The sequence below is a fragment of the Rosa chinensis genome, chromosome 1 (assembly GCF_002994745.2).
Source record: "Rosa chinensis cultivar Old Blush chromosome 1, RchiOBHm-V2, whole genome shotgun sequence".
In the NCBI taxonomy this organism is placed as follows: Eukaryota; Viridiplantae; Streptophyta; class Magnoliopsida; order Rosales; family Rosaceae; genus Rosa; species Rosa chinensis.
The window spans coordinates 61,185,208-61,298,705 of NC_037088.1; the positions used below are offsets into that span (position 1 = coordinate 61,185,208).

General features: G+C 38.4%; 17 protein-coding genes and 1 long non-coding RNA gene across 27 annotated transcripts; 8 read left to right on the forward strand and 10 right to left on the reverse strand.

Moving 5' to 3' along the window:
- The first annotated feature begins 1,298 nt into the window (after positions 1-1,298).
- LOC112188195 (disease resistance-like protein DSC1) lies at positions 1,299-16,176 on the forward strand. Its single transcript, XM_024327303.2, has 7 exons — positions 1,299-1,832; positions 11,496-12,585; positions 12,683-13,030; positions 13,146-14,177; positions 14,280-14,965; positions 15,072-15,173; positions 15,357-16,176. Exons 1-5 carry the CDS (start codon positions 1,348-1,350, stop codon positions 14,610-14,612), a joined length of 3,288 nt encoding a protein of 1,095 aa, XP_024183071.1. The 5' UTR covers positions 1,299-1,347; the 3' UTR covers positions 14,613-14,965; positions 15,072-15,173; positions 15,357-16,176.
- LOC112171290 (WRKY DNA-binding transcription factor 70-like) lies at positions 14,775-15,729 on the forward strand. Its single transcript, XM_024308496.1, has 3 exons — positions 14,775-14,965; positions 15,072-15,173; positions 15,357-15,729. Exons 1-3 carry the CDS (start codon positions 14,775-14,777, stop codon positions 15,727-15,729), a joined length of 666 nt encoding a protein of 221 aa, XP_024164264.1.
- Positions 16,177-17,034: 858 nt separating the features above from the next.
- On the reverse strand, positions 17,035-27,920 carry LOC112188734 (E3 ubiquitin-protein ligase SHPRH). 4 transcript variants are annotated; one of them, XM_024327953.2, is made up of 20 exons: positions 27,786-27,920; positions 26,596-27,427; positions 26,297-26,503; positions 26,086-26,147; positions 24,908-25,406; positions 24,009-24,209; positions 23,311-23,566; positions 22,759-22,999; positions 22,469-22,635; positions 21,879-22,382; positions 21,463-21,629; positions 20,847-21,063; positions 20,560-20,754; positions 20,086-20,202; positions 19,621-19,863; positions 19,024-19,228; positions 18,497-18,711; positions 18,218-18,369; positions 17,695-17,959; positions 17,035-17,573 (listed from the first exon to the last, which is right to left on the reverse strand). In XM_024327953.2, the coding sequence occupies exons 2-20, from the start codon at positions 27,423-27,425 to the stop codon at positions 17,304-17,306; spliced, it is 5,013 nt and encodes a 1,670-aa protein (XP_024183721.1). In that variant the 5' UTR covers positions 27,426-27,427; positions 27,786-27,920; the 3' UTR covers positions 17,035-17,303. The 4 variants fall into 4 exon arrangements, with proteins under 4 accessions (XP_024183721.1, XP_040367166.1, XP_040367168.1 ...); XM_040511232.1 differs by lacking the exon at positions 27,786-27,920 and having other exon boundaries at positions 26,297-26,498; positions 26,596-26,866; XM_040511234.1 differs by lacking the exons at positions 26,086-26,147; positions 27,786-27,920 and having other exon boundaries at positions 26,596-26,736.
- Positions 27,921-27,961: 41 nt separating this feature from the next.
- Positions 27,962-29,509, forward strand: LOC112188814 (probable RNA-binding protein EIF1AD). 2 transcript variants are annotated; one of them, XM_024328057.2, is made up of 4 exons: positions 27,962-28,119; positions 28,438-28,513; positions 28,607-28,733; positions 29,019-29,509. In XM_024328057.2, exons 1-4 carry the CDS (start codon positions 28,006-28,008, stop codon positions 29,233-29,235), a joined length of 534 nt encoding a protein of 177 aa, XP_024183825.1. In that variant the 5' UTR covers positions 27,962-28,005; the 3' UTR covers positions 29,236-29,509. The 2 variants fall into 2 exon arrangements, with proteins under 2 accessions (XP_024183825.1, XP_040367174.1); XM_040511240.1 differs by having other exon boundaries at positions 27,989-28,119; positions 28,406-28,513.
- Positions 29,510-30,590: 1,081 nt separating this feature from the next.
- LOC112188892 lies at positions 30,591-34,613 on the forward strand. The gene is made up of 2 exons (XM_024328155.2): positions 30,591-31,192; positions 31,297-34,613. The coding sequence occupies exon 2, from the start codon at positions 31,436-31,438 to the stop codon at positions 34,247-34,249; it is 2,814 nt and encodes a 937-aa protein (XP_024183923.1). The 5' UTR covers positions 30,591-31,192; positions 31,297-31,435; the 3' UTR covers positions 34,250-34,613.
- A 2,176-nt stretch (positions 34,614-36,789) lies between these two features.
- LOC112189109 (uncharacterized aarF domain-containing protein kinase At5g05200, chloroplastic) lies at positions 36,790-43,354 on the forward strand. The gene is made up of 10 exons (XM_024328410.2): positions 36,790-37,103; positions 39,376-39,518; positions 40,037-40,150; positions 40,364-40,552; positions 40,644-40,799; positions 41,125-41,390; positions 41,497-41,594; positions 41,972-42,150; positions 42,341-42,457; positions 42,915-43,354. The coding sequence occupies exons 1-10, from the start codon at positions 36,890-36,892 to the stop codon at positions 43,092-43,094; spliced, it is 1,656 nt and encodes a 551-aa protein (XP_024184178.1). The 5' UTR covers positions 36,790-36,889; the 3' UTR covers positions 43,095-43,354.
- A 294-nt stretch (positions 43,355-43,648) lies between these two features.
- Positions 43,649-48,546, reverse strand: LOC112188974 (serine-rich adhesin for platelets). The gene is made up of 3 exons (XM_024328246.2): positions 48,163-48,546; positions 47,878-48,062; positions 43,649-47,524 (listed from the first exon to the last, which is right to left on the reverse strand). Exons 2-3 carry the CDS (start codon positions 47,996-47,998, stop codon positions 44,034-44,036), a joined length of 3,612 nt encoding a protein of 1,203 aa, XP_024184014.1. The 5' UTR covers positions 47,999-48,062; positions 48,163-48,546; the 3' UTR covers positions 43,649-44,033.
- Positions 48,547-51,847: 3,301 nt separating this feature from the next.
- On the reverse strand, positions 51,848-53,756 carry LOC121049811. Its single transcript, XM_040508009.1, has 5 exons — positions 53,630-53,756; positions 53,412-53,543; positions 52,988-53,092; positions 52,402-52,484; positions 51,848-52,295 (listed from the first exon to the last, which is right to left on the reverse strand). The coding sequence occupies exons 1-5, from the start codon at positions 53,754-53,756 to the stop codon at positions 52,053-52,055; spliced, it is 690 nt and encodes a 229-aa protein (XP_040363943.1). The 3' UTR covers positions 51,848-52,052.
- Positions 53,757-53,838: 82 nt separating this feature from the next.
- Positions 53,839-55,019, reverse strand: LOC121052312. The gene is made up of 3 exons (XR_005808723.1): positions 54,895-55,019; positions 54,584-54,729; positions 53,839-53,956 (listed from the first exon to the last, which is right to left on the reverse strand). It is a non-coding gene; the product is annotated as an uncharacterized LOC121052312 (long non-coding RNA).
- Positions 55,020-57,229: 2,210 nt separating this feature from the next.
- Positions 57,230-60,253, reverse strand: LOC112189333 (protein NETWORKED 4A). Of its 4 annotated transcripts, XM_024328796.2 has the most exons (4): positions 60,110-60,253; positions 59,095-59,204; positions 58,793-58,983; positions 57,230-58,594 (listed from the first exon to the last, which is right to left on the reverse strand). In XM_024328796.2, the coding sequence occupies exons 2-4, from the start codon at positions 59,186-59,188 to the stop codon at positions 57,497-57,499; spliced, it is 1,383 nt and encodes a 460-aa protein (XP_024184564.1). In that variant the 5' UTR covers positions 59,189-59,204; positions 60,110-60,253; the 3' UTR covers positions 57,230-57,496. The 4 variants fall into 4 exon arrangements, with proteins under 4 accessions (XP_024184564.1, XP_024184441.1, XP_024184501.1 ...); XM_024328673.2 differs by having other exon boundaries at positions 57,230-58,983; XM_024328733.2 differs by lacking the exon at positions 60,110-60,253 and adding an exon at positions 59,937-60,058 and having other exon boundaries at positions 57,230-58,983.
- Positions 60,254-68,423: 8,170 nt separating this feature from the next.
- Positions 68,424-71,458, forward strand: LOC112173202 (methylesterase 17). The gene is made up of 4 exons (XM_024310820.2): positions 68,424-68,894; positions 68,974-69,114; positions 70,214-70,348; positions 71,034-71,458. The coding sequence occupies exons 1-4, from the start codon at positions 68,619-68,621 to the stop codon at positions 71,334-71,336; spliced, it is 855 nt and encodes a 284-aa protein (XP_024166588.1). The 5' UTR covers positions 68,424-68,618; the 3' UTR covers positions 71,337-71,458.
- Positions 71,459-71,841: 383 nt separating this feature from the next.
- Positions 71,842-73,975, reverse strand: LOC112179844 (low affinity inorganic phosphate transporter 8). Its single transcript, XM_024318333.2, has one exon. The coding sequence runs from the start codon at positions 73,901-73,903 to the stop codon at positions 72,065-72,067; it is 1,839 nt and encodes a 612-aa protein (XP_024174101.1). The 5' UTR covers positions 73,904-73,975; the 3' UTR covers positions 71,842-72,064.
- A 273-nt stretch (positions 73,976-74,248) lies between these two features.
- LOC112182633 (thioredoxin H9) lies at positions 74,249-75,962 on the reverse strand. Of its 2 annotated transcripts, none has more exons than XM_024321143.2 (5): positions 75,824-75,962; positions 75,298-75,424; positions 75,094-75,219; positions 74,899-75,021; positions 74,249-74,772 (listed from the first exon to the last, which is right to left on the reverse strand). In XM_024321143.2, exons 1-5 carry the CDS (start codon positions 75,847-75,849, stop codon positions 74,620-74,622), a joined length of 555 nt encoding a protein of 184 aa, XP_024176911.1. In that variant the 5' UTR covers positions 75,850-75,962; the 3' UTR covers positions 74,249-74,619. The 2 variants fall into 2 exon arrangements, with proteins under 2 accessions (XP_024176911.1, XP_024176912.1); XM_024321144.2 differs by having other exon boundaries at positions 75,298-75,360; positions 75,824-75,960.
- Positions 75,963-78,033: 2,071 nt separating this feature from the next.
- LOC112189609 (probable inactive receptor kinase At5g58300) lies at positions 78,034-81,385 on the reverse strand. 2 transcript variants are annotated; one of them, XM_024328983.2, is made up of 3 exons: positions 81,121-81,385; positions 79,064-80,381; positions 78,034-78,873 (listed from the first exon to the last, which is right to left on the reverse strand). In XM_024328983.2, the coding sequence occupies exons 2-3, from the start codon at positions 80,373-80,375 to the stop codon at positions 78,239-78,241; spliced, it is 1,947 nt and encodes a 648-aa protein (XP_024184751.1). In that variant the 5' UTR covers positions 80,376-80,381; positions 81,121-81,385; the 3' UTR covers positions 78,034-78,238. The 2 variants fall into 2 exon arrangements, with proteins under 2 accessions (XP_024184751.1, XP_024184929.1); XM_024329161.2 differs by lacking the exon at positions 81,121-81,385 and having other exon boundaries at positions 79,064-81,044.
- A 2,963-nt stretch (positions 81,386-84,348) lies between these two features.
- On the reverse strand, positions 84,349-87,465 carry LOC112189857. Its single transcript, XM_024329264.2, has 3 exons — positions 86,807-87,465; positions 85,408-85,680; positions 84,349-84,952 (listed from the first exon to the last, which is right to left on the reverse strand). The coding sequence occupies exons 1-3, from the start codon at positions 87,272-87,274 to the stop codon at positions 84,674-84,676; spliced, it is 1,020 nt and encodes a 339-aa protein (XP_024185032.1). The 5' UTR covers positions 87,275-87,465; the 3' UTR covers positions 84,349-84,673.
- Positions 87,466-88,012: 547 nt separating this feature from the next.
- Positions 88,013-89,878, reverse strand: LOC112194501 (60S ribosomal protein L10). The gene is made up of 4 exons (XM_024334733.2): positions 89,740-89,878; positions 88,821-89,322; positions 88,505-88,586; positions 88,013-88,293 (listed from the first exon to the last, which is right to left on the reverse strand). The coding sequence occupies exons 1-4, from the start codon at positions 89,747-89,749 to the stop codon at positions 88,222-88,224; spliced, it is 666 nt and encodes a 221-aa protein (XP_024190501.1). The 5' UTR covers positions 89,750-89,878; the 3' UTR covers positions 88,013-88,221.
- Positions 89,879-91,194: 1,316 nt separating this feature from the next.
- LOC112200847 (hydroxyacylglutathione hydrolase cytoplasmic) lies at positions 91,195-93,851 on the forward strand. Its single transcript, XM_024341853.2, has 7 exons — positions 91,195-91,335; positions 91,443-91,565; positions 91,727-91,888; positions 92,303-92,381; positions 92,719-92,832; positions 93,222-93,398; positions 93,580-93,851. Exons 1-7 carry the CDS (start codon positions 91,289-91,291, stop codon positions 93,652-93,654), a joined length of 777 nt encoding a protein of 258 aa, XP_024197621.1. The 5' UTR covers positions 91,195-91,288; the 3' UTR covers positions 93,655-93,851.
- Positions 93,852-94,377: 526 nt separating this feature from the next.
- Positions 94,378-99,585, forward strand: LOC112190018 (E3 ubiquitin-protein ligase RNFT1). The gene is made up of 8 exons (XM_024329469.2): positions 94,378-95,284; positions 96,221-96,297; positions 96,408-96,576; positions 96,990-97,078; positions 97,164-97,328; positions 97,430-97,507; positions 98,339-98,442; positions 99,001-99,585. Exons 1-8 carry the CDS (start codon positions 94,675-94,677, stop codon positions 99,104-99,106), a joined length of 1,398 nt encoding a protein of 465 aa, XP_024185237.1. The 5' UTR covers positions 94,378-94,674; the 3' UTR covers positions 99,107-99,585.
- Positions 99,586-113,498: the final 13,913 nt, after the last annotated feature.

Below are 113,498 nucleotides of genomic sequence, written 5' to 3' on the forward strand. Positions count from 1 at the left end.
TACCTTCTGGAGTCCTGGACATAATCTTCCTCTTAAATGCAGTAAGATATGCACGTATATATGTTCATATATCTTTGCGCGGACTCTCGTAGCCCGCGGCGGCATGCAAATCAGAAATGATATATATATATTATTGCAATTAAGAGGTGATGGTGTCCCTTCCATTTGACGTACATCCAATTTCATTCCCTGATTGCCACGTATGTGGGAGCCCTTGATTCTCTGCTTAATTGGTCCACTATAGGACTTAATTGCGTGGACTACCTCGAAGTAGAAGAGGACAACTTGTCTGCCATGTTTAATTGCATATACCCATCATATATACATATATGATCCTCCGCGCACTTCTATATATATATGGTTACAACTAATAAGGATATATGATTATGTCCTTCTATGTTGTACGTCCAACATGTTTAATTTCTTGCATGCATATATATATATATATATATATATATATATATATATATATATATATAGCCCACATACTCATGCAGCTTGCATAATTGACTTACATACATATATATATATATGTATGTGTGTATATATATATATATATATATATATATATATCTCATTTATTGACCTTCGCGAGCAAGACTTAATTGAAATATATATGTGTAGCCTTGATTCTTGCACCACGCTTCGCTATCCTTTCGCAAATGTTTTAATTGCGAACGTATTTGCTATCCACAATGAGGCTAGCCCACGTCCATTACGAACCTTCAATGTAGACCAACTATTTTCAATTACCAGTGGCAGCTTGCACGTCAAACCTCCTCTTTTCTTGGGCAATACTTGGTAATCAAGCCAACACATCTCCTTAATTAATACTAAATCAATGAATATCCAGATTTGCCTCAAGATCGCTTGATCTCCAAGTAGGCTTTCATTAGCCTCAAAACAATATATTTCGAACTTGTCGCAAATAAATAGTTTGGGCCACGGATATTGGCCCGGATTTCTTCGAGTCCCCCCTTATCGGGAAAAAATGTTATTTTGGGTTCAAACGCTCATATCAGCGAAGATTCGATATGTATCATGTGTGTCCCCAGCCTTATGAAGAAGTGCTCTTGGCCCCTCAGCATCAGTCAATAAAGAAATGTGAACGCAATAAACTTCTGCTAAATTTGTGGGAAAGTTGGGCATGTCCTAAAGTTCAGAAGCTGTGCATCCCTTGGTAAAATATCAAAAGAAAAAACAACGCGTAAGTAGACTTGTGGGGTCCATATATCTCATATACTTTTAACAAGAATACAAGATGGTCTCTTTCGACGGGCTATTTGATGAACAAACAGAACATCCAGTCGATCATTTCTCATCAGCATTCTTCCATATTCTCTGTAAATGGCTGCTTCTTCGTCTCCCTCATCTGGTGGTGGTTGGAACTATGACGTGTTCCTCAATTTTAGAGGCGAGGATACTCGCAAGATCTTTGTAGGCCATCTCCACAAAGCTCTTGATCTGGAAGCAATCAACGCATTCATAGACTCTGAAGATCTCCGCAAAGGCAACGACCTTTCAGAGTTGCTCACGGCTATTGAAGACTCCAGGCTTTCGATAGTAGTTTTCTCCCAAAACTATGCTTCCTCAACGTGGTGCTTAAAAGAACTGGTCAAGATACTGGAATGCATGTCTACAAAAAAGCAGCTGGTGGTGCCCATTTTTTATGAAGTAGATCCCTCTGATATCCGCAAAGTAAACGGAAGGTTTGCCGAGGCTTTTGCAAAACATGAACATGATTCTAATGCCGACATGGAAGAAGTTCATATGTGGAAGTCTGCTCTAACTGAAGCCACCAACTTATCTGGGTGGGATTCTCGTAATTACAAGTAATATTTCTTCATATCTTATATAATTAAGTCAGTTTTTGAGGGAATAGTTAAATTTTTTAAGTACCATATATGTCCTCACATTATACAAATATTAATAAACAAATTATTTCTATATGTGGATAAGAATCATAAGATAGTCAATAGATTATATCATATTTGAAAAAATTACAATACATCCCATGAAAAAAAAAAAAGGTTCTACAAAATTAGGAGATAAATTGTTGTAACTTTTTTAATTTAAAAAATAAAATAAATAAAAGCCAATTGACATGTGTGGAGCACATGTTAAAGGGCTAGTTCTTATCTATTTGAGATATTTTGTTTATCTCTAAGCTTTAACTAGTTGGCTAATCCTTTGTTCCATGACCAAAACAAACAAATGACGTCCAGAAGCTTTGAAAATAAAAGCCATCTAATGCTTCCTTATTTGGTCATAGCTAGACCAGATTAATAAAATTTTGAGTTTCCCCTTGAATTATCGGATTGATTGATTTATAGGCCTTAATGACTAGTCACTAGTACCCGTTGGTAAAAACAGTTGGAAAACTTGTTGAGGGGATAGATTCCACATGAGAAAATGAGGACATTGTCTATGAGTTTATGTTACGCCCCGAATCCGGGTCAATTTTTTTAAATATATTTCCCGAAATCCGAGGTGTGAGTAAAAATAAAAATAAACGAATAGAAAATAAAATCGACACTTTGATTATGGAATTGACTTCTCAATTCGGTATAAGGATAAATCCAACTCAAGATCACTAAGAGTACTCACTTCTGGAATAATGATCTTACATATACAAAACTCCAACTAACTCTAATTGCTTTCGATCACTAATCATCATAGTTCTTGTGTTTAATAACCTGCAAGACTATTAAGGGGTGAGCTCAACCTGTGGCTCAATAGGGAGCTATTTCTCTTCACACTTCACACAAAAGATAACCCAAACAATCATCATATGGTATGCATGAATGCATGTTCTATTCCCGTTAATTCACACAGCAGAATAAACTGAGCCTACATGTCCCATACCATGTATTTTACCACGAAGGTGACTCAGAGTGCTCAACTATATGAACTAACCCCCACCCAAAATCAATCCCCCTAACCCTCTTTTGCTAGTCATCTTGTCCATGCCCCTTTCGCCAATCCCGAATTACCCTTTCAATCCTATACTAATTGTGCATTAATAATGGGCATACCTGGGATCTGGTACCTGCTGAGGTTATGGACTCAACTACGCAAAAGATAAATTTCAAACTTTCTTATACTAATAACATTACACATATCACCATCGCCTCCCTTATACTTCATATGTACTCGATCAATGGATGATGCATCAATTGATAATATATACTTCGCAATGTAATTGCATCAAATATTCATTCATTCCATAACAAACATGTCAGGCAACATATATGCATACAATACAGTTGAGTAGAGGTTCCCCAGATCCCCCTACCTGGATTCCAAGCTATTGTATAGATACATGTTCCTGCATAAAAAGTAAATATCCAAGTACAATTCACATTTCCTATGCATAAGCACATAATTTATTTTAAACACAAAGCTATGATTCTGCCTTAAGAACATACTTCAATATCGAGCTTATGTCTTAAGAAAATGGTACCTAAAATCTCAGGCCATTTTGGATTTCACTTGAAGTGCTAAATAACTAACCAAAACATCTTGCAGATTTATTGTGAAGGAAAACTGATTTCACAATGACATAAGTATCTCAAATGAATTCAATAAATGGCGTCACATGTTTTGGTTAAAAATAGAAGAATCTCTATGTTCAGTTTGTGGTCGACCTAAACAAGTTTGAATACAGGAAACTATTGAAACAAAATGGAACAAACAGAAACATAATGAAAATTGCAGAATTTCCTGATGCAGACCCTCAACTTCGAAAAATCATAACTTACTCTAGAAAAGTCTTTTTCATGAGATTTCAATTCTGAAATGATCTTTGAGATGTCTACTGAAACTTTCATGAAGACACCAACTTCAAATACCCAGCCAAAATGTACAGTTTTTACTGAAAAGAAAACTGTGTCAAAAATAACAGATTGCAGACCTCTGTTTTTAGCCTCAAAATTAACCTCTGAATCTTACATGAAATTGTATGAAACTGTACAGATATCAAGCTTACATTATAAGCTTTCAATACATGCAAATGGTTTGTAAAATTAAAGTCTAGATCAAAGGATATGGTTGCTCAAAGTTAACTAAATGATTATAATGCAGAAACTTGTTCTAGCTTTCTCCAATGCCTACAAACTAATGTTTGAGGTTACTGCTCAGTCTAAGGTTGTTAAACTGATGCATATAGGTTCTTTGATCACTCTAATCTCTTGTTGTGAAGTCAAAATAAGAATTCCAACCCAAACAGCAACCTAAGAATTTACTCAGGACACCCACCTTAAGAAAACGAAGTTTCTTATCATCTTAATCTGCTTCTATGCTTGCCTTCTTTGAATCCCAAATCTAATTCTCCAAAACTAATCTTTGTAATCATGTGTTCCCTTCTCTTTCTTCTACCCCTTTCCTTTCCTCTTCTTCCCTCTCTATTTTCATTCTCACATATCTTTTTCTTTCTCCCAGTGTCTCTTTTCTTTTGTTTCCTTTCCTTTCTGTTTGTTTTCTTTCTTTCCATTCTACTCCAGCCCTTCTCTCTATCTCCCTTACTCTCACGTTATGTTCTATTGTACAGTGACTATGAATAAGGTAGATAGCTCCTATTTATACTAGTCAGGTTCTTGGGCATCAAGCAACACAATTATAATAAAATCTGCATATAGATGTGTTTGTCCATACCTATCACTTAATGACTTAATCACTAAGCATTCAATAGATATACTTGTACAACCCTATCTCTTAATAGAAACCTTCATCAGTAAGTATTGCAGAGATAGGTATGAAAACTCTTATCCCTTTATAACTTAATGACCAAGGTTATATATAAAAACATATAGGAAGAAGATAAGCTTTATTTCTACAATCTGGGGATATCCATGTGATAGCAGTAGACTATGTTGAAGGATATCGACATAATGTGTGCCTCTACAAACTAGGGTTAGAGTTGTAATAGGAATGTGTTTTAGGTATTCAATTGTAATCAGATTCTATTACCTTTTGGGTACCTTGTAACTCCCTATTTAAAGGGCTCCTATTATCAATGATAATACACAATTCTATTCTCCTACAACACGTTATCAGCACGAGTTCTAACCCTAGCACAAAAGAAAAAAAAACCTAAAATTTTTGCAGCCCCTAACCCGAGCCAAAAACTACCTCCCTAGCACACGTATCACCTGCTGCCTCTTGCCCCGCCTCCACTGCAGCCCGCGCTGCACACCAGCTCGCAGCCCGCGCTGCACACCAGCCCGCAGGCCGCAGCGACCAACTCGGCCCTGCCCACTCCGCCTGCCCACTCGGCCCTGCCCAGCCACAACCGCTGCATCCTTCCTGCCGCGCGCCTTCCTGCAGCCCCTTGCTTGCACACCCGCGCAGCACCGAAAGAAGAAGAAGAAGAACAGAGGAAAGAAGGAAGAAGAAAGGGAAAGAAGAAAGAAGAAGACCGAAAAAAAAAGAGGGCTGGGCCCGGAAAGAAAAAAAAGAAGAAGAGAAGGGCTGGGCCCGGAAAGAAAAAAAAAGAAGAAAAAAAAGAGAAGAGAAGGGCTGGGCCCGGAAAGAAAAAAAAAGGGAAGAAGAAGAAAAAAAAGGGGGGAAGGGAGAAGGGCAGCCACCAACTGCCAATTTCCAACCAAATTACAGCAATTCTAATTTAGCTACACGCCTGCATCAACACGCGCGTGTATAAAGAATTGTGAAGCAAAACTTCAAATTATCAAGTAAGTTTTTACGATTAAAGTTCATGCTTTCTTGTATTTAAATTCATTTTATTTTCTGTATAATATTGGAATATATGTTGCCAAATGATTTTGGGTACTTAACGAAGCGGAATTGTGGGGATTCACGCTTAACGAACTAAGAGTGTTCGTATGAACTAAGAGTGTTCATAATTAAACGAACTAAGAGTGTTCGTGTGAACTAAGAGCGTTCACAATGCTTGGACTAAGAGCGTCCATAAGCATCAAATTGTGACCATATTAAACATCATTGTTGGTCTAATCCAAAAGAGATTCTTGGAAAATGATTTCTTGGTAGCATAGCTCGGAAATCTTATTATTTTAGTTTTCGTGGAAGTTTAGCTCCGAAACTAATATATCTTCTCTTCTTATTTTCAGGATGTCGAATGAACCTAGACTCGACTTTCCCATGCTTGACTCAACAGGCTCGGATTACCACAGTTGGGTAACCGATGTTGAGAACCATCTCACTTCAAAGGGAATTTTACCCATAATCCAGGCACCTAACCCGGATCTTATGTTCAACCGAACATCTACAAAGCATGCTCAAGCAGTTATCTTGATGCGACGCCATATGGACAAGGCACTCAGATTGGAGTATATGTCGATCAAGGATGCAAGAGAGCTATGGGTAGCGCTAGAAGAGCGCTTTGGCAATGTCCAAGATTCCCTCCTCCCTGACTTGAAGGTTCAATGGAACAATCTGCGCTTTGCTGACTTCAAGTCTGTTGCTGAATATAATTCAGAAGCTCTTCGCATACAGTCCATGTTGAGGTTTTGTGGACAACCTGTCACAGAGCAAGAGCTAATTGAGAAAACTCTCTCCACCTTCCCCGTTTCAGCCATTGTGGTATCAAAGCAATACCGTACTGAAGTCAATGCTGGACGGATCACGAGGTTCCATCAGCTTATTAATATTATATCCGTAGCTGAGAAACATGATAACATACTCGTGAGGAATTATAATTCAAGGCCCATTGGAACTAAGAGCGTTCATGAGGCGAATTATAATGCACCCAAAGGAGGGCGCAAGGAGCGGTACCCTAAGAATGGGGGACATGAGGGACGTTTGGGCCCATATAACCGCCCTAACCAGGAAGGAAATCGCAAGTTTGGTGCGGATACACGTGGTGGTAATGCCACACGTGGGAGAGGGGGTCGTGGTATCCCTAGCCGTAATGGTGGCTCAATGGGTCGTGGTGGTGGCACCAACCCTCCTAGGGAACGCCCGCAACGTGCACAACGTGCACCTCAATTAAAGGGAGGCAACCGCAATGATGAGTGTCATCGATGTGGATCAATTGAGCATTGGTTCAAGCAATGCAAGGCAAGTGAGGAACTAGTTGCAAGCTACAGGGCATATAGGGACCTGAGAGAGCAAGAAGTGTACCTTGCAGAAGAAGAAGAAGATGGTGGAGATGTCAATCTCACCATAGAGGACTTCAAAGCTGAAGATGAAGTGCACATGGATGCAACAGACTTTGATTAGATTAGTCCTTTTATTTTTCCAAGAACTTTTGTAATGACAATTTGCCTTAGTCAATAAATGACAATTGTATTAACTCTTTCTTATGTGGCAGACCCAATAAAATGTGATGTCTAGGAAAGTCATTGAGATTCTTGGTACTTAAGAGAGCCTCGCTCCACCAACATCTCTCTCTACTTTCCTGGTCATATTTGATTGGAGTTACCAAACGGATAGAGTGACTACAATGTGTCTTACTTTGATTTTATTTTGGATTAGACTTTGGAAACTTTGATGTAATCATTGGCTATTAATAAAGTGTCAATTCGTTTACTTAATGTCTTGGACATACCTTAATTCGAACTTTATTATATAAGAGCCAATGGTTTTCATGTGGAAACACATTATGAGAATGGACAGAGTTCCTTTGCATCACCTCTAATGACTACGGACATAAACGAGTATTAGAGAAACTTATGTGTCGCTCTAGTGGGTTGTATGCAACCACTATTTGAGTTATTGAGTTATTGAATCCAACCATGTCATGAGAGATGACTTATGGGATTTTGACACATATAGCTTTGACATGATGATCCGTGTATTAAAGACTTACACGGACATCCATTTTCAGAACGAAGAAAAGTAAGAACCAAGAATTGGTTCGAGGAGCTGCACATGTGCCTCATGGCGCCATGATTGTACAAAGACAAGCCATACATGGCCAGTGCCGCCTACCCCCTGCGGCAAATACATGGCATTGACGCTATAAACTCCTCTATCTACTTCTCAAGTCTATTGTGACACTATGGCTTCACCAAAACCTTTATTGGTTGATTATAAAGCCCATGTTTCGTTCTGTAAAGCCTGTTATTTAGGATTGAGGCCATCCTATGCAAAGGAGATTGAGGAAATAATTCCATTCTCACAAAGAATCTAAGGGAATTCTATGGATTTGATCAACCAACTTGCGGACCATATAGATGTTTTATGGTGTTAGTTGATACGCAAACACGCTGGTCACGTGTTGTGCCATTATCCACTTGTAATGCTGCTTATACTACACTCCTAGCACATAACATATGGCTCCGGGCTCACTACCCAGATCATCCCACTAAGTCAATTTGACTTGATAATGCTAGAGAGTTTACATCGACAGTTTTCGATGACTATTGCATTTCATTGGGTATTGATATCAAGTATCATATTCCCATGTACACACCCAATTGGTCTCGCGGAAAAACCACCATTAAACGACTACAATGGTAGCCCGGACATTGGTAATGCGCACCAATATTTCCTCTTGGGTTATGTAATAACGCATGCAGCTATGCTAATTCGTCTACGACTCATAGCCGCCACTCAACTTTTATTTGCGTTACAGCTAGTGACTGGGTTCGAGTTTAATATCTCGTATTTATGCATATTTGAGTGTGCGGTTCATGTGCCAATTGCGTCGCCACAGCGCATCAACATGAGTCATTGCAACGAATGCATATATATATTTGTTGGACATGAGTCTCCAACTATAAGTCCGCTATGTAGAACCCTTGACAGGCGATCTCTATTTCGCTGGATTTGCGAATTGTCACTTTGATGAGACAGTCTTCCCGTCGTTAGGGGGAGATTAGAACGTCAATGTTCAACAGGAACGACAGGAATTGTCGTGGTCTGTTCCCACTATGTCTCATCTTGATCCCCTAAAAGTGACGAGATCAGATATACCTGCTGCAAACATGCCTGCAAGGATTGATGTCCCCACAAGAGGACATGGTGCCACCCAGAGAAGATGGGTACTGCACCACTACCATGGATGGTAGTATGGTGACGCCACAAAAGTGGCATAATGGCGTCATAGGCCATGGGTTCCGCTAGAGAGAGTAGGAGACCCATAGGTTCGATGGATTCTCGCCCTAAGAAGAGAGCGAGTTTGGCACAACTTGATCCATTGATCATTGATACTCATAATCCGTCTCATGAGAATATTTTGGATTGTGGTTATGTCCAAGAGACATCGTTGGGGGACGCCTCAATGTTAGAACCAATTCCTGAAAATATAGAGATCTCTACGAACTACACTAGTGTACATGAGGACGTGGAATTATTGAGACCAATGACATCGAACCTTACTCCGTTGAAGAATGCCAACGTAGAGAAACTTGGCCTAAATGGAAAGATGCGATCCAGGTTGAATTGGATTCACTAACGAAGAGGAAGGATTCGGGCCTGAGATGCCAACACCTCCTAACATAAAACCTATTGACATTAATAGGTCTTCGTTAGATAGCGTGATGAGAAAAAGAGATGGCAATCTCACCTTATGGCGCAAGGTTTCTCACAACGCCCTGGAATCGACTACGAGAAGACATATTCTCTCGTAATGGATGTCATTGCACTCCACTACCTTATCAGTTTGGTAGTTTCCAAATAACTGAACATGCAGCTTACGAATGTGGTCACTACGTATCTCTATGGAGATTTAGATACGGAATACAATGAAGGTTCTTGTGGACTTCATTTACCCAAGTCAAGTGGCTCTAGACCACGGAGCGCATTTGCAACGAGGTTGAAATGCTCACTAAATTGACTACTTGATTGGGAAGGGATATGATGAACTATGCCCACGCGTTTCCATGACAAGTTCCGGATTTGCAATTGTCGCGGTTTATGTTGATAAACATAATTGGAACCCTTGAGAGTTAAGGGAAACTGCTGAACATCTGAAATCCGAGTTTGAGAGGAAGGACCTTGGGAGAACACGGTTCTGTCTAGATTCAGAACTTGTAGACCGTGTCAAGAGACATTTTTGATAAAGTCAAAGATGCACCATGGTCGTCCGTAGTCTTGGCCCTAAAAGGGATCCGTTTCGTCCTAGGGATGATGACGAAGACGTGTTAATAACAGAAGTGCTTACTTATGTACAATAGGCGCATTATTGTACTTAGCACAATACAAGACCGGACACCTCAATTATTATGAACTTGTTGGCTAGATATAGCCCCGCGCCAACGCAACACCATTAGATTGGTATAAAGACAATCTTTCGATATTTGAGAGGTACGATTGATATGGGCTTGTTCTATCTCTACAGAGAAAAGAGACGACGGAAGTGTGGGATCGGACTCCACAAGGCAAAATGCTACCTTCCGTGCTCCTCCTCCCCTCCATCAAAATGACAACAAGCACTTCTAAATACTGAAGTGAACCAAATCCGATAAGAGGATAATGTAGCGGACTTATTTACTAAGTCGTTACCAAAATCCACCTTCGAGAAACATGTGAAGAGCGTCGGATTGAGAAAGTTATCCGAACTCCCATGATTGTAGCAATCAGGGGGAGATATTGACATCAGGGGGAGGCATGATGTCTACATGTTTGATCTCGAAGAGTGAAGGACGTGTTGTGCTCTTTTTGTCCTTCGACCAGGGTTATTTTTGTCCCACAGGGTTTTTGTTACCTGGCAAGGTTTTTAACGAGGCAACAATCAAAGCGTCATCACCCAGTTTGAGCGGCACAAGGGGGAGTGTTGAAGGATATCGACATAATGTGTGCCTCTACAAACTAGGGTTAGAGTTGTAATAGGAATGTGTTTTAGGTATTCAATTGTAATCAGATTCTATTACCTTTTGGGTACCTTGTAACTCCCTATTTAAAGGGCTCCTATTATCAATGATAATACACAATTCTATTCTCCTACAACAGACTAGAAGTTTTAATGATGGATAAATAGAGCTTGAGCTATAAATTGAGTGATGCCACTTCAAGCTACTAGCTAGCTTAGTCTACAGGTTCATCAACACCTATAATTCCTAACTTTGCATAATCACCCAAATAGAATACTTACTCACACTTGGATACGAACAATGACTAATAAGAGATTCATTGATTGGGTTTATAAGGTCTCATCCGAAAATGTTTAAACCAATTGAGTAAAACTAGCTTCCTCACAAGTCTACATGTAATAGGTAATAGACTTCTCGAACACACACGCTAACACACACACACACACAAGCTAGTAAAGAAAATATTATCACACGATCTAATATATAATTAAAATTTCGGGTTGTTACAGTTTAGAAGGGTTAGAGTCACTCAATCCATTATCAATCGATTTTAGATGTGAACCTAAGATTACTTTATCAAAACTAACATAGAATGATTCTCTGGAAAATTTAAGAATCTATAAAATATAAAGGGAAACCTTGATCTTGGTCTTATTACGTACATGTTCAGTTTAGTTTCACTAAATATATTCATATCGACAGTAAGGATATATATTAGGTCTTTCTCTGACTCTCAAAATCTTGTTCCTTCATAAATGGCAGGGATGATGCCAAGCTTATTGAGAAAATTGTTGAAGATATTTCTAAAAAATTGGTCCACATCCGATCCAATAAAGTAAGTAACTTGGTTGGAATGGACTCCCACATTGCGAAAATGAGTTCACTATTAGACCTTGGTGAGGACGATGTTCGTGTTGTTGGAGTATATGGAATGCCTGGTATAGGGAAAACAACCATTGCTAGAGCTATTTATGACGAACTTGTTTGTCAATTTGATCACTATTGCTTTCTTGAAAATGTCAAGGAAGGTTTCAAGCATAATGGTGCCATACATATGCAGGAAGAACTTCTATCTAGGATTTTTGAGAAAAGCGTGCGCAGTCTAGGCACTTTGAGTAGAGGTTCCAAGATGATAATGGATAGGCTGAGTAAGAAAAAAGTTCTGCTTGTTCTTGATGATGTAGAGAACTTTAACCAAATTGAAGAGTTACTTGGAAAGCAGCATTCATTTGGTAGCGGGAGTAGAATCATTGTAACCACTAGGGATATACAATCACTCAGTGGAGTTAATGAGAGATATAGTCCCATGTTTCTAAGCGATGGTGAAGCTCTTGAACTTTTTTTGCAGTATGCCTTCAGAACAAACCAACCTACGAGAGAGTATGATCCTCTCTCAAGGCGTGCTGTAGAGTATGCTCAAGGTCTACCTTTAGCACTCAAAGTTTTGGGAGCTAGTCTTGATGGCAAAAGTATACGTGAGTGGGAAGATGAGCTAGAGAAAATAAAGGAAATCCCGCATAAGGAAATTCTGGGTGTGCTTAGAACAAGCTTTGACGGACTGGATCCTTCACAGCAGGAAATCTTTCTAGACATTGCATGTTTCTTTAGAGGAATGGACGAAGGCTATGTAATCAAAATTCTGGAAAATTGTGGCTTCTATCCCCACAGTGGATTACAAGTACTACGTGATAGAGCTCTCTTAACTATCTCATATGGCAATAGGCTTGAAATGCATGATTTAATACAGGATATGGGTTGGCAAATCGTCCGCCAACAATCTATTAAAGAGCCTGGGAAGCGCAGTCGTTTGTGGACTTATGAAGACGTGGATCGTGTATTAGCTCAAAATACGGTGAGATATATGGTTGTGACCTCTAGCTCTTTCTCATAAGGTCATGGATCGATATTGAACATTTGAACTCACTTCATTTCCACTGTTGCTTTTCCAGGCTACAGAAGCAGTTGAAGGCATAATGCTGGACTTGTCGAAGTCAAAAGACGTTGACATAGATGCTGAAGCTTTTGTTAGAATGACGAATCTAAGACTGCTCTTAATCGGTTATAACCACTACATAGACTTCAATGCGAAAGATTTTCCGTTGGAGCTGTTACACCAGCCAAGAGATGAGTGTAAACAACACGTGAGTGGGGTTGTAAAGTTTCTTTCTCGTGACTTGAGGTATCTCATGTGGCATGGATGCCCCCTAAAGTCCTTGCCATCCAATTTTGGCCCGAAGAATCTTGTGGATCTTGACATGCGTTTTAGCCACATTGAACAACTTTGGGAAGGAATCAAGGTACGTACAATGATCATTTGCGTATCTTTCTTTTAAAAGGTAATTACGTTCTTAGATATCTTGTACATTATTATTATATATTAAAGAGGATTTCCCTGTTTGTACTAACATGCAGCCTTTCAAAAAGTTAAAATTCATCAATTTGAGTCATTCTCATTACCTTACCACAACCCCCGACTTCACTGAAGCAACAAATGTGGAAACACTAGTTCTTGACGGTTGTTCAAGTCTACTTGATGTTAACTCATCCATTTCAGCGCTTAAAAACCTTGTATTCTTGTGCCTAAGAGGATGCAAAGAACTTGAGAATCTTCCAAGCAGCATTTTTTTGAAGTCTCTTAAAATCCTTGATCTTTCTGGCTGCTCAAGTCTCGTAAAGTTTCCAGAGATTTCAGGGATTATGGAGGACCTATCTGAAATTTTTCTAAATGAGACTGCAATAGAAGAGTTGCCCTCATCAATTGAACGGCTTCAGGGGCTTGTGTTATTACATTTGAGAAACTGTAGAAGCCTTGTCCGTCTTCCGGACAATATATGTAATTTGGTACGTCTTAAAGATCTCACTCTCTCTGGGTGCTCAAAGCTGTATCATTTGCCTGAGAACTTGGGGAATTTAGAATCCTTGATGTACCTTGAAGTAGAAGGAAGTGGTATAAGAGAACTCCCATTCTCTATCTTGTGCTTGAAAAGGCTGAAAGCATTATCATGTGATGGATGTAAAGAAATGACTATGCCCTTTTCATCATGGTCCTCATCAATTGAAGAATATAATTGTAGATACTCTGGCCTGCTACATCTTGATTTAAGTGACAGCAATCTGTGGGAATTATCGGATGGTATTGCTCACTTGTCCTCATTGAAAACCTTAGAGCTGCGCAGAACCAACTTGGAGAGCTTACCTGCAACGATGAATCAACTTCGCCGTTTGACACGTCTTGAATTGGAAGCTTGCAAGAGACTGAAATCAATACCAGAGCTTCCATCAAGTATAAATTACATAGATGCTCATGATTGCAGGGCTTTGGAAACCGTTGCAAAACCAAATACTCGGTGCTCTATGAATCTTTGCTTCATATTTTCTAATTGCCTCCAACTGGTACAAACGAATCTATTTAGAGAAATTGTGGAAACTCATTCTCATCACCAGGTTCCAATCTTCCACTCAAAAACAACCTCATTGACTCATATACTACAAAGTACAAACACAAAGTTAGACAAGTTTTAACCATTTCTTGTTTCCTTGTTTCAGGGTGATTATCGACTTCTGCTTTCCTTTAATATGTCTCTTCCTGGAAGTGAGATTCCTGATTGGTTCAATTTTCAATGTAGGGGATCCTCATTTACTGTACAGCTACCCCCAAATTGGTTTGATAATAAGTTTTTGGGGTTCGCTATATGTGCTGTTGGCGACATCAAGGGTTCTCAGAATGAAGCATCTGATCTATCAGCTCTATGTCATTGTAGCTTAAAAGGAAATCATGGTCAGTACAGTTTCAGTTCTACTTTGCTTGATTGGGGTTTCACTACTGATAGAATCCTCAAGTCGGATCATATGTTCATGGCATATGTGCCATGGTCTTAGTATCGCTTCATTGAAGAGGGAAAGCTGGTCAATGAACGGTATTTCACTGAGGCCACATTTGAGATTGTAGTAGAAAATAGAGTTGATAGACATGGTTTCGGGACAGTAATAAACCGGCATTGCATCACAAGTTGCGGAGTTCGTTTCTTTCATGGTGATTACATGGAGGAGCAAATTCTAACCATCAGCGAAACCAAATCTCATAATGACAGCTGTGACATCCTTTCGGTTAGTAGGAAAGGAAAAGAGGGGGTTGGGGTGCGGTTGGAGGAGTCTCCAGCGGAAGGCAGCTCTGCCGGTGAGAGCAAGAAGAGGCCGGGTTCAGAGGATCAGAAGGGTTCCAACAAGCGAAGGTTAGTTAGTAGTTACTATGTCACTATCACTGATTATAAATCATGGTCAACTATATTAATTCGATCGTTTGAATGCTTGGCTGTTTGTTTTGTTCTTGGTTTGCAGAAAGAGTCCAGAGTCGTGGACAGTGGTTTCAAACACACTTGATGATGGTCAGGTTTGGAGGAAGTATGGGCAGAAGGAAATCCTGGGTTCTCCATATCCAAGGTTTGTGCTTTCTTCGTATCATAGTGACATATTGCTTGGTAGTCCATTTAGGTTTATATTCTCATTTTTGAGAGTATAGGCTAGTTCTGATTTTTTTTTTTCAGAAAAATATTTTATGATGATTAAGTGAATATCGATATTCTTTGTAGCATCTAACATTATCCAATTCATTTTGGTTGGCAGGGCTTACTTCAGATGTACCCGCAAGTATGATCAAGGTTGCCAAGCAACCAAACGAGTCCAACAAGTCCAAGACACCCCAAAGGAGTACGAAATTACCTACAAAGGAAACCACACGTGCGTAAACATGATGATGATCATGGGAGCCTCCGATCCTGCTACTTGGCCGACCCCAGTTTGCAGTAAGAAAGAACATGGCGATCTCTCTAGCTCACTGTCCCTGATTCCTTTCGTTCCGGAGAAGAAAGAAGAGTGCAAGGAGGGGACGACGGCGAGTGGTCTGGTGGACAACGTTAACGATACTAGTGATATGTGGACGGATTTTGAGTCGCCGGAGTTTGTGTTCCCGGATTTAGGGACTGAACAGTCACCATAAAGTCGCCGACCGATTTGCCGATGGGTTTGACATTGATTGATAATTTCAATTTAACATTTGGAGTTGATCTGTTTTTGTTTTATCTTTTGGGGTTCAATCAATCCATTGTTCCGAGTTTCATGGAATATGGGAAGAGATGATGTGGGAAGGCGTGAAATGTGGTTAACAGTGGAATGCTTAGGTTTTGCATTTAATATAGATTTTAATGACGTGGAGTTTTATTAGGCCTTAGATATATCTAATTTACGGCTAAAAGTGAAACTCAAGGATAACTATGATCCAGCAACAGCAAAGGAGAGGATCTGGATCTTTTTTTTATTTTGATGAAGCTGCATTTCCTTTAGGCCCCTAGCTAGTAATGAATAGCTAAGCTAGCTAGGTTGGGTTGTTAATCATTTTGCTTTTGATTTTGTAGCTTAAATGTATCATTATGTTTGAAAAGAAGAACCCAATAGGCAATATAGCATTTAATCTTGTAATGTGTTAGGCACCATATCTTCAATTCTCCAAAACTAATCATGAATAGCTTAATCTAGAAAAGCAATAGTTTAAACCAAAAATCCCCGAAGAAAGTAATGAATTGCTAAGCAAAGGCACTTACTATCTATAACTGGTTTTGATTTCCTAAGAAAAGAAGGGGACAGCGTCGAGTTATTTGACGGTCACTTATTCGTGTGGTTTTGTAGTTACGTCCTACTGCAAAAAAACAGGCATATGCAGACTGTCCAAAAGAAGAGGCGGGCAGAAATATATCGACATATTGTCATGATCATGTGATATAGCCATTGATTTAGAACTGTTATTGTATGTCGATCATGATAGCATTAAGGGACATTATTCCTAGATATTGCACGCTTTTGTAGAGGAATGACCAAAGGCCAAAGGCAATGTATCCAAAATTCTGGAAAGTTGTGCCTTCCCATGGTGGATCACGAGTACATTTGATAGAGCTCTCGTAACTACCTCAAAGGACTTCCATGGTGGATTATCAGTCCATTTGTTAGAGCTCTCGTAAGTCCTCGTAACTACCTCAAAGGACAATAGGCTGGAAATGCATGATTTAGTATAGAATATGGGTTGGGAGTTTGTCCGCCACCAATATATTAAAGAGTACAGAGAGCACAGTATGTTGTGGATTTATGAAGATGTTTTGCGTGTTTTCAACTCAAAATACGGTGAGATTTGCACCAACTTAATTTCCTGCGCAAGCAAATGATGTTTGAATTTATTTATGGTAAAGTTCACAAATACTACCTAAACTTGTCAATCCACATCTTGTTTCATCAAATTTCAAAACTCAGAAAATGTGTTGGAGCGAGACAGATGATTCAGAATATTATTGGAGTATCTGTCCTTAACATGACAGACAGAAATGTTGAATAGTAAAGAATAATACACATTTACAGGCAATTCAGAAAAGATTTGTGATTGCTGGAATATCTAGCCAACAAAAATGTCACTTTTCTTGTGTCACCGTGTTTGATGAAGATTGCTGCCTATACTGATATACTTTATAAACAAGCATCTACTACAAAGTAATGATTAAGAAAAGAATCATTTGGGGCGAGCACTTGTCATGAAGAACATGAATGCTGCTCCTTGAGCCGCTTCTCAGCTGCAATGGCAGCAGCCACAGAAGGTGGCAAATGTCTTAGAGTTTCACTTTCAGTTGGCCTTACATCAGTCTCTGGTACAGGTAATGATGGCACTGTTGAAAATAAGGCCTCAATGTCTTTCAGTGTCAATAAGGGCTGATCTTGGTTTTTTGTGTTACCACTAATGAAGGCAGTGCTGTTCCTGCTTTTGTTGAGCTTGTATATGCTTTCTTCAACCGTGCCTTTAACCTAATTGCACCACAAAAACAACAAGAAACATTACAGAAGTGTAATAAAGAATGAGAATTTCAAAAGTCATCAACTAGTGTGAGAAAAAATATCCAAGATGCAGAGATGAGATTGCACATACTATGAAACGATGAGCGAGGGTCTTATTTTTCTGTCCGATACGGTGTACCCTGCCGATGGCTTGTGCTTCTGCTGCTGGATTGAGAAGCGGCTCAACAAGAATAACATGCTTCGCTTCCAACAGATTGAGGCCATTCGCTCCATGTTGAATTAAGAGCAGCAACACTTGAATAGATCTTCCTTCTGGGTTTCGGCCATGCAACTTGTGATTTCCTGTTAAGCTTCTCTTTTCTCCTTTAAATTCACTAATGGCAACTTGTGATTTCCTAAAGTAACAGGGCCAAAAGTTTAAGAAAAATGAAGTTATGCGAGTCCAAGTTCAGTGATATTATCAGAAACACCAAGAATTCATATCCGACTTAAAATCCTTTTATTGACTCTAAGATTGTTGACATAGTTTTTCCTTCCTTCGTGATAAATCATAGGAACAAAATTGCTAGTCTAGAGTGTATTCTAAGTGTTTGTTTGACCCCATCAAAGTCACACAAAAGTAATTTAACTAGGTGTCATATAGATCGTCTTACCTTCCTCCTTTCATCCTTATAGAGGTAATGCCATTAGCAATGAAGGCATGCTCCAATACGTCAAGGACATCATTCCAGCTTGAGAAAACAAGAACTTTAGCCTCTGGATCGGTAGACTTTATCCACAGAATTCTTCTTGTAACTGCTTCAATCTTCATAATACACCACCAGACATGAGTTGTTAGTTTAAAGTTGCTGACAAAAAATTATGCCCAAAACATGGACAGAGAATAATGTCCTGCAAATAACTTATGCCACATAACACAATAGGAAGCATACCTTTGTTCCATATGAACCTTGAACTATAATAGATGCTTCACACTCTTCACGACTTTGGATTGCATGAAGCCCAGTAGAACCACAAGATTCACTTTGTCCATCATCAGCAAAAGCAATATTTGCAACATCAGTGTGCTGTCGACATGTTGGGCATTTTACCCACTTATCTTGAACCTTTTTCCCATTTAGTAGTCTCTCAGTAATTGCAAATAAACCTAGCAGGAGCAAATTTTCGAAGTTAGATGACATTTATTTCAGAGAACATAACACAGTAGCAGGCAGGAGATATTCCAAACAAATATTAGGATATATCCTGATGGGCGACTGCCACTTATGTCTCACTTAATGGGTTCCTGGGAATTGACTAATGAAATCTTTGATCAACCACGGAGGGTCTCAGAGATTTTACCAGACAGTACAGACTTGCACTGTAGGTATATTAAGGTGATATACAATTTTTCCATTTGAACTAACAGGGTTTTGTTGAGCCAATAGTCATGTCATTTAAGTGGGAGATAAGCACTTACATTTACAGCAAGTAAGATGTCCACAAGGGAAAACCATCTTTTGAATGGTTAACTGTTCTTGACAAACTGGGCACGTTTCTTTATCACCTGTAGGTACACATTCATTTCTCTGTTCTGTAGAAGTCGATATGGTGGCTTCCTCTCCAGTTACTGAGGAATGATTTGGACATCCAAATGGCATTTTTTGTTTAGCTTCTACCAAACCCTAGGAAAATTCAAATAGAATTAGTACCAACAGCTGCACCAGTAAAAGAGACACATATTATATTTTCGAATAGACGAGGAGAAAGGTCATAGAAAATGGAAGCATAAGTTTGTTACTTTTCATCTCTGAATTTGCTAATGAAATGTAACCTAGTAGGCAAACATAGCACTAAAAAGAAAAATTAGCGATACAGGAAAGGTGCCTAAGGAAACACTGAATCAGTTATCAATATTTACTGAAACTTAAGATCCACAATGCAGAATACACTATGGGCAAAAACCACTTTCTTCATCATATGAATCGATAAATAAACACAAATATTGCCACCCTTCATGCTGCCTTGGTTCTGTATTTGACTTATAATGGTGAATGGTTAGACATGGATTTTGTACCTTCAAATAACGAAGCTTCCCTTTTATACAAGACAACAAGCTCAAGGATGCGAACTTTTCACTGGTGTATAAAACGTTAGCTGAAGGTAATTCATCTTCACTTAATACATCAAGAGATTTATCATTCTCATCTTCACTCAGGCGCAACCTTGTAGTTGCCATATTAATTTCATCATAAGCTTGCAGAATCTGAGCTTGAGCTATTGCCAAGGATCTTGCATGGCCATACTCCTTGCGCATGCCCTTAACCAGGTAATAAAGAAAGAATGAGATTGAAACAAAATGGAACCTTGATTGTCACTTTAGCTGAAAGCTTTTAAAAAGATCTAAACTGATAAAAACAAAAATTAAATTAGAGGACAAACGCTCTTCCTTCTATCATTTCTACAGGGCTGCTCAGTTGCAGACTTGAAGTCCAATAATTTCTACTGAAAAGATATTTCTAGTCACCAGTTTACGACCTACCTCAAGAATGTGTAGGTGCTTGGTAGCTTCTGATATACCTTCCTTTCCTAAATGGGCCTTGCAATGGCTTTTTATAACTCCAAGAACAACCTCTAATTCAGATGGGGATTTTGAAACCTATCAATAAATATGATAAGCAGGACGTTATACAAGCATCATTGGCCAGCTTAAAAAGATACTATCAAACTAAACACAGATACTGAAGCCTTTTGCACCTCAGTAGAAACAGTATTAAAAACAATAGTGATTGATCCTGGATTCTGATTCAAACATAATGTCAATAATAACCACAGTGAGAGGACAAACTAGAGAGAGAGAGAGAGAGAGAGAGAGGCGAGAGGCACTCTAGTACTCTACTTCAAATCTGTGAATGAAATATGCATTCCAAAACCAATGTTATGCTGTAAATAAAAAAAGGTTGCACTTTGCACCTTATAACACACACAAAAATAGTGCTGACATAAAGTAACTGACCACAACTTTTCCAACATCTCTCTTCTTCGATTCTTGATTAGATTTGGGTGACGTTGAATCCTTAATTGGCTGTGATAAATTCTGATAGAAACGATTAAGTTCAGAGTTCTTCTTCTGCAAATCCACAGCCTCTTCAGCAGAGGTAGCAATCCCTCCAGATATTTTCTCAAGACGAAAGAGCCTTGCTTCATATCCCTGGTTGAGAAATCAGACACGTCAACAACCATACAACAAATTCAAGTCATCTTGGATATCAACAAGGCTACCAAAGAACAGGAGTAACGAACCCGAAATAATTCATCTACTTCACAAAGAACACATAAGGGACCACCATCATTAGCTTTGCAATTTCGACAGTATCTCACACGCTGGATATCCTCCTCTTTTGGCTTTTCCATTGTCTGATCAATTTCTAAAAGTCGATCAAGTAACAGTTTCCTAGATTCTTCTAGTTGGTCCAAACCGGTCTGCATGTGATACTTTAGAGCGCTTATGCTTCGTAAACTATATCAAAGAGACTATAATTAGTCACTTACGAAAAATATAAACAACCCAACATTGCTGTAGTCATTGAAATAGCCACTCATTTTAAACTCCTAAATCATACATTCTGTACGAAAATACCATAACATGTTCCTTATCTGAACGAATTTCTAATTAATTTGAGGTACTGATGTCCATGTAACTTTATAATCTTTAGCTCAAACCATCTGTATCAGCATTCACTATAATTACTTTAAAATATGGCAGAAAGAAGTAATTGTCTGCCAAGAAAACTTGGAGCACCTGAGAAATTATCTTGGTCTGAGGTACAGAAACTACAAGCTAATCTAGAAAAAGAGCTAAAAGTCAACTCTGTTCTCTGCACCAGAAGTGACATAGAGAAATCCAATGCATACTCACCGAGATGGAATTCTAGATGACTTTGAATTGTTTAGAGTTCCTATGAGCGCCTCTTCAATCTTTCTGATCAACAGACTAGAAATGTCATTATTCTTTTCAGCATGAAGAAGGGCTTCCAGCCACCAGACTGTACTTACATCTTTGATCTCACTAATTGTGCTACAAACCTTCAAAAGAGTATATCTAAAGTCAACAAACAAAGCTATATACAAAAATAAAAAAAGGACGAAAGAGAAACAAAAAATTCATATTTAGTTTTGGCTACTAAGTGCTCACAAAAGGTAAGACAGAAGTTTTATGGACTACTATTGGTTATTTAGCACAATATGCCCTAAAATTTTAGAAATAATGCGTTTTTGTGTATATAATAAGATGCACAATGCTAAAGTGCAATCTGAAGCAGAGTGGAAATATACCTGGGTGTAAGACTTCTTAAACTCTTGCTGAGTCATGAATAACTTTGAACTGAATGCAGATAAGTACTTTTGTTTAAGATTGTCACAGACTGTTCTCAAAGATACGTCAGTGAAGGAACTACATGATGCATGGGAGTTATTATATTCTTGAGCATTAGATAAGTCATTCTCTGATGAGTTATCTTCCCCACCCAGTTTTCGCCTCTTTGCTACATGTTCATCACAGGGGCCCATTTTTCCAGGAATATGTTGTCCTTTTGAAGGGGAGCAGCTTGTTGCTAATGGAAGTATTTCGGCAAGATTATGATGAATGTGAATATTCAACAAAGGATCCAGGCGGAAATCCTCAGTGTGCTCTTCAGCTAAAGTCAACGATTCCTTATACAGTGATACAGCTTGAGTAAAATTTTGCTCAATTACAGCTATCCCAGCGAGCCCATTAAGAGCAACAACTAACCTTCTGAGAGCTTCCTCTCCTTCTATCTTGGTTTTACTTACAAGAACCTGAAGAAAAGGATTCCTTAAAGCACAAAGAACACATGCTACGACTTTCAAATAACATAATAACAGACTTATTATGATGAACACACCATTAATATTTCCTCCATAGTCATGGGAGACTGTTGGAGAGAACGCAGTCCTGAGCTTCCTACTTGAGGGTGACAGCTGGCTTGGCGAAGCTTCAGAAGTGTGTTCAGCAGCTTTCCTGCCTCCGCATGTGTGATGAAAGAATCTGATGATTTAGCTGCTGAGCATCCTGGGAGAATAAGCATGATGGTTTGTGAGACCTTAACATTGTTTCTCCTACTGGTAAATCGTGGTATTATTGTATTGCATCAGAATGACTCTTAACTAAAATTTCAAAATAAACATTAACAACCTCTGACTTTTCTGTTCATAATATCATCTTTCATATGTTCAATGACTTCTCGGGCATAACTCACACAAGTTTCATGTTGCCTCTGGTAAAAATGCTCTTCAACTGGAGATAAAGTGAGCCAAGAGAGACATTCTTCCTGAGGTGGAAGCTGCAACTCATCTGCAACATGCACCTTTGAAGATCGCCACATGATTTCTTTAAAGAATTTATGTGTAAATTCCATAGCTCCTGCATCTCTCCTCTGAAGAGACGAGGGAAAAAATTCAGTGATGTGATATGCTCAAACTTTGAACTAACAAGAACTCGGTAAAACAACTGGATGAAAAAGCAAGCATGAGGAAAAATAAAGAGTTATACTTGATTAATATACCCAGATCAAAGATTCATCCAAGTAATATCTAAATAGTAACTACACTTTTTTTTTTCCAATATAAAAAAAGAAAAGAAAGAGAGACAATGATGGTTCTAGTTATCTCGCATCTCTGAACTTTTGGCATGGGCAAGCAGCCTCCAGGTTTAAAAGATAACAGCGGTGAATGTATCAATCTATACCTCATATGGATCTCGTATAACTTCAATCCACCACCTGGAAGCATTGAAAGGGCATGCTTTAAGAAACCGTAGAAGTCCATACAAGTCATCAAGTTTACGTTGTATAGGAGTCCCCGTTATGCACCAACGATGCTTCGCATACAGTCGCATAGCCATTTCTGTTGCAGCACCAGCATTACTCTCCACCATCTGAGCCTCATCCAAACAAATTCTCCACCAGAATATTCTGGTAAGAATAGTTGGAACAACAGGGTATCTGCAACAAGATGGCTGGTCATTATCTTGACAAATACAGGTCTAAAAGAAATTTGCATCTAAAGTTAGCAAGTGCTGTACTAAAACCAAGCATTGAAGGATGTAAACAGTAAAAAAAATAATAAAAAAATAAAAATAAAAGTAGATTTTTTACAGCTTCATAACACAGCTTTTAACAATTAAATTATCGTGTTCTTGTAATTTTTGATGATAGAGCAGCAAAGAATAAGAGACGTAGCTAAAAGCTGAAAAGATCATCTCCACAACAAAGACAGGTGCATGCACATAACTCAACCTAATGTAAGGAAAAAGGTCTATGCTAGGCCACATCCTCACAAGCAGTTATGCAAAAAATTGAATCCATTACAATCAATGCATATTAATTTAGCCAACATTGACCAAAGAAAGCAGAAATCATGAATGTCATAAGTTTTTGATGAAACCTCTTTTGGAATCTCATTAAGCGTCGATCACCTTCATGCCTATCAGAGTCATGTGACAGGTCCGCTTTAAGCACATCATATGTTGTCAACACAATGTCAGCACTGATGAGTTCACTGATATCAATTACAGATGTGTTTGAAAAAGATGCCTCTCTTACACCTTCATAGACGCAAGTCTTTAAAGAACCTGAACGCGTATGGCTAAGATAATACGAAAAAGTCAGCATTTTCTCAAAAGCACATATGGTTCAGCATTATTCACATATGATGCTCCCGCATGCATTGCATGAATATTGACTAGATATAACTACTTAGAATGAAGTAAAGCTTACTGCGTGTGCCTTTACAACCAAAAAAATACTAGCAGTTAAAGAAAACAAAATTTTAGTAGTAAAGCATACTTTTCAGCTTCATTTTCAATACTGGGGATTCCAGCTACATTTTTCTTCTTCTTTGGTTTATAGCAGTAAACTAGCTCAAGAAAGTCACTTTCAATATGTCCGCTGAAACAAAAATTGCTTATGCCTGGATCAACTTAAACTGGTGGCTCTCTGCTGTCTAGTCCAGGCCTAATACTTTTGCAAATCCTTTTCAAATCCTTTTCAAATCCTTTTCTACCAGAGTTACCACTCTGTATGTTAATAAGTTTATTCAAGCTATACTAAAGTTCAAGGATATAGTATCACGTGCCAAAAAACCTTATTACTTTTATTTACTTCAACAATCCACAGATATTAAAGAAAAATTACTAAATATTCTACAATTAAATTATACTTTCAGTAAAAAAAATTTATTAAAAAAAATAAAACAACTTTACATAAAGTCAATCTTAATGCATTCCTTTTTTGCCTGAACTTTAATGCAATTTTGAAATGCAGGATAATTGAAAATAGACATACCGCATAATTTCAGAATACCACTGGGGCAATATAGAAGCTGGACAGATTATAAGAGTGGCACCAGTAGCAACAGGAGAAGTAGTGGCCTGTATCAGTTCTGAGCACAGCTGGCATATATATTCCTCATCTCTCACATCTATTGTGGCTGTATTCTTCTTTCTAGTATAATTCTTAACCACCGAACTCTTATCATGTTCTTTTTCGTTAGAAGTCTCGTTGGATTTTATAGTCTTTCCTCTAGGTGAATAGCCCACACAATCAGCATGTTGCCATGCATCACATATGTCGCACTGTACCCATAGTCCTCTGTATCTGATACTTTCACTCACAGCTCCACATATACATTCAACTCGCTCCCTTTTTAATCTTTTAAGCTTTATTTTCAGATCCTCAGTATCTTGAATTTCAGCATCAGCAAATATGGGGTCTTCATCTGCTGACTTCTGATGAGCAAAGATGCAGGCGAGAAGTTCAACAGTTTTCCCCATGCCCATCTCATCTGTCATGATCATAAAAATATCATTTTCATTGAATTCAATTAGGAAGCACCAGTCTTTCCTTCATTAATCCTCTGATGTTTCTCTCCTATAATATAAATACCTAAAAATAATTTCCTTCAATTGCAGCGAACCATTTCTTTCAAATACAACACAGAATTGGGAAATGATGCTTTATTTAGATAACATGTTTAAGCATTTGTTTTTTTTTTTTCCATTAATGAACGAAGGAAACACAGAAATAGGAATTTTGAAAGAACAAAGGTACTAGTTGATAGTGACTTCCCTAAATTGTATTGGCAGACGGTAGAACTGGTTGATGGAAACTTCAATTATTTGTTTCATGCCTAGTTTTCATTAAGTAGCTATAAGGTTAACCTATTTCAAAGAAATAGAAGCTTAGATAACCTGTTACATTGACAAATGAGTGGAACTACGAGAAGGGATGGATTCTGAAATCATTTCATAAGGCATTACTCAAGTCTTATTTATTACGAGTAAGTCCCACAGAATTCATGTTATACGAATCCAGACTTAGCTCTAGTGGAAGCATTTAATATGCAAAACCTAGCCTTTGACACCATGAAGTGTTTTAATATCTTCAAATCTGAAAACAAATCCAAACCAGCATTTTCAAGAAATTATATCGACACACAAGAAGTTGTAGGACAATGAGATTACCAGCAAGAATACCGCCAGAGACGTACGTTGAAAAATGCTCTTGGTGCAGCGAAACATTTCCACTGAAAAAGATACATAACGAATTTCACAGTAAGCAGCCAAGAGGGGATGAAAGGGAGTGAAAGAACTTGTCGTAAAGGTAAACCAACAACATGAAGAAACTCTTTCCTTTTACTGCCATAACACTCATAAACCCATTTGAAAGTCATACCTGAATGGGTTGTAGAACATTTTTGAACATCTGTCGAGAAATTGCAAGGGCAAACATAAGGGCGACATGAACTGACTTGTGGCCTCTTGGGCCAGACTTTGTGCATCGCTTTTCTCCCTCTGTACCATCCAGTAAGCTGCACGGCGTTGATATGGTTTCAATTCAGGAAGCAAATCAGGCAGGACATCTTGAAGCATTGTATCTGCTCTGTAGACAAGGTACACAAGAGATTAAGCATTAATAGACACAAAGTTAAAGGTTGGAGTTAGAAGAGGACGCAACATTCAAAAATGACTCACTTTGAGGGTTTAATGGCTTCATAGAACCCAGCAACATCAAACCTTGCATGTTTACTATGATTGGAATTAGCATGTCCAGTGTCGGTATGCGAATCAATCTCCATGTCTGTTGATCTACTGACTCCATACCTAGCCTCGGAAGTCACTACTTCTGGGTGTAGCCAAGCCATGACATTCATCATACTCTTTTTCCACACTTGCCTAGTATTGTCAAGAAGTGACTCACAAGCATTAAATGCACTCTTAAGTATCTCCACCCTGACCCTGATGGTTGACGTATCATTCACAAACCCAATGGACAGAGCTGGCCTCAGTGTCATAAACTTCAAACTTGCCAAGTGTACCAGACCAGAAATACCTTCATCTGGTCCATCAAAACTCCCTGACAAGATTACTGAGCAGGTGTCCTTGTCCATGTCCATATACTCGCTTGAACATGTTTTAACGAATTCCAAAGATATATCAGCAGAGGACAACAAAGGCCAATGACCAAGCTTAATACGACCAATGAACTCCTTTACATTAGATAACCGGAACCTTAAGGAGTAACTATCGCAATTCAAACCCCCACTAAAAACGTCACTGCAAAACCCTTCTCTGAAGGTCAAATCTGTTAAAACCACTTCAGCAATATCAAGGTGCTCATCTGATCCCCAATTAGACCGATCAACTTCCACAAAATACGGTCTATCAACTTCATCTATGTCATTCTTTTGCGTTTCTCCATTTAAAAGCCTCCCCTCATCCAATTCTCCCCTGCCAGCAGTTGCTTGACTCTCTAATACAATCCCACCTGACCGGTGAGGCCGGCTTTGCTTCCTTCTACCCATCCCTATAAAACCAAAACAAAAAAAAGTGACACACTATGAATTCAAACGCTTCCACCTTAATCATTCCTGTTCACAAATATGTAAGACCTTCACAAACTATACATCTCAAACCACAATTCCAACACAAACATTGCTTTCCCTAGTAATCACGAGTTGGGTTTAAACGTTTTCTAATTACTTTACAAACAAAGGAGAAGCCTTTACAATACCAATTGTGAAAAGTCACAGAATTTATCATCAAACATAATGAAAGCTCGAAACTTTATATTGTGGGAAGTTGAAAAACTGCGATTGAATCATATAATGTATGAATTCAAAGCCAGAATCAAAGTACTTCAAAGAAGCAAAGAGAATTTGAACCTGGGAATTTCGTTGTTTCTGTAAGCTCGAATCAAGAACCGAAAGAGCCAAAACTGGATATTGTGGGTTAACTTGGGTTTATATACGTGCGCAACCCAACTAGTTTCGGAAAACCCCAAAGTGCCCACGAACCCACTTAGGAATTACAATTGTGTCACTACTAAACCCCTTTGACCCTTTATTCTTAGGGTTTTAGATTTCCCCAAATCTGAGAGAAGCAATGAAAGGAGGAAGGAAGAATCTGAAGAGGGCTGTGGAGGAACAGAGCTTAACCCTCAGCGATGGCCACTCTATAATGCAAGTGCTTTCTCTACGTGGTTCTAATCTCATAGAGGTAATCAATCAGCTAAGTTTCCCAAATCTGCAGCTTGCTTTGTAAAGATTGATGCTTTGGTTTGTTAGGTTTCTTCAGAGATTGGGTTTTCTGAGATAAAAATTGGGTCTTTTGGGAAAATTGAGATAAACCCTATTGGAATTTAGTGAAGATTGGAAAACCGGTCCAAACCCAGTTTCCAATTTTGTGTCTTTCTTCAAACATTGTGCTTGTTCTTCATTTTGTAGACTGGATGGGGATAAATTGAAGCTAATTGATAATGTACAATGTGTTAATGCATGCGTAGGTTGATTTTGATTGTGCTTTACTTATTTGAAGGTAATGGATGCTCAAGGAGAGAAATCTTTGGCATTGTTTCCGGCTAAGTTTTCGAAGAGCATGTGGATAAAACGAGGTTTGTTCCCAATAAGCTGAACTAGTTTCAAGGAATTGATGCAAATATACCCAGAAAGGCAATGTTTTTTATGTTACTTTTTTCAATGGGCAGGCAGTTTTGTTGTGGTTGATGCAAGTGAAAAGGACAAGGTTCTTGAATCAGGCGGCAAAGTGGCATGTATTGTTTCCCAAGTTCTGTTTTTCGAACAAGTTCGTGCACTTCGGAAATCACCAGATTGGTGAGTGTTCTATTCACAGCTTAAAATGAGCAGTAGAAAAATGAGTGTTCTATTCACAGCTTAAGATGACATAGTTGCCCTGCCTAACAATTCTATCAAGGATGGGAAAAGGTAGCTCTTGGAAGTATAAATCAATTGAGTTGGCATTCTAGTGGCACTTTTTTTGTTCACTTTGAATGTAGATATCATCTTACCTCGATTCTCTTTAATGTCTGCTCTTTTTTGCTGGTGTTTCGGTTCTTACATTTCTTTGACCATCCGATTTCTTTGACCATCCGATTGTAGGCCAGAAATCTTCAAATCCACTGTTTCGGATGAGCCATGTGGAAGTTTGAAGGGACACACCTCTAAACAAGAAGAGAATGAGAATGACAATGAGGATGACTCTAGCGATGATGATGGACTTCCTCCATTAGAAGCCAACATGAACAGGATGAGACCATCTGAATGGCAATCAGAGGCAGAATCGGATTCGGATACAGATTCAGGACCTGATTCTTGAATTACTGTAGTAGACAAACAAATCTGTGGAATGGAATGGAAAGAACAGTTTCAAATCTTGTGGCCCCAATTTTTGTTGAAATGACTGTATTTACTCAAAATCATGTACTAAAGATACTAACACAGCTGATAGCACACGACATTTATATATCCATGCATCACCTTTTATGTATTGCCTATGTATACAGATCTTCAAAAGTCATGATTTTCTGTATTGGTCATTTAGTACTAGTGAATGCTTAATATCAGAAAGCGTTGAATGCAGAAAAAGTAAATTTCGAGTTCTATAGTAGATGTTTTTCTCTTTCTTGGCCAGTTTACTGTATATATTGAGGTACCATAACAAGAGCTTCGCCAGTCCACAAAAACACCGTCACATCTAATAGAAAGGAAAAAGATCAGCCCACTCTACAATTTATTAGCACAGTGGAACACATTCACAATGATCTTAGGTTCCTCTCACATTCACATTGATAAACACACCCTCCATGAGGTTTTCCTTGATGTTGTTAAGAGTTAAGACTAGTGTTTATTTTCCCTTGTAAAGCATTGGGATTGATGTATTCAAATACATCATCAATAGTGGCATCTTTAAATCCAGCAAGCTGACATACTTGTCATGCCTAACAAGTATGAATAATAAACCAATGTGATTGAATCATCAGCCTAGTGGCGGAATACTGAAAATCAGTTTCGGATGAGCAAACTGATGCCAAATGCCAATATATCTCACCCCATTTTCTTTCTTTGGGCATTCTTAAGTCACTTTAACGGCGACCTTCTTATAATGCAAGTTGCACCACAAACCCTAGCTATTGAATATGATGGACTTCCTCTATTAGAAGCCAACATGTGTCATACGAGACCGTCCGAATGGCAATCAAATGCGGAATCGGAAACAGATACAGATTCAGAAACTGATTATTGAATAACTGTAGACATATGTCACATATCCAATGGAATCAAATGAGGAAGATATAACAGTGTCAAAACTTCTGTACTTGACTTTTGTTGGTTGACTGTGTTATGTAGTTGCTAAAAAACTATGTACCTAAAAATACAAACATTTGTGATAGCTAGGCTAATAGCAGATGACGTTTATTAGTCCATGCATCACCTTTTCTCAAACATTCTTGGTGGTGGTGGAGAGAGCACTATTAGTTGTAGTAGGACAGGGTTATGTTTTAGTGCCTCCATTAAAAAGGTTTCTAAAAGCGAGCAAGATGCCAAGATTGTGAGGTTAAACAAGGTGGGGTTCTCTAAATTAGACCAAGGAAAAAGAAGTGGGGGGCTATCAATGTGAAAAGGGTCAAAACTGGAAATTCAAACAGAGAGAGAGAGGGGGGGAAGGGAGTAGGCGGGTAGTGTAATAATGTTGGAAGGTAAGAGAAACAGAGCAAGCATTCAATGCAGACATGTCTATATTGACACAGTTAGTAAATGAGGGACTGATCAATGGGTTGCCAATTACAAAATCAAAGCCTTTGTTTTTATCTCTGCACTGCTATATCACTCTACTAGTACTAGCTGAGAGTCTGAGTGGTTGTTGGAGTTGTTGGAGCTGTTTAGGCTTCTCTCCTTTTCTTAGTGTTTGGACCTCTTTCTTTGTGGCTTTTATTGCCATCTTGTTTTATTCTTTTGGGTCTTGTTTCCTGCCCACTTTTTTTTCAATTTATATCCTTCTCCAAAAGATTTGATTGAATACTGGGTTTAGGCCTTAGGGGTTTTGCTAGGGAATGCTAAGAAACCGAGTTCCTGGTTTTAAAGTTGGAGTCTTTTTGTATTGGGGGTGTCCTGGAATCTTGTTATTGAATCTTTTGTGGATATAAAGATCTGGGTTTTGTTGGGTTGATGATTTCTGAGAAGGGCTTCTGTTTGAATTGGACATATCCTTCATCATGGTGCTTTTGATTGGACGATGCTAAAGCTGGGTTTTCCCTGTGAAGCAATTATTAAAGGTTAGGCCTTTGTGTTTTTTTTCTTTGGTCATATCATTATAGATCTCACTAAAGTTTTGGGTTTTAATGGTAGAATCTTTGGCTTTGTTATTTGAATGCTTTAGGGAAATAAAGTAAAGGCTCCTCCTCAGCCAAAGTTTGAAACTTGACTCACTCTCCCTCAGTCTGTGAAGCTCAAAATCTGGTTTCAGTTTTTTTAGCTTTCTGGGTGAGACTGACTGGTTTTAGATTGAAAAGGGCTTGATGCATATTTCAGTATGGAAGCCTATATCTCACTGTGCTGCTCTACTAATGGAGAAGAAGACCAGAAGGAGAGATGGTTCTGGTTTATCAGTGGAGGCCAAGAGAAAGCCTTCTGTTCTTCGTCAATTGCAAGAGAACAAGCTCAGGGAGGCTCTTGAAGAAGCATCAGAAGATGGGTCTCTTTCGAAATCGCAGGACATTGATTCCTCTGATGCTCCAAATCAAGATGGCAGCAGCTTTGGAAGGTCAAGATCTCTTGCTAGGCTCCATGCTCAGAGGGAGTTTCTGAGAGCCACAGCACTTGCTGCTGATCGTACATTTTCGACAGAGGACTCCATTCCTGATCTCAATGAAGCATTCAACAAGTTCCTCACAATGTACCCGAAATTCCAGTCTTCGGAGAAGATTGATCATTTGAGAGCAGATGAGTACAGTCACCTCTCAGAGGCTTTTGCCAAGGTATGTCTTGATTACTGTGGTTTCGGGCTGTTTTCGTATCTGCAAACTCTAGCATATTGGGAATCATCTGCATTTACATTGTCTGAGATAACTGCAAATTTGAGTAACCACGCTCTTTATGGTGGTGCTGAGAAAGGCTCTGTTGAACATGATATCAAGACTAGGATTATGGATTACTTGAACATTCCTGAAAATGAATATGGTCTTGTTTTCACTGTTAGCAGAGGTTCTGCCTTTAAATTGTTGGCTGAATCTTACCCTTTCCAAACGAATAAGAAGTTGTTGACAATGTTTGATCACGAGAGCCAGTCTGTGAATTGGATGGCTCAAAGTGCTAAAGAGAAAGGTGCTAAGGTTTATAGTTCCTGGTTTAAATGGCCAACCTTGAAACTTTGCTCTAGGGAGCTGAAAAAGCAAATTGCAAACAAGAAGAGGAGAAAGAAGGATTCTGCAACGGGCCTTTTTGTATTTCCTGTTCAGTCAAGGGTAACTGGGGCAAAGTACTCTTACCAGTGGATGGCTCTTGCTCAGCAGAACAATTGGCATGTTTTGCTTGATGCTGGGTCATTGGGTCCTAAGGACATGGATTCACTTGGGCTGTCTCTGTTTCGGCCAGATTTCATTATTACATCATTCTACCGGGTATTTGGATCTGACCCAACTGGATTTGGATGCCTTTTGATCAAGAAATCTGTAATGGGGAGTCTGCAAAGTCAAGGGGGGCGCACTGGGACTGGAATGGTGAGGATTCTCCCGGTTTTTCCACAGTACCTGAGTGATTCTGTGGATGGTATTGATGGATTGGCTGGAAATGAGAATGATGCAGTCAACTGTGAGGAAGAATTATTGCCCGAAGCAGATGGGGGGTCACAGATGCCTGCCTTTTCAGGTGTATTCACTTCCAATCAGGTGAGGGATTGTTTTGAGACAGAAATGGATCAGGACTCAGATAGGGATGGAGCAAGCACCATTTTTGAGGAAGTGGAGAGTATTTCAGTTGGGGAAGTTATGAAGAGTCCAATCTTCAGTGAAGATGAGTCCTCGGACAATTCATACTGGATTGATTTGGGTCAGAGTCCATTTGGTTCTGATCATTCTGGCAATATAATGAAACAGAATACAGGTTCACCCTTGCCACCATTATGGTTCTCCGGCAAGAAAAACAGCAAGATCTCCTCTCCAAAAGTTTCATGTAGAATTCCAAAGAGCCCATTATATGATGATAAAAGGTTAAAGCTCAGACAGCATGAAGATCCTGTGTTGTCTTTTGATGCAGCAATATTATCAGTGTCACATGAGCAGGACCGTGTTAAGGCAATTCCTGAAGAAGATATGTTTGCTGAAACAGATGCTGCTGCCTCAGGAGATGGTAGAATGTACTCAGATTCCGTCCATGTCAGGGAAATTCAAGAAGAATCTGAAATCAGGGAAGTTTCAGTGCCCAGTAGTTCTGGGCTTAAACACAGTGGCATTGGGAGTTCGTCAACCTCTGAAATTTTCCAAGAATCAAAGGAAAGTGCTGCAATAAGGAGAGAGACAGAAGGTGACTTTAGACTTCTAGGAAGAAGGGAAACAAATAGATTTTCTGGCAGTAGATTTTTTGGTTTAGAAGAGGGTGATCGAGATCCAAACATGAGTAGTCGAAGGGTATCTTTTACTGTGGGAGACAGCCATAGAGGGATATCAAGCCATATTTTTGAGCCTGGAGAAGCATCTATGACTATCCTTGGTGATGACGAGCTTATGAGTGAAGGAGACTATGCTGATGATCAGGAATGGGGGAGGAGGGAGCCTGAGATAGTTTGTCGGAATCTTGATCATATTAATATGTTGGGTCTGAACAAAACTACTTTCAGACTGCGATACCTTATCAATTGGCTTGTTACCTCGTTACTTCAACTTCGGTTACCTGGTCCTGATGAAGGTGTGGGATTGCCACTTGTGCAAATATATGGTCCGAAGATCAAATATGAAAGGGGGGCAGCTGTGGCTTTCAATGTCAGACAGAGCAGTGGAAAAGGGCTAATTCACCCTGAAGTGGTACAGAGATTGGCCGAAAAAAATGGTATATCTCTTGGCATTGGTATCCTTAGTCATGTGCGTATCGTAGATATCCCTAAGCAACCTTGTGGAGCACTTGATCTTGAAGATACATCTTTGTGCAAGCCAATGGCTAATGGTCGCCAAGGTGGTAAGAATACATTCTTCAGGGTTGAGGTGGTTACAGCTTCACTTGGTTTTTTGACCAACTTTGAAGATGTTTATAAGATGTGGGCTTTTGTTGCCAAGTTTCTTAGTTCATCATTTGTTGAAGGGGATGAGTTATCTACAGTACCAGAGGATTCAGAAACATAACACTTGTAAAGTATATGGTTGTTTTTTTTCCTCTGCATTGAAGAAAATTGACGCTGATCACTCTGTTTAGCCACCTCTGGTGAATGTGATCAAGCCAGCAGCTGAACACGGGAGTAAAACAAAGGATCGATGCTTTGTGCAGTCTGATATCTTTGCTCCACCTTTTACAGTTTTTCTTCTGAGCAGATGAATTTGTTTATTCTTGTTGTGATTTCTGTTAGTAATGTATTTTTTGTATTACTGGTATTCAGTTTCATGGAGTGTTTTCTCCACCTAGCACCAGTTCAGAAAGTTGTATGAAACTTGAAATAGAAGTTAAATGGCGTTTGAATATTTTTCTTTTTAGAAAAGTGTTCTTTCATCATTTGCAATATGTAATCTCTCCAGGCAATCAACTTCATATGTCTAATGATACATGCTGTCAGATTTGATCAACTGTTTGCACTGTGAATAATTCACTGTAGTTATTGTTGTTTTGCACTGGGGTCAGATTACAACGACGTTCGAGTACTTAACTTGGACCACAATGCGAGCCTCTTTCATTTTCCAATTTATTTCTCCACCTGATTTTGGGTGTAGAAAAAAAGAGATTGAGTCTCCAGTTGTTTGCAAATTTGGTGAGGTTGGTTTGGTTGGTCTGGTCCCATAAAAACATTATCTCAGACCATGTGGTTTGACTTGTTTACTTGATAAAGTTGATATATTGGTAAATAACTATATCCAGTATCTGCAAACCAACAAATATAGAAAATCTCATCCCTTGTTTTGATGTGATTTTGGTCTTGGTTTTGGTGTGTGCTCACTGCTCAAGTTGAACTGTTGAAGGACATTGATAGTTGAAAACTTTAAACTAAAGATTGGATTCCACCCCTTTTGTATTCCTTGTCTGATACGAAAATGCCAAGTCTATGAGTCTTGTATAATATAGTGGATTAAGAAGGGATTGATGCTCTCTATGAGTCTAGTGTCTCGCGCTGGTATTGGTATTGCGTAGAGCCATCCATTTTTCTCTTGGGTCTGCAGAAGTTCATTAATCTTATGAAGTTTGTTTATCAATTTCGCATTTGATTTGGATGGCATCAAGAAAAGTTTAACAACACCTAACTGGCATGTGGGTTATGATATAATTTATGACGATGATTGATGTAGGCTCTTGTCTGTGTGTAGGTTCTTCTTGTCGATCTAAGATGGTAACCCTTAGCCCCACAGATTTGGTTTCTTGACAATTAGTTTGACTAAAAAGTAAAACAATCAAAGAGATTAGACTTTGAAATTAATCATAAAAAGGAGGGTTTAAACTTTTGAAGCATGAAATCTGGAGAATTTGTGGGAAACTATTAGTACGTTCTGCCTGCATAGTTGGAGTTGCAGAAAGATTATAGACCTTGTCTTTCACTTTGCAGCTCGACTGACCATACATTATTCACTCCACTGTATTGCAGTGTGGTAATACTAGCTTAGCTTGACTTAATTCGATTCTGCTTTGCTTATTTTAAGGTAACATATGCACAATTAAGGGGAGAAATCTTAGGCGTGCTGTTTCCAGCCAAGTTTTCGAAGAACATAAAGATAGAACAAGGATTGTTCCACTTGATCGAGCTCAACTAATTTCAACTACTCTAGCAAATGTACCCAAAGAGCTAGCAAGTAAAAAGAATAAGGTTCTTGCATCAGTCAGCAAAACAACATTCTACTGCTTCACATGTGCAATCTATATTACGAACAAGTTATTATCTTCATATCTGAAAATGATTTGCAAATTAGCAAAATGATGCCATATATATTGTCACTATCTCACCCCATCTTTTCTCTTTGGCATTATTTTACAACATTGTTATCTGCAACCTAGGTATATATGCCACCATTCGACATGTTGGTAAATGTAGCTTAAACATCCAAAAGCAGCGGTGGCCTTTTTGTTTTGGTTGTTCCATATCAACTACATAAAGTTCAAAAGTGCCTTACTTTTCACTTGGGGCTTTCCTTCCCCAGCTGAGCCATTGAATCTAGCTTCTAAAGATGTACACAACCAGCTGAAAGGTACGCCGAGCAGTGTGCGAAGGGTTTATAGGATTCCAGCAACTTGAAAAATAGACGTACATGCATAAACAAGTGAAACTGACCTAATTTTTCATCCCATCATAGAATGAAGCGTGTTCACCTACTAGAATACAGATTCCAAAATTGATTCTGAATAACTATAAAGATACCTTTTATTTTTTTTAACATTAACTATAAAGATACCTAAGATGAAAGCAATGTTTCAAATATGTGGCTGTAATTTTTGTTGGATTAACTCTGTATTTACTCAAATCATGGACTAAAAATACAAACACATCAAATATCACCTTCTATGTAATGTCTAGGCATTTATGCAGAACTAAACCTGGAGAGAGTAGACTTCTCCTTCAAGTAAACCGTCACTCCAAAAAATGTACAACATAAACTTCCAAACAAATCCGCGGAGCCACGTGGCATCTCCTCTTTCACTTACATTCTGTACAACGTAAGGTTACACGAAGTACAAAACACAAAAATACAACCTACGTCGTCGTTTAAACTGAGCCAGCGACTCCCAAACTGAGTTTGCCGAATTCAGATTCCAAGATTCTCTCTTTTTTGGCTCCCAAGTACAGAGAGATGGCCTTGGTCTCGGCTGTGAGAGGCGGCCGGCTCCCGTCATCATTACATCATCATCATCATCATCTGGGTTCGTCTTCGTCTTCATCACTAGGTAGCTGGGGTTCGTTAAGACCGTGGAAGCAGATGAATTCTAGCTCAAAAAGCTCGAAGGGCTTCACTCTCTTGGCTCGTTACTCACAAACACAGGACCTTTTCTCTTCTCGCCTTCAAGGTACTCACTTTCTTATCCAATTGAGGTTTAGTGGTTTTGATTGTGTTTTGTATTAGTAGTTTGATTTGGGTTTTCTAGTTGGATTGTAGTTGTGGTTGTTTATGACTTTATGTGGTTTCCTATTTGGGTTCATTGTGTTGTTTTATATATACAGAAAAAGAAGTAGACTTTTACATAAGCAAATAGTTCTAGCAAAGCTGTCAAGTTTTGATTTTGAGGTGAAGAACTAGTTAAGTCTTGTTTTTGAGTATGAATAAGGAGGTGGTGATCCTTCCTCTGTTAGTTTTGTTATGTATAGTTGGCATATTAGGAGGCCACTTCTTTGCAAGAGCCAAAGGTCGAAAAGATTGGATTACAGTAGTATCTGATCAGCCCAAAAACGATGTGCAACCACCAGTTGGTGCTGCCATCGTCTCCCAACCAACAGACGAGGCCTATAGGAAGTCTGTTATCCCCAAAAGAATCAAACTTTTCAAGTCCATTTAGGCCTGAGAAAAAGCAATCATTTGGTCCCTTCCCTCCGCATCCATCAAGATTTGTGGGACGGGCAGGTGAAGGAGGGGAGGAGTGGATAACTTCTCCTCGCACATTTCCAGGGAGGTTACCAAGAGTGTGGCTTTGTAAGCTTTGTGGCCTTTGGAATGCAACTCTGAGGTTAAGCTCTTCACATTTGAAGACGATAAATGTTGGGACACTTTTGGGTGTTCAAGCACTAAATGAGTCTGGCAAGCCTTGCCAGATAGATGAGGGGGATGGGACATTTTATGGAGCAAAGATAGATATCAGTGTACCTAATGCATTAAACAAAAAAAAATGTCAGCGTCCAACGATACAGCTTGATATTCAGCTGCTGATCCTGATCAGTTTGAGCTGTATTACCTAGCGGAGGGTAAGAAAGCAAGAGGGAGAGGCCGTTTATGATACACAGAGCGGTGGTTGGCTCCATTGAGCGTTTCTTTTTGCTATACTTTTGGGGCACTACTATGGGAAATTGCCATTTTGCCTTAGTCCACGTCAGGCAATTGTTTGTCCCGTCTCAGAGAAATTCGAGCCTTATGCTCTACGGGTGTCAGGATCACATATGTTGGGCTGTTTATCATGTTAATGTAAACACAAATTATGGATCCTTAGGTAAAAAGGTACGATAGGCTTGGATGGCACAATACAACTACATTTTAGTTGTTGGTGAGAAGGAGGCCAAAACTGAGAAGGTGAGCTTATGGGGAAGAGATGATGCAGGACAAGTAGCAAAAGAACTGCAATACTAGGGTTTATTTGCAGCAGTTTCGATTGTTAGAAAGAAAAGGGTTTTAGAAAAATAAACTTAAGAAGAAAAGGGATAAAACTACTAGCATCACACCAGTAGGGTTTCTAGGCATCACACCTAAGGTTAGGTTGCATCACACAAACCTGGAGAGAAGCAACAGCTTTCCATTTTTATTAACTCAAATCTGAAAATAAAAGACTACAAAGGCCTCTATATATAGGGAGGCTAAGATAATTCCAGAATAACTAGGAATATCCCTATGCTTAAAAGAATCCTAAAGAAATAATCCTAATAATAATAAGAATCCTAATAATAAAAGCCTAGATTTATTTGAACTACTTTCCAAATCTTGACTTCAAATATTCTGCTTGTATTCTTCATCAAGAGACAAAGAAGATGTTGCAGTAATGAGCAGTGACAGTCTACTCCAATTCTTCAAAGATGAAGTTGAAGGTTTCCGTTGGCATATTGTTTTCTGGTATACATAGCCTTTTCTAATTACCGAAACCAGATTTACCAATGATCTCTGCCGCCATAACGAATGTCCATCTCTACTGTGAAAAATTCATACAGCTGTTGAAGGAACATCTGTAACTGCATCCGCATACACTGTGAATTGGAGGATTCTTGCTTAGGCTATTTTTGTTACAGTTTCATTTCCTATCTAATCATGTTTTCTAGTCCTAGTACTAGTTTGATTCATTGTATAAGTATAAATACCTCCAAGATGTAGAACAATAGATTGATTTTTATAGTCTTCTAAGAATTATATAGAGAGAGATCACCAGAAATAACCAAGTTCTTGTTATATCTCTCAACATAAGCTTCAGAACCACTTCCATATGTGGAGTGGGTATTGATCGAGTCATTCCTGATCACTTTATGGTAGTAGACTAGTAGCTATAAAACTTTAAAAAACTTAAAATGAAGTATACCAGTAATCAACTTCATTCCTGATCACTTTATTGATTTGAGCTGAAGCTTGAAAATTCTTGCTATTATCAGATAGTATGGAAAACTTGCCTAAACTGGTGGAGGATATTGTCCGGACATCATTAAGTACAGGCCCACGTGGCGCCCTAAGGATGGCTCAAGGTATTCAAGCATTTATCGGTGTTGGTGGGGAGTGGCTTACTGAGGCATCAAAGGTAACAGGAATTTTTTTTCATTGTGATACTTTCTTCATTTTCATTGCAAAAGTTGTTTCTTGTGGAGCATATCAATTTGTAATTGTATTCCGCATTTCTGTATCTGAGCAATATGCAAATGTATACTTTGTTCATGTTGATATATTTTCAAGCAAGGGGATGTTTGTTTTAAACTCATCACAAATTCATGTTTGATTGTTGGCATTGCTTGTCTAACACCTTGTAAACTATAAGCACATTCTCTTGCTTAAAGTGTCCGAGAACATAAAAAGAATGAATGGGTTATTCAGCCTCAGGACTTCTAATTATTGCTGGCTTTTGTCAGTTATTGTCTACAACTCTAGAAAGGGCTGAATGGCGCCTAGTTTGTGATTAGTTCTTTGTTACTCGACACCTAGTTTGTGTTTGGTTGTTTTCTTTATGTTGATATACGCTCGAGTTGGTATGGGTAGATCTTGCACCTGAATAAGGGAAATCATCAAAACTAAACTTCTAATCACCCTTACTTTTGTCTGTAGTCAGCAAATTCATCTACTGGCTTACCAACCCAATTGCAGCTTGGAGTGCTCTCCCCCCTTTACTTGAGGAGATTGTTTGAGCGCATGGGAGCAACTTATATTAAATTGGGCCAGGTACGTCTTGTTTGTTTGCATTCCTGCTTTCTGATGGCAAGTTATAGCTCCAAATGGGTATTTAGTACCCTTTCGAATGTCTGAGTATGGCCGCACCATAAGTTTAGCTATTAACTTATTAAAAATTATCTTCTTATTTTTTGGCTTATCTTCACTGTCTTTCTTCATGTAATGTACATAATCATTAACTATTAGCTTACTTGCAATTGTTAGTTCATTGCATCCGCACCAACATTGTTCCCAGCAGACTATGTCGAGGAATTTCAGAACTGCTTTGACAGAGCTCCCGCAATACCTTTTGTGGAGATTCAACAAATATTGCGCCAGGAATTGGGGAGACCAATTGAAAGTGTATTTGAGTATGTTGACCCAACTCCAATTGCTTCGGCCTCAATAGCACAAGTTTGTTCTCTTCCTTTCCATTCTCACATTTCATTAGTCCATTTTTTTGCTTGGTGGTAATAATGTCATTAATGTGCCATATTTTGATTAGGTTCACGGTGCAAGGCTAAGAGGGTCCCAAGAAGATGTGGTTATAAAGGTCTTGAAACCCGGAATAGAAGATATGTTGGTTGCAGATCTGAATTTTATTTACATAGTTGCTCGCATTTTGGAGTTCTTGAGTCCTGACATAAGCCGTGCTTCACTGGTACTGTAGACAGAAACTCTGTAGTTGCAATTAATGACTAATGGATAAAAAGTATATACATACATGTTAGTTAGATACTCCTAGAAATCAATTGGCATCTCTTTACTTGCAAATTATATTTAGTCCAAGCAGGAAAAGTTAATCTAATGATCTAGTGACATGACATAGTTTAGTGTGATGCCAGCATCTTTGGTTCTTCTTGTTCTACTCCTCTTCTTCATCACTCAAAAAGAATTAATATCTAAGTCCTATTCATAGTTTTATACATATGTTGGGAAGTCATTGTGGATATTTTTCCATTATAATCTGTTTGTATTTTCAGTAGGTTGGTATCGTGAAGGACATACGGGAATCTATGCTTGAAGAGGTTGATTTCTACAAGGAGGCTGCAAATGTTGAGTCCTTCAGGAGATATTTAGAAGCCATGGGACTCACAAGGCAGGCTACAGCTCCAAGAGTGTATCACCAATGCAGCACAAAACGAATTTTAACAATGGAGAGGCTATATGGGGTTCCTCTTACTGACTTAGACTCTATAAGTTCACTTGTTTCTAGTCCGGAGGCCAGTCTCATAACTGCCCTTAATGTGTGGTAGGCCTTGAATATTTCATTCACAATATGTTTATTTAAGTGTCAAAACTCTGATCTAACATTCACCAAAAAGAAAAAAGCTTTGATTGTCTCTTGTTTAATGCAGGTTTGGCAGTTTACTTGCCTGTGAAAGCTTCCATGCAGATGTGCACGCTGGAAATCTGTGGTTGTTGCGTGATGGCCGTATTGGCTTTCTTGACTTTGGTATGTCCTCATCCATTACATTTACCCATGGCTTGGTGTAGTGGTTGTAATAGGTGATTGTCTTCGGCATTTATTCCATTGCTTCAGTTGTTTGTACATGGTATATGAAATTTCCACACATGGCTGGATGTTTATTGGCAGAAAATGAAGAGAGTTATCAAAGTAAATATTTATATATTCACTGGTGTATAGCTTTATTAACCTATTGGTCGTTCCTTACCAAAAGTGCACAGTCCCTAGGTGTAGTACCCATCATCCGCTTCAAAGTTGTATGAATTTCTGTTTATTTGCCTAACCCTTCAAGTGCTGAATTAATTTTATGGTTGTTGCCTTTCACTTATTTCAAAATTATGTTTTCATTGGACTCAAATTCACAGGAATCGTAGGTCGTATAGACCCACAAACATGGGCTGCCATGGAAATCTTTTTGGCATCAATTGCAACTGAAGAATATGAATCAATGGCATCTGCGTTGATTCAAATGGGTGCTACAGACACAAATGTTGATGCTAAGGCCTTTGCAAGAGACTTGGAAAAAATGTTCTCATCAATGAAGGCAAGCATTAAACTTTCTTGGGCTAATTATGTTTTGCTTGAATCAAGCACCTTTTGATTGTGCTTGTTCTGAGATAAGTTGAAGTCCAGGAAAAGTCTTGTTTTTAACTTAAAAATATATATCAAAAGATGATATATATATATATATATATATATTGGCCTTCAATATTGACATCGTATCTTAAATGCAGGAGTTGGATACGGAAATAGTCATAGCAACAGCCAGGGAGCCGGCTACAAATGCAACTGCTGTTTCTGCTAATGTAGTCGTTGATGAGAGACAAATGAATGCACTTTTTCTTGATGTGGTAAGCGGTTGCCTTCATTTAGGTTACTTGCATGCATGATTTGATGAAATTTCACTACTCGAGCCTTTTGATACCTTCAACCTCATAATGTTTCTGAATACAAGAATCAATTGGTATACCTTCAAACTCATAATGTTTCTGAATACAAGAATCAATTGGTACATACTGTGCATTTCAACATGGAGATCCTGAGAGTGGGAAAATCAATCATGAACAGGGTTCGAGGGGAGACCATAAAAATGAAACAAAATAGGAGCAATTGAAACAATCAAAATTATTTCAAATGAGGGACCTCTTCTGAAAGTACCACATTGATAACTCAAACAAGAGTTACACGGTTAGACGGACACAGACACAGTAAAGTTTCATACTAAATGTTTAGTAGGTGTTAAGGTCTGTGATTGGTCATTCAAAGGATAATCACCAGCCATAACCTACTTTCATGTTGATATTTCAGGTTCGGGTTAGTGAATCATATGGATTGAAGTTTCCCCGAGAGTTTGCACTTCTCTTGAAGCAGCTCTTGTATTTTGATCGGTACACCCGTTTGTTGGCCCCAAACTTGAATATGCTTCAGGACCAAAGGATTTCAATTGCTTCAAATCGAAGAAGCAACTACAGGGACAATTTCAGCTGAATGTAGAAATTGCAGATAGGTCGTGTAATTATAAATAAGACTGAAGATTAGAGTTGTATGCGAGCAAAGCATGATACGGATTTTGGTATGGATTTGTCATAATATTCATACCTGGACAATACTTTGCTTCACTAATTGATTACTACGGTTTCGTTTGCTTTTAGCTGAATCCACCATCAGACATCATAGGAATGTATAATATATGGTTTTCAAAAGTAAATTATATTATATAGCACTATAGATAAGCATTGGACTCAATATTTTTTTCTCTTGCCATTTTAAAGGATTCTTTGTGGGATCAATATTTTTCAATCATATGTGAGTAAATTCACTGTTCCGTTTTTATGTCTCAGTGCGTAGATTTTTTTAGCAAATTTTTAGCCAAGTTGAGATATTGTTAAGATACTGTGCCCAGGCAAAGCCGCAACTGTGGTTTTAGGTTTTGGTTTGGCCATTGTTGTGAGGTGTGCTTTGGTTCGCCAGTTGATTTCTATGGTGGCACTAAATATCATACATGGTCTAATCAGCTCAAATCAAACCAGAAACAACTAATATGCAAAAGAAATTTGTATTAATATTTCACATGATATACTCTACAGTATACAAACAAATCAATCAAATATGAGTCATTTTGAACTTACATACATGTACAACAAATGAAAACTTTGACTTTTGCATCTATACCACACTTACTATGGGCATCTGTATTAGTCTCACTAACAAGTAACAACAAAAGGTAAGTCTTCTAGAGGGAGGAAGAAAAAAAAACAGTTCCAAGTAGCTAAAGTGCCAATGTTTTGCCTTGAAAAGCTTACCAGAAATCTATCTCTGCATCAGGGTCCAATAAGCGGCACCAAGGTCATCCATCCGAGCAATGCGCCTAGGAGTTTCAGTATTATCATTCAGTGCTTGACAGCAACATATCCAGGGAAACATCTTTTAGTTCCTTAATGAGCTTTTTGTCCCTGAACGAGATATACCAGACCCTCTAATCACTTGACTTGGCGATTTGTAACCCATGAGTTGATGAAGTGGTGAGCTTGACTTTGGTGGCAGCTCCTCAACTTCTGAGGAATGATTTTTTGACTTCAACATACTGGATGATGTTCTTGCTGACATAAATCTTTCCACTGGATTCTGGTCTTTGTTTTGAGATTGAGAGCGTCTCAAAACAATCCCCTGTCTCCCTCTTGTTGGATTGTTTGAACCATATGACATATTTCTCTCATGAACTGAATTACTTTGGAGAGAGCTTGAGAGTGTTACATTTACAGCATATCCTGCTTCAGTAGAGCCACTTTTGCAGTATGAGAGTTGATAACCATAATCATCAGAATACGACACAGGATCCGCAACCTCACTTGGTGGAGGGCCTATTGCATTCACTTCATAAGGGACAATGTGAGTTCTCTTATGGAGTGAAAACTTAAGCACCTTTGAGCAAGCACCGCATTGAAGTCTATGGCATCTCCTTTTGAAAAGAAGAAAATCTGCAGGTATCTGCAGCGGCTTAAAGCAGTTATAACAAATCACGATAGGAGCTCCACCTGCTATTGGCAGGAAATGACGCTTAGTCATCTGTTGTTTCTCTCCATAATACTTCTTCACCTCATGACTGATGTGCCCGAGATCATCAGACATTGTTTCACTGTCCCACTGGCTTGAGGCATAACCAGGATGAACCCTACGTAACCCATTAGTATTGCACCGGATAGGTAGAGGCATTGGTGCTGAGTACTGCATGGCTGGAGGATAGTGATGCATATAGGAGGGATCAACTTGGTGTCTGCTTGTTGTTGCCTCACTGGAGAAAGGTATTCGTGTGTACTGACTTTGCTGCTGGGTATAATGGCTTCCCGCTCTGCTTCTTCTGAAATCCCTAGGCTGATTTAGGCCATGGAAAAGCTCCTCGTCAGATGCCTCATAATTATGGTACTGGGGAATATGCTTTTCCTGCCGACTTGCATGCACATTTAAATTGTTAACTTGATTCCGCAGTTCATAAACCATTCTCAGAAGAGTCAACTTGTCCGGTCCAACACTCACAGACATGTCAGATTGATAGTCTGAATTGCTTTGGAACTCATTATGCATTTGATTTGTGAAATGTCCATTTCCATATCCACCTAGGGAACCTCTTTGAAGAGAAGCCATCCTAGGCATATATTCATTCCTCTGCACTCTTGCATGATCTCGACTTGGATGACCTGGTCTTCTAGGTGGCAGCAATTCATCTTGATCCCGATTTCTGTATTTCATGGCATGACCATTCTTATCGGACAGACTTGACCAGGAACTCCTAGCTTGACTTGGTAATTCAGAAACTCTATTTCCCATGCTTTCCGCCAGAAACTTATCCCTTCTGTATCTTTCTTCAGATCGGGCCAAGTTCAGAGCTTTATAAGAATCTTGAAATGTATGCAGATTATGGTTGTAGAACTGATCATCTATACCATCATAAGAAGAGACACTTCCATCATAAGCATGATGGCTTCTAGTTGCTGGGGACTTCGATCTATCTCTAACTGCAGTGCTAAACTCAGATCTGGGGCTGAGAAAATCTGTACTTTCAAATGTGTTCGAAGACTTGAAATGATCAAAACTTTTTGGAACACTATTATGCGGTTCCTTGAGTTGTTCATTTGGAGAAGAAGTAAGGGTACCTGATGAACTGCTCTCTTTTGCTGGCATGTGAACAGTAACATCACTTTCCCTTGTAGCTTCTGGATTGACAACACTTGCTCTCCTGAAATCAGAATCAACGTCCATGTTGATGTCTGCTTTTGCACGTGACTGTTCATCAGGAGATAGAATGATATCTGATGAAATGCTCTCCCTCGGGAGCATATGAGCAGGATATATTGAACTACTTCCCTTTGTGGCCTCTGCATTGAGACTACTGGAACTCGTGGAATCAGAATCAATCTCCACCTCAATGTCTACTTCTACATTTGGTGCTAAAGTTAAACTCCCATCATCTTTCAATGCTGGTGAACAGGCTGTTGTTACTGGCAATGGCTCCTTTCTTTCATTACTTGCCAACTCCATTGATGAAGAGATTTCTTTGGAAACTCCAAGTTGCTCGATACCACGGTCACCATAATCATTTTGATCACTCTGGTTGTTTTGGTTTTCATCCGGCAAGTTCAAGTCTCCAAGCTGCTCACCACCATAATTTTCTACAGTTGAATTATCAGGATCCCTCTCGTTGTTTTGAATTGTAGTGTATTCTCCTGATTCTGGAAGAATGACCTTGTGACTTAAGCTGCTAGATTCTTCATCTTCAGAAAACTTATTCTGATTCTTCTCATTGTGGTGATCCGAAAAGTGTTCTCCCGAGTCAGGAAACGTAGCCTTTGGACTTGAGCTGCTGGATTCAATGCCTTCTGAAGACTTATTCTCAACCCTCTCAATGTTTCGTTCCAAGAAGCATTCTCCCAAGTCAGGAGTTGTAGCCTTTGGACTTGAGCTGCTGGATTCAAGGCCTTTTGAAGACTTACTCTCATCCCTCTCAATGTTTTGTTCCAAAGAATATTCTCCCGAGTCAGGAGCCTTGGCCTTTAAACCCAAGCTGCCATATTCAATGCCTTCTGAAGACTTACTCTCATCCCTCTCATTATTTCGTTCCAAAGTGCATTCTCCCAAATCGGGAGTTGTAGCCTTTAGACTTGAGCTGCTAGAATATTCAGTGCCTTCTGAAGAATTACTCCCATCCTTCTCATTCCTTCTTTCCAAAGAGCATTCTCCCGAGGCAGATGCTGAAGCCTTTAGACTAGAGCTGCTAGATTCAGTGCCTTCTGAAGACTTACTCCCATTCCTTCTTACCAAATAGATTTCTTCCGAGGCAGTAGCCTTACTTGAGCTGCTAGATTCAATGCTTTCTGAAGACCTACTCCCATTCCTCTCATTCCTTCTTTCCGAATAGAGTTCTTCCGAGGCAGGAGCCGAAGCCTTTAGACTTGAGCTGCTAGATTCAATGCCTTCTGAAGACTTATTCCCATCCCTCTCACTCCTCCTTTTCAAAGAGCATTCTCCTGAGGCAGGAGCCGAAGCCTTTAGACTTGAGCTGGATTCAATGCTTCCTGAAGAATTGCTCCCATCCCTCTCATTCCTTCTTTCCAAAGATAATTCTCCCGAGGCAGGAGCCTTACCCTGTAGACTTGAGCTGCTAGATTCAGTGCCTTCTGAAGACTCATTCTCATCTCTCTCACTCTTTCTTTCCAAAGAGCATTCTCTGGAAAACTTACTTTGATTCTTCTCATCGATTTGGTCTGAAGAGCATTCTCCCAAGTCAGAAAGAGTTCCATTACAACTTGTGCTGCTGGATGCCCTATGTTCAGAAACGTGACCCAATCCATGATTCATCTGAGCTGCTACTGTTCCATTTAAACCAGTGCTCCTGCTTCTCAGACCGTTTAGACGATTTTTCGCTGCAGTAAGGAGGAGGACTTGGATCAGAAACGCCGATCATGAATATAAAAACTGATCGAGTACCAAGAACTGAAAGCTATTATCCATATAAAGGCGCATAGAAAGAGACAGCTCAATTACTCAGAATGCCAAATCCATAGACAGACATGATGGTATAGAAATAAACAGTTTATACCTAATACAATGTCCTAATCAAACAAACTGAGCAGAAGCAAACAAACAAACAAGTCCATACAAGCCAATATCACTTGTTCTATCTTTAGGCCACAGAACCTCGAAAACTCTAAGCTAAATTACCTCAATACACAGACAGTAGTTTGTAGCGAAAGTTAAACAAAGTAGAGTAATATACCTTGGAGAATCGCACCACATCCACCACACTTGTAGACCTGAAAATCCGGCAGCTCCGGTAGAAGCTGCCGGCATTTAGGACATCTAACTAGTCGAACTTTCGTAGTGAACTCAGTAGCCATATCTCCCCCACCAAAAAAACCAAACTTGAGCTTCCAACACAAACTCTCAAACTTAATGCACCATCTGCAATGCAATCACAAGATGTAAACAAAAGCTTTAAAAGGGTTCTTAGATCTACAAAACAGAGCATGGACTCGGATCAACTAAGAGCTAAACAACTCACCTGAATTATAAAAGAGATCCAAGAATGCTGAGAAGTTTGAAGATGGAATAGTGATTCTTAGCTAGCGTTTACCAAAACAGAAAAGTCTGAAAGAGAAAGAGAGAGAGAGGCAGTCTTTCTCTCTCTGAGAATTGAGAAAACTTGAGGTTTAGGAGTTAGGGGGAATTGGAAATGGTCTTTTTGTCGCGGTGAAGAAGCTTCGAGGTCAACCATTCCTTCCTGGACCGTGAGAAACACGGGAAGCCAAAGCCAAAAGTGACCTCGACGCCGACCTTATTTAAAGCGTCAGGAGTGACGTGTCACCACTCACCACCAAGCTACTCCTCTCTCTCTCATTTCTCTCTCTTCATAATTCAAAACTGGAAAAATCAATGAAATGCCCTCTGCTTCTGTCTCTGCCTTCCCTCGTTGGTTGGCAGAGAAAGACCGTTAGCCAAGTCAACCAATCCCTCTTATCTCTTCTTTTGTTTTTCTAATTCTGGAAAAGAAAAGAAAAAATTACAGTAAGATATCGGTAAAATAATAAACAAACTTCACGTTGCTGTAGACTAGCTAGAACTCACGACTGAATTAGTGTATTATTGCATGATGCTAGTCTACTAATGCATGGAGTTAGTATATTGGTGCATAAATTTAAATTAATTACTATAGCAAACTGGTTTATTTAATGAATCGATACATCAAATTAAAACCTCACAACATACTTAGTGTAGTAATGCATGCATGATGCTAGTCGATCTCTACTAATGTATGGAGCTAGTATATAAATGTTGGACTGAACAGTAAAATTTGGGCACGGCTGATTGAAATTGAAAGCACAAGGGTGTTGCTGATCAAATTGAAAGAGTAGAGACTGACATTATGTTATCCCCAACTTAATAGATCAGTACATTTAATAGATCAGTACATCAACTTAAAACTCACGACAGAGTTAGTATACTTATGCATGACACTAATCTATATTAATGCAAAAAGTTAGTACACCAATACATAAAGGAAAATGATTTGTGGCCTCAATGAGGCCTAAAATTTGTGGCATCAATCTTAGGTGTCATGTCATGTCATCTACACAAATCACCTATTTGTCAAATCATGCCATGTCATTATTGAGAAAAAGACCATCTTATCCTTCAAAAATCTAATGACTCTAAATTATTTTGGCTTTCTTCTAAAAAAAAAATTGGCTTTTTTTTTTTATTACACTCATGCTTAGATTTAAACAACAATTTTTTTTTCTTCAATCAAGAGTAGAAAAAATTTCATGTAACTCAGTTAATAGATTTGCACATACATTCGATTAATAGATTTGTATAACACATGTATATGAATTCAACTTTTGTTAAGTTCCTGCAAATTTTGAAAATATAAGGTGAAAAATACATATTCATATGATTGTATTTATTCTTTTGTTCATTGTTTTCTCTTTATGTAGCTAGGGTTTAAACGTTAAATCTGAATTTATTATTTTTTGTTTGTCTTTCCCTTATATTTAGATTGTAAATGTTAATTAATGGCTGCTAACGTGTAATTTTTTCATACCTCTTAATTTAGACATAAGTATTTCTCAAATTCAATTAACTAATGCTATATTTTTGTGGATGAAATTAATCAATATTTGGAAAGAAAAGTTAACGTCTATTTCTTGACACATAATTCAATATATTAATGCCATTTGGGAAGAAAAATTAAAGGAAATAATTTAATTAAATGAAGAAAAATATTGATCAAATAATCTGTAGACATATCTCTTAAATTAATATATAATTAATAGCTGATATTTTTTTTTGTCATCTAATTAAATTCATTAATGAAATTGATTCACCCCCTAATTAACATCTAAAAGGAAATGTAGAAGGGTAAAGTTGGTGTTGAAATAGTATGATGTGGCAAGATATATTATATGGAATTGAAAATAAATTTTTATTTACTTATGTGGCATGACACCTAGGATTTGAGGCCACAAATCTTAGGCCTCATTGAGGCCCTATATCATTACCCATACATAAATTTACCTTAATTATTATTGGCAATTGATCTATTTGATGTACCGATACATTAACACCAACTCTTAGTACGTTCACGTCAGAGTAAATTTGACATTTCAGAAAAAACGAAACCCAGCTGTTCAAAGTCAAACTTGGACTTATCTCCTCGCTGTCAGAGCTAACGTGTCATTCAAATTCCAGGTTATGCTAGAGGAGAGTAGGTGTGTTTATTTTTTAGGTGGGTCCACATTTTGACTAATGAGGCCATTAATAAAGCAAAACCCAGTTAGTTTAGACTAATTGTATATATAATGACTGGTTCTTCCACCGGGAAAACGACCTGGATTGGCATCAAAAAATCCCGATGACGACCTGGTTTCGATGTCGTGACGCACATCAATTACATTTCCAGGGAGGTTACTGACATTTCAACTCAATTTAGTCCACAACAGTTCGTTCTGCTTCAGCTTCTAGGTCAAAAGTCAGACATGGTATCTTCCTCGTTTTCGCCTCCCCTTTTCCTCTTCTTCATTCCTTCTCCTATTTCCTAATTTTTGCTTTGTAATGTTAGGTACATCTACGGTACATCAATGTATCGATATATCAAGTAAACGAGTTTAATATAGAGGTAAATGAGCTCATTACAGAGATAAAACTAATTCGAGATCAAGCCAAGTTGATCTATTAATACCTAAAGTTAGTCGGTCTCTATATTAAATCTAGTCTATTTAATGGTATATTAATATACGGTAGAACATTTATGTGATGTGACTGTGTGTTATTGTCTTTCTTGGAAACTAAGCAATGTCTGTGATCTTTACCTCTTTTAGAGAAGAAGCACGCTGGACATAATCATTAGTGTCCTTGTGTTTTTATTCTCTGGCGTATGAAAGAAGCTCCTAAGTCCTAACAGCAGACAAAAGATTTGCATTTGGCTTTTTGGGGATCCCTAATTGTGTAAAAAGGGTCCGAGAGACAAGGCATGTGTTGGTTGAACTGATGAAGTAATCAAATGCTTTTCTTTGTGCTGTATACAACGGTTTTCTTGGGTTGTATGATGCAAACATATCAAGTACTTGGTCAAGGATATGGATTGTGGCGTAAGCGTGGGGATTTAGTATCAACCCTACCTGAGTTTTAATTACAGACCATGACCAAGTCAAATGTGATGCCAACTCATAACAGTAAAAAGAAAGAGTAAACAATTGCAGGAATTCCCAATTTGGAAGAAGCCAAGTCTAGCAGCTAACTGAAGCTGCGGCTCAACATAGAGACTTCCCAATTTGACCTAGGACCCAAGTCAAAATTCCTCGTTCATTGGCAGAAGTATAGAAAACGAAAAAACAGATGAAATTATGGAAATGACTTGAGGCCATTTATACAAGGTAAAGAAGAAAAAGTAGCTCTGCAGTTGGCTTAGGAGCCCTCGCTAATTAAATGAATGGATCCAACAGAGAAGTATAAAGTGATTGCTTTTCCTTGTTCTAGAGAACATTTTTGTTGGTTGTATACAAATCAATTCAAGGACTTGTTCAAAGTTCTATAACACTGGGTTCTAGACCTGACAAAGTACAAGAGGGCACGATCAGGAACTATAACATTTTATCTTCGGGGAAATCTTTAGAATGAAGCTGACTCCAGTTGAACTAGTAGCTTCTGCTCAACTGACATACAAGGCTCTCCCCGATTGAACTATGATCAACTCAAAAATTCAAGTCCATATATTGGCAGAGATTTGATATATTTTTCCCTCTTGACAGAGTATATAGCATGGAATGAACTGCAATATAGCACGCTATGCTGCACTGATGGTATATAAGTACGTAAATAAGTTTAAGTTACATGTAGATCAGTCCACAAAGGACGTACCGAGGCAATAAATATTCTTACATAAAATGGGCAGTTTTAAGTAATAGTGGGAGGTGGATGATAAAACCACCACAGCATTCCCCACCTCCCCAATTTAGCTCCTTCCCTCTTAACCTTGTGAATGAGCTCGCAGATGCAACTGATTACAGCAACAATAGCAAACAACATACCAATTAGTGCATAGTTTGATTTACTTGGGGAGGAAGCCTGATCAAAAGCAGCTGACAGAAGCTCTAGGATGATGCTCACGATTAAAAAGATCCAGTCTTCAAAATTAGCCTTCAAAAGAAATTAGTAGTCGAATCACAAATTAAAGACTACTATCAAGAAATATATATGCTAACAAGGATGTTGGTTAACTGCAGCTATGAGTTTAGAACACTAACTTTATCTTCTGCTTCAACATGTCATGATAGTCATCGTTGGTCCCATTTGAACTGGTGTGATGTGAAATCAACATGCTGGACACTGAATTGTAGGTGAAAAGACCATCTCAAAACTTCTTCTAGAATATGTATACCAAAAAAGCCTTCTACAATATACATGACCTTGTAACTGAAATATGATGGACCATAACAGGCATGTCTTGTCTAGTCATCTATTAGGTAGTTAATATGGTACTCTAAAGATTTTCTTTCTCATCTATTTCTGTTTGGCTAACATCAGAAACGACTTTATATTGTTAACTTGGCGCTAGCTGAAAAGTTACTTAAATCGCATAACATAACAAACTCCATGTGTATTAATCTGTCAAAGGAAGAGTAACCAACTATGATTTGAACTAACATATATATAACAAGAAAAGAAAAATGCTGAACTATTGCTCAACTTTGAGGGTTAGCTAGGCATGCACATTACATGACCCTTGTATAGAACATCCTTTCAGAAAAACATCCATCAAAATAATAATAATGAAGTGTTGCACCACGTACTGGTCGAGTTGCCAGATTCTATGTCTACAGAAAGAATACCTAATTGATTCCCTAGAGCCGCTATTTTACTAGAGCAAAAGCTCTCACTTCTCCCATTCATCATTTGATTTCTTGCTCTCACTTCTCCCATTGAGGCTGAAATCACTTTTCATAAATAATAAGAAATGTCAGTAATTATTTGCTGATATTGCCATTGGAATCTTGTAACTCAAGTGCAGAACTTAATAGAATCTTTTGATTATTGTTCTATACAATACATCCATATGGAAAGGAATGTGGTAGCTGATCTGGGGATCTGCAGATTGGCTACCATCCCAAGCTGTGCCACCCAAGCAGTTTTGGATGACATTGATGGCTTTCTGAGGTCTAGAACTTTATGGCCTTGTGCCCCCATCTTAGTCAAAAAGAGAAAAATAAAAATCTTTCATGAAAATAATGAAGTGTAGCATTACGTAATACGTACCATCTGAGTTGCCTGTTCCTAAATCTTGAGAAGCATGATCTAATGATTGATTCACCGGAGCTGTTTCATAAATTGAGCTCTCACTTCTCTCATTTCTTACTTGATTTCTTGCTCTCACTTCTCCCATTGAGGCTGAAGTCAATTTTCATAGAAGTGTCGGTTTTTATTTGCTGTGCTGCCAAATACTTAAAAATGAAAACAATGAAGACTTTACATACCATCTGACCTGACTGTTTCTGAATCTCGAGAAACATGATCTAATAATTCATTCTCAGGAGCTGTTTTGATAATTAAGCCCTCACTTCTCTCATTTCCTACTTGATTTCTTGTTCTCACTTCTCCCATTGAGGCTGAAATCACTTTTCATAGAGATGTCAGTATGATGCAATACTTAAAAATGAAAATGATTACTGAATAGTTGCATTACATACCAACTGAGCTGACTGATTCTGAATCTCGAAAAACATGATCTAATAATTGATTCACTGGAGCTGATTCGATGGTTAAGCCCTCACTTCTTCTCTCGTTTCTTACTCGATTTCTTGCTGCATGCAGGATAACTATTTAGAAATGTACTCACAACAATGATGTCAAAAACTGAATAGGAATTCATAAGAACTTTTCTTTGATGAGATATATGAAAGCTAATTTGGTATTATATACAGAAGGAAATTAAAAGAGGTGGCTCAGGAACTTAGAGTTGGTTTTGTAAATAGTTCACTGGTACTACATCCACAATGTTTGATGAGACCCCAACCTTGATCACCCTCTCAAAAAAGAAGATAGAAACAAAAACTAATAGTTGATTAACATGTAGACGGAAATTATGGAATGACATGCTAATGCAATATTGTCTTACATTTAAACTACTTACAGAGTCCAAGGAGACAGTAAGTCATCAATATCATTTGAGAAATTTCTAGCAAAGATTTATCGAGACCTAGTTGGGTCAATCGTATTTTACACAATATAAGCAAATTTACATATTGTAAAATCTTTGGTGCCATGTTAGGAAATATCTCTATTACAGAGATCTTTGAACCTAAAACTCCAATCAATAGCTGGATAGCTGGAACCTACCCTCTACTTGCTTTTTGATAATTGTAGACCATTGTTTGAAGTGAGAACTAAACAGAGAAGACTGCTAGAGAATAATGTGCTGATTGATTTACCTCAGAGAACGGCACCACATCCACGACACTTGTAAACCTTAAAATCCGGCAACTCTGGTAGAAGCAGCCGACATATAGGACATCTGACTAATTGGACTCTAGTAGTGAGTTCCTGAGAATCCATGAGGCTCCCCTGCAAAAAAACACTACATAATGGCATGCATCAGGTATGAGTTAATTCCAATTGAAAGACTATGATCCACCTCAATCATTCATTGGCGATAACCAATGAAATTTCGAACTCAACTGTTACCAAAAAAAAGAAAGTTTTTAGAGGAAAAGTAAGAAAATAGAGGGGAGCAGCAATGTACCTGAACTGTGGTGTTGTAAAGAGAACTGAAAAGAGACGGAGAGACTGGTATGCAATTGCTAGTGTTGGTACTCGGTCAAGAAGGAAATTGGGAGGAGGTGCATGATTCACGTACGCCAGTTCTTATTACTACTCTACCAAGACGAAGCAACAAAGAAGAACAGTGACAGGTGATTACAGCAGGCCGAATCAAAGCGTCGCTCTGCCGTTACTCCTTAAGTTTTTTTTTTTAAGGGCAGGTTTTCTTTATTTAAGTTTTAAAATTTGATTATACCAGACCAAAAGATGAGTCTTATGGACACTCTTTTTTTGGTGTTCTTATGGACACTTTCCCCAGTAGGGTTTTAGACCCTTTTCTCATTCAGAACACATCAAGTATGGAAGCCATATTGATCTTTAACAATGCACAACCTAGGGTGCAATCTCATTTCATATCAAATTAACCAAAAGAAGGTGCAGTAATGTCCAATACTCCCATTCTCAAAAAAAAAAAAAAGTCCAATACTCCCAGTAAATGAACAAAAGTTCTAGCACAATATACCATATACATACTCATCAAGCAAGAGGTGAGTGCTCTTGCTGTCAAGAAGACGACATGGATTGGCATTAAAAATTTCAGATGACAAGGTAATATCTTTTTCATGACGCGCATCAGTATATACCAGGAAGCTAACTGACATTCTGCTCCAGTTAGTCCCCAGCAGTGAGTTCATTTTGCTTCAGCATCTTGGTGAAAGTCGAGCATGGTTTTTTCCTCGAAAATCCCTTTCCCTTTTCCTCTGTTCTTTCTTCTGATTATGTCTTATTGTCTTTCTTGGTAACCAAGCAATGTCTGCAGGTATATGAGAGACCTCTAATTGTTAGCTCTTTTACAGAGGAAGCACACTCGACATAATCATTGTAGTCCTTGTGTTTTTACTCTTTTAGTGCATGAAAGATGCTGCAAACATAAGCTTTGCATTTAGGAGTTCACTGATTAAGTAAAAAGGGTCCAACAGACAAGGCGTGTAAAATGAAGTCATAAAATGCTTTCTTTGCTGTATATAGAACATTTTATTGGGTTGTTTACAAATCAAGGACTTGGTCAAGGGTTTCAAGAATCAATCCGCCTACCACTGGGTTTTACAGACCGTGACCAAGTGAAGTGTGAAGCCAATCTAACAGTAAGAAGAAATCGTAAACAATAACAGTAATTCCCCATTGGTAAAATTGTTTACAAATCAAGGACTTGGTCAAGGGTTTCAAGAATCAATCCGCCTACCACTGGGTTTTACAGACCGTGACCAAGTGAAGTGTGAAGCCAATCTAACAGTAAGAAGAAATCGTAAACAATAACAGTAATTCCCCATTGGTAAAACACTATGAAAGAAGTCTAGCAAACTGAAGCTGTGGCTCAGTAACTGACATAATACTTCCCAATTTGAACTAGGACCAAGTCAAAATGCCTAGTTCAGTGGCAGGGGTGGAGTTTTGTTTCTCTTTCAATAAGACCGATTAAAACATACTAGTAGCGGCACACAATTGTTAATAAGCGAAATGCAACCAAGATTTAAGTTTTAAGAAACAGAAAATCAGCAAAGCTTTCTTTATTCAGGATTTAAGAGAATAGGATGCAAACCCACAATGTGTGAACTTGTAGTGACGCACACCAATACATTTCCAGGTAGCTTACTGACATTTTCACTCCAGTTAGTCCACAGTAGTAAAGTTCATTCTGCTTCACCATCTAGGTCAAGGACAAATATGGTACCTTCCTCGTTTTCGCTTTCCCTTTTCCTCTTCTTTATTCCTTCTATTTCCCAGTTTTTGCTTATAGTCTTTCTTGGAAACTAAGCAGTCTCTGATCTTTGCCTCTTTATAGAGAAGAAGCATGCTGGACATGGTCATTGTTGTCCTTGTCTTTTTGCTCTTTGGTGTATGAGAGATGCTCCTAACAGCAAACAAAAGCTTTGCATTTGGCTTTTTGGAGCTCCTAAAATGCTTTTTTTTGTTCTGTATAGAACGTCTTTCTTGGGTTATATGATGCTTGTAAATCAAGGACTTAGTCAAGGCTAGGGATTGTGGCGACCATCAAACCTACCTGAGTTTTACAGACCATGAACAAGTCAAATGTGATGCCAACTCTAAAAGTAAAAAGAAAGAGTAATTCCCAATCACATGAGACTTCCGGTTGGAAATAGGAAAAAGTCAAATGCCTAGTGCATTGGCAGAGGTAGTTTCATTTCTCTTTCAAGAAGGCCAAGTAAAACACTATAACACACTAGTATTTTGGCACACAAATGTTGGATATTCAAATACTTTTTCAATTCAGAATTTAGGAGAATAAGCATATAAGATGCAAACACAACAGGTATGAACTTGTATATGCCACTATGGGTTTTAACATGCACAATATAGAGCACAAAGGCAACATTTGGTATCAAAATTACCTAGGCAGCAACATAATGTCTGACTTGAATTGACCACAACCCTAAACAAGATACAAGAATATCCGGTACTCAAGAACTGAGCAAAAGTTCCATCATAATAACACAAAGACATCACATCAGGCAAGAGTGAACCTGAGAAACACATACTAGACCACTTTATAGAAGAAGCTGATTTTATGCAGCAGCAACTGCTCGCCACTTGTGCCCCTTAAATGCTTGGTGAAGTTCTTTATATCCACTCCTATAATGCTCCAGTGAGAAACATAGCTGTCGTATAGCCTCTCTTTTCTCCTCAGCCCCGTCTGAGATCACAACTCTCTGCCTATTCACCTCTTCCTGCAACTCCTCCACTCTCAATTTCAGTTCATCTACTAACTTGCGTGCACTTTCAGACCCAGCAATCAGATCCTCATGGTCTGTATGTAACCGGCGTAGATGTCCTTCCATTTCCCTAATTTGATCATCACGGCAACTCACATTCGCCATAAGCGTGTGAACCTTAGCATTGAGCTCATCCTTTTCTGCCATTAGCATATCATATTTCAGTTTGAATTTGTCAAAGTCCTTATTCACAGCTTCCACATGTTTACCTCGTTCAGCGAGTTCTACCTTCAGCCAACTTATTTCGCCTTGCAAAACCATCTCTTGTGCAACACGCATCTTTTCCAGCTCCATCTTATCAGTTTGGTGTTGCCTTATTTCAATTTCTAGATTCCTGTTCTTCCACTCCCATTCTTCAAGCCTGGTCTCCAAGATGGTTTGATTCTCTGACAAACCAGAAATATGAAACTGCATGTCTGCTCTCTCCACAGAAAACTGGTCCTGTGCATCATGCAATGCACTCTTCAATTCCATCAACTCAAGATCACGGCCAACCAAATCGGCATCGTACTTCACAATCCTCTCCTGCAGCTCCAAAACATGCTTCCTCTCTGAGTCAAGTTGAGCTTCCAACATGGCTATATCTTCCTCAGCCACTGCAAGATGACCTTGCATTTCTTTAACACCTTCAGACACTTTCTCAGTAACCTCCTGCTTCAACCTTGCATTCTCCTCATCCGACCCCTTGAGCCTTGCTGTAATTACTTCCAACTCTCTCACCAATCTACCAATGTCATTATCTGTTTCTGATGCACGACTCTCCAACTCAGCTATCTGTTTTTGCAGATCTGATACCCGTAATTTCTCCTGTTCGAGATCAGCCTCCCTTGTCTGGAGCTTCTCTTTCATGCTGGAAAGTTCTTCCTCTAGTTCCATTATCCTCTCCCATCCCTGCGAGTCAAAGTCCATGTTCAGAGGTGGAATCGAGTAATTGCTGGGAGATAAGTTAAGAGATTCTGACTCAGACTCCAATGATGATGATGAAGATGATTCGGTGCCTTTCTTTAAAGAAAGAGCAGGACTAGAACCACCTGAGCTTGGTGACATATCTAAACCAACGACCTGATGGCCAGATTTATGCAAACCCACCTTTCCATCAGGAGTCTGCATATGTGCTTCTTTTGCCAAGTGACCATAGCACCCAGCCAGTGATCGATACAATCGCTGAAATTCCTCAATTAACTCTGGCTTCTTATAAGAATCTTCTGCAACATTTCTAGGCAAAGAATCACCATCTTCTTTTATCAGCTTAAGCATTTGCTTAATTCTCTGGTCCATCTCTGTAGAAAGAACATTTTGAACATCATTATGACAACTCATCATAAAATTACTAGTCTGAAACAATCTGCACAAGATATAACAGAAAGAGATGGATCAGAAAATGTATTCACCTTCAAGATTTTCTACCAGCCATACAGAACCATCTTGACTGACATTGTTGTCCTGCTCACATGAATCCGACTTCTTCAAATCTGATGTCCCCATATCAACCGTTTACTAACTGCAAATGATGTAAAGAACACCGCATAAGCCTCAAATTAACACGAAAAGAAGCAACTTTCTCTAATACAAGTACCAGCTAAAGAACAAGGATTTCACCGACTCCAGAAAAACCAATATATCAATGATTTAATGACCACAACAACACACCAAACTAAAGGCAAAACTGCAAGAAAAACTGCTGTATTCATCAGAAATGGCAAGAGCAACATCCTCACTTAAGACTAGACTGTCTTGGGAGATTCTCACATCAACCAATCAAGTTCTGCTAGTCTAACTAGTAGTCCTACTGCATTATTCAACCTCCATCACATCGACCAATCAATCAATCAATTTAAACTGCATTCTTCAGACATTCTCCCATCAACCAATCAATTTAAACTGCTAGTCTAAAACCTCTCTCATATCGCACCTGTCATCACTCTTTCCCTCAAATCTCTACTTCCAATCGCGATATAAATTTGAGCAGACGACAATCACAAATAACAACAGATGTCTCTTGCACTCTCAATCAAGCAATTCAGTCAAGAATCATCTTTTCACCTAAATTTAACCCCCAAAAAAAAAAAAACCTAAACTCATGAGCAAAGAATCATCTTTTGACCTAAATCCAAACCCCCTTAAAATCTCATGCTTATTTCTACCATCAGTATGAGCCCACAAATACAATACAGGCTAATCTGCTTACTCAAAAAGTCTCTAATTTTTCCAATCCCACAAAAATTCTGCTTACCAGAATCAGATTCAAAACCAAAACCACTAAACCAGCAGATAAATCCACAAAATTTCCAAGAAATCAAGCAAGAACAAACCGAGATCTACAAGCGAATCGCACCAATACACAAATCACCAATTCTGAGAAAGCAAGCAAATTCAAAGAGTTGAGGAATTGACGAGCAAACGTACCAACTAGAGTGGTTGGGTTCAGTGGCCCCTGAGATTTGAAAGCTTTGGGCTTTTGCTGATAGAAGAAGCGGCTTTTTAAGCAAAATCCGCTTTTTTCAAAATTCAAAAACTGGGCACCAGAGTCGGGACAACTAGCTAGAGTCTGAAAGAGAAGGCTCAAATTTTGTTGCCCCCGCCTTACCGGTGTGACTAAAATGCCCTCCGCCATGGCTTTCTGTTTCGGGTATTTCTGTGCGTGGATGTGTCATATGTGGGTGTTTTGGTAATTTGAGGGAATTTTCAATAATGAACGACTGAGAGGTGGGCCATTGCCCGTGAATGGTGCCGGCCCCGCCCAGCGGAGCATCCGAGAGCTATGGCGGGAAAGCGTTACAATTTGCAGAAATAGGATAATGAAAATTAAAGAAAATGTATAAATATCTAATCTTTAATATTCTTCTTCTTTTCTAGCTTTTATATAACAAAAGTCTGATTTAGTCCAAATTTATCCAATTATCTGTTCATGGATCCAGCTCCTCGATTAAGCTTTAGGTTGTCAATAAATTTGTCATTTTGAGAGATCATTGATCTTCTACTCAAGATTCAAGACTTTTAGATTTTAATGAGTTTTATGGTGCACAACAAAAATTTATATGATTCTTCATATCATTCGGATTATAACATATTTAAAAATAAAAAAATAAATAATTATCTAATCTTTAATATATTTTTTATATAACAAAAGCCTGATTTAGTCCAAGTATCAGTACATGGATCCACCTCCTCTTCAATTAACCTTTAGGTTGTTAGCACATTTGTCATTTTGAGAGATCCTTGATCTTCCACTCAAGAGTCAAGACCAGAGACTTATACTTGATGAGTTTTATGGTTAACAACAGAAATTTGTATGATTCTTAGGATTATTCATAATATGATATACTTCGAATCTAGTAAATGGTTTCCTCACCCTGGTCATGACATATAGATTGGTTTGTTCATATCTAATTTGTTATGGTTATGGCTAGGTGCTCCTATTGTAGCTTGGTGCTTCATGGAATCGTGGGATTAGTTGGCACTTCAGCGGCTTTGTTGATGGTTCATGTGTTTTTGGTATGTAAATTTAAGCAATTACGTTTGAATTGTGAATAAATTTTAGGTTAAGTATGTTTGACGTTAAGCTGAATTGTTTGTTGTTGGTGTGATGTCAGTCGAGACATGTAACACCCTAAATAAAAAGTAATGAGATTAATATGAATTTAAAGGGGAATGAATTCTTTACCCCAAAACACAAATTTTCCAAACGTCACTGAAAAAATAAAATCACATTATCATGTGCATCTTACTTGGTACATTGAAAGTGATACCCAAAGTCGATCTTAATGGCATCCGGAGTCATTGAGAACGGTGCACAACAGTTGGAATCATCGAGACCCCAAACTTCACTTCACTGTTATCGGGGTTGCATGGCCAAAGCAAGACCATGCATCATTTCTCATCTTCAAGGCCAAGCTATACCCCCACTCGAATTGCTAGAAATAATAGCCGAAAACATGAGACCCATCGGCCCGGTCGAGTTTGGCAAGTTATCCAAAGGTAGTTAGGTCGAGTTTATGGGTGTCACATGACATGATATTTGTATTCGTATCAAGTCATGATCAACTCAAACATGGGAGTAGTAAAATCGACCAACACTCAGAAAACCACTTGATCAGCTCGCTTGAGTCTATTTAATTCGACTAAAATGTTGCAAGAGTTGAGAAATAGAGCCAAACCGACTGGCATTGAGTTAATTACATATCAAATTGGAATCGACTCATCAAGTTATGATTACCTCAAATACTTAATTTAAATTCGTAATATGTTTGAATCATATTATCTTATCGCGTCCAACATTACTAATTATATATATATACATTTTTTTTAATTTTTTTTTTTTTACTTCAATAACTAAAATCTATTATAGTCGCAAAACATATGTATAGGCCTTATAAATCACAAATGATTTCCCTTGATGTAAATTTCATATTAAGTACGTTAATTACTAATTAACATCAAACTTACTAATGTAAACAAGAGATCGTCTTGCTAGAATTGTGATTAATCTACAAAACTAGCAAGGATGAACCAAACGATCGAGGATTTGCATATTTCTCATGTTGGAGGTTGGAATTGGGAAAGGTGGGAATTCAAGTGCACTGTCAAACACTCGTAGGAGACAACCAAACGTGGACTCACCACTTCTATCTCTTCTTTATTCGGAAGAAACTTTTGAGGTACAATGATATATAATATATCTTCCAGTTTCACAGTAACGCATGCAATGTTGCACTTTAATTAGTTTTCTTTTTCTTTATCGACGAGAACTCTGTGTGTGAGAAAGAACAACAGGCTTTTTGCATATGCAGTTGCCTCAAAAAGATGGATGTATATATATGCTCGAATATATAAACATTTTATGGCCAAAATAAAAGGTTGATGGATGGTTCCAGATTATTGAAATTTCAAAAACGAAAGATATATGATAGATTAGCTTATTGTGTGAACTACGAATAATTTTTCAATATATATACCTTTTTTTATCTGATTTTCAATATACCTTTGCTAGACCATATAAAGGGCAACTCCAACGCTTGGAGTCATACCCAAAATGACACCCCACACTCAAATGGGTCATCTCCAACCTAGAAAAAAATAGAGTCAAAATGACTCAATCGTCAAAACACGAGCTAAAATGACTCTATGAGCCACGATGTGGGGCTGAAAAATTTGATAGTTGAAATGAAACGCGCTTAAAGGATTTGATTCATAGACTTGCGGTAGAAGACAACAAATATGGGACTGATTAAGTTGCACACTCATGTGATACACATAAGTCAAGGAAAACATGTGGAGCCCACATGTCTGAAGCCTTCGGAGGTAATGCATTCTAAGGGTCTAGATTAATTCAAATTGATGGCCCAAATTCATTCATTTTTAAAACACAAGAATGAATATATAATTTGTTAATTTCTAATTCGGTGGTCATAAAAATGAGATGAATTAAATTCAACAGCTAATAATAAAGTAATTGATTTTTAAACAAAAAGAACTTGAAAAAATAAAACAAAAATTGCAGTAAATATGGAAAATATGTAACCTATATATGTAAATGAATTATGATATATAAATTCATAATATAGTTAAATGATTGTCTAAAATGATTGAACTTTTCAAATGGCTATGGTTTTTTACTAAAGAGGATCGGAGATTCAAATATGAATGAATAGTAATAACACTATGAGTGTCAAATTCAAGGAATGACTATAACTTTTGACTAAAGGGTTGGAGATGCTCTAATAATCAAATTAAACTATTCTGATATCAACCCACTTGAAATTCTTTGGCTTCTTCTGAATGGAGGCATCATAGTTTATTAACTTTATTTCACATAACCTTTACTTCAAATTAGCTTTTTCCTATTTCCTCATTACATGGCTTGAATTTGACACTATCTACTTTCTATTGAGTGTGCCTTTATGTAATGGCAATTATATAACTAATGATTAACTTTAGACATTTGGGTTATATATGGTGGAAGATGGAGTTGACTTTGTTTGGTAAACAATATGGGGTTGACTTTTAGTGACCTTGGGCTATGAATTCTACGGTTGAATTGATATTGGAGCACCCATTTGCAATGGAAAGGCTAATCACTTAGCTTCAACAAACCATGAGTTACAAGACTTTATTTTGGTATAGCGACAAAAATGATCAAACATCTGCTTGAGAAATGGAGAACATAGAATTTTGTCAACACAACGTCTACATATATAATCTGTTTAATGTATTTCAAATTGAGCAAACTCAAAGGTTACTGCGAGAGATCGAAGAGCAAACTCCTTAACTGAGAGTTCGTAATAGCTAGTGTATTATCTTCATGACACAAATGGTTAAAAAAAGAAATCATGAAGCTCCAAAAGAAAAGATATAATATTGTACTTATATTAATATTTAATTAACTATTTTATAGATATATAGTCGTACAGCTATTATTTAGTAAACAAATTTCTTAAACACAGCGTTGAATTTAGCATTTTAAAACTATAATATATTAACAGACAATAACTATTACTATGACAATACGTTTTCCTAATAATTCTCACATACATTCAATTATTCAAACATGGATTTGGACCTGGTCTAGTCTTCATCACTATTCACTAACTAGTAAGTGTCAACTAGAAACTTGCAAAATGGCATTCAGTCCTCTAGTGCTTGGCAGTTTCTCCTAAAGAAAGAGACAATTCACGGGCAAATATCAAATCAAAAGAAACTTCCAAGCACAACTAACTTTTTAAATTTGATTTATCAGCACTTCTGCTATATATGGACTCAATTTCCAGGATACTAGTCTAAAACTCCATTATTAACCAGAGGAATATTTATGTGGAAGTAAGAGGATAGAGACCAGACGGTAAAAATGGAAATTGCCAAAAGTCTTCTCCTACCTTCCACTCACAATTACTCAATTTTTCAGAGAAGCTTACAATATCAGCTCATTTAGAGCTGGGCACCATTCCCAATGGACTTTCTTCAATTCTCTCACATTGTATCAACTTTTTCCAGAACCGCTGAGTACACTTGTGTAATTGCTCAATCATGATATTCTTTGATTAGCTTTTAGCTTTTTTTAGCCAATCTTTTCCTCCTCACTTCTCCTCTTGCAGTGATTCTCACTAGAAATATATATATATATATAAGTTTTCCTTGCTTCCAGGAGGCTCCTTGCTCAACTGGGGCATTCTCACTTTACTTGCCTTCTGAGTTGAGAAAAGCTTTTTTACCCGAGAGGGTAAGAACTAATTAACCGGCAGACCAGATATACATATATATATATTTATTACATTTACTATCATATCAGCTGTGTGTGGTTCTGCATTCATATCAGTCACTTCTATGGATTAGTTGGGATGTTTAATCACACAAGTACTTATGTGTCAGTGAACTTATTTTGGTAAAGACTATTCGAATGGAAATTTTGATTCACGTACTGATGTATTCGATCATGAAAGATTGTCAGAAAGTTGTGTTGCATTATTTTTTTTTGGTAAAAGTTGAGAAATCAGGCTCAAGGAGTTGGTGAGTTGGTAATTTGATTTGGCTGTAATTTCTGTCATCCGAGTTTAATGCCCACTAACTTCCATAGAGCTAACTCTACTCGTGGAGTTCCATTGGTCAAGCAGACATCAGCCACCTCAATTCTCACAAGCTGTGCAAATCTTGATTTTCAATTCGCACGAGTAGTGAGACCGCTTCGTGTGATTGAAGTTTGCCTTCTTTCTTTAGTAGTGTACACGAAGTACAGGATTATCAAAATCAAACTTGTATAGCCAGAAATCTCATATACGAAAGTCAAATTTAATCAACCAAGATATTAATTTTTTTTTTCTTCAAAATCATCCATTAGGAGTAACCATTGTTGTATTTTTTTTTTACTAATATGCAGATTGAGGGACCATTAAAATTATGTTAAATCCAGCGTGCTATATCATGAATTGAAACTGTATTCAATAATTTTTTGAGATTTGAGAAATAATATGTATTAATTTAATTGACCGCACATTTTTTTTTCTTTTTAAGAGGATCAAAAGATTTCACTCCTACTTCCATGATGACTCGAACCCAGATCCTAGGTAATGGATGCAATTGACCGCACTTAACATAGGAAAAAAAATTTTATGGTATTAACATGTAATAAAAACTTCCAAAAGTATGTATTCGTTGGATTGACCGCACTTAACACAAGAAGAAAAATGAAATTATGGTATTAATAATGTAAGAAAACATTCCAAAAATATGTATTGATTGGATTGCCCGCACTTAACACAGGGAAAAAAAAAAATGAAATTATGATATTAATGATGTAAGAAAACCTTTCAGAAGTATGTATTAATTGGATTGAGCGTATTAATAGAGTATTTTTTTTTTCATGTTCCTTGTGGGTTCCAGTGACATAAGTCAAGTCATCGTAGAAGTTTTTCTGCTAGCCGCAGCCGCTCTCTCTCTAACCTAGGGTTAGGGTTTTCTTTTGCCGACTGCGTAGTTTTCTCTCGTTATCACGTCAATGGCAAAGATCGACGCAATGGCAGCCCGCCTGGCCTCCTCCCTAGCCCTTGCTGATGGGAAACAACTGGTGGATCTACGCCCGTCCAAGGGGTTGAGACAACCCGAAGCTTTCATGATTGGTAAGCTACTTACGGCGAGGGAATACTCTCGCAGATAGTTCCTGGGAATGTTCCGGGCTGCATGGAGGATTAATGGTAGCCTCCGAGTGGAGGAGGTCGGAGAAGATGATCGAGTTTTGTTCACCTTCACATACCCAAATGATGTTGATCGTGTTTGGAAAGGTGGACCATGGGGCTATAACAGAGCTCCGATAGCCCTTGCTCCATATGACGGTGTCAGCCCGGTGGTGGATGTAACCCTCAAGAAGTCATCATACTGGATGACGCTGCAAGGAATACCACCTGCATTCGAATCGTAGCGTATTATGTGCCTCATTGGAAGCACGCTTGGCGACTTCATGGAAATCGATCGTCCGGCGTTCAGGAATCGGGTCATGCGCATCCGGGTTGAGATCGACTACTTAAAGCCTTTGCTATTCCGGCGTCGATTCTGGGTCGAAGACGTAGTCCAGTTCATAGTACAGTTCAGGTATGACAAGATCTTTGGTCGTTGCGGCACCTGTGGACTCGTTACTCATGTCGGCCTCCCTTGCTCCGGATCGGAGCTCGTTGAAGATACTGATACACCGGTAGGGACAGTAGCACCACCCACAACTTTGGCTGCCCTACGGGAACAACCGGTATTGAACCCTAACTTCAATAGGGTGGTGATAAATAGCCAAACCCTAATCTTCAAAGCTCATGTACCAAGGAGTATACCATAAGCTCTTCTCCCTCAGTCGGTCATGAACATGCAACGCAATAAGAGACAGGTGCAAATTCGGGAACTGCTTGAACCAAGACACTGTGAAAATCCAATTACTGGATTGCGTAGGATTAGAGAAGATGATGAGGTAACAATCTCTCCTAAAAAACTCCGTTTGAGCCTTGCTATTGGAAAAAAAAAAATTTGGATGCAGTGAGCATGGGTTTGATCGAGGGACCTTCCAATAACAATGAACAACCCCAAAGGGAGAGGGGACGTCCTATTGGCAGTGTAAACAAACTACCATATGGACAATAGGCAAAGGGAAGAATGCAAAGAAAGATGGAGAATCTGACAAGATGAAAAGCAAGAAGACCAACCTGATTCCGAGGTTGTTGGCTGTTGATGAGGCTGAGGTAAGTACTAGCTCTAACCCTACGGGGAAAGAGAAGGTGCTTGCTTAAGGTCTAAAAAAACTCAAGACATTCTGAACCTCAAGCCTTTTCAAGTGGGAGTGATTTCTATATGCTTCTCTAAAATGTTTCTAGTTGATATGTGTACCACAATTGAGTGTTTGCCAGATTAGACTAGATGATTGATTTTGCCTTAGAAAGTGAGATTATTTTTACTTAATTTGTTGGTTTGCTATTCAGTAAGCGACCATTTAGATTTTAATGAGTTTAGGTGTGACTTAGATAAGTTATCCAGTCAAGTTATAAAATCTCTTATGTAAGTTCTGTTAGACTCTGACTTGTATTCATGGTTTTGATTTCTAATAATATCAAATCATATTAAAAAAAAAAAAGTAAATTTTTTCATTCATATCCAAGTTTTTAAGGATAATTAAGACTAATTATAACTACATATATAATAATTTCAAAAAATAATTAAATATTTAGTAATTAATATTGATTCAGAATTTGTAAAATATTAAGGAGGCCGGGTCAATTGATCCTTATGGTCTACGTTGACTACGCCCATGTTGCTGGATGCTACGAATTTTTTCAGATTAATTAATGTGAATCGACATCATCATGCACAAATGAAAAAAAAAAAAAAACAAAGGATATTGTTGGCCTGCAATGCCTGATTAAAAAAACCAAATTTGTTTCAGGTGAGCAAATAAATATCATCTATGATAATTTATAATAAAATTCTGAAACAGAAATACAAAAGTTCTCTGACAAAATCCCCATTTCCAAATACCTCTTCTTGTTAGGACTGCCCTTACTATTCTAATCCAATATGGTGAGTAAGCAGCACACGAAAACTTTGGTGAAAGCAAACCCAGTATGGCGCCAAGTGGCGTGTTACTTGAACCATCACAAATTGACTGGTCAGTATGATGAGCTCACCTGTTCTTACATGCACCCAATAATTCAAAAACTGTTTATTCTTCTGGTGGATTACCTGAGAACCCTGTCACCATTATCCTTCCATAGTTCCATATATGAATATATGCACTTTCAATCTTCCATATTTGAATATATGCATTCAAAGAAAACTATAAGAGAAGTCTTTTCCACTGCTGCATGTTTGTATATATAAACCAGTAGTGAGAAGAAGAAGAAGAAGAAGAGAGAGAGAGAAAGAAAGGGGTTTGTGGGAAATAGCAGTAGAGATGTTGGAAGAGATTACCAAAATGGCTGAGGAGGTGAGTTTGAAGAGTACTACTACTACTACTCCTATTCACTTTGTGCTGGTGCATGGTATCAGTGGAGGGGGTTGGTGCTGGTACAAAATCCGGTGTCTCATGGAGAATTCCGGCTACAAAGTCTCCACAGTTGATCTGAAGAGCGCCGGAATCGATCCCGCAAACGCGGATTCGGTCCTCTCTTTTGACTACTACAACAAACCACTCCTCGACTTCCTCTCTTCTCTCCCCGAACACGAACAGGTTTGTCTTATTAGTTAGATTAATTAATTTGCGTTTTTCTTTGAGATTACGAATTTAAATGAGATTAGTTCTTTTGCAGGTAGTTTTGGTGGGGCACAGCGCCGGAGGGTTGAGCGTGACGCTGGCGACGCTGAAGTTTCCGAAGAAGATCCGGCTGGCGGTTTATGTGGCGGCGACGATGCTCAAGCATGGGTTCACTAGTGAGGAAGATGTCAAAGATGTAATGTGTTTCTTCCTCTAAACTGCTACTACGTTTTTCATTGTTCTGTTTCATTGTAATTGCTTCATTACCATGCATGGCTAGCTTCGATTTGATTGACTGGGAATTAGGAAAGGTGTTTTGAAGTTTGTGAAGATCCTAATATTGATAATCGCGCATAGCTAGATACATGTGTGAAATGCAGACAAAGATGGCTGCCAACTGTCATCACAAGGATGATGGTTGTGAGGCCAGCTTATCTCCTTAATCCTACTGCTTTATTATCCCTAATTACTATTAGCCGGCTTAATTAATTATCATTAAACTCAAATGTTACAAGTCTCCGTATTAAAATAATGACGTGGAGACATTTGAGTGAGTTGATTTGTCACATTCCTGTATCTTAATATATTATATTTTGTGCCTCGGATACATCTTATTCTTATTTATATTACTAAATTACTGGTAAACTTTTAGTTTGCACATATATATAGCAATCATAAGTTCGAAAATTCTCACCAAGTGGAGAGCAGAAGCTCCGTCATAAGTTCGATAATTTAGGGATTTAGCTAGCTCTTTTTTCCTCGAGTCTTGTCGGCATGCTTGGTGTTCATGTTGTCTGAAAACTAGCAAATGGCGACGTAAGCTTTTCCATAAAAAAGGAGCTAATTATAAAACCAAATCACTTTTGAATAGGCTAGCTAGCATCCATGAACAAAAGTACCTCCCATGCCCAATCACTAGAATAATAATACAATGTACCCTCCCAATTATTGAAGTGGGACATGGAACAATTAAGTTAATTATTGGCAAATTATAGCTCGACTTCTACTGACTCAATTTGGTGAAATATGTCTCCTTTCTTTATTCATGCTCATTGTAATAGGGACCGATTATGTACTCCACAATTTTGTTTGCAATAGTTGATTATGTTTTGGTTTTTTGTCTCCCTCTTCTTGTATCTTTATTTTCTTTTCAATAAAGTCTATTGGTTAAGGAGACTCTTTGCCTCTATATATTGGCTCCTAGTTTCAAGCAAAAAAAAAAAAAAAGGTTAATTAATTATAACATTCTCATTAGATGTACTAATTTTGTGGCTATTCATGTTTATGTGAAACAGGGAGTGCCTAATTTATCCGAATTTGGTGACGTGTACGAATTAGGATTTGAATTAGGAGCTGACAAACCACCAACAAGCGGAATTGTGAAGAAAGAAGTCCAGCGCAAAATCATATATCAAATGAGTCCTCAAGAGGTAAGTTCAATTCACTTCAATTGGTCCTGGACCACAGAATAATTTCCCCACTACATAATACATTTTTCTTATCTTTCTATCATGTCGAACCTTGCACTCTTATTGAATGTTAATTGTTCACTTGATTTACTTCCTAGTCAACATGGCCATTAGTTCAGCCCTCATTCAATGACACAATGTCTCAACAACATGGATACCTATTAACAGGTTGAATTAATAATTTTCCTAGCCTTATGATGGAAGAGCCTGTCGACGGGCCTTTGTTTTGTGACAGAGACATCTTTCTCGTAAGACAGGGTAAAATATAGAAGTCTATAAAACTAATTTGCTCGATTATCAAAACTTCAATTTCTTCACAACATAACACATTGCCTACAAATATCTTCTGCATTACATAATCCTAGACCATGTGGGGGAGGGAGAGCTTTCATTTGATCCATACAATTTTGGACAATGGTGGGTCACTGAGCATATATATATATATACAGTCACTTTTCAGTTACCTATCAGAGAGATGCATTAATACTATTCACTTTGCACTCACATGCATGTGCAGATGTGCTCATAGCAATTTGGGAGGTGAACATCAAATCCGTACGCATATTTTTCACATGCAGTACGTTTGGTTCAGATACGTTACGATATGATAGTTATAATTAATTTCCTGATTGGTATTTTTCCATAGGATTCGACACTAGCTGCCATGCTTTTGAGACCTGGACCGCTCCTAGCTATAACGACAGCCCAGTTTAAGGAAGAAGACGATGACCATGACATTGATGTGCTTGAGAAAGTGCCACGTGTCTACGTGAAGACTTTGCAAGATCATGTGGTGAAACCAGCGCAGCAAGATTCGATGGTCAAGAGGTGGCCGCCGGCTGAGGTCTATGTATTGGATAGTGATCACAGTCCCTTCTTCTCCCAGCCGTTTCTGCTCTTTGGATTCCTTGTAAAGGCTGCCGAGGCTTCTCACTGGGAGATTATATAGATGTTTGGGGTTCATATTTTTGCAATATTCTATGTAATTTGGGATGAATAAAGTCTTCTAGTGCAAGAGAATGGAGACAATATTGAAATAATGAAGAACCAGCTAGATGCACTCTGCTATCGTAATTGATCAATTTGTGCGCGTCACTAATTAGATAACGAGACATTTAGCAACTTTAAGAGAGTCATATATAGATCGACATTTTCATATTTAACACACGCTTATATGCATTTATGATTTAAGTTTAACAAAACGTGCTGTATTCATCTCGTCTCAAAAAGCACGTAGTGATGTAACACTTAATTTATAGTTTGATGTTGCAGTGGTGTTCTTATAGTCAGTAATCGAATCAATGATAGGTGACCAAAGTTTCCTCAGTGAATTAAGTACTAACCAAGAGAACACTACTTAATGTTGTATGTGCTTGAACCATAAGCAAAACAAAAGACTTGTGAGTGAACTAATGTTTTGCAAGTTCAACTACAAAAGTTTGTTTGCTCCAAATTTCACTCCTTCATTTGTAACCAAGCTCAACACCATCACAAAAGTAAGCAAGAACCGGAAACTAGCAGCTACCAAAGCAGCATCACGTACTTTTATTTTCTACAATATCAAGCCATGCTTAATTACTTCTATATAGATTCCTACTTTCCATTTCATCTGTGCAGTACTGCACTTCAGATCGATGATCTCTTATTACAAGTATTACCTAGATTTCTTATTTCTATTCAAACCATTTCCATTTCATCTTCTGGAGCTTTCTCTTTCTCAACACCATTAGTATTCTCTGCTTTCTCTGTTTTTACTTCCTTGTCATTTGCAACAACGGCGGTGAACCCATTCCTTCCGAGCTCATTCTCGCCGGAAATCTCCTCCAGCGACCGGCCCATCGTCTCCGGCACCAACAACGTGAAGAAAACGCCAAGCAAGTTGACCAAAGCAAGCGCCTTTATAGCTTTCTTCACACTCTTAACATCCGGTGTATAACTCTGCACCACAAACGCCCCGATTATCGCCCCGGCTTTTCCCGCTGCGGCGGAGATTCCGTGACACGTCGACCGGAACCTCGCCGGGAAAAGCTCCGCTGGGACAATGAAGGTGGTGCTGTTGGGCCCGAAGTTGGCGAAGAACAACGTCAGGCCGTAAAGCACGGCAAACAGTTTAGGGTGGCCTTTGCAGAACTCGAATTTGGATTTCGAGTCCGCGGAACACGTACTTCCCCTGAGATGCTCGTATTGGAATCCGAGAATGGCCATGAAGATTGACATGAGGAGGAAGCCGCCGAGTTGGATGGGGAACCGGCCGATCCTGTCGATGAGCAAGACTGTGAACCAGTAGCCGGGGACGGTGGCAGCTAGTGCGATTAGGAGCATTGACTTGGAGAGCAAGTAAACTTCTTCTATAGCGTTCATTTCTGTGGGTTTTGGTAAGAGACGACTAGATGGGTAGATGTCCTTTTGGGTTAGTTGGAGACTGTAGAAAGCAATGTCTAGTAAGAACCATGTGCTTGTGGTACCAAGAAGATGTAAACCATGTGTTCTAACAAATTCCCTAGAGAAGAGCCCGTATGAGGAATTAGGATCAAGGACCTTTTTCGGGGTTTCGGATTCTCCACCGGTGCTAGCGGGGATGTTGTCTATCTGTTTCTCGAGGACTTTAGCCATGTCAGCTGCAGCCTTGTCGTGGTCTCCTTTAACCAAGGCAGTGTACCTAGCTGTTTCGGGCATCTTCAGCCGCCAGTAAAAGGTCAGAGCTGCAGGGATTGCTCCGAACATGAGCACGATTCGCCAAACAAAGTCGCCTTCTGGCTGAGTGGATAGCACATTGTTGGTTTTGAAGTTGTCAGCTGGGAAAGCTAGCATGAAGGCCCTAGATACAACTAGGGCTACAACTCCAGCCACCAATATGCCAATTCCTTGCATTGCAAAGACAGCAGCTACAAAGCCACCTCGGGTTTTCGTGTTGGCGTACTCGGACATGATGACCGCCGAGAGGGGATAGTCACCTCCGATCCCAAATCCGAGCCAAAATCGGAAGAAGCAAAGAGTTGTGACTACACTTTTTGGAGTGGAGCCAAAGGAAAGTCCCGAGGCAAGAGCACACCCCACCATAGTGACCAAGGTGATCCCATAAACTTTTTTCCTGCCGAGTTTGTCTCCGAGCCAGCCAAAGAAGAGTTGCCCAGCTAGGGTGCCAAATAGAGCAACCCCCGTTATGGCATTGTTGATATTTGGAGGTAGAGCACCAGGTTTTTTAGTAGAGGGATCGTAGAAGTAAAGGCGGCCTATAAGTTTGGTGACGGCGGTGATGCAAAACAGGTCATAAGCATCAGTGAAAAAGCCCATGCCAGCAATCACAATTGCCTTATAATGGTAAAGTTGTGTCTTGGCATTGTCAAGAGATGTGAAGATGGACTCTCTTCCGTCTGCCATGGCCGGAGTAGTACTATTCTGCAGAGGAGACTGACACAGAGAGTCGGGAAGTGTTGGCCAACAAATGGAGCAACTATTTAACAAGGTCCACGAGGCGGAGGTTCCTCTGGTTTGCTTGGTACTTTGACAGATCATTGCTTTGTTTTTCAAGAAAGGCTCTTTGTAAGTAACGATATAAATAACAGGTTTTCTCGTTCTCTCTGTCTCTTCCTGTCTCTTCCTCATGTTAATTAATCCTGAATTTATATGCTGCATTAATTCATACATTGGCTGTTAAATTATAATCATGTAATGTAGACATTTTGGATTTTTGGATATATACAATTTTCAAAGTTGAACAAATGCATAGGTTGAGCAAGCTTAACTTACAAGAAATGCATGTGATTGTGAAATTGCATAGATTGTTGTTTCTTCATGTTTCTTAGTGATATTATACTGATGTTCACTTGTCTTAAGGCTATTTATCATTTCTCTTTCGCCTGCCGAATGAATTTATTATCGACTTTCATCTGATCGAGTTGTCTCTGTATATCGGACTGTCGGAATATCTGTGTGCTAGATCTATGTGAACTTGCTAAAGATTTCAGTTGCCTTCAGCTCCTGCTGCCTGTTTATTCAAATGTGCAGGACAACTTATTCCTACTAGGTTCCCAAGTTGTGGTTTTGTTTTATCTTCCCTAACCTTCCAAGCAATAAACAGAGATCATAAAATATTCATTGCCTTTGCTCCCTCTATGATCTCTACATTCTCTGACTTGATGATATAACCATGCGAAACTAAGAAAATCAGTTAACATGACTGATTTTCCTGAATATCGCAACTAGAAAAGAAATTGATCATCCCAAAAGAGTCAATTACTAGACATGGTTACTAACTGAGCCACAGCAGCTATTTTCTTCTGGAGCTCCTGCTTGTTTCCTCCAACAAGTGTATCGACTTGTCTTCCATTTTTGAGAAAAACAAATGTTGGAGTGGCTTTTATATCCCATGAAGTACTCAACTCCTGCACCCAGAGAAACAAAAATTAAATGCCACATTATTCATCAAGATATTGCTTGTGTACCATACCACTATTGCATTCGGACAAGAACACAGAAGGCAAATTACGTTAGCATTTTTCTATACTTACAGCGAGGTCATCGACATCCAAGGTTAGAAATAAGATTGAAGGATGTTTAGCTGCAAGCTCAGAGTAGGCCGCTGCAATACTTTTAGAAGGATTACACCATGATGCACCAAAATTTGCAACAACCTGTAGGACAGTAAAAAATATTAGGCAAAAGTTAGGCATGTGGGATTTCTGATGAGAACTCTAGAAACTTACAAGTTTGTCTTCCTCAATTGCTTCTGATAACTTCGCCTCCCAACCATCCATGGTCTTTATAAAGTGCACATTCCCACCGGCTTCATGAACATCATGTTGACCCTCATCACCATTATGTCCACAAAACTGCAAGAATCAAATATTTCCTCAGATGGTGCAGCAAGCTATCATTCTCTATCAATCTGTCTGTCGAAAGAAACTTACCATACAAGAAGAACAACAGGCTCCCATCTGAGTGTGCACAGCCAGACCCGAGGAAGTTAACATCTGGGGTACCAAATAGAACGAAACAAACCCTAGTGAGGCTACCCAAATATGCGATTTTTGCTTGCTTTACGTTGTACATGCATGGGATCAGAAACACAAACAATTTGCATAATAACGAATAAGATCCCCCTCAAAAGGTCCTCTTGCAAATGCCCTCAATTTCGGTGAAAACAAGAAGACAATACCAGGCCATGTAAAGCAAAAAGATCTTCAACAATTCAATCATACCATTGAAACAAAAGGTGTGTTTTAATCCCACGAACAATTCACAATAACTTGCAATGTGGAAGATGGGTTTTGCACAATTGTTTTCTTATCACATCAAACTATTTAAGGATGGACAATATTGAAAAGAAAGATGGGGAGACAAAAATTTGATCGATCTAATAAACGAAATTCTAGATGTTCCGAAACATTGTGTAAACAGAGAAATGGGAATGCTCAATTTGATTAGAACAATTACCTTTCACCTGCTTTGAAATCCTTCATGGTGATTAACCCAAAAACTCAGCCAGGATAGAGGAGTCCCGGCCAAGAAATTGGGGACGGAAGACAGAGAAATGAAAACTTTTAGGAACGCTGATTCAAGATATATGGGGAAATACTGGCGTGTCATAATAGAAAGTGTAATAAGATATTGCATTGGATCGATATGAGAATTATTAATTTCAGTTGTTGGCCATTTTCATTTTGACAGGTCCAACTCCTGATTTTTGGAGGTAATAGAACTTTAAAAAAAAAAAAAATTATTGATTTTATTGGATGATGGGCATTATGGGAAAATTAGACTATTAGAGAGATATGAATAGCAAATTGATTATTTGTAAAAAAGTTAGAGGTCTATTAAGTAACAAATCAAAGTTTCAATTATTTTCAATGTAACAAAAACAAAATATAGCACCGGTTGAGCCACTTAGATATTAATCATCCGTATGTGTATTATATTACGCCGGTAGGCAAATCACAAACTTAGTATGTCTGCATGAAACAAAATCTCCTGATTTTGTACTCGGTATAATTCGTTAAAAAAAAATTTGTTCAAAAGACCATCACTTCAAGTCTAATATAATTAGATCAATACTAAATTTTAACAACGCCGTTCTAAAAAGCAAAACAATACATTTCATTAAGACAAAAAGAAGAGTACAATCACAATTCCACATAAATCATTATTATCGTTCTTATTTAACATCAATCTTTGTTATAGGGTATGTGGTTCTAAATTTTGTTACAAGATTCCTTTTTCAATTGTTGTATGATGGCGTTTAGATGACCATTCACAAGAGTAGGAAGTTCAAAACCTACCTAGTAAATCTCGAACTCACGCTATGCTGTTTAGAATCACGGACTCTCAAACAGATAAGATAAAATAACGTTCGACTCATCTCCTGACCGATACAGTAAAAGATCCTAAAATAAAAATGAATGAGAGTATAACGCATGTGGGTGAGTTATCTGAGCTCGGCATATGGAACATCAGTATTTGTGGCAATTGCTGCAACTGCATAGAGCCTGATTCTAAATAGCAAAATAAAACATCTCATTAAGACAAAAGGAAGAGTAGGACAATCATAATCCCTCAAAAGTCATTATTCTCGTTCTTATTTAACATCAATCTTCAGAAATGGGAGGCGTTCGATCACAAAAATAGTTTAAAACTCCACTATCACCAACAAATTCAAACAAGAATGAAAATAGATGAGTCCACAATTGTGGAAATCTATAAATTCTTTTTTTAATTGCTCATGTTGCACATTTATTGAATCATCAGCACCATGATCCACTATTACACTATAAAGATGGAGAAGTCATACAAAATTTTGTTCAAACAAAAAATGAACAATGTATTGTCCACCGAAGCGGTGTACAGTTTTAGCGAAATTTTCGAATTTCACACATCCCACATTTTGACTCCTGAAAATTTATCTCAACAAAAATCATGTACTGTTTAAACCAATCTACTTGCACTTGAAACTCCAAAATAATGTCAATAGAAAAATAATATCGCTCCACAATTGAAATGACTATCGGATGATACCCGTTCTTGAAATATCTAGTTGTTGATTCAATTGGTTGATTTTGACGATAGTGATAGTTCTTCTTGAGCTAAATTGCATTTGGTGAAGTAGGATCTTGCCTAGGGATCTAGGTCCTCATTTTATACTCTTACATTTTTTTTTTTTTAAATCATATCTAGGGTGCCCTTCTAATGAGGACCTCCAAAATGAGGACTAGTTGAAGGCTTTTGTATGAGACTCACTGTTCGATCTCATTTTCATAAATCAACCGTTAGATGTTTAAATATTTATGTGTAAATCATTTACCCAAATTTTCAGCCAAATTGAAAATCGTTAAGGCATTCATAATCGTGATTTATCAGTTATGAACATGAACGGCTCATGTTTGACATATTTGGTTCGTCCGTTAATTTGATTTAAGTTCGGTACCTTAACGATTGGCAATTTGGAAAAAAATATTCAGAAGTGATCAACTTATGCATACATAAACATTTAACGGTTGATTTACCGTAATATAATTCAAAAGTGGGTCTCCCAAATCATTGATTAAAACATCCTCAACTAGTCCTCATTAGAAGAGATATATATTTCATCGTAACATTGCCTTTTTTCGTGTTTTGGCTTTTTTTTTTCTCTCCACTGTTCTATTATGCTGTTTTTTTTTTTTTGGTTATGAGGGAAAGGTCCTCGGTGTCTATATGACTAGGACATGTTCATCACTCCATCAGAATATAGGAGAGTACTGTCCTAGAAACTGTGACACTGAAAACAATAGCATTGAACATTATTTCCAAATGGGAAATTGCATACATGCATATGAAGTTGCTACTTTCCATTCCAAACAAAAGAAACTAAAGCTTTCATGGGGTACTTTGCACATCAAGCTCAGACTCAAAGGAAGGCCTAGTCCTAGTGTCAGACTGCCGAAATTCCTCTAGCATTCTCACAACTTCATCCATCTTGGGGCGTGACTCAGGTAGCTTTGCTACACATGCCAATGCAATCTGCAGCATCTGCACCATCTCTTCTTCAATGCCTTGTTGTCTAAGCAACTCCAAATCAAAAACCTCAGCAGTCCATTCCTCACGAACAACAGATTTCACCCACCTTGGGAGATCAACCACTACATTATCATAATGCCCTGCATGTTGAAGTGTGGTTTTCCCTGTCAGCATTTCGAGTAGGAGCACACCAAAGCTGTAAACATCTGATTTGTGGGACATTTTGCGCATGTCAATTGCCTCTGGTGCAAGATAACCAGTAGCTCTTCGTGACATGGATGCAGCCACAGGGAAGTTCATTAGAGGAGTCAACCCAACATCTGAGATGCAAGCCTCAAGGTCTTCGGTTAGGAGGACATTTGTGGACTTTATGTTACCATGGACGCATTTAAGACCACCCTTAGAATGAATGTGAGCAATTGCCCTCGCAATTCCAAGAGAGATCTTTAGTCTTGAATCCCAATCAAGCGGGGATCTTCCAGCATCCCTGCTTCCTTTAATTTCACAAACATCAAAAAATGGAAAAACATCTCGTCATTACCAGTTAGAATTGTCAAGCATGTACCAATACATCATTTAGTGAACAAATTTGATGTGCTTGACACTAGTATCTGTTATGGAATTATAGCTGATACTAAGACCTGTGACGCATGAACTGCAAACAGGTTTAGATTAGGCACATACCATGCAAGTGAGCAAACAAGCTTCCTGCTGGCATGTAGTTGTAGACCAAAAGCTTCTCATCTCTAGAATAATAATAAGCGCGAGGAGGCACAACATTTGGGTGCTTCCCAACCCTCTCCACAACCTCCATATGCTGCTCAAACTCCCTCTTACCCACAACAATTTCCTTTAGCCTTTTCACTACAACAGTTGTTTCCTCATCCAAAACAGCCTTGTAGGTTGTCCCATAACTTCCTTTTCCAAGAACTTCAGCTGATGCCCTCAGTAGATCCTCAAGATCGAAATTGTAATTGCATCCTTCGAAGAAGAACAGCTTGTTCTTTGCTGCTGCTTGCACTCCACTCCCGAAACTTATAGACTTCTGATCAGTCTTTTCATCACTAGAGGCAGCACTCTTCCCTTTCAACATGCTACTGCCTCCCTTTCTAGTCCTTTTCAAACAGCATAAGATGATCATGATGACCAAAAGAAACAAAACAGAAGCTCCTCCAATTGCCAAAGCAATGATAAAACCTAGGCCAAGTAACTTTTTGGCAGGGGTAGCATTTCGATTTTCCAGGGCTACTGGTGAGGCTGCAGGCAAGTGAATAGGGGAAGGAGAAGGTGAAGAGGATGAGATTTTAGAACAATGGTTTAGAGGTTCCCCACATAAGAGAGAATTCCCAAGAAATGAGGAACGAGGGTACTTTTGGAGGGAATATGGAATTGAGCCATTCAAGTTGTTACAGCTCAAATTCAAAAGCTTAAGCTCTTTCAGGTTCAGATTGGGGATGGCTCCAGAGATGGAATTGTTTTGAAGACTCAACTCTGCAAGCCTTGTCAGGTTATGAATGATGGTTGGAATGATCCCAGATAAGGAGTTGAAGGATAACTCTAATACAATGAGATTGGGGGAGAGAGAAGCAGGAATGGCACCAGAGAAGTTGTTGTTTTGGAGGTAAAGAAATTTCAATGAAGGAATGGACAGAACATCAGAAGGAAGAGTTCCATAGAGGAAATTGGAGTGGAGGCTAAGGACTCTAAGAGCATCAAGCTTTCCAATGGTGTTGTTTGGGATTGAGCCAAAGAGTCCAATGGCAGGAAGATGGATATCAATCACACTGGTTTGGTTTATATTGCAAGTGATTCCAACCCAAGAGGAGCAAACTGGTGTAGAACTATTCCAGTTGAGTTTTTGTGTATGAAATACATTGGCAGCAAATTCAAGGAGGGCTTCTTTATCGGAGTTAAGGTCAGCAATGACTGAGGAAAACAAGAAAGGGAGTATAGGGAAAAGGAAGATGAGTTCAGCAATGGAGGACTTGAGCTTCATGGTTTTCTGCTCAGAATGAAAATGAGAAACCAAAAGAAAAAAACAAAGTTAGTTAATCATGGAGTGGGATACAAATAGCAGAGTACCCTTTAATCATACCCTTTTTGTTTTGGCCCAACTCCAATCCCTAATACCCCAAATTCCCAACCCTAAATCTCAACATAAGAAAATCGTACTGTGTGGAAAGGGCTGATTATAACTTTGGTATATTAGAAAAGCAAAGTGCTCTTTCTTTACCCAAAAGAAAAAGAAAAAAAGAAAAGCCAAAGGAAGAAAGAGGAGAGAGCTGTCACCCAAACTAAGCTGCAACTTTTCCCTGAGCAAAAATTGAGCCACTTAAAAGTTCGTAAACAAGTGAAGAAAAGTAACCAATATACAAAGCAAAGTAGTGGAATCCAAGGAGAAGATAGCCTTCATAAAGAAAAAGAAAAAGTTCATATCTTGATAGATATACTTCTTTGAAATTTTGTGCTCTTTAGGCCTAGATTTGCTTATATCAGTGAACAAATATATATGCAGATATGTTGGTTCATAACCAAAAGCACTGGAAATCAATTCCAGACTGCCAGCCTCAGACATGCTTATTCTCTCTATCAAGAACATTCACTACTTAAAGATTTTGCTATACTGCAGAACCTTGATAATGTTCAAAAGAAAAAATTTCGTCTTAGATTGAAATCCGAAAGGCTTAGTGAAGAGACTTTCAAACGAAACAAGAGAAGGGTTATCATAGAGTTTGTTTCACCTGCAGGAAATGATGATCAGTGCAATGTGTCAGAGACTTCAGGAATTTCCACCTGCAAAATGACTGAACTTCCAACTTCTAGCACTCGTACTTTCAGGACCTATCAAAAGGAGCTCAAAATTTGAATGAAACGGGCATATTAGTCTCATGCCATATATGATGTAGAAACTGAAATTTCTTATGAATTGGTAATCATTGATTTTCTTCTAGGAGTTATGAGCAAAAGTATCAGGTAGGAAGAACAGTAAAAGTGATTAGCAAATAGGGGTCATTCTTAAACAGTAACGTTTGGCAATTATATATAGTAATTGAAATTCAGAAAAAGCTAATCATGCATTAACTATGTCCCATACTAAAGGTTTAAAGTTACACACTATGGAATAGTAGAAAAGCAAAATGATTCCATGTCAGTTTTTAGCTGAAGGAGTGTCCACAAACCACACCTTTTGAACTTTTTAGGTAGGAAAAGAATAATTTCTCCAAACCTAATATCAGTGTTCATTGCCCTTTGGAATAATCAAAATTTATGAGATATAGAGATGTCTGGTAATCCTAGGGTGTACCTTTAATTGATGCCATTGCTTAGAGATGTTATTATGAATCACTATCTCCTGTTTTGACTTCAGAGCTATAATTATGCCAATACTTTGAGAGAATTCTTCAGCTCACATGGTAGGGTTACCAAGTGTTAATCATATTTCTGAAAGAAATTGTGGTTATAGTTGTAGGTGGAAGCATGGACCATCGACACAAACATTATTGTCTATTTGTCTCAGTGAGTAAGAGTGGTAGTTTCCAACAACTTGAGTAGAGTATAGCAAATGAATTAAGAACAAGGACCTTTCAGATTCAGAGTTCAACAAGACAAACAAGGAGAGGGGTTTGGAATTGACATTGATGGTATGTAAAGGGGTAGCACTTAAACTCATGCCCGAGTCTGACTGAACACTATGATCGAATCGTCCGCGAAAAAGCGATGCTAGTTGGCTGTTTGTTCATGTTCAAGTGATGATGCACTAACTTCACGAGTAATTCTTCCTAGCATTGGTTGTGTATAGGCATGTGTATGTGCATCTCTCTCACACGTGCTGAGTGATGAATCCATACACAACTGGTGATATAGAACAAAACTTCCAATTTACAGTACTTCGAATTCTTCATCATCTCCCGGAATAACTGTTGGTCATGTCCTGATGCCATGGGAATGTCAACTGCCAATAGCTTCATTACCCTTCATATCATACTTGTTAGAGAAAATCACTCAACATTGATTTCCTCTCCACAATCAAATCTGATTGTGTAACCTCTCCACAATCAAAACTGATTGTGTAACTGTAGATTAGTTTTGAATATTTGTATTTATAGCATTGAATTATGTTGGTAACAATAGAGCAGATCTTAGCCATATAATGGTACAATTGCAAACATACAAATCAATGAAAATCATATTTAACAATACTGCATAAGAAGCTTGCACCCAAATTGCCAAATGCTTAAATAAGAAAAAAATTAACCATCACTGTACCTCGCAAGTCATAACAACCAAACACATATGGGGTTTCGACAGTCCTCCATTAATCGAGCATCAATTAATTAGCTGTGGGCACAGAGCATAAACTCAATCAGCTTCACTGTAGAGGCATACAAACCGCTGTCTAAGAATGAAATTTACAGCTATAAACAGTAGTAGATACATACACTGCCTTAAAAGTACACCAACATAACAATCTTGGAATGTACACAAGGACACAACGTTGAACTTTCGTATTTGGTGTTGCTATAGGAGACTAGGAAAGAAAATAGGACATGCTAATGGACAATTTATAGGCACGAGGCCTTGTTAGAAATAGAAAAATGATCAGCAGCCACTAATAACGAACATCCCTATTACCTTGCTTTTTTTCTTCTGTACTTCATAACTGACCAGACCTTTTCCTTCGAACCTCGTACTGGGAAATGAGGAAGCACTGCTTGCTCCTGAGACTTGGCTACCTCAGTATCAGTACAACACTCAAATGGTAAAATTTATAAAGTAAACCAAGACTGTGGAGTGACAAACAATCACATAACTGCAAAATCAATATCAAGATTTCGAGTCCTGCCATCCTAGATATGAGCACTTCAACTTCTAATCATATAAAGACCCTAATGACCGGCAAAACAAATCCCATTGGTAGGCAAACTGAACTTGCCATATGCAAAGTCCAATGACTAGCTCAATACATTATCACTCAGTCACTGCATGAAGTGATACCAGACTTATAACTAACAAGTTGAAAATGGTTAATGATAGACCTAAAGGCCAGATAATATAACATTACAACAACTGTAAAAATCCGTTCATTCTAACTGCTTCAATTAAGCAACAATAGAACTTGTAATATTAGTAGCTCAAAATCACTTGTTGATTAGAACTTTCTAATTTTTCAGCTGTTCTGGGCTGTTGCATGATAACCAAAGATCAAGAAGGTAAATTGTCAAGAAAGCAATTAATCTTCCTTGTCGAACATGACAATGACCACCAATTCTGATTTTCTTTCCACAATTACAATACAGTGCATGATACTGATTAGTCATTACAAGCATGCTTGTCAATTATACAAAAACAAGAACGCCAGCAGTGTTATTAAGCTTATGATTCAGAGGAACTTACAGCAAAGGCGACCACAGCAGAAGATAGAGCCAGGAAGCCATACTTGGTTGCATAAAATGTGGTTTTATAGTATAGAGACTATAGAGATGGAAGGACCGCCCTCATAAATGACATAGTTGTCTCTCTGAGTTACTCAGAGTCGGTAATTCCCAACTTCAGTAGGACAGCAAATGAAGTAAGAACAAGGACCTTCCAGACTCAGAGCTCAACAAGACAAACATGGAATGGGATTTGGAATTGACATTGATGATATGAATTATGGAAAGGGTAGCGTTTTTAACTCATGCCTGCGTATGACTGAACATTATGATCAATCGTCCACAAGGTGAAGGAAGTTGGCTGTTGGTTGATGTAGGTTTTTGTGCAAGTGATGAATGCGCTCAACTTCACAAGTAACTCCTTCCTATCACTGGTTGTGTATGATTTACGTGTTCATCTCGCTCGTCACCTAGCACGAATGAGAAAGAAGGAACACATGAATCATACACAACCGGCAATGAAGAATGAAACTACTTCAATTGCCTAGCACTGTGTGTGTCTAAAAATGTAGAGAAACTTGGATTTGAAACACATAGTAATCACTTGAATGAAGCATATTTTATAAGCACTGTGAACATTACAAATCTGAGAAGCAAAGAATCAAGGCATGCTTGTCGCTTCAACTGTCATCTTTATTGCCCCAAGGGGGTCATCTTAACTTCAGAAATTTCCAAAGCTGCCTATTTGCAGTACAAAGTTAAACCTGGTCAACAACTCTGCAAAAAAACAAAAACAAAAATGCAAGGTAACCTACAGTAATCTGAGACAATTTGGTCAAAGACTCGCACATTATTTACAACTCCTCCATCAAAACAAACCAGAAGAGAATGGAAAGGGTAGAAAGAAAATCTACAGAAAAAATCACTGTGTCCCATCTTTCCCATCTTTTTCAAGCTTCTCAATTTCTTCACGATGCTTTCTTTCTGCCTCCAGAAGTTCTTTTTCAGCATCCTCCTCGTCTTCAATCTGATCAAGATTATCAAATATCTTCTCTGCAGCCATTGCTTTCACAACAGGATCTCTCAGCTCAGATATTAGTCCACCACCAACTTTGTATTCTTCTTCATCCCCAATCAGGAATAACCGTTGATCAGGTCCCGATGCCATGGGAATGTCAACTGCCAATAGCTTCATATCATACTGCATAAAAAGATGACACCCGAAATCTTAAATCAGAAAAACTCGACCATCAGAGTACCTCTCAAGTCAATACAACCAAACTCATATGGAGTTTCAACAGTCCTCCATCTACTAGATACATGTAGTATCCATTACTTAGCTGTGCGCACAGAGAATATACTCAGTCTGCTCTGTTTCAGAGGCATACAAACTGTGGTATGATAAGAAAACAGTAGTAGATACAACCAACTTGTTACAGGTTCCACAACATAAAAATCTTGCAATCTAAACTATTAGTTTGAACTTGCGTTTGGTCTTGCTAAAGGAGACTAGGAAAGAATAGAAATGAAACACATGCTTCTGAAGAATTTATAGGCCCTTGACCTCGTTAAAAGAGAAAAATCCCAGTAGATTTATAGGGTAATGACCTGGGTAGAATTTATATCAGCTAGCTGAATTTAAACATAAGCACAAACCTGGCCTTTCTTCTTCTTTACTTCAACATTGACCAGACCTCTTCTTTCGGAACCTCGTATTGGGAAAATGAGGAAGCACCGCTTGCTCCTGAGAGTTGGCTTGAATTTTTTCAGTTGAAACCCACCTCCGGACATTATATAGGCTCTTAGATCAGATCCTGTTAGAGGGGCACCCATGACCTCAAGAATCCCAGCAGATGTATTTAGCTTTGTCATGGCAATCCTATATACTTTATCAGGATTTATTGTGAACCTTGCCCGCAGATAAAGGCCCTGAGTAGGAAAAAAGTTCAACACTCAAATGGTAAAATCTATAAACTAAATCAAGACTGTGGAGTGACAGACAATCACACACATTGCTAAAGCAATATCAAGATTTCAAGCCCTACCATCCTAGATATGAGCGCTTCAACTTGTTATCATATATGGACCTAATACAGCAAAACAAATCCCCTCGGAAGACAATCTGAACTTGCAAGATGCAAAGTGCGAGTACTAGGTCAATATGCTACCATCCAATCAGTCACTGCATTAAGTGATACCAGTTTCCAAATTGCAAATGGTATGTGATAGACCTACAGCCAGAAAGTGCAAAACTACAACAACTGTTCCAATAAGTTTGATACTCATTCTAACTGTTTCTATAATCCGACACTATGGCGTGTAAAACTATTTCTGGAATCACTTGTTGACTAGCACTTTCTAAACTTCAGCTGTTCTATGTTCTTCTGCGATAAACTAAAGAACAAGCGGACGAATTAAGCCTCGTCATGGGAATTCTATGAATATATCAAAATTGATGGTTGAATGTTGCAGGGGCATAAAAGCCCCACGTAGAAAGAAGCACAAACTCCAAAATGGGAAAATCTACAACATAAAGCAACACTGTCGAGTGACAGACGATCACATACACCAGAAAATCAATATCCAGATTTCGGGTCCTCCAATCCTAGACTTCAATCTCTGATCATATATAGAGCCACAAATGACAGCAAAACAAACCCCACTGGTCCAATGACTAGGTCAATCCGGTGTCACTCAGTCACTGCATTAAGTGATGCTATACCTTATAACTACCAAGTTGAAATGGTTCATGACAGACCTAAAGTCCAGATAGTATAACACTACAACAACTGTTCCTATCCCTTGGATATTAATTCTAACTGCTTGAAGCAATCCAATTCTAGAACTTGTGAAACAATTAGCTCAAAATCACTAGTTGGCTAGAACCTACTACATTTTTAAGCTGATAGACCAAACCAGCATTGTCGAACATGACACCAATTCCGATTTTTTTCCACAATCACAATACATCACAAGCATGCTTTTCAATCGCAATTCTACCGAAACAAGAACACCAGCATTGTCATTTTTAAGGTAACAATTCAGAGCAACTTACGGCGAAAGCAACCATGGCAGAAGACAGAGCTAAAAAGCCATACTTGGCCATTCCCTCAGAGAGGTGCACAAACGTGCTAGCAATCCCAAACATGATCTTCCAGAGCAGAGCACACACCACAACTCCCCCAGCTCCCACCAGCACCAGATTGTTCCTCTTCCAGAACGCCTCAACCTGCAACCCCAGCGCCTCCTGGTACCGCGAGAAAGTCGACGCCGCCGCCGCCAGCGGCTTCTCGAACACCTTCTTGGCATTGCCGGCGTCGAAGGAGAAGAATCTCAGGCCGACGCCGCCGGGCCGGAAGGAGGAGCTGCCGAGGGGTTTTGGGGGGGCGGGGAATCGGGGGAGAGGGCCATTGGAGTGGTGGTACGTCCGCCGGAAAGTGGTGGGCGGAGTTGGGGGCTTAGAGATTTGGTGGCGGTGGAATCGGAGCAGACCTTGGAAGATTCGAGATGAGGGTTTTGACATTGGAAATTTGGGGATTTGGTTTTTTAGAATCTTATTCTACAAACAAAACTGAGATTGAAGAGGAGTGGTATAAAGGGTTTGTGTCACCTGCCCACATTGCCCACCATTTAAATAGTGGTGCTTTCTGTCTTGCTCACTCTGCCATGGACTTCTGATGCTCCTCTTCTCAATCAGCAATGGAAATGTGGAAAAAGACTAGGCCTTTGAGTTGGTTGTACATAAAACCCATCACCAAGTTACTGTGGTCAACGTGCCAAAAAAAAAAAAGTGTGGTAAAAAAAATATGGTGCGAAAATATTGGTATGCCCATTTTGGCTGTTGAAGTAAATTTCCAAAATGGTCGATTCCATTCGCGCTAAGATCGAGCTTAGCGCAAATGGTGTCGACGCTGGTTTGGACCCATGGCATCACAGAATCCTCGATAGATGCTGTCGTTGGACATTGTTGAAATGTTTTATTCTAGGGATATTGATTCTTTCATTCATTACAAGTTTTATCTAGAAACTCAGGGAGATAAATAGTGATTGAAGCAGCAGCAGCAGTGTGATAAGATCTTGCAGCTGTCATGAGTGTAACAAATGTGGTGACGGCATGAGGCTGACCACAATAACCATTCCATGGATATGGAACCATATACCAAGGCGAAATGGAAGAAACTGGTGGTTGTGTGGTTAGAAAGAAGATGAAATAAGGAGTGGTGGTCAAGGTTCGGAGCGCAAATGTAAACTGACTGCAAAATTAATAGAAAAACCAACATTCAATTAAATAAAACTGCGTCTTAATCTCTGTAATCGACATATACTGCGTCTTTATATCAAATTATCAATAATACTAGCGTTCACAACTCATACTAACGAACTCAACACTAGTTTAATGGAGACCAGGCCAAAACCCAAAAAACATAAGCTCGGTTCTGCATGAGCTCGCAACTAAAGCACTCTTATTCTTCAAGCAACAGTTGGAGGCAGGAAAGCTTTTCCAGGTTGACGGTTAGCTAAAGCACCATGGCACCCATAAAGCTGCACAATCAAAAATATACAAAATCATTAGATACGAGAACCAAAAGTAACGCAAATCCAGCAACTAATATGAAAAGAGTAGAAGATTCTGACTAGCCTAACTAACGACGAATCTGAGGTATTGAAAAGCACAAATAATCTAAAACAAAGCTTATCATTGTGACAGGAAGCTCTCATTCAAACATTTATTTGCATGCAGATGAAGCATTACCTTAGCATTAACACCATCTGGTTGAACTTTGCCCTCAGCCTTGAACTTCACGTAATCATTACGGTTAAACTTGGTGAATCCCCTGAGAAATGCAAAACATTAGAAAATGAAAAGATGAGTGACGTAATTTCTAGATGAAAGAATGTTTCGTTACAGGCATGCAACACTAAAACAAACCATATAGATTAATTCAATATTTCAAAGGAAGACTATAATGCAAGCATACTGCACATTCAAAATAAATTTTAAATATAAATGGCACAACTCTTTGAATTTCTGTGGAACAAATCAATGCCAAAATAGAACAAAAGCTCACCACTTCCTGCTGACGATGATCTTTTGGCGACCTGGAAACTTGAACTTTGCACGTCGGAGGGCCTCCTGTGCATGATGACCGTTGGCATCCCTGCAGCGAACAGAAAGAAGAACCTGTCCAATAGCAACTCGAGCACATGTTCCTAGTGGCTTTCCAAAAGCACCCCTCATTCCAGTCTGGAGCCTATCAGCCCCGGCACATGAAAGCATCTTGTTGATGCGGAGAACATGGAACGGATGCACCCTGACTCTCAAATGGAACGCATCCTTCCCAGCATACTTAGCCATGTACTTGTTGCAGGCAATACGAGCAGCCTCAAGCGCCTCACTTGACACATTTTCCTTCTCCCAACTCACAAGATGGACACAGAAGGGGAACTCATCAACACCCTTCTTCTTCATCCCAACATCATAAATTCTGATCTTAGGATCAGGGACACCACGACAGAACCGTGACTTGGGGTACGGCTTGTTCTTGATCTGACGGTAGCACCTCGCAGGTCCTAACAAACATGACAACATCCACACAATTATCAGAAAAATCACAAACATCCATGAGTAATCAAAACTACATGAATGAATAATAACCCTAAATTTCATCCCCACACTATGTTCATGTGAATCAAATCAACCACACAATTCATGTGGCTACAAATCATCAAAAACACAACAATCAAATTAGAAACCGGATCGATTATCTGCAAACACATACACATCCCATTTCTGTATCAATCAGGCAGAGATAGCTCGGAAAATCAAGTAGATACCAAATCGATGACAACAAAATCCATCTACCAGCAAAAATATATATTTTCTAGATCTAAAACTGAGAATTATATAGACAAATAATACATCGATGCGCGAAGAAAATAAAAACAATAAGGAAGAACGTATTAAAATCGAGAAAGAAAGCGACTTACTCCTCCCCATCGTGACCTCCTGATTCTTCTCCTGCTGCTGCTTCTGATTTGGAACCACAAAACCTAATATCAGGCTTTTATAATAGATAAGGTATCAGCGTCTTTAGGGTTTTAATCTGGGCCTGAGTGCTGGCATGGACTCCTGAGAGTCGTGATAGAGGCCCAATCTTAGAGGCCCAACTTTAATTTGTTTCTCTTTTTCGATAATAAAGGAACTGAAATAAACCAAGGGTTTGGACAGTAGGGCTGTCAATGGGTCGTGTCGGGTCAAGGTATTTATCGTGTCGCAAGATACAAACCCAAACCCAACCCATTTAATAATCGTGTCAAAAATTTAAACCCAAACCCAACATATTTATTAAACGGGTTACCCGTTTCCAACCCGCTTAATCCATTTAACAAATACGTCGTGTCAGGTTAGAAAAAATGACTCATTTAAGGGTTAACAATGCGACCCATTTAACTAAAAAAATGTATAAAATGATTAAATTCACTAGAAACTCCACAAGACGAAGCATATAAATGATTAAAACCAGTCATTATAAACCAAAATATTTCAAATTATCTAATCCTATGATCAAATACTCCCAATGTCCAAAATTTCAAGAAGAATTATAGCATAATCGGGTTATACGGGTTCATTTCGTATTGGCGGGTTGACCCGTGACCAACCCATTTATTAAATGGGTCATGGCGGGTTGACCCACGGCTGACCCGCTTTTTAATCGTTATTTCGTGCGAGTTTCGAGTCGTGTTATCAGGTCGTGTCGGAATTGACAGCCTTAGGTTTGGTTCGCTGATGACTTGGCTTACTTACAAGGTCAGCTAAGGTCGAATTTTTTTCTTTTAAATGGGAGTTTGGAATCCAACTTAGCTGGGATGCTTAGTAGCCTAAGCTCCACGCGAGTTCAATTTTCACTAATACTAAAAAGACTAGTCTTTTAATGCAAGTAGAATTTGATTGGTATGATTATCATAAGATGAGTTAAACATGTAGAGATTCTATCATTTTGCAAGTCTTTATTGTCTCATTACAAGAATTATATGGTCGGTTTATGTTAGCGAATTTCTTTTTTCTTTGTCACAAAGATGCACAGTAGGGTTGTAATGTCGAGATTGCTAAACATTTTTGTTTTTTTTAATCAAATACAACAATTAACCTATTATTTGTGAGTCGAACACACGATCTCCTACTTATAAAAAAAATACTTATAACACTAAAGTAAATGATACTTGGCGAGATTACTCGACCTTGTACAAATTTTTTATTTATTATATCAATAATAAAGAAATACAACGACCTCCTCCTGACCAAAAAAAACAACATTAACATCACTTGATTAAATTTCGGTAGATTTATCGAGATAAAAGAACTGAAATTTGTACAATCTACTCAATCATGCGATATGGCAGGCTCTACTGCTGACACGTGTAGAATGAAACACGTGGCGCTCTTAGGTTATATTAACGAGTACCCGATTGACTCGTATTCGCATTCAAGAACCAACTGGACTGCTCGAGCTCTCAGCTGCACTGTTACTAATCAAAGATGAAAATCCATCACGTTTCTTGCTTGGAAGACAATTACGCATACCTGTAAGCCAAACCCCCCCCCCTCTTCAATTTCATCTCAATCACCATTCTTTGATTGTTAGGGGTTTTACTGATGGCTGGTGTTTTGTTTTGGGTTTTGGGTGAATCAGAATTATTGACGAGAGCACCAAAGAAGCCGCGGTTGTGGATCCTGTTGAACCCGAAAAGGTTCTTAAAGCAGCCCAAGACCACGGTGCCCAAGTCAAACTCGTCCTCACCACTCACCACCATTGGTACTGTCCGCTTCACCCTTGTTGATCCAATTCAGAAATTTACTGTGTTTCTGTTATGTGTATTAGTTTGGTAATCTGAATCACTAAGTCGCTATGTACTTTTTGATTGGAGCAAATTTGACTTGATTTTAATGGTGTGTTTCGCTGTTTATATGTTATAGGGATCATGCCGGAGGAAATGAGAAGATAAAGCAGTTGGTGCCTGGCATTAAAGTGTATGGGGGTTCTGTTGATAATGTGAAGGGCTGCACTGATAAGGTGGACAATGGTGATAAGATTTCGCTCGGAGCTGATACTCAAATACTCTCGCTTCACACACCTTGGTATGGTTTTCACTACGTCTACTGCATATTCGGAATTGTATTGTGTTGTTAAAGACTTAAATCTGCTATACTGGAGTAATTCCTTGCATTTTTCAACTGTGGTGCCATATGATTGCTTCTCTGTTGTGCGGTTGTTTTGAACTTATGAAAGCAGTGAGACACCGTAGTTTTTTTTTTAATGCAAGACACCCTTAATTCCTTCCCACGATGTACTAGAGACTTAGAATCTAAACATTGCAATATAAGGGAAACAGAACCGAGTCCAATCAATACTTAGATTTGTTGCTCCCATGCCACCTTTGTAACTTCTAGTTTGCTACTTGCTTAGCGTAATTGTTATTTGGTGGTTGAGATTGTCTATGTATGAATTATTTTTCGAGGTTTTTAATTTTTCTTTCTGTTTGATCTCATCAGTCACACCAAAGGTCACATAAGTTATTACGTGACAAGCAAAGAGGGAGAGGAACCAGCTGTTTTCACCGGAGACACACTGGTAAGTTATGAAAGAAGCTTTAGTTTCTCTGCAACCAAAAATATCAGCAGATGTCAGGAAAAGCCCTTTAGGGTACCTATTTCCAAGAGTCTAATTTGTCTGAATGCACTGTGCAAGAGAAATGAGTTATTGTATTGCACTATGAAGTGAATCTCACATATGTCCCGTTGAAATGATATCAAGTAGTTTGATATTTTGGAACACTCGAACCCAATTGATGCCCTTATAAGGAAGCCTTGGGCGTAATTGGGATTTTGCAAAAGTTTGTCAATTGCCTTGCTTTATGTCTACTTATAAAAATGCAAGCAGTTGATTGTGGTTGTTACTCTATGTGTAGTTTATTGCTGGTTGCGGCAAATTTTTCGAAGGAACAGCTGAACAGATGCATCAGTCACTATGCGTAACTTTGGCTTCATTGCCAAAGCCTACACGAGTTTACTGTGGTCATGAGGTAAAAGAAGAGTCTGATACTTTTTTGCTTCTTTCCTTTGGGTAAGGGGCTGTTTCAAGGGTTTCATAATATCAGAATGGGGATATTTTAAATTCATCTGAGCAGTAGTAGATAACAAGTTGGAGTAGGTTGTTTAACGTGGGAATAATTTCAACTGCAAGTATCAATATATATGAGGAACTAACTATAGGATTGATGATGTTTTTTACATTCATCTTGAAATCTGAGTACTTGGCCACATAGTATTGCATACAGCGATGCTTATGGGACACAATTTTTGATGTACTTGCATGGATGAATTGAGTTATTTATGCTGCAGCCAAATTCCTATAGATATCACAGCTTATGATCTCTGCCGTACTTAATGAATTATTGTTGTATTGTTCCAGTACACGGTGAAGAACTTGCAATTTGCTGAGACAGTAGAACCAGACAATGCCAAGATAAAGCAGAAGTTATCCTGGGCACAGCAGCAGCGGGAAGCAGGTCTCCCGACGGTTCCCTCAACCATTGAGAGCGAGATGGAAACAAACCCTTTTGTGCGGGCTGATCTGCCAGAGCTTCAGGTCTGCTTATTCTCATTTAGTTTACAAGGCCCCTTTTCATGGTTTTGAAAGGACAATTCACTATGTAACTATATAAGTCGTATGAATAAAAACTGGTGTTTGAACATATTAAGAAATTTTGGTACTAGCGATCCATGTGTTGAAACAGCTTATCTTAAGTAGTAATTTACTTGTTTTACAGGAGAAGGTCGGTTGCCACAATGCTGTGGACGCCCTACGTGAGATAAGGCAGAGGAAGGACAATTGGAGGGGCTAATCGACAATCTACTTACAAACATCCCGTGTGTCATCTCATCGTTTCTGCAATAAGAAGTTGTAGAATTTGTTCATGGAAAGTAAAACCTTTTGTATGTTTTTGGCATGGACAACGCTAAGTGATACAGTTTCTGTGATGTAGTTGGCTTGCAGGACCAGCATTCTCAGTTTCTCGCTTTAATTTCTTCTGCTTCTTTTTTTCTGTTTCTTGAGAGGAACGCTTTAAATCCGTTTTGAACATTAAAGCAAGAAAAATGCTTTGACCGAAAACAAAACCAAGAAAAATGCAAATGGGCCTTGTCTTTCTTAATGATCATAGTGTGTAATGCATGACATATTCTTCTTAATTTTCTAAGAATGTGGGCGAATAGGAAATTAATAAAGCTAGCAGTAGAGGTTTAGTTGTCTAGATAATGACCCTCATTAAACAATATAACTCGCCGAAAAAAAAAAGTGTGCAAACGGCACACGCGGGAGCAGACCGTCAATGACGGTCAGACCATTGGAACTATCTAACCGCCACTAATATCTCGCCACGTCTACAGTCTGGGGTACTTTTGCTATCATACAAATTACAAACCAAATAGAACGCCTTTGATTGGTTGGCTGGAGCTCTAACTTGACGGGGGCGTCCTATAGGAGTTGTTCTCGACACGCGGAATGTAATTACGGTCAACACGTTACGGCCAAGAAACCTGAAAATAAAAAAAGCATTAAATTAGTGCATCTCTGATGTTTACTTGGCGAAGAGGTTGATCTCCGATTTTTTTTTGTTGAAAAGCTTTGCAACCAGTTCTCCTCTCTCTCTCTAAAACCTTTTTTTCCCCCAAATTTTCTCTCACTGAAGTTTTGACCTTTTCTTCTTCAACGGTCGCCTCCGATCGTCGTCGCCGACGGAACCAAAACGCCATCGCTTTGTCTCTCTCTCTCTCTCTCTCTCTCGCTCTCTGTGTCTCCGATTCTTGCTCAGTACGGAAAAGGTGGAGAATTAAGGAAGAAGAGAGGCTAGGGTTTTTGTTTGATGGAGGCATCGGCCGGCAATGGGAGCAGTGCGAGCAGTGGAGGGAACAGTAGTGGTGGTGGTGGTGGTGAGGATCGTGCGACGTCGTTTGGCTCTATGCAATTCCCGGCGCTGCGATTTTTCCAGTCGCCGCTTTCTTTTCTGTTAGATTACTCCGGCATACTTTCGCCTACCTCGTCGTCCTCGCGCCACGAGAGCGACGCTCCGGTGGTCAACGCGGGCGTCGTCGCCGATTCGCGGCCGCATTCCCCTGCGGCCTGCACCAGCGGCTCTAGCAACGCGGGGGAGGTTTCGATTCGGATTATCGGCGCCGGGGAGCAGGAGGACCGCGGGAATAGTAACGAAACGACGGCGTTGCAAGGGCAGCGTGGAGAGGAGAATGGAGGGGTGGAAGGGGTGGATAATCAGGCCGGGATGGATGAGAGAGTCCCCTTGGTGGCTCCGTCGTCGCCGGAACATGAGGCCGGGGAGGCTGGGAATGGCGTGGAAGAGAATTCTAGGGATTCGGCTTACCAGAGATATGATATTCAACAGGTAGCCAGGTGGATTGAGCAGGTTCTTCCGTTTTCGCTGCTCTTACTCGTTGTGTTCATCCGTCAGCATTTGCAAGGTACTAACTTGTTCACTAGTTTATACTCAAGGTTGATGATTGGTGCTAGTTCCGAATGCATATATGGAATGAGTGTTTTCTTTTCTGTTTATGTTGGTTTTCGAAGAGCTATGTTATTTGGAATAGCATATGCAAGATGCAGTCTTTAGCATACTTATAATGGTTTCGGCTTAGATTGTATGGGGGGATACAAACACTAAGTTTGGTTTCCTTGGCTGTCATTCCTTATTCTTTGATAACATTAATCACATTAATGTAGAGAAACTATTTCTAGTTTGAATGCATATATGGGCGGCCTGAATTATTCCTAGTTTGAATGCAGAGTGTTTTGTTTTTGGTTTATCGGGGTTTAGAAGAGCTATTTTATCTAGAGAAGCATAAACAAGATGCAGTCTTTAGTAGAATATGGTTTCTGATTAGATTGTGAGGGGAAAAACACTAATGCAGCTATGGCTTGGCTTTTTACAATTTGGATGGGAGCTAGGATTTTCTTTGTTGTGTCATTTGCATTCTTTAATAACAGTAACAGTAACAGTAATGTAGAGAAACTATTTCTAATATTTGCAACATAAATAGAAATTGAAGGCCATACAGAGCTCATTATCTTATGGTTATAATCAAATATCAAAGGCATGCGAATGCAAGAGGCTGTAGCATTATACACAAACACTTCAAATCTTGAGAACAAGTTGTCCTAAACAAGGAATATGGTTTTTACATTTTTAGTCTTAACAATGGTCAAGTCTGAATCTTTATGTTATAATGGAAGGATACCCTTTCTCCCTAAGTAATGTGATTCAACTGTAAAATGGCAGTTTGTAAATGAGTGGTAAAGACTTCTTCACCTAAGCCTAAGTGGTTTAACTATGATTTGGTTTCATTATTTGAGTGCTATTCTATCTGTTCATGTAATTAATTTTGGGTGGTAACTTGCAGGTTTCTTTGTCACTATATGGATATCAGCTGTCATGTATAGGTCAAATGACATTGTTAGGAAGCAGACGGCTCTAAAGGTGAGTGAAGTTGCCTTTGGTTTTATTAGTTTCGTTTATCTATCCTTTCACCCCTTCTAGAATTTGCTCAGAAACAGACTAAAAAGCTCAGACATTGTTTGTTTCTGTAGGGAGACAGGAAAATCTCTTTTCTTGTGGGCATTGCGGTTGTTTTTATGCTTCATGTGGTTGGTGTTTACTGGTGGTATCGAAATGACGATCTTTTATACCCGCTGGCAATGCTTCCTCCAAAAGCCATACCACCATTCTGGCATGCAATATTCATCATTTTGGTAAATGGTATGTTGACAGTTTACTCTTCTAGTATTTCAGTGAACAAAATTATCATGCTACTATTTTAGATATAGATTATATTGTTGTCTATTACAAGCTTCACAGGAGAATGTGTTACAGATGTTAAAACAGAATTTCAGTAGGGATTTTACTTGCATTGAAGTCCCCAATTTAACATTTATTTAACTCGTCCGGTGATTAACTGCTTTATTAAGTAGGTTTTGTTGCCTCTTCCTTTTGCTTCTACTTGGAATCTATCTGAGCAGTTGCGTTTTCTGGTTCTATACTTTTTTTATATAGATGTTAATATTCTATGTTTCTCTCTTCGGTTTTATTTTATGCTACTTCTCTTACTGTGCAATATTTACTTTTTATTTGACTTCATGGGAGGGGAGTTATCTAACTTCTGTTACTTTCAGATACATTGGTGAGACAGGCAACGATGGCTTTCAAGTGTTTGTTGCTTGTATACTACAAGAATGGAAGAGGGCATAACTATCGTCGACAGGTGACGTAAATTTTTATAAGCATATAATCTGCAAGTATCTCTTAATTTGTAATAACTTTCTGACAGTTGTTGTCTCATTATGAAGGGTCAAATGTTAACCGTAGTTGAGTATTCGCTGCTGCTGTACCGTGCCTTATTACCAGCACCTGTTTGGTACAGATTCTTCCTGAACAAAGAATATGGAAGCCTCTTCTCATCACTTATTACAGGATTATACTTGACTTTTAAGCTAACATCTGTTGTTGAGAAGGTAATTCTATTTATGTAATAAGCTGTTGTACTGGAAGATGATGTTTTACTTCGTGGCACTTGAGTCGCATCTACATTTAATAATATTTCATTTCTTTTTAGGTCCAATCCTTTTTTGCTTCTATAAGGGCATTATCACGAAAAGATATCCATTATGGGTCCCATGCAACATTGGAACAGGTATGAAATCTAACTAATGGTTCCGATTTACTTTGGAAGCTGGATGGTCAAAGCCCCTAGCTATTATTCTATCATGCCATCTATAGGCTATCTGTAACTACCCATCTTTTCTTCTCTATCTTGTTCATTTTTAATCTTTAAACGAGTCATAGTTTTCTTGTCCTTTCAACAAATTTGAAGCTATTCAACTGCGTAACCGTTAACTTGCTTATTCTTTAAGGTCATTTAATGTTCTATTAATTTCCTCTTGCTGCCTATTGTTATGGGTGTGCCTTATCCTGAAATTGTTGCACATCCTTTACTTTATTTCCCTTTTTTCTGGGACAAGTTTGAGGCTTCTTTCCTACACTCAAATCCAACCTTTGAGGATTCTTTTACTGATAAGAATTTTCAAGCAAAGATGATTTTCAATGTCCACACACACACACACACACACGTATATATGATGTGTGTGTGTGTGTGTGTTGAACATAAATATATGAATACATATTTATGTATTGTGCATAGTATATATATACATATGTATGTCTACGCAATGGTCAAATGAGCTCCACCTTGTCAAATTGAAAGGTGGAAGCTTATTTACCAGTGTGGGTAAATTGGTCAATATTTGTGTCTTGATATTGAATTTTAGAAACTAAGATGCTATTTGGTTGGGAGATGTAAAACATTATCTTTCTCATGCCCTAGGAAACACCTTCATGGTTACGAGTTTTCTTATTTGTGTCTTCTCTTACTTCTGTGTACAATAGATCATCTTGAATGTTGTCTTATAGTCAAAACCGCTGCTTTTTACTTTTTGTCTTCTTGCTCACAAGTATTTCAATGCAGGTAAATGCAGCAGGAGACCTTTGTGCCATTTGCCAGGAGAAGATGCATGCTCCTATCCTGTTGCGCTGCAAACACATCTTCTGCGAGGACTGTGTTTCCGAATGGTTAGTTTTCTGCCTTCTGTTTCTTACCCAGTTTATATATAATTGGTCACAATGTTTTTATTAGAAATACTGAAAAGTTGAGTTCCTTTTTGGCTCATCGTGTGTTTTTTTTAAGTATTAATGATGACCATCCTAAACCCTTAAATAGGAAGAATTATAAATAAAATGCCATGATGTTTTAACACTTGGTGTTCCCTGAATAAGAAAGCGAAGAGCAAGTTTTTCCTTGATACCACCAAAATTTTCAGCAGAACTGGTTGTATAGACTTCCATTGCTTAGAGCTACATTATCTAAATTCATATTGTTAACTTGGAATGTATAACTTTGTAAAATTGTGTAGAAACACTTGTATCCCATTAGTAAGTTCTTTAATAAAATTCCTCTGGTAAGTTTTGGTTCGGATCCAACTACTGGTAACAGAAGCGTAGAAACCAGACTGGCCATGACTAGGTTATTTGTTTTTTCAACTTTTTACACTAGTTTTTCTTTAGTCAACAAATGCATTCTCATATCATCTTTACTCTCCATTGACTGACCGCCAATTGCTTGCTTTTTAGGTTTGAGAGAGAAAGAACTTGCCCTCTATGCCGGGCAGTGGTAAAACCTGCAGATCTGCGAACGTTTGGGGATGGATCAACAAGTTTATTTTTCCAGTTCTTCTGAAATCTAAGTCCTGACTATCATAGCGTAGATATATGAGCAGCATTCTTGAAACGGTCACGTTTTGTTCTTGTTATAAAAAAAATGAATGTAATCTGATAACAATGTATCTTTAGGTTGGCTCCAGGAAATCGGATGGTAGGTATTATCACTAGAGCGAGATGTGGTTTGGTATTATGTCAATGTGTTGCAATCATGAGGTCATCCTGGAGCCAAATAGATGAGAAAACAGATGACATGATCACTACATCTCCATCTACAAAACGTGCCTCTGATGAATGGGGTAATGGGGTCATCCTTGATATGTTATCTCCTTTGTATAGATCTATGATGCTTCCTTTTTCTCCTTCTCTTTCTCCACTAATGTAATGTGAAATATCTTAATCTGATGAGTTTGTTACAAAGAAGAATCAAGGTTTTTAGAAACCCTTTTGTTCCCTTCACAATGTGTTGAAAAAGACTATTGAAACTTTAAAGCTGAATGCTGGTTTGGGTTGCTATTTTTCTGATGTGTCCTCGCAGTTTCAAGCATTTATATACTCAGGGAATGAACAAATGTAACCAGGGTCGTCGAGTCCAAGCTGAAATCAGTGAAATGAATGGAGGTATCCTTGCACCTCTGATATTTGAATTAGTGGTCAATAGTTTCCTATAGCTCCATAGTCAGAACCCACAATGGGGACTGCGAGACCTTTGTGGTGGTCCTGTAATGGTTTTTGCTTTGATTTATAGTCAACCAAGTTGTCTATGCTCACTACTGTCATGTCAAAAAGTGTACGCAATAACAAAATAAGTTGACAATATATATCAAACGAAAATTAAGACTTTTTTTTTACTAAGTAAAGAAACTTAGTGGATAAATATTTAAAACCCATGATCCCTTATAAATTTTCCTTTCCTTTAAGCTCAAACGAAACTTGCATATGAAGATTTCGAAACTCTGAACCTCTTGCAAACATGATAGTAAACGGCTTGGAATGGACTGATGCCGGGTATCAAGTAATCAGATAAGCAGGATCACATGTACATAGATATTCCAGATATGTTATCAAAAGGACTTGGCCTGGCTGCTGCTCCCCACAGTAGGACGGCTGTAGGGATCGAGCCGTGGTCACCGTCATGTTGTCATAGTCATGTCTGTTATAGCTGGAAAGCAACACATTCACACACTATTTTCTAGACCCTCTTCATTTCTGTGTTTCGGGACCACGCTTTTGGCAAACCTCTTTCACCCTGCATGATCATGAAGCTTTGACCGTCTACACAGATTTTCATCGTCAACTTCCTGGGAACGTTTAGTTTCTAACACTTGGAACACAAAACATTATTGTTGGATCAAAATAGTTAGAAAGCAAATATGGAAAAGGACATATTTTCTCTGGTAACCATAACTAGCTAGTACTAGTACTACTGTAGTAGTTTTGGCTTGGCTTGGTTTCAGAGAATCGCAGTGAGTTTTCATGGGGGCTGGCCGCTGTGTGGTGGCGAGCAGTGCAGGACACTCACTGTCCTTTTGCTAATTGATTTGATTCTTGTGCACCTGTCTAGCACGATGAGCAATGGAGTCTGATCGATCAGACCCCAGTAGTCTTCAGAAGACTCAGAGGCTCAGACGAACAGAGTGAGTGTGATGATGGCAAAGAAGACGATACCTATTAAATGCACAGATCGATGATGCCCGGCTGGTTTCCACCGAGTACTGTCTAGACCATGCCTGAGTGGAACTATTGCAGCATGTAATTGAAAATCAAATACGAGTAACTAGTAAGGCCAATCATATTTTCACGGCTGTGTGTTTTGGGCTAGCTTGGTCTAGTTTCTTCCTAGGTTTTATAGTTTTCACATGTTGCAGCCTACTAAAGTGTCAATGACGTTCTAGTGCCGTTAGTAGCTAGAGTCGTTTGAACACATTCTGAACGGCCGCAAAGTTTTAAAGGAAATTTTGTAAAAAATAACTTCAAAACTTCGATCTTGTGGTCTCATTGATGCTACGCACGTTCTTCACTGTCATATCTAGTCTATCAATGTGCCGAAACCACAATTATGGAGGTGTGTAGGTTGGAGAAGTTGCATAAGTACGTAACTGAAGTCTGCAAACAATGAAATGAGGTCTATGAGACTATGAGTGTCAAAAATTAGCAGTTCTATACTTCTATTTTGATTTCATTGAGATCGAATTGACCATCAAGAGTGTGGAGGTACAAAACTGTCACGATGGTTAGTCGTCCACGTTGTTACCGTGAAAGGAAGGGGAAAGTAGTACTTGTACTACCCTAATTGGCTAATCTCTGAAAAACAGGGTAGTTAAAACTTGTTTAATAAATTCTTAATTGGACAACATGATGAACTTCTTCGTTTGCCAAGAAGGTCTAATGTTAGGGCATCTCCAATCTATTAGTCGAAAATTATAGTCATTTTGTGAATTTGACACCCCTAGTATCATTACTCTTCATTCAAATTTTGCATTTCCAACCCCCTTTAGTCAAAAGCCATAGTATAATCTCAATGAATCATAGAGCTCACCTCCTCTGCATTCTTCTCCATGTTGACTTTAATTCTACAAAACTTAGTCAAAATGACTAAGCTTTTGACTCGGGGGTCATTTTGAGTTTTTGACTACTTTTTCTATTAAGATGGTGATGCTGGACTTGAATTGGAGAAGCAAAACAGTTTTTGACACTAGGGTTGGAGATGCCCTAAGACCACCTGGTCATTAGATTGGTTACCGATAAAAAAACATGTGTAAAAATAAGATTACTTCAAAAAATTTGACACATTTTCAAGGAGTAGAGAATACGATATTTACTGTGTTTAGCCATGGGTGGCCTCTTCCCACTAGCTAGTCTAACCAATCCAACGGTCAAATGGTCTTACACAAACCTTGCCTTGTCCGCTTACCCCATCATTTCCTCAATTTCTCTTCTTCTCAATAGTAACTTTTACCCCCACGCCCAAAACCTAATTACAACCGATAGGTGAAGAGTTCTATATGAAAAATCTAAAGTCACTCATGTGGAAGAGAATAAACTCAATAAAGTTGCAGAGATGCTTTGATAGAACATGACATAAAGGGCATTGCTGGTCGCTAACCTACATGTTCTTTTCTCTTTCTCTTTTCATTTTAGTTTATTTCTTTTTCAGCATCAAGCAACCTGTTCTGCTGAGAAATTAAAGAATCGAATTGATTTGTTGGCAGAGACCAAGCTGCAATGAGACTGTGAGAATAGAGTAAAAATCATAAGAGAGACGTGGGTTGTCGGTTGAATATATACGTGTATAATGCCTCTATATATATATATATACACACACTTGAAAAATGAGGATGTTTTTATTTTATATTCATTTTAATTTTATCTAACGGAACACATTTAATCACACAATTTTGAATGACCAAATTATTATAGATTTGGTTATTTTTTGTAGACACAATTCTAACATAGAAATCTAATTAATAAACAGTTGAGATCATTAAATTAGGTCATATACCAGTGTAAAATAGTGAAAATCTTCAAATTCTTAAAATAAAAAGGTTCTCACTAGATCGGGCCTTATATGTATATATGTATGTATGTATGTATGTATGTATGTATGTATATGTATGTATGTATGTATGTATATATATACAGATCATATCCAGAGCGGAGATCCGCTTTGAAATTAATGTGTGAAGTTCGAGTTTTTGGTCACTTTTCGGTCGCATATCAACATCTCGACCGTTCAGTTTTTAGGTACTAATATATAGATCATCTCTGCAAATTTTCAGCCCAAATGATAATCGTTAAGGCATTGATAACTGCTTTAAAGCTAGTATGATTCAGGTTGACAGATTCAGTCCGTCCATTGGTTCAAGCTAGTTAGATACCTTAATAATCATCAATTTTGTTGAAAATTTGTAGAGATGATTTACACAGTAGTACCTAAAAACTGAACGGTCGAGATGTGGATATGCGACCCAAAAGTGACCACAAACTCGAACTTCACACGTTAATTTCAAAACGGAGCCCCGTTATTGATAAAAATTGTATATATATATATATACACACACACACACACACACAAACACACTACTATGAAATTTTTTTTATCATATCAATAACTAGTCTTTTTGTGAGTCGAACTCACAACCTCCCACTTACAAATGGGAGACTTATGCCACTAGACCAAATTGTATTGGGCCTATGAAGTCAATTTTTGAGGGAATGGTTAAAATTTTGAAGTACCATTTATGCCCTCACATAATATAAATATTAATAAATAAATTATTTTTATATGAGGATAAGATAGTTAATAGATTATATCATATTTTAAAAAATTACAATACCTCCTATGAAAAAATGAGAAGCTTCTCCAAAATTAAGAGAAAAATTGCCATAACTTTTTAATTTAAAAAATAAAAAATAAAAATAAAAGTCAATTAACATGTGTGGAGCTAAGGGACGTGTGTGTGTGTATTATATATTTTTTTTTGAGTTAATTTTTTTTTTTTTGAGAAACTGTCAATTTAATTTTATTAATAATAAACATAATAAAAATTACAACTGATAGATGTAGAAACTACATCAAAATATAAAATAGTAAGAAAAATATTAGCTGCAACAAAGCATCAGAAATAAAACCTAGCAAGGGTACGAAGGGATGCAATTAAGCATTTGATGAGGCACCAGACAGAGCTCATGCTATGTAAAATGGTACCAATAGTATAGTCGACCATACTTCCACGCAAAGATATGCGTCGAATAGAGGGTAACCGTCTATCAAGGTGACGGCCGGTAGTGTGACCGACCTTGCCTACTCCACGCAAAAAAATGCGCTGAATAGAGAGCAATCTTCTACCTAAGGAACCAAAGCAGCATATCCAAAACTCATAACAATTTAAGATCCCTAGAACGTCTCCGGGATCCCAAATGCGAACCCGCACAGCAATGGGCTCATACACCATTTGCAAAGCCCTAAGAATGAAAACCCACTCCAAAACCCTTGGGCAGTCCAACAGAGCAAAGGCCCAAATCCACAGCCTGCTATGGGCACCCAAAATCACTCTTGGCACCCATGCCATCCCTGACCTCGGCCTTGATCTCTGCTCCACCGCTCTTCGTCGCATAAAGGGTATCCCAACCCACCAACTCGAAGCCGCCCTCCGCCACCCATACCATCAGCCGGAACATGGATCTCGCCCAAACCGATCTCACCCTCGTCACCTCGCAGCCAAACACCTTCATCGGCGCCGCCCTCTGTGGAGCGGATCTTGGTTCAACCCGGGACTGCGCAATTGCTCTGCCACACCCAGTCCCCTCTCAGATCGGAGGGGCTCTGACTAACCGAGCCTGACTCCGACAAACCCCGTGTCAGCAGCTCCCCACCACCACGATGGTCTAACTCGAGTTCCTCGCCCAACCACCTCGTCGCCATCCCTAAACCTGATTTCAGTCGAGCCAGGCTTGGTCGGAATCTCGATGCCGTCCCAAACCAGAATGGGAACGCAGCCTCTTCCCCACTCTGACGAAAAGCACTACAGGTAGACCAGATCTAGGAAAGCACCACATCCATGGCTTCTTCCCATTGACGCGACACACGATCAGTACGAATCTGAACAGAAGAACTTACCACAGGCCGAGATGCGAACCATGACCCGATACAGGGCACGACGGGAGCCGTGTACACAAAAACCAATATCGAGGATGATGTCGCTCAAAGCAAGCGCACAATTTAACCCTGAAATATCGTTAGTAGTATAAGCAAATAGGGATCGTTCTATTCCGGGGATTGAGGGTACACATGTAATTGTGTAACAAATAAAGAAAAGTATTATTTACAAAAATAAAATAAAGAATAAATATATACAATTGAATAAACAAATAAAGAATTAAAATAATAAAGTATTATTTACAAAAATAAAGTAAAGAATAGAAATATATACAAGTAACAAAATAAAAAGGAAGGGGGGTTTAAGAATTATAGAATTGAAAATTAAGATAAAGAAAATATAAAAACACATGTACAAGAATGAAACATAAGAAACAAAGATTAAACCCAAGTTTATCATTGAATTCGAATTAACCCTACATTGTTCTTCCAAGTCATGTGAAAGGAGTTGATCATGTGAAACATTCGAAAGCAAACGATTTCCCATATTTTACTTTTCAATGCTAATTAATCTAAGCGAAAGCACCTAGATTAATCCTATTAAACATGCAATCAAACCCTAGAAAGCTAGTCAATCATGTCATGTTTAATGCATTACACATAGAGAAAGGCTATCAACTCAAGTGTACAACTTAGTATGAATAAGTTCACCTAATTGCAATCCTCTTCAATTGAATTCGATTTTTGTCCAAAACCTTTACTACTTTGATTCAAGTTTACACAAAACGAAAAGTCGATTTCATGTTCTTAAACCTAGCACCAATTACATGCAAATCCTATAAGTGTCGACCCAAATAAGATAAACATATAAAAGTTTTCTGTAAAGCAAATTTAATCGAACAAACTCACATAAGCAACTTAGAATCACAATTATAGAATTCGAAATTCTTTATTTAAACATAGAAGTTGGGTTTAAACTTTACCCTAAACATTATTGTTAACTAGAAACAAGTTCATATGAATTCAAACAAGGAAAACAAAAGATCATTACAAGGAAAAAGAATGAATTACACCGTGAGGGGAGATGGAGATGGAGAGCTAGATGGTTGGATCTTGAATCTTGGAAGCAAGCCTTCAAGGTGGATGATGGAGGATATGATCTTCACGGCTCCTTCTTCTTCTTCCTCTCCTTGCTTGAAAACGCAGAACTTTGCAACTAGAGAATGGAGAAGGAAAATGGAAAGGAAATGGAGAGACAAAGAAGATGAGATGGATGAAGGAATTGGTATAGGAAATGGTGACTAAGGAAAATGGAGAGGAAATGGTGAGACAAGGAGATGGAATGGATGAAGGAATTTGTGACTAAGGAAAATGGAAACTAAGGAAAATGGAGAGGAAATGGTGAGACAAGGAGATGAAATGGGTGAAGGAATGTGTTTTAGAATGAGAGGAGAAGGTGTTTATATAGGGAAGAAAAAGAAGAGTGAAATGATGAGTGGAAGAAAAATAATGAAAGTGGAGTATGAAAGTGATTTGTAAAAAATGGAAAAGAAAGAGAAATGATGAAATGAAAGCAAAGCATGAAGGTGCAGCAACATGGAAGTGATGATGATCTATTAAAGAGATTGTAGAAAAAATATATCCAAGGAAAAAGAGAAAAGCATGTAGCTTTCTTCATGTGGGTGGGAAACATGAATATGTGGTGTTGAGCTGTTTTCAGGTCAGTTTCTTCCCCTTTATTCCTTCAATTATTTCTCCAACAAGACTTCATTATATGCCTTTGACTTCTTCATATGAAATGTTCCACTATGAGTGTAGATCATCCTGACAAATTTTCAGAGCTTCAATCCATGTGGTTGGGCCGGAAATGCTGCTGGACCTCTTACAGGTCCAGTTTTCCGGTTTTGATTCTGTAGAAAATTGGGCTGATTGTTTGAAGGCCTTCCACTCATATTTTTCTCTGGCACTCTTCATAAGAAATGATCCTTTGGGTGTCTAGAATGGATCTGGAAGGTTTCAGCTCATTTGAAGTTCATTTGGTCAGGCGGCCGCTCCTTCTTCCTTGCTTGGCTCTGATTCTCCTAGCCGGAGTAAGAAAATATTCAAGGTTGACTTTTTAGTGCATTTTCATACTTCTCCATCATTTCTAGGTAATTATGGACCTAACGCTCATTTCACCTTCATTTACTCCAATGTACCTAAAAATAGAAATTGAATTAAAATCGATTCAGTTAAGGAATTAACTAAGCAAAATGTGAGGAATTAACTATTAAAATATCATATTAAAATGCTCCTATCAAATTCCCCCACACTTAGCTTTTGCTAGTCCCTTAGCAAAACAAAACAAAAAAAAAATCCAAAACAGAACAAAGACTTGACAAAAAGCAAGTAAATGACTCTATTGCTCCTAACTGTTGTCTCAGAGACTCCAAACTCATGGCTTTCACGTTAAACACTTAATCAAAATCACAAAGATAATTCCATGGTTAATAAACCTGTGACATTCATATGACTAAGCAAGATATGGAGAACTTAAGTTATACAGTGAATGATAGCATGTTTCGAACAAGTCCAATCCAAACTTACAGGGCATACTCTCGATTTTTCTCTCAGAAATGGCTATGCTTAAAAGCTTCACACTCAAGTATATGCAAGAGAACAAATTGTAAGGCAACAAACAGCTTGCATATTTCATCAATAAACACATTTAGTGAAGAATTTTTAAAGACCTCATGAAATGACTGAGTGCACAAATGGACCTAAACCATAAGCTCGACTGTGTAACTGACTCCACTAACCAAAGACTGCCCATCTCAAGGATCAAGTCAGCACTTAAAACAGGTTGTAATGGGGCTAAGCTAGGGTTTTCGAAATGAAGATTAAGGATACAAAAAAATCCTAAGGACCTAGCAGAGCATATAAGGACCACCTTATGTCATTATTTTTGTAGACCAAATATCATTGTTTTGGGCCAAACCTTCACTCTAACCAACATGGGAATGGACAAAGGCATAATTTTCAACTTTGAGCCTTCTACAAATTTGCAAGTCCAAAACCACACTTCAACATTTTCCCAAGAGTTTTCTTTTCAATTTTTCTTCTCTTTTGCCGCTTTTCTTTCTTTCTTTCTTTCTTTTTTTTTTCAAGGCAAAAAAAATTTTTCTTGGATTTTTCCCACCCCATACTTGTCTTTCATCGTCACCCCTACATACTATGTCATGCTCTACTAAGTCCTTAAGACAAGGGTAGAGATATCCTGTACTAAGCTCATGGTAGGGTAGTGAGGGTGATGAAACAAAGGTTTTCAACGTAGGCTCAAAGGGGTTCATTCTAAGGAGTCCCACGACGGGCACAATTGGGGACACATGCTTGTTTGGCTTTGGTGGTTACCCTAATGCCTTCTATCCTATCCAGGATCAGTGCATATTATGGCATACAAGTTTTGACAGTCACAACAGTCGAGTTCTAGTATTCTCTAGTCCATTAAAATCTATGGCACATGATCATTGGATTTTCAAAAAATGATGAGGTTTTGCAAATACAGCCACGAAATTCTGGAATTATCAATTAAGCACTCGAAAAGAAAGTATTTTAGCTCAATAGCTCACTTCGGGTCAAATGAATTAGACTTAATCCTAGCATGCTTAATGAACCAAGTTACAATCCTATCTCAAATTTTCATACAAGCATCACAATGTCGATTAACCACAGAATTCAATTAAGTCCTATTTTGATTGTGAAAACCTTCAGCCATGAATTCGGAGACATGTTCATCCTAGATGTTAGGAGCATCCTAAGACTCAAACACACAAAAACACTCTAAAACCAACATTTTTTTTTTTTTTTTACAATTTAATTTAATTTCAACACTTAGGTACGGGAACAGGGAGTCTCGATGTGCAATGGGACTGAAACAGCTACCCTTTTTCAAGACTATGTTTAATCCAATATACCTTAGTGTATCACAACATTTTCTTTTGTTATAAACATTTTTTTTTTTATATACTAACTACTAAAAACACAATAAAGCATTAATCCGTCCCCCATACTTAATTCATGCATTGTCCTCAATGTATAAACAAATATAAAGCATGCAAAGCATAAATCAAGCATAGAAGAGAAAGTTAACACAACGAAACCTAAAACAACTTAAAATTCATGAAAATAAAATAGAAGGAAGAGTTCAAGAAAGAAAATCTGCGTTTGATGGCTCCTCCACAGATACGGTTGAAATGGGTTGCCTCCCATGCAGCGCTTAATGTTTAAAGTCTTTCAGCCTAGACTTGTACCTCCATTTACTCCTTTGGAGGAGCGGTATGCGGGCGAGTGGCAGCCCTCTTGCTGGTTTCAGCTTCCTGAGGAGGGTCCTCATGGTGTGATGCAGTAGCGTCCTTGCGAGGAAACCCAGGAGGATAACTCTGCAAGTTATTGACTTCCTGAGCAAGCTTGTTTATTGCAGTGTGACAGCAGATCAAAGAGCAGTTCATCTCAGAGATGTAATCGATCATGCAATTGACTCTCCAATCTGTCACCATAATACCATCGCGGAGAGAGGAACGCAAATCATCAATCGAATCTGACAAGCTTTCCAGGGTGGCCATAGGCTGAGGAGCACGAGCAGCTGGTGAGGAAGAAGACTCTCCGGGATGCAGTCTGGGAGAGCGACGAGGCAGAGGAGGGGGACTGCGGGTACGCTCACGGATAGGACGATGGTCCCATGGACGAGTAAGTCCAGCTCTAGTGGCCGCTTGACGTCCTTCTTCTTCCAAAGAGAGAACACGGCGTTGATTAACGCCCCTGCGAGGGGTAACCTTAGTTCGAGCCATGAGGAAGTAGAAGGAATTTGAAAAGGCACACGGTTTTAACAAAGCTTCTCCGGGAAGGAGAAGAGTTATGATAGTTCACGGCCCAAGAAACTCCCCCACGTGTAAATATTCCTTTCTTTTCCTGGATTTATGGCATGCTTTCGGCTATAGCTCCTCGAGATTCGTTTGACTCCCCCACGCGTCCTTCTTTTCCTTGATTCACGGCAATTAAACCTGCTTTCGGCTGTAGCTTGTCTGTCACAGCTCCTCGAGATTCGTTTGGTTCCCCCACGTGTCTTCCACGCGGCAACAGCTTTTCCGTGTTTGCGGGTGACTTTAATCCAACGCGTAGATTTAATCTCAGAGGTCGTCCATCCAACGGTGGAGATCTGCTCACTCGTTCTATAATTAGGTGCATTCTGAGGGAGCGACTATTCACTCCAAAAGAAAATTCTTCCGAGTTCCATCCTTTCTCTCTCAACCCTTCAGCCTTTCTTTCGAAACTCCAATCCTTTCTTCATCAACATGGAACCACGAACTCTGCAACTAATGGAGTTACAAACCCAGCAACAAATGGAATTACAAGCCCAGCAACCAACCGAGGAGGGAGGAAGCATCCAAGCAGCCGGGAGTAGTAACCGGTGGGCTCCCACACCGCCTCAACTAAGAATCCTCAAGGGCCTTTACTATGATAAGGGTTTTAAGTACCCAACTCCAGAGCAGATTCAAGAGATCTGCCTTCATCTGAAACAGTATGGGCAGATCGAGGACAAAAACGTCTTCTTTTGGTTCCAGAACCTCAAGGCTCGTGAGAGGCAGAAGTTGAAGGAATTTCGGAACGTTCCGGTTGGTGGATCTCTCGATCTCAATTTTGGTTCCACTGGTTCTACTAGTAATGACAGATCCACTGACAGATCCATTGATCTAAACTTTGGGTCACGTGTCGGCTATGGTGCTGATGGATCGATCATGGAACAACGAGGAGAATATCACCAGGAGATTGAAACCCTTCCACTATTCCCCATGCATGGTGAGGACATCTTGGGCAACATGAAGACTACTTCCGAAAGAGGTGGCGGTTATGGCGGTGACTCTCGCATTTCCCTTGAGCTCAGCCTCAACTCCTACAGAGATGCAGACATAGCTTAGTACAGTGTATAAATGTTTTTTTTTTTTTTTTTTTTTTTTGTAAATAGCTAAATTTAATAAGACTGAATGAATGCAGTTTTTTTTTTTTTTTTTTTTTAATATTATTATTATTATTATTATTTTTTTTTTAATAAAAAGGACTCAAAAATAAAAGACAAATATATATATATATTGGACTCAAAATGAAAGACAAAAATATAAATCTCTTCCCCCACACTTAAATATTGCATTATCTTCAATGTAATTAATTAAAAGCATGCAATGAAATAAGTAAGCATAGATAGAAGACATTTACGAAAACAAATCCTAAAACAAAAACAATAGAGAAAAAAATGAAAAATAAAAAGAAATAGGGAAAGAGAAAGCAAATCTGATTATATTTTGAATTGGGTTGCCTCCCAAGTAGCGCTTGTATTTTACGTCTTGCAGCCAGACGGTACCTACATTAAATAAAGTTAGTAGCTATAATTAACAAAGAAATACAAAATAAAAACAAGTATAAATATTAATTACAAACTACAAGTATAATTAACAAGTATATTGTACATAAGACACAAGTTAAGTACTCAAGTGAGTATAAAACGTGAAAAGTATTTTTACAAGTTTAAAGTGTGAAACAACAAAATAATTTACACGTATAGAGTATTCACAAGTATTTCTTTTATTATAAACATTATTGATATCGAATCAAATTCCAAGCGGTAAATCAAGTGGACGTGCGGCCCAAGTATAGTCGCCTAGACACAAACTCCCTTTCAAATCGTTTGGGCAACCTTACTGAAATGGCCAGGTGGGGGAGGGCGAACACGAGAGGAAAAATCCATTTTGGCATGAGCTACTCCCACATAGTGGTTTATGCCCATTTGCAAGCACTTCTGGATTCAAAAACCCGTCATGAACGTTGTCCCCTTCCTAGACACCATTTCACATAGGCTATACTTACTAAGATGAAAAAGTTCATAAGTGTGAAGACAGTTCAACAAGTGTTAATAAAGGCCGCCCTCAACCTTAAGGGACCTGAGCTAGGTACCAATAAGGGGTTTAGGCTCATATTAACAAAAGAGACTTCACCTATTCCTCTCAATTTACAACCTACAATTAAAATTTGTGTTCAATAATATAAATAACATCATAGTTAATTTAAACTAAGTTTCAAACAATTTTTAAACAACAAATATATACAATAAATGACACAATTTAACAAGTGATTTTTCAATCCCCGGCAACGGCGCCAAAAATTGATGTCGCTCAAAGCAAGCGCACAATTTAACCCTGAAATATCGTTAGTAGTATAAGCAAATAGGGATCGTTCTATTCCGGGGATTGAGGGTACACATGTAATTGTGTAACAAATAAAGAAAAGTATTATTTACAAAAATAAATAAAGAATAAATATATACAATTGAATAAACAAATAAAGAATTAAAATAATAAAGTATTATTTACAAAAATAAAGTAAAGAATAGAAATATATACAAGTAACAAAATAAAAGGAAGGGGGTTTAAGAATTATAGAATTGAAAATTAAGATAAAGAAAATATAAAAACACATGTACAAGAATGAAACATAAGAAACAAAGATTAAACCCAAGTTTATCATTGAATTCGAATTAACCCTACATTGTTCTTCCAAGTCATGTGAAAGGAGTTGATCATGTGAAACATTCGAAAGCAAACGATTTCCCATATTTTACTTTTCAATGCTAATTAATCTAAGCGAAAGCACCTAGATTAATCCTATTAAACATGCAATCAAACCCTAGAAAGCTAGTCAATCATGTCATGTTTAATGCATTACACATAGAGAAAGGCTATCAACTCAAGTGTACAACTTAGTATGAATAAGTTCACCTAATTGCAATCCTCTTCAATTGAATTCGATTTTTGTCCAAAACCTTTACTACTTTGATTCAAGTTTACACAAAACGAAAAGTCGATTTCATGTTCTTAAACCTAGCACCAATTACATGCAAATCCTATAAGTGTCGACCCAAATAAGATAAACATATAAAAGTTTTCTGTAAAGCAAATTTAATCGAACAAACTCACATAAGCAACTTAGAATCACAATTATAGAATTCGAAATTCTTTATTTAAACATAGAAGTTGGGTTTAAACTTTACCCTAAACATTATTGTTAACTAGAAACAAGTTCATATGAATTCAAACAAGGAAAACAAAAGATCATTACAAGGAAAAAGAATGAATTACACCGTGAGGGGAGATGGAGATGGAGAGCTAGATGGTTGGATCTTGAATCTTGGAAGCAAGCCTTCAAGGTGGATGATGGAGGATATGATCTTCACGGCTCCTTCTTCTTCTTCCTCTCCTTGCTTGAAAACGCAGAACTTTGCAACTAGAGAATGGAGAAGGAAAATGGAAAGGAAATGGAGAGACAAAGAAGATGAGATGGATGAAGGAATTGGTATAGGAAATGGTGACTAAGGAAAATGGAGAGGAAATGGTGAGACAAGGAGATGGAATGGATGAAGGAATTTGTGACTAAGGAAAATGGAAACTAAGGAAAATGGAGAGGAAATGGTGAGACAAGGAGATGAAATGGGTGAAGGAATGTGGCTCCTTCTTCTTCTTCCTCTCCTTGCTTGAAAACGCAGAACTTTGCAACTAGAGAATGGAGAAGGAAAATGGAAAGGAAATGGAGAGACAAAGAAGATGAGATGGATGAAGGAATTGGTATAGGAAATGGTGACTAAGGAAAATGGAGAGGAAATGGTGAGACAAGGAGATGGAATGGATGAAGGAATTTGTGACTAAGGAAAATGGAAACTAAGGAAAATGGAGAGGAAATGGTGAGACAAGGAGATGAAATGGGTGAAGGAATGTGTTTTAGAATGAGA

Bases quoted from the DNA above. Each gene is read 5' to 3' on its own strand.
- LOC112171290 (XM_024308496.1), top strand. From the start codon at position 14,775: ATGGAGGAGCAAATTCTAACCATCAGCGAAACCAAATCTCATAATGAC. The intron at 14,966-15,071 runs GTTAGTTAGTAG...CTTGGTTTGCAG, and splicing joins AAGGGTTCCAACAAGCGAAG to AAAGAGTCCAGAGTCGTGGA. The intron at 15,174-15,356 runs GTTTGTGCTTTC...TTTGGTTGGCAG, and splicing joins CTGGGTTCTCCATATCCAAG to GGCTTACTTCAGATGTACCC.
- LOC112189333 (XM_024328673.2), bottom strand. From the start codon at position 59,188: ATGGGGACATCAGATTTGAAGAAGTCGGATTCATGTGAGCAGGACAAC. The intron at 58,984-59,094 runs GTGAATACATTT...TTCTTTCTACAG, and splicing joins GCTGGTAGAAAATCTTGAAG to AGATGGACCAGAGAATTAAG.
- LOC121049811 (XM_040508009.1), bottom strand. From the start codon at position 53,756: ATGGGAGAAGTGAGAACAAGAAATCAAGTAGGAAATGAGAGAAGTGAG. The intron at 53,544-53,629 runs GTATGTAAAGTC...AATTGACTTCAG, and splicing joins AGAAACAGTCAGGTCAGATG to CCTCAATGGGAGAAGTGAGA. The intron at 53,093-53,411 runs GTACGTATTACG...ATTTATGAAAAG, and splicing joins AGGAACAGGCAACTCAGATG to TGATTTCAGCCTCAATGGGA.
- LOC112188734 (XM_024327953.2), bottom strand. From the start codon at position 27,425: ATGGGTAGAAGGAAGCAAAGCCGGCCTCACCGGTCAGGTGGGATTGTA. The intron at 23,000-23,310 runs GTATAGATTGAT...TCGTCTCTTCAG, and splicing joins TTATACGAGATCCATATGAG to AGGAGAGATGCAGGAGCTAT. The intron at 18,712-19,023 runs GTAAGTGCTTAT...TGCTCCTGCTAG, and splicing joins ACATCTTACTTGCTGTAAAT to GTTTATTTGCAATTACTGAG.
- LOC112173202 (XM_024310820.2), top strand. From the start codon at position 68,619: ATGTTGGAAGAGATTACCAAAATGGCTGAGGAGGTGAGTTTGAAGAGT. The intron at 69,115-70,213 runs GTAATGTGTTTC...TATGTGAAACAG, and splicing joins GTGAGGAAGATGTCAAAGAT to GGAGTGCCTAATTTATCCGA. The intron at 70,349-71,033 runs GTAAGTTCAATT...ATTTTTCCATAG, and splicing joins ATCAAATGAGTCCTCAAGAG to GATTCGACACTAGCTGCCAT.
- LOC112188195 (XM_024327303.2), top strand. From the start codon at position 1,348: ATGGCTGCTTCTTCGTCTCCCTCATCTGGTGGTGGTTGGAACTATGAC. The intron at 1,833-11,495 runs GTAATATTTCTT...CATAAATGGCAG, and splicing joins TGGGATTCTCGTAATTACAA to GGATGATGCCAAGCTTATTG. The intron at 13,031-13,145 runs GTACGTACAATG...ACTAACATGCAG, and splicing joins AACTTTGGGAAGGAATCAAG to CCTTTCAAAAAGTTAAAATT.
- LOC112179844 (XM_024318333.2), bottom strand. From the start codon at position 73,903: ATGATCTGTCAAAGTACCAAGCAAACCAGAGGAACCTCCGCCTCGTGG.
- LOC112188974 (XM_024328246.2), bottom strand. From the start codon at position 47,998: ATGGCTACTGAGTTCACTACGAAAGTTCGACTAGTTAGATGTCCTAAA. The intron at 47,525-47,877 runs GTATATTACTCT...TCCTTACTGCAG, and splicing joins ATGTGGTGCGATTCTCCAAG to CGAAAAATCGTCTAAACGGT.
- LOC112189609 (XM_024328983.2), bottom strand. From the start codon at position 80,375: ATGAAGCTCAAGTCCTCCATTGCTGAACTCATCTTCCTTTTCCCTATA. The intron at 78,874-79,063 runs GTATGTGCCTAA...GTGAAATTAAAG, and splicing joins CTTGTTTGCTCACTTGCATG to GAAGCAGGGATGCTGGAAGA.
- LOC112200847 (XM_024341853.2), top strand. From the start codon at position 91,289: ATGAAAATCCATCACGTTTCTTGCTTGGAAGACAATTACGCATACCT. The intron at 91,336-91,442 runs GTAAGCCAAACC...TGGGTGAATCAG, and splicing joins GAAGACAATTACGCATACCT to AATTATTGACGAGAGCACCA. The intron at 91,889-92,302 runs GTATGGTTTTCA...TGATCTCATCAG, and splicing joins CTCTCGCTTCACACACCTTG to TCACACCAAAGGTCACATAA.
- LOC112188892 (XM_024328155.2), top strand. From the start codon at position 31,436: ATGCATATTTCAGTATGGAAGCCTATATCTCACTGTGCTGCTCTACTA.
- LOC112194501 (XM_024334733.2), bottom strand. The intron at 88,587-88,820 runs GTGAGCTTTTGT...TGCATTTCTCAG, and splicing joins ATCATCGTCAGCAGGAAGTG to GGGATTCACCAAGTTTAACC. The intron at 88,294-88,504 runs GTAATGCTTCAT...TTGATTGTGCAG, and splicing joins CAGATGGTGTTAATGCTAAG to CTTTATGGGTGCCATGGTGC.
- LOC112189109 (XM_024328410.2), top strand. From the start codon at position 36,890: ATGGCCTTGGTCTCGGCTGTGAGAGGCGGCCGGCTCCCGTCATCATTA. The intron at 40,800-41,124 runs GTACTGTAGACA...TATTTTCAGTAG, and splicing joins ACATAAGCCGTGCTTCACTG to GTTGGTATCGTGAAGGACAT. The intron at 41,595-41,971 runs GTATGTCCTCAT...TCAAATTCACAG, and splicing joins TATTGGCTTTCTTGACTTTG to GAATCGTAGGTCGTATAGAC.
- LOC112189857 (XM_024329264.2), bottom strand. From the start codon at position 87,274: ATGTCAAAACCCTCATCTCGAATCTTCCAAGGTCTGCTCCGATTCCAC. The intron at 85,681-86,806 runs GTAAGTTGCTCT...TTTCCTACTCAG, and splicing joins CTGCCATGGTTGCTTTCGCC to GGCCTTTATCTGCGGGCAAG. The intron at 84,953-85,407 runs GTTTGTGCTTAT...CTTTTTATGCAG, and splicing joins TAAAGAAGAAGAAAGGCCAG to TATGATATGAAGCTATTGGC.
- LOC112182633 (XM_024321143.2), bottom strand. From the start codon at position 75,849: ATGAAGGATTTCAAAGCAGGTGAAAG. The intron at 75,022-75,093 runs GTAAGTTTCTAG...ACTGTCCTACAG, and splicing joins CAATTGAGGAAGACAAACTT to GTTGTTGCAAATTTTGGTGC. The intron at 74,773-74,898 runs GTAAGTATAGAA...CTCTGGGTGCAG, and splicing joins TGGATGTCGATGACCTCGCT to GAGTTGAGTACTTCATGGGA.
- LOC112190018 (XM_024329469.2), top strand. From the start codon at position 94,675: ATGGAGGCATCGGCCGGCAATGGGAGCAGTGCGAGCAGTGGAGGGAAC. The intron at 96,298-96,407 runs GTGAGTGAAGTT...TTGTTTCTGTAG, and splicing joins GGAAGCAGACGGCTCTAAAG to GGAGACAGGAAAATCTCTTT. The intron at 97,508-98,338 runs GTATGAAATCTA...ATTTCAATGCAG, and splicing joins CCCATGCAACATTGGAACAG to GTAAATGCAGCAGGAGACCT.
- LOC112188814 (XM_024328057.2), top strand. From the start codon at position 28,006: ATGAAAGGAGGAAGGAAGAATCTGAAGAGGGCTGTGGAGGAACAGAGC. The intron at 28,120-28,437 runs GTAATCAATCAG...ACTTATTTGAAG, and splicing joins GTGGTTCTAATCTCATAGAG to GTAATGGATGCTCAAGGAGA. The intron at 28,514-28,606 runs GTTTGTTCCCAA...TTCAATGGGCAG, and splicing joins GAGCATGTGGATAAAACGAG to GCAGTTTTGTTGTGGTTGAT.